The 143,778-nt window shown below is 45.3% G+C and overlaps 2 protein-coding genes across 2 annotated transcripts; one reads left to right on the forward strand and one right to left on the reverse strand.

The window, feature by feature from the left end:
* Positions 1 to 1,943: 1,943 nt before the first annotated feature.
* On the reverse strand, positions 1,944 to 27,526 carry Rrp1b (ribosomal RNA processing 1B). The gene is made up of 16 exons (XM_051187032.1): positions 27,338 to 27,526; positions 17,132 to 17,214; positions 15,629 to 15,686; positions 14,466 to 14,551; positions 13,653 to 13,714; positions 13,084 to 13,213; positions 11,773 to 11,837; positions 11,197 to 11,375; positions 10,109 to 10,197; positions 9,059 to 9,156; positions 7,771 to 7,790; positions 6,892 to 7,020; positions 5,466 to 6,130; positions 4,513 to 4,653; positions 3,253 to 3,316; positions 1,944 to 2,201 (listed from the first exon to the last, which is right to left on the reverse strand). The coding sequence occupies exons 1-16, from the start codon at positions 27,465 to 27,467 to the stop codon at positions 2,008 to 2,010; spliced, it is 2,193 nt and encodes a 730-aa protein (XP_051042989.1). The 5' UTR covers positions 27,468 to 27,526; the 3' UTR covers positions 1,944 to 2,007.
* A 60-nt stretch (positions 27,527 to 27,586) lies between these two features.
* Positions 27,587 to 101,389, forward strand: Hsf2bp (heat shock transcription factor 2 binding protein). The gene is made up of 9 exons (XM_051187033.1): positions 27,587 to 27,689; positions 29,789 to 30,056; positions 30,990 to 31,140; positions 42,822 to 42,925; positions 53,215 to 53,364; positions 55,211 to 55,343; positions 60,567 to 60,684; positions 71,760 to 71,863; positions 100,651 to 101,389. Exons 2-9 carry the CDS (start codon positions 29,991 to 29,993, stop codon positions 100,857 to 100,859), a joined length of 1,035 nt encoding a protein of 344 aa, XP_051042990.1. The 5' UTR covers positions 27,587 to 27,689; positions 29,789 to 29,990; the 3' UTR covers positions 100,860 to 101,389.
* The last annotated feature ends 42,389 nt before the right edge of the window (positions 101,390 to 143,778 follow it).

A 143,778-nucleotide genomic window follows, 5' to 3' on the forward strand; every position in this document is an offset into this window, starting at 1 on the left:
TTAATTGGTCTTGGCTTTGAGTTTTTGTACTGACAAGTCCCAGGGACACCAATCCAATTTGATTATAAACAAACACCACTTTGGGCAGTTCTGCAATCCAGAGAAAACACAGACCCACTTTTCAGGGAGTGGAAATTGCTTCCCGGCCCCCTCATGCTCCTTCTTGTGCCTCAGTTCAGAATGGATATTGTGTCCCAGCACTTAGGGAGGCTGAGGCAGGACGACCACCCATGTGGGGCCTTATGGGATACATAATGAGACTTTGGAGGGTGGGGGGGAGAGGAAAAAAAGTAAGCCTGAAACTAAACTGCAAGAATGAGCACATCTGCATTACGAAGACTAGCATCTTTCCAAGTGCTACGTGGGTCTGCAGCACTAAGACGGGCTTCTCTAGACTTTCAAGTCTACCAGCAATCTCACTTGAGAAAACAACATGCAACAAGGACAAAGATGCTTGCTAAATGTATTCCTTCACATAGTAGAACCTTCCTGTGTTGTGTACATTAAGAAATAAAACCAAAAACCAAATAGTGTGGTAGTGCTCACCTGTAAACTCAGCACTCAGAGGTTGTCCCCGCCCTGGGAGTAATTTTGGCAGGAGGTGTGCTTCTAGGATACTCACTGGTCTCTGAGGATGGGTTGCTAGCATGAAAATGCTGTGAGCAAGTTTCTATCACTGCTGCCGGTGTTTTGTTCCACACCATTGGACCAAATGACCCATTTGGCTGTATAACCTATCTTTAAAACAGAAAACTGTCAGACATGTTAACATTTTTAAGTGAAAAGCTAACAGCATTTGCTGTCTCAACATTTCCTACATAGGTTTTAGTTTTGAATATGACTGTCAAAACTCAGCACTGTAACCATGCAACCACAAGTTACACTGCACATGACCTAATGTGACAACAGCAAAATATCTCCGTTTTTTAAAATGGCCTAATGATGTTTCTGATCCAGGGTGCAGAGGAGGAGGTCCCTGGGGATACCCTGAGCACAGTAGGCAAACTGACAGTGCTTTCAGTGCCTGAGAGCCAGGGCCTAGGCCCTGCCAGTCAAGCCTGTGAAACCAGGAGGATCTGGGGCTCCCGCTGTGCTCCTCCCTGAGGTCACCACCCCTCAGACCCAAGGCAGTTTCCTTAAACAAGGCCAGTTGCTGAGCAGCAGGCTTTGCTCTGACAAAGAAGTCAGATTGGTTTCATTGAAGTCTGAGCGTCTCTCTGGGTTTTGCACTAAGCTCAGATAGCTCTAGAACACCTGTATGGACCCAGGTGCTTGTGTTCTAGGTAATAATAGCTGTCAGTACATGCACTCCTGGGAGGCCAACTTCCTGTTCTGCCAAGAGCCTAGGGTCCAGACAACGCTGGTGCAAGCTTCAATGGAAAAAAAGCAGGTGCAGTCAAGAGAGGCCCTGGGCTCACTCACTGAGCTTAAGATTCATGCCTAGGATACTGTGCTAATGTGGGCAGCAGCCTGGGGGGCGGGGGCACTGGCCCTCCTGAAAAGACACTTTGGGCTTGCTATAGAGGTAGGAAGACAGGGACAGGAACAGGCTAGGCAGAGGAGAAAAAGCCTCACGGACAGAGCAGCTTTCCTCCACCCCACACCTGTCCACCCCCCTGCTGGTCACACATAGAAAAGCTACACTATTGCTCATTCAGTTTCAAGAGTCATCACTAGGAGAAACAGCCATGTGCCCACAGAACGGGCCTGAGCTGACATGCTTTCACACGGAGACAGACCGAGACTACAAATAACCAGAAAGGCAACCCACTGTGGCAGGTGCAGCAACAGGCAGCGAGGAGAGGGGCTCCATACACCAACAGCACTTAGTCCTTCTGGTGAGCGTGTGAATGGACTCAGACAGGAACCATGGTCTGCACCCCCAGTGAGGAGGGACATTTGCCCCGCCCACGGGGATTTGTAAAATAATTAAAAAGCCCACATTTAAAAGTTATAATTTATAGAATATCCAGTATAAAAGCAGTCTTTAAAAAGGGACTCTGGCTCTCAGAAGAAGTCCGCAGCCCTTGGCCTTCTCTTTGGAGTGGTGGCTGGTAGCTTCATGGCTGATTGAGGAGTGCTGGCCGGGGAGCTGGTTGGGGTCTTCAGCACTCCATGGAGTGGCCTCTGTTCAGGGTTAAAGGCCACTCTGGAGAGGCCTGTGGGGCTGACCAGGATACTCTTGTCTGTCTTCTTAAATTCTGTCCCAAAGGAGAGAGTAAAGGCTATTAGTTAGATGTCACGCCTGTTCCTTCCAGGTGTGCAGGGGGCTCATGGCTCATATTTCCCATGTCCCAGAAATGCAGACAACACCTAGGTACAGCGAGGGGAGCAAGTTTGTCCTGGGGTTTGTTGTGGGATGAAGTGCACGTGGGGACAGGAGTGACAGCCAGCTGCCTGGGGTAGTGTCCCTCAGCAGGATCTGCCTTCACCTCCAGCTCTATGGATTAGGGTGTTTAGCTTGAGGTGTGTCCTTCTCATTCCTTCCTGCACCCCCGCTCTCCAAACACATGCCTGCTCACTCAGGTATGCACGTACACGTTCACTTACTGTCTACATGAATAAGGTCTTAAACTCATTAAACTTAAAACTGGTGGGGTGTAGTGGGACATGCTTTTAATCTCGGCACTCAAGGCAGAGGTGGTAGATTTCTGTGAGTTCCAGGCCAAATCAAGCCAGACCAAACCAGACCACCACCTCCTTACCAGAGTCCTTTTGGTTTCTCTGAAGTAAGAGTAAAAATGGCTGCATCACTTAGTGGGTAGCATCACTACCCCACCAGTAAGGAGGCTTCCTTCCTCTCCCTACTGGTTCACTGGTGGCCCTGAACTGTAGCCTAGGCAGTTAGCGCTAAGGAACCAGGGTTTCTTAAGCCCCTGGGACAGAACTAGACAGCACCTGGACAAACAACCTCTCACCTCACCCTTTTCCTGGAAACCTTCCGAGCCCCTAAGAAGTCTCTCTCTCTCCCTTTAATCCCAACACTCAAGAGGCAGAAGGATCTCTGTGAGTTGGAGGACAGCATAGTCTACATAATGAGTTCCACAATAGCTAAAACTACATAGAAACACCTCGTCTCAAAAACAACAAAATCTCTCCCTTGACAACCCATGTTAGATCTGTGAGGCTAGAGACATTGGCACCACCTAACTGGCTGACCCTGGAATAGGAGGATCTCTGGCGGCCAGAGAACCCTGAGCCAGCTCCGGCTAGTTGGTTCCAAGGAATTTTCCCAGAAGCCCACCCACTCACCTGCGGTCATGTTTCTGTTCAATCCAAAGGTGACTTTCTTGGAGCTGGAGGGTGTTTTATTCAGCTGCAGAACAAAAGAGTAACCATGGTAACACAGGTGCTCAGCCTCCTTATCTGGGATTTTTCTGAAGAACCTACCCAGGGAAGGCCCTTGCAGTCTATTTCCTGATCTGTATATACATATACAAAGGCTATTGGGACAGCATGCTGTGGCCTAAATAGATTCCACTACCATGACCTTCACAAACCACTTTTATACATGCATAGATTTCCCACACTGGGCACTACAGTCCCAGGTGGGGGTGGGGAGGGAACTCAAAGAAGGATAAAGAATAGCATGGTGGTGGGTGGTGCTGCACGCCTTTAATCCCAGCTCTTGGGTGGCAGAGGCAGGTGGATCTCTGTGAGTTCCAGACCAGCCTGGTCTACAAGAGCTAGTTCCAGGCCAGCTTCCAAAGCCACAGAGAAACTCTGTCTCGAAAACCAAACCAAACCAAACCAAACCAAACCAAACCAAACCAAAAAAACAAAAGGGTAAAGAATGTTTGGAATTTCAACGTTGTCACCCAAAATTATAAGGATGTTAATGACCACCATTCATTTTGTTGCCCCAGAATTTAAAAACAAGTTATTTTATTTGTGTGTGTATGTGTGTGTGTGTGTGTGTGTGTGTGGTGTGAGAGAGAGGACAACTTTTGGAGGTCAGTCATTCCCTTCCACCTTGGGTTCTGGGAATTAAACTCAGCTTGTGAGACTTGGGTGGCAATCCAGCCAAGCCATCCAGCAGACCCAGAATTTCTACGATGTAACTTATAGTTCACATACAATTGATTACATTAGGCTTAAAATGGGGTCTAATTTCAATGTGTAATGAATATGCATTTTAAAATCTTTGCTGGAGATACTACCCAAGGCTGTGACACGTGCTGAGCAAATGCTCTACCACTGGGACCCCACCACAGACCAAAATTCCCAATGTTTTATACTAAGAACTTCAAGTTATCTAGATAGCCCAACAATTCATCAGAATTAATGATGAGCCTTTCTACTTGACATGTTCCAAGAAGTCAACCCATTTTGCACTGTAAGAGCTCTGGGTGAGCCCTTTCTAGAACCCCGTGCCTCTTTCCCGAGTTTGCTCCTACTTTATTCCACCTGTACATCCACGTTCAGGTGGCCAGATAGCATCTTGCCAGGTAGAATTCATCACCTGCACCAGAACTTAGAACACCTGTGTGCATGTCCCTGTGGAAGGCTCACCTGGACAGCAGGACCTCGGGGACAGATGGTAGAGCTGCTCTTTGCTTTCCTGAAGAACAGGGGCTTTGGTAAGAAGTGGGTGTCAAACTTCACAAAGTCATCTTCTGTTGTCACTGGCTTTTTCAAAGTTCTGTTGCTTCCCTGTGAAGATGAGAAGCCAGCAGGATGGGCTGCGATGACGTCTGGAGGCCAGCCCAGTGCTCTGCTCTCCTTCAGTAACCCTTTCCTGTCCATCAACTCAGTGGTCAGCGATGGGCTTCAATGTCACAGGCACTGCAAAGCAGTGGTGCTGCACAAGGGTCACATGTCTCCCTGTAAAGCCAGGGACTCACTATTTTGGTGGCTTGGTGGCCACAGCAACAAGCACATGGTGTGGTGTGTTTGCCACAATGGCTGACCTGGGCACAGAGGTAGCGTGCTTCTCAGACATGGTAAAAATGAACAGCCTGAGTCCTCCTTTACAGCTCTAGAAGGAGAGAGAGAGACAGAGAGAGAGAGAGGGAGGGAGGTAGGGAGGGGGAGAGAGACAAAGAGCAAGAGAGAGAGAGAGAGAGAGCGAGCACCCTTTCATTAACCTGGAAGTGTAAGAGCTCCAGGCTTCTTTGCCACAGGGGATGGATGGGCAGTGGCAGTGGACAGAGAGAGAGCAGCTTTGAATAGAGGCCTGACTCTGACAGTTTCTTAGCAATGTGCTTACCCTTGCCTGACCCAATGAGACATCAGGCCTGTGAGGGAAGAGGTGGGGAGTACGGTGCTGAGTGGAGCACCCATACTTGGCCACCTAGACAGGAACCTGTCATTTTGCTTGGTGAGAGCTGTTATAAAGCAGTGTAGTCTAATTGTTCTTCCCTGAGGTCTGGTTGTCCCTGTGCCCTAGCCCTAGCAGACAGCTGAGTCCTCTGAGCATACCTCTTCAAGCCCAGCACCCACACCCCAGGCACTTCCCACCTTACCAGAGCTTGGATTTGCCTGGCGCTGGACTCCAACACTCCGTTGTGTTCTACTAAGTCTGACATCCGCTTCATTTTTTTCCTCTTTTTTAAGATTGCTGTTTTTTGACTAGACAGATCATAGAGGTTAAGACTGCAGGACACTGTCTTCTTTTGTGGCCTCTTGCCCTGGGGCAGGGTGGACTGGCCATCTTTCTCTTCCCCTGGGCTTGTTGGGGTGCCTGCCTTCTGCACAGTCAAGCCACCATTGTTGACAGGGAGAGCTCCAAGTTTCCGTTTCCTCTTCTGGGCTTGGACACCTTCTGAGGAAGACACTTGGGCAGCAGAGCTCTGAGGATGCCCAATGACAGGATGGTTCTCTGACACATTCTCCTGAGGTAAAGCGGTGGATTTCCAGATCTCTCTGTGGATCCTCAGGTTCTTTTTCCTCAGCCGTTTCCTTTTGTTGTGTGTGGGTAAGATGGGTGTTGGCTCAGAGCTGTTCTCCTTGATGGTAGACACGGCAGCCTCTACTTCAGGTTCACTGTCAGCACCCTGTGCCGGGGGCATGGCAACAGCATCCAGGCCCTGAGTCTCAGCCTGGAAGTGGTTCCTCTTCTTCTTTCTCCTTTTTCTCTTGTGAACGTTGCCTCCAATGTCCTCCTCACCATCAGGAGAGACTGTGTTTCCTACAAAGATGCAGACTAATGAGAGGGCTGCCTGGCCCTGCTGGTGGCTGTCAGCAGACCAGCAGCCAGTGGTTTTTTGTTGTTTTGTGAGATAGGGTCTCACGTAGCTCAGACTTGCCTCAAACTTGCTGTACAACCACAGCTGCTCTAGGAAAACCTGGTTGTCATGACTACCTCTCATGAGTGATAGGAATACAGGTGGTACTACATCATAGCAGACTCCTTTATAGGCAGGATTCTCACCACTGAGTCGTTAAGGTCTGGAAGTAAAATCCCATTGGTGGATTGGGAGGATGACTCAGTAGGTAAAGTACTTGCTGTCAAGGTAAGAGGACTTGAGTTTGGACCTAAGCACCCACATAAAGAGCTAAGTGTGGTGGCATGCATCTGTAGCCCAAGCGCATGTGTGTCTAGGGCAGGACAGATGGATCCATGAAGTTCAATGGCCAGTCAGCCTAGCCAAGTCATGCCAGGGCAGTAAGAGCTTGTCACAGTGGAGGAGGACACACATACTAGGCACATGTGTTTGGACACTTGGCCCCTATTAGAAGGGGCTGTAGAACCTTTGGGAGGTAGGTCTAGTTGGAGTAAGTTCTCGAGGTTTACAGCCTGATCCTGTAGTTTCCTGTGTCCCCTTTGCTTCCTGGCTTGCCAATGACTCAAGAGAGCACTGGCTCACCAGTCCCCAGACCTCAAGGGCACAGAACTACTTAGATGTGAGCCTTTCTTTCTGCCCTGAGACTCAAGGCTTCACTGCTTACCTTTTTCCCTGTCCAAGGCAGCTCTTTCTAAAAGCTTCTTTCTCTTTTTCTTGTGCCTTTTTTGAACGAGGGCTTGACCATTTTCATCAGCAGTAATGTCCTCACCAAAACTGGGCTGAATGCTATTGCCTGGTAGGTACCAAAGGGACACTGGTCAGCTTCCAATGCCTTTTTGCATCTGTTGCAGCAGCTCAGGTCTTGGGCTCCTTCCTAACCCTCCAGGTAAGGGTCCTGAGCCTGAGATTTGCTTCATCACCCACAGTACCAAGTGCTTTTCAGGCTCTGGGCCAGAATACACACTGATGGTGACTGTTGGCTTTCTATTCCATCTGGCTCTGTGAGCCCACCCAGTACACAAGGAATAGGACATCTGGCTCACTAGCCAAACAAACAAACAAACAAACAAACAAACTCAAAACCCTTGAGTGTTCTGCCTGCATGTATGTTTGTGTATCATGTGTATGCCTGGTGCCCACAGAAGCCAGAAGAGGGCACTGATGGGACCTCTCTATGGGTTCTGGATTGAACGTGGGTCCTCTAAAAAGGCAGCCAGTGCTCTTACCCACTGAATCACCTCTTTTGCCTTCCCTCTCCCATTAAAACTTAACTGTAGAAAGCACCAATAAAAATTCAAAAATCCACCACATTACCCACATATAGGAGGAATCAGATGGATGGAAAGTGGGAAAGGGTCTTGCACTGTGGCACATCCCAGGGCATTCCCTTAGGTATGCCAGGTGAACCCAGCCGAGGACGGCCACCCTATTTGTCACTTTCCCATGAAGGCCTGCTAACCCACTTCTCAGAATCTGAGAGGGATGCTGTTGGTGGGTGCGCATCGGATATGAACACCCTGACTCAAAACCCAACTCTTCTCACCTTCAGAGAGATCCTGGAACCTGAAAAGAAAGGAACACAGGGAGTTAGAAGCATTCAAGACACAAGTCTTGAACATAAGCAGGAATCTGTACGTGCATTCCTTGTTCTTTCCTGCACAGGGGAGGCCAGGGACAGCTCCACCTAGGGATGTGATGGGTCAGGAAGGAATCCAGGACAAAGGCACCCTCGATTCCACCAATACGCAAGGGCCACCATGGCTTCAGAGTCTCTCTTGGCACATGAAACACCAAGCACTCCAGCGTCTTCCTCACTTGTCTCTGAAGGCAGGCAGCTCAGCGCTGCTTATGTCTAAGGGAGACTGGTGGAGGGTTCTCTTTATGCAACTTTATGCACTAGGATATGAAGGATGTGCACAGGGTTGGGCTGGGTCACTGAGGCAGGCAAGTCAGCTCCAGCATTCACAGTGGAGACCTGGGCAAGCCTTTTAGTGACCCAGCTATAAATCATGGGAAGTTATGAATGGTATCTTCTAGAGTATTCTTTCCTTAGAAGCCATTGTGTGTGTGTCTGTGTGTGTGTGTGCGCGTGCGCGCGCACATGTTTGCATGTCAGCATATGTGCATGTAGAGGTCAGAGGTTGACACTGGTATCTTCCAGAGCCACTTCCACTGGGTCTCTTTCTTGAACCTAGAGCTTACCAACTTGGATAGTCTAGCCAGTTTACTCTTGAGAGTCCCATCTCTGCCCCTCAAGCAAATGGGCCACCTTACTGCCTGGAACTTCATGGGTGCTGAGGTTAGATATGGGCTTCCACAGCTGCCTAAAACTTCCATGGGTACCGAGGACCAAACTCTAGCCCATATGTTTCCTTACATGTAGCAAGTACATCACCCATTGGACTACGTGATATAACTCTGCTGGGAGGTAAGAATGAGGGTGGCTAACTGAACATTTTGGTATGGCAACAGGAGACACTGGAGGAGTACACTGGCATCACTACCCTACAGCTGTATGAGATGAGCAGGGTTGCCTCTTTCCCTGACTTTAGCTCACATGTTTGCTACGTTGCTGATGAATAAAATTAAAAAGGATAAAGAGTTTGGTTCCTGGTACCTCCACTGGATGCCTCACAACTGCCTGCAACTCCAGCTTCAAACTCCCTTGTGGCCTCTGCAGGCATCTGAGCAGGCACGCGGGCACACACACGCTCACACACACATGACCAAGTGTGTACACAAAATAAATCTTTAAAAGAAAAGGAAAAAAAGCAGCACAAGGAGAGTGCCGGTTCATGGTGCTATGGCCGTGGGCTTCACTCACTGCTTACTTTCTGATCAGCCTGCAGAGCCGCTTCCGGTTGAAAGGAGGAGTGCTCTTCGAGTTGACTATCTCCAAGAGTCGATCAGCAACAGCCTTATAGTCGAACTACCAAAAGAGACAAGAAACATGAGAGTTGCTTTCTAGGTGTTCTTGGGAGCAGTCCTCTCCAAACTGGAGAGCAAAATTTGCCAGATGAGCTGCTTATGTTCCTCCTGGGTTCTCAATCTTAGCACATGTTATACTGACTTTTTGAAAGCACAACTGGGAGCGGGTGTGGTGGCCCATGCCTTTAACCCTAGCACTTAGGAGGCACAGGTAGGTGGATCTCTGATTTGAGGCCAGCCTGGTCTACAGAGCAGTTCTGAGACAGTCAGAGCCACACAACAGAGGGACCCTGTAACAAACCACCAATATAGTAACCTAAAACCAAAACTAGAAGCCTGGTGTGGTGGTGCATAACTGTATTCCAGCATAAGATTGCTATGAACTTCAGCTTAGACTATATAGCAACATCCTGCTTCAAAAAACAAATCACCCCCCACCCCCCAACACCAAGAGTACCAGTAGGGCTGGTGCTGCCACACAAAGAAAACAGAGAGCCATGATTAGAAAGTGAGAATCAGTGCCTTTCAAAATCCCACCTCTATGTAGCCTGGGCTGGCCTGTAGTTTGCTTGCTATGTAGATCAGGCTAGCCTTGAACTCACAGAGATCTGTCTACCTCTGCTTCCTGAGTACTAGGATTAAAGGTGTATACCACCAGCTTGGCTCCTTTTTAGGTTTTTGAAACAGGAATTTTGTAGGTAGCCCAGGCTAGTCTTGAACTTGAGAGCCTATGTGCTGAGATTCCATGTGTGCAACACCATGTCAGCCTAAAGCCTCATTCTTTTAAATTTATTCCCAACAAGCTCATTCTAAGAATGGTGACGTTAATTACAGAAGGGATTATAAAGGACTTTACAATTCAGGCCCTATGGCTTAATGAGCTCTGACCCTAATTCTCCAGCCAAGCACCCCCAGTCAACCCATATTCTATAAAAAGCAAAAGCTGCCCCCACCTGGAGAGGTGACCCTGAATCCTTGAAGGCTGCACAGCTGTCTCTTTCTCTGCTGCCAAGAACTCCATCTCTGAGGCATCTGCCCAGTGCTGCCAACACACACACAAAGACAAAATCTTGACATTCAAGAATAGCTGTGGCTCAGTCCCTCCCGTCTCTGGGTTCAATCCCCATTACCTGGGAGAAAAATAAAAATAGAACACCAGCAACTACTGCCTAGGGAGATACATGGATTTACTGTCTTAAAAATGTCTTTTTTAATTTTTTTTTTTTTAAGTTTTTCGAGCCAGGGTTTCTCTGTGTATCTCTGGCTGTCCTGACACTCACTCTGTAGACCAGGCTGGTCTCAAACTCACAGAGCTCTGCCTGGCTCTGCCTCCTGAGTGCTGGGATTGAAGGCATGTGCCACCACTGCCCCAAAATGCCTGTCTTAATAGTCTAGTAAAGCTCCAGTTTTTATCCCCAGTACTAGCCCCATAACAAACAACCCCCCCCCACACACACACAAAACAACTAGACACTCCTGGAAGGAAGCCGTGTGCCAGAGGGGAGCCATAGAAGCAAGTGTGTGATCTCAATTGCAGGGCAGCTCTTACAGGCCTGCATGGGCCGAACACCTCAGGAAGAAGGTGAGTTCCTTGGAGGGACAGATCAGTTGGGCCTAGTGTGAGTGGTGTTGGGGTTCTCCGATGATACACACATGCCTCTCATGTACCCTGCTTCATTTTTTGGGTGGGCTATATTCAACGAGATGCCAATGAAGGCTTAGTCAGGCAAGTACACACCACACAAGCACAAGGGCCTGGGTTCAATCCTCAGAATCCACATAAAAAAATGCTGAGCATGGCAGCACAGGCTTGTAAGCTCAGCACAGGGAAGGCAGAAACAAGTGGATCCTTGGAATTCACTGGCCATCTCCAAGTAAGAGGTCACAAAACCAGAGGAATGACTTCCAGTGTTGACATCTGGCCTTCACATGAAAGTGTACACACCCACAGACAAAACTACTATCTACAAACAAGCAAAACCCAGCCAACCAACCAACCAAGCCCCCAGAAAGCAAAGAACATAAAAGGAAATGTTCTCACCAGCCTTCTTTCCACTGACTGCTTTTCTACAGGCCAGCTTGTTTGCAGGGATCTCTTGGGCAGAGCGACCACCTTCACCCACTTTGGTCTGCTCCTCCACAGTCTCTTCAGGTACAAAAGCAGACTGATCTACAATGGCTTCAAAAACACCCCTAGCTATAGTCTGTACCAGTGTGTGGCTGAGGGCAGAAGCACAGCAGAGAGAATATGATTAAAACACTCGGTCTGGAGCCTGTGCAGGAAGAGGTGGAGCGGAGAACAGTTCAGGGATGTGCTTGTGCCTGCCTGGGGCCCCCTGTGCCCACCACAGAGATTCAGGGACACCCCTGAAGCAGGCCCACTGCAGATTCAAGGAACCACCACGTGCCCCAGGACAGACAGGAATCCTTGAGTGGCCAGCCAAGTGCTGTAGCAGGGACCAGAACCTCTGCTAGCTTGCTCAATCCCTTCCTTCCGAGTAGGATCTTGTTGTGGGCTGGCCTGGCCTCAGGCGCTCCTTACTGTAGCACAACAGAACCCCACCCTCAGGCACCAACGGAACAGTGAAAAAGCGGTGAGAACATGGCAGCCACTTACTCCTTGGTCTTGGCAGCAATTCTGCAGAATGGATCAATTAACTTGAGGTTCTGATCCGCCAAAAGCTGTAATTTAGACATAACATTGAGGAAAAATAAGGGAAAGATAGCCTTTTCTCTTTTTGGACATGTTCTAGAAGAGCAAGTACCTGCCCCTCACAGGTCAGATCAGCTGCATCCATGCCCGTTGCAGGCAGTACCAGACATGCTACAGGGGCTGCCTAGCACCCAAGCCAGTCTCCCTCTGGTCTTCTGGGTGTGTCAGTGCAGTGATCCAAAGAATCATCAACTGGTCAGGGCTACACTGCAGCACTCACGTCTCCTGAGACAGCTGCAAGTGGCACCTGCCTAGCAATAGGCCCTGGCTATCTCCAGAACTGAAAGGAAAATATGAATTTGATGTGGATGCCATCTCAAAGCACGAGACAAAGGCATTCCTTAGTTTTAACCTTCATTCATTCATCGACTCAGTGTGTATGTACATGTGTTGCCCCTCTCCTGAAAATACATCATTTAAAGCCAGGTGGCAGTGGCACATGCCTTTAATCCCAGCACTCCACAGGCAGAGGCAGGGATCTCTGTGAGTTCAAGACCAGCTTGGTTTACAGAGAGAGTCCTGTAGGACAGGTTCCAAAACTACACAGAAAAACCCTGCCTGTCTCAAAAAACAAACAACCCTCCCAAAAGGTAAACAAAAAATATGTATTTTGATTTCTTTTAATTAATATACATATAAAAAAGGTTCACTATAGAACTTCAAAGAGAATAGAAGAAATTGTTTATATTCCCAAATTAAGATAACCATCTTTATCTAAAAGTATACCTTTTCTTACTAGCTTTTTGTCTATTTACATTGGGTATAATCTGTATATTGTTGTCTACTGCCTTTCCCCCACAGCTTCTGAAATAATCAATATTCCCTGATTTTTTTCATACCAGACCCTGTAATTATTTCTGACTCTTTCTGCAGGGGGAGGAGGCAGGGTCTCGCTATGTGGCACAGGCTGCTCTGGAACACGAGATGGACCTGCTTCAATGCTGAGGTTATAGATGTATACCGCTTCGCCTGACCATGGGGCCTTGTACTCCCGGCTCAAATGACTCTCCTGCCTTGGCTTCTCCAGCAGCTACGTGAGGCTCAATCCTATACTGTCACCTAAGACTGTCACACACGTATAGTACACAGGTCTCTACCCAAGTCAACGCCAGGAGGGGAGAAGTTACAGAGAGGTTGCTCCTTCTGACAGCATCCATGTCATCCCCTGAGCATGGTGGTCCCATCAACTGCTGGCTGGGCAGTGCTACTTCTCACCTCTTTCCCTCCCACAGTGGAAAGCTCATCCAAATAAACATCAATCAAGTGGGACCTCACTCCATTGGGAGACTGGCTCTCAGGACTCAGGATCTCCTTCATCAGGATGTCCAGAAAAAGCTTGACTTGGCTAAAGAACAACAAAATACAAACAGATGCTTTTCTAAAGACATTATCACCAATACCCTCCTCTTATCAAATAACAGACAAAAACAGTTACTGCTCATACTGCCTAACAATCACTATGAGGCCTAAAGGGAAGACAACAGTTACTCTGGTCATATCAGCTCACACTACTTCACTGGGCCTTAAACTCCCTTGGCTCAGATCTAATTTGCTTCTTATAGCACTACATAGTGGTAGACATAGACCAGCCAATTCATATTTTTTTTTTTTTTTTATTACCTGAAATCTTAAGAGGACCCTATTAGTCTATAAGGATATTTTGGAGTTACTAAGGATCAAAACCAGGGCCTCATACCCACTAAACAAGTGCTCTACCACGAGTCACATAGCAACTCTGACATGCTTTTAATATCACCACATATCAAAGTAAATAGTTTACCGACCTTTCTTCCCAGGCACTCTGCTTGAGAACTTCAAAGGACTGCCTCAGGACCAGGCGGATCAGCTAAAGGTTGACATTTTTATAATAAAAGTAAAAAGTAGTCATCATCTTGGCAGAATGAGGGGCCCAATGCTGGATCCCCAAAGTGAGACAACATCCTTAAGTCTATTTAACCCCTGGATCAAAATCATGAAGCCAGACAGGGGTGTATATCCCTGTACCCAAGAGCCAGAAACTGGCCCACACAGCATACAGAGGCTCTGCCACACAACCCCCAGAAAACAACAATCGGGGCACGACCATGACATCCTGCCACGCTAGGCCTGGCTTTCCATTGTTTTCTTGCTGAGGATGGAAGCTAGGCCTCAAGAATGCAGGCAAGGCAGCTCTTGCCTGAGAAGCCCACATCCTTGTCCTGGGGTGTCTTTTACTTTCTTCCCAATAGCCTTTCTTTCTCTTAACTCTAGTGATTACAATCATAAGTGGGCCAGGCGATGGTGGCGGTGCATGTCATTAATCCCAGCACTCAGGAGGCAGAGGCAGGCGGATCTCTGAGTTTGAGGCCAGCCTGTTTTATACATAGCGAGTTCACGACAGCCAGGGCTACACAGAGAAATCCTGTGAAAACCCCAAACTGACTAACCAACCAAAAGTACCCTCCAAAAGCCTCTTAGCAAACTCCAGCACAGCTTCCAAAAGAGAAAAGATAAATGCCATGTAAGTGCTCTACCACTGAGCTGCACACCCCCCACCCCCAGCTCCCTGCTGGTCTTCCAACAGAACCTTCTGTGTATAGAGGGAGGCACCCCCTTACCGTGCAGTACTTGTCCAGATGCAGCTTATCTATCCCTTGCCACTCTCGATTCATGGTTTGCCAGAAGGTCTGAATGAACAGGTGTTCTGCAGGAACAAGAGGTGCTCAGTTGCCACATGAAAACACAGCAAGAAGGAAGCGACCAAAAACACATTTAGTTCTCTTACTTATCTATCTCAAGAACTTTTGGATAGGATAGATTGGCCAATAACTAAATATGCTTCACAATTTCTTTTGTAGCTATATAAAGACATTATAACATGATACTATCAGCATCTGTTAATCAGAATGCTCCCTGAAGCACTGTTTTTTATCCCCCTCGAACCCACCTTTCTATTAGAGACCCCTGAAGGCACCTCCCTGGCCCTCTCTACCAATCTATTCGTCTCGATCAACATCCTTACAATTCATATAAAAATGCAGGCTTTTTCTTTTTCTGATGTTAGGTGTTGTCTGTATGAGACACAGCACAAGCTATTTAAACCATAGAACTACCTCCTTTAAAATTGGAAACCTTTTCTTATTTACTGACTTTTGAACATCTCTACCCCCTTCTACATAGGGCTTGGCTGTTACCCAGGTTGGCCTGGAGCTCACAAACCTCCTGAACGTACCACCATGCCCAGCACAATTTATTAACAGTTGAAATCTTTATTATACAACAAACTAGATTTTACATATTGCAAGTCAGCTAGAACTGAGAGAACCAACCAGGGTCACTCAGGGGGAAGCCAAACATTGTGGAAAACTCTTTTCTTTTAGACAGATAAGGGTTGCTTTATTACAATCATTTATTGCCATGATGGCACGAATCTTGGTCAGGATGCACCTGCCGGGTTACTGTATGTACTGGCATATGTGTCACTGCTTCTAAGTGTGAGAGTAAGTTGAATTTGGAGGCTTTGAATTTGGACTGAGTGTTGCTCAATCTTTGGATGCCAAATGATCTTGGTTTACTTAGCAGCTGACATTAAGCATAGCAGCCTTTAAAACAATAATAGCTCTTGACATCCATGCAATACTATCAGGAGGGTCCCACGTCACCGTCACCAACACCCAGAAAACAGGAACGTCGCAGGATGGAAGCATGGACTAGGTTCCCCAGGCAAGCACCAAACCTACTAACAAGGAAGTCTGAAAGCCAGGAAAATGGCAGGACTTACGAGCCTCTGAGCTGTTAACAACATGGATGAGTTGGGAAATAATGTTCGCTAGCTCCTCCTGCAAAGGTGGGTTGGGGAGAAACATCAGTTATTAGGTGGTTCACGCTTGTGGTGGCAGTGCTGTGGGTGGTACCTTCCTCCCTCTGTGGTGGGAAAGCCCATGCCTCTTGTCCTGGGTCTGTGGCTGACACCCTGGGTTTTATGTGAAACTCCAAACTTTAATGAACTACTACTGAGCTAATGTGATGTTTCTGTAAAAAATGCTAAAACTATGTGTTTAAGAAAACATCTCTGGTTAAGAGGTTGGCTGATTCCAGAATAAGTAGTCTCACTGCCAATTCCTGCCCCCCCCACCCCCAAGACAGGATTTCTACATAGCTCCAGCTGGCCTTGAACTCAGATTGTCTGCTTACGCCTGACCTGAGGACTGGCATAAAAGGTGAGCATTGCCACACCCCATCCCTGGCTTTAACATATAAAGTAAACAGAATCTTACGTAAATACCAAATTTTGCAAAGCCAGAAGGTATAGCAGCACCTTGCTGGTGCTTGTACAATGGGGTTTCCACTGCAGTCTTCTACTAGACCTGGTTAGTGTAGGCTAGAATGTCAACACACTCCTCTAGGTTGTGCTTTGGGCAAAACTGAAGAGCACATGAAGGCACAGCAGGAGTAAGGGGCTGGGTCTAGGAAGACGCCCTCCATCCTCCAGCGACCTGAAGACGAACGTCTTTAACAGCCCTGCTCATATCTCCTGTGCCCAGAGTTCCTTACTTGTCTTGAATGAACTCCAAGACTTGAAAACGATGTTCCTTTTGGTTGGTTCTCTTCCTCCACTAAAGCTGCTTGTTGCTACTTCTGAATATAATCTTACAATATTTTGCTCTGCTATCCCACTCAAAATATGTTCAGTGGATTCAACACATTGAACTCAGACAAGTCACTACATGTCCTGAGAAAAGAAGCAAGGCTTCATAAAAAAGGTAGGTGCCTCCCAGTTGGACTCTATACTGGGGCTTATGTGTTGTGAGCCATACTCCCCTGTTATTGAGGTGGGTCTAGCTTCTGACATTAGAACAAAATTCTTCCATGGTTGTATTGGTGGCAGGCTCAGTGGGCAGGGATAAAAGCTTGATTGTGTATTTTGGTCACCAGTGCAACCCATGGCACTTTAGCCACAGGGCCTGGCTGCAGGACCCCTGCTCTGCTTCTGACCATGCATCAACAGAAGAGAAAGCAAAAACATTAAAAACATTGTGTAAAATCTACCACGGAAGCTATGAAATGATGAGAGCAATAGGGAATCTATGACTTAGCATGTCCGATATGTCTGAAAGTACAGCCTAAGTGCCTGCTGCCCCTTCCTGAGGGGACAAGAGCTGAGACAATGGCTCCTTGAAGCGTTTACTTCCATCTGTTTGGGGATGGCAGCAGACTTGGCAGAGCGTCAAATCTCTTATCCACAGTGGCAAAGGTTCAGGAACTCGATGAGGGGCTGTGTTACCTGCAGAAGGGGTTCGTCCTGTACCCACATGCAGTAGAAGAGTCCTTTCCATATTTTTAGGAGTTCTTCTTGACTGAAACCTCCTGCGGGAGAAAATGGCACAACCACCTTAGAGTCTATATTCTTTCTTTAGTGTTTACAAATGCTACACCAGTGGTAAAACTACCATACATACCCCCTTCTTCTGCACACCCTTCCCTAAACCGGCAGCAAACATGCTAATGGCTAATGTTCCAAGCATACCATGCATACATGTAACCACTACTGCACATGTGTTGCTATCAGCCAAAGGTGGGTGGCAATGGGAGCAAGTCTTTTTCACCAAGGGTGACAATAAAACTAACCCATGTGCCTGGTAGACCAGTTGCCAAGCACATACAAAGCCTTGAACTCACCCCTTCCCAACAAGGGGAGAAGGGAAGTTTCACTGATCTTAATGACAGAAAACTACAAGTCCCATAAAAGATGTAAGGTTTTCCAGTCACTAAGAGCTCCTATCAGATGGCAGAACCACCTCCTGATTCACTCCCAAGAACAGAAGACAGGGCCAGTGAGGACAGTTCTGCCGAGCAAAGAGTACTTTTGAAAGGGTCTGCTATAGGCAAAAGTCAGCCACGGTCCAGCTTTTCATTGTGCCAGCCATCATTTCCTGGCAGTTCTTAAAACAGCATCGGTCTGTTTTAAGAGGCATGCCCTGGAGGAGTCATTACTTGTTGCCTAGTTGCCAGGCTCATGGCCACAGCTCTTGGGCCTAGTCCAGGTGTCAGGAAGCAAAGATAGCCATGAATGCTGAGGTCAGAGAAGCAGCACCATTCTCTAGCTGCGTGACCAGGAAGCAAGACGAAGTCTTTTCAGCAGTACGCTGAGACAAACAAGATGAATAAAAACAAGCTTTTCTTTTGAGACAGGGATTCTCTGTGTAACAGCTCTGGCTGTCCTGGAACTCGCTCTGTTAAACCAGGCTGGCCTTGAACTCACCTGCCTCTGCCTCCCAATGCTGGGCGTAAAGGTGTGCCGCTACCATGCCCGGCTGTTTGCTTAGCCTTTTGAGGTCTTGTTACTTAGTTCAGACTGGTCTTGACACTTGTGATCCTCCTGCCTCTGTGTTCCACCTTACACATGCTGTGGGATATCAATCTAAGATATTTTGCATTCATCATTTATGCTGTGGAATATTTGTTTAGTGATGCAAAGACATGCTGCAGTCTTTCACATTGCATATGTTTAACTCTGCAAAACTGTGTTATTCTGCTTGTCTAAAACACCTGATCAGTATAATAGCTGAATAGTCGATAGCTAGGCAGGAGAGGGAAACAGGTAGGGCTGGCAGGCAGAGAGAATAAACAGGAGGAGAAATCTAGGCTGGAGAGAAGAGGATGGATGAAAAGAAAAAGGAGAAGGAAAGGAGGATGCCAGGGGCCAGCCAACCAGCCACAAGCCAGTCACAGAGTAAAAAGGGATGAAAGAAATACGGAGTAAAGAAAGGTAAAAAGCTCAAAGGCAAAGGGTAAAGAGAATGGGTCAACTTCATTAATTTAGAAATGCTGGCTAAAAACAAGCCAAGCTAAGGCCAGGCATTCTCATAAGTAAGAATAAGTTTCTGTGTATTTATCTGGAAGCTGGTGGCAGGATCCCAAAGAGTAAGAAAAAACTAACTACGCACACAACACAATTCAAGTACATATTTGAATCTGGCTATTAACTAAGATGTTTTAAAAATGACAACGAACCCTTGTAATGGACTAGCGGTTCTGTAGTATACTCACCGAGTCTACTTATTCTTCAATTTACTGAAGAGCCACCTCTGGGCTGGGGAGATGGCGCAGCAGGTGAGACCCCAGTAGATGAGACTATCTGTGAGGCAGGCATGAGGATCCCAGTCTTTAACTCCACATAAAAACTATGTGCACCTGTGATTTCCAATGGTCAACCCAGCCTAGCACAAACACTGTTCCGGGTTCAGAGAGACCCTGTCTTAAGGGAATAGGGTACAGAGATGATGGCGGCCAACCAACATCCTCCCACGACCTTCATAAGAGCATGCATGTATGCATTCCCCCCAAAGTTTTTTTCCTTTAAAGGCCCGTCTCCTCTCAATGCCTTTATAATGTTGCATTTTGATTCTTTTGTGATAGTTTTCCACTTAAAACCAAGACAGTTAAGTGTGGTAGCACATACTTTTTAATCCCTGTACAGATGCAAGTGTAGTTGCAGCCAAGGCCACGTAGGTAAGATTGTCTCATACAAAGAAACAACCCACGAATCCCAAACACCAGGATAACAGAGACCATAGTAAAGTTAGCTGATCTAAGCACATCCCCTTAAGGAGCCACACAGGTGATGTGCCACTCTCTGCTAATGTAAACATGGCATACACCCCCAGCACCTGCCCAACTGGAGTTACAATGGCCCACTTTTTTTGTTGTGGTAACCTGCACCTTTGTCTGATTGTGCTCTAAGACTGCACATGTCCCTAGAGAATTGGTGGATCTGGCTAAGGACTGGTGGACCGCAGAAACTACTTTAGACCACTTGGGTTAGATCACACCCAAACCATCAGCTGGAACTGATCACAGGGAAGTCACAAACACAGATCTAAGTAATCTTATAAAATCTTGTACCTCTGATTACTGGTTTATAAAAACCTAGTGGCAGAGATACATGAGACGAAGGTATGGCATTATAGAAGACAAATGACCCACATTCCATAATAAATAAACAGTACAGAAAAAAAAAAAAAGGACTGGAAAATAAGTCTGTAGATATACCACTCTATTTGAATTGACATAAAAGACAGTGAGAAAAATTCAGCAGATTGAATATTTCATGATATCAAGGTTTTTATTTGTGTATGTGTTTTGAAGGGTCTTGCTATGTGGCCCAAGGCTGGACTCAAGTACTTCATCTTTCTGTCTCCAATTGTGATGATAGGTGCACACCACTGGGCCTGGCTAAGGTCTTTGTTATGGTATAAAGGTGGTGCTGTGATTGTTAAGAGAGGGACTACATGCTGAGGTGAATGGAAGTGGGCTAGGGGGCTAAGATCCAGAGCTGGTTAAGTGCTGGGAACTATCACAGCAGCAAAACAAGGATACTTTTCATATATTTGAGAGAGAATACAAGAGAGAGAAAAGGGGGGGGGGAGTTACATGAAATAGCCAAAGCTCCACACAGGCTGTGTGCTTTGATTGGACGCCTGAAGAACCCTCCATAAAATGAGTGCCAGTTGCCTGTGGGACCCTTCAGGACTAACTATCGGATTTCAGGGCAAGACTGTAGAAGGAGGAAGTGGTGAGGAGTGTAGCATCAACTACATTGACAGCAATGAGGGTGTAAGGCAAGCCAGAGAAAAGTCAATCTCACAGTTCCTCTGCCCAGGCACTAGGGATGTCTCTCTCCAGCTGTTCCTGTGCCTTCACAGGGGGGAGTGAAAGGAGGTCACCCAGCAGGGCAAAGCTTCTTCAGAGAAACGAGTTCTGGTGTCACTGGCTTCCTGCCACACAGGGACATCTCTCTGCCCTTAGAATGTGTGACATGGAAGCTGGACAGTCTTACCATCCAAGTGCGTAGCGAACACTCAACCCCACCTGAGGTCAAATACCCAAACAACAAAGATGCATTTTTGAAAAAAAAAAAAAAGAACAACCAAACAAACCACAAAATTCCCAGAATCACAGTCAAAAGCATGTCTAACTCCCCAGAGGCCCAGGACCCACCTGGTATGTTTGTCAGAACATCATGGCTACATGTGTTGGATGTGTGTTACCATAATCAGTACTGTGGTCATTTACACAACATCATAGTATGTACTATCTCCAGGGCCTCACACATGCCCCCAGTAAGTGCTCCACACCGAACTGCACCCACAAACCTCCAGATGGTTCTTTAAAGGGCATCAATATGGAAAACTAGTAGTTAGTGACACTTCAGCACATCCAGTATCTCTGGACAGCTCATGGCTATCACAGGCAAAGCTTCCACAGGATGTACTAGAGCTTCTAAAATGAAATACAGTCAGTTTCAACAGTCTTGAGAGTACGCCCGGGGCAGCAGGCAGAGCAGGGAGTTTGGGTACAGGACACCTTGTCTAATCTGTACCAAAGGGAAGTACACTATTGGCAAGGGCCCAGTCCCCTCATTATAAAATATGTATAGTACACACAAGCAGAACACTGTTAGAGCTAAATGCTTTCCCACTGATGAATGCCACTGTGATTCACTTTCTTTCTTAACCCACCCCAATTATTTTTGTAATGAATTACTTTTGTTTCATAGTCACTGATGTTTTGTCTACATGTATGTCTGTGTAAGGGTGTCAGATCCCCTAGAACTGGATTTATAGGCAGTTGTACGTGAGTTGTCATGTGGGTGCTGGGAATCAAACCTGGGTCCTTCGGAAGAGTAGCAAGAGTAGCCATCTCTCCAGCCCCCAGCCTACCCCCATTTAGCCTACTTCTTTTATATGTGTGTATGTGCCTGCGTGTGTACATACATGCTGGAGGCCAGAGGAATAGCACTGGGCATTCCTCAGGCACCACCCACTTTGTTTTTCTGAGACAGTCTCTAGATGGCTGGCAGAATTCATACAGTAGACTAGGCTGTCTGTCCAGTGAGCCCCAGGGACTTGTGTGTCTTTGTTGCCCCAGAGATGGGATTACAAATGTGTGCCACCATATCTAGCTTTTTCTTAATGTGAGTTGTGGAGATCAAACTCAGGTCTGTATGCTTGCAACTGAATTATGCCCCTAGCCCTCATCTTGCAGCTTTTAAGCCATGGGCACTGATCTTATACGTGCTCAAACCAGTGAATGTGGGGGCCCATGAAAAAAGCTGCCAACAGGAAAAACTTTCTGAACACACACAAAAATTAATTCAAATTAAACACACAATGAATCCAAGGTGCTACGTAGCCTTGTATGCATGAGGTCCCAGTTATGAACACACATGTTCATTTGCACTCTGCATGCCATCATGCCATATAATGCCAGTGAACACTGTCTGAAACACCTGAACACGGATTTTTGACTACTGTAGGTGACAAACTGCAGCTCTGTACTCTACACACAAGGCTTTCTGCTCTTAGACAAATGTATTGGTTTAATTACTGAAAACAAAGGTTTCACTATTTCTCCATTGTTACTCTGAAGCATGTGTCAAATTAGAGCAACATTGGATTGGAGTGTTGTTGGATTAGTTTACTTAAAAATTTAAATTTGTACAGGTGGTGATAGAACGTGCCTTTAGTCCTAGCACTTGGGAGGAAAAGGCAGGTGGATCTCTGTGAGTTTGAGGCCAATCTGGTCTACAGAGCGAGTTCCAGGACACAGGACAGCCAGGGCTGCAGAGAGAAATCCTGCCTTGGAAAAACTAAAATAAAAATCTGTTGCTGTGGTGTGTGTGTGTGTGTAGTCAGAGGGCAACTTTGTATAGTTGGTTCTCTGGAAATCCAACTTAGGTCTCCAAGTTTGTGTGTCAAGTACCTTTACCTGACGAGCCACCCTGCCAGCCAGACTACTTGATTTTCAAGACAGTTGCGTGTGGCAGTTCATGTTCACAATCTCAGCACTTGGGAGGATGAGGCAGAACTGCTATGAGGTTCAGGCTGGGCTACACAGTGAATTCAAGTTTCATTTGTATACCTAGTCTATATACACCTGGGGTCTGTGAAAGATTTCTTGGGTAAAAAGGGTTGTGAATAGAAAAAGCTTAAGAAGCTCAGTCTGTTCAAGTCCTCCACGCTAAATAAATATCTACTTTCAAAATATGCACAAAAATCCTATTTCTACCTATGAGTTTAGTTGGTTAAAAACAGGTACTTAAAGAGGTATGGAGAAACAGTATTTGATCCCTTTTAAAACCCAAAAGACGCAGTAAGTTTATCAGGGGACTGAAACCAAGGTCCTGCACGTGCCAGTCAAGCACTCTATCTATCACTAAAGTAACCAACCATCCTTGGGTCCCCTCTTCTCAGTCCCTTTATTTTTGAGACAGGGTCTTTCTATGAGCCCAGGCTGTCTGGAACTTAACAATCCTGCTTTAGTCTCCCTAATTCTGTAATCACAGGCATCAACAACCACACCTGGCCATGAAACACCTTTTCCTTTCTTTCTTTTCTTCTTCTTCTTCTTCTTTTTTTTTTTTTTTGTATCTCTGGTTGGCCTGAAACTCACTCTGTAGACCAGGCTGACTGAGAATCAGAGATCAGACTGCTCTGCTTCCTGAGTTTGGGGATTAAAGGTAGGTACCAACACTCTTGGCTGGAGACAAATTTTAGAACCTAGTTTCTGACACCAGTTTAGATTTAGCTATTTTAAAAAGAATGACATGAACATAAAAGATGTGAAGACACAGGAGTAGCTACCACTGTGTTCTGAAATGAGAATGTCCAACAGCAACTCGTTCCATGAAATGAACACAGTAGCCATTCTAGATGGGACAGTGTTATAATCCAGACCATCCCAGAGTCAAAACATGTACACCTCCCCACTTTTATAACTGTCCGGTGGAGAACCCTAACTCCACCAGTAGGAAAGGCACTTCCACAATACCTACAGTAATTCTAGCCACCATCAACCATAAATCCAGTCATTTTCTATGCCCTCAAAAAGGAAGCTGGGGCTGGGAAACAAATGGCTTGGCACACAAACCTCACACCTAGAGTTCCAGCTTTGGACCCACATAAAAATGGGAGAGAACTGACCCCGTAACATTGTTTTCTGACCTCCGATGCCAATAAAGAAGAGGAAGTAATGACACAAAACTGCCACAGGGATGATTTTAAGGTACACCATGGCTTTAGTAAATGTTACATGTTGAAGGCTGAGAACTCTTAAGACAGGCAGGGATTGCCTGCTTGGTTCACTGCTATATTCCCTATGCCAAGAAGAATGTACACAACAACACAAGGTTCTTCATAAATGTTTGCTGCATTTATGAATGACTACATGAGAACTCATGAGCCACCACGAACTGAAACACAGTGACTGTTTCGTGACAGTAAAGACCACAGAGTTATCTATTTATGCTGTTGACAGACAGCTCTCTGTTTCAGTAATACTAAAACATTAGATTTTTCAACAAGATGCAAGGCCGAAAAACAAATTGAGTTTGTCAACGAGATGCGAATGTGAGGTAACTCATGCTTCTATTATGATGGAGCATAGCAGTGCCAGATACTTTGGTTTTCTTGTCCCATAATTATTAAGACATTCATCCTGAAATTTTGATTTATTTGCATGTTCATATGTATAGATCAGAAGTCAATGTTATGAATTTTCCTCAACAGCTCTCCAGCTAATTTTCTGAGACAGGTTATCTCACTGAAATTTGAACTCACCAATTTGGCTAGACTCTCTAAGCCATCAAGGCTACACAAGGATGTCACCTGGCTTTTATATGGATGCTGAACACCTGAACTCAGGTGCTCCTGGGCATGTGGCAAGCACATTACTGACAGACCATGCTACTAGCCTGTGCAGTTATTTTTTTGTTTATTTTATAGATATGTATATTTTACATGTATCTATGATTATAGTGTGCACCAGTAGTGACTGCAGAGGTCAGAAGAGGGTGTCAGAAGCCCTGGAACTGGAGTTATGAGTCACCACATGGATGCTAGGAATAAAATCCTGGTTCTCTGCAAGCAGAACACAAACAAACAAACAAACAAGTGCTCTAACCTGCTGAGCCATCTTTCCAGCCCCCTTTTTTCTTGAAGATCTTCTATATTCCACAAACTGGACATGATGATGAATAGGGTAAAATGACAAGCAAACCTGGGAGGGGGGGTGTGCTAAGCAGGAAGGATCCTGAGGTACTGGTGTGAGCCAACTGGGTTCAGATCCTTGTGACACCTTAATATTGCCAAGTCTTGGGTCTGTCCCCAAAGGGGTCTGAGAAGCATGCTGTTTGGCTGTCTGAGGTCCAGATGTAGTGTACGTGTCTGCTTGTATCCTGAAGGTCCTCCTATCGCTCCATACCAAAGCTTACAGTGCTGGGGGAAAATGACAGAAGCCACTGAATTCAGAAACAAAGTATTCTATACACAGCTGAGGCAGGACCACGGAGAAGTTCAAGGTCATTCTCAGTTACATAGCTAATAGAAACCAATCCTGGCTACAGGAAATCCTGTCTCAAAACAGATAAACAGCAACCCCACCATGTATCTAAATTCTACAGAAGAGACACATATTTTATAACTCTAGAAGTAACCAGGAGGCCGAGGAGATACTAATGGGAATTTCTTAGACATGATACTGCTGGGGGGGGGGGGGCCGGGGAAGGGGTAGAATTCTTTGCAAAACAAGCAGGGAATGAATGTATAAGCATGGAGGTGAGAAAGTATGCTTGATCCTCAGCCTACAGGATTGTATTGACTACTAATGACTTAGAAAAGCAGGTGAGGACACCATGACTGACAGTGACCTTTAAGGAGATTCACTTTAGGAAAATGACCCGGGCTAGTCTGTGGAGGGCAGATTAAAGAGGCACAATGGAAGTCCCGCTTGGTATCACACTCCCTTAAACCCAGCACTCAAAGAGGTAGAGGCATGCAGATCTCTGGGAGTTCAAAGCCAGCCTGGTTTCCAGGACAGCCAGGGCTGATACACAGAGAAACCCTGTGTTGAAAAACAAAAACAAACAAAAGGCACAATGGAGCGAAGGAGACCAGTTAGGGAACAGACAGGACAGAAAATCTAGGTAAGGTAAAGAAACCTCTATTTAAGGCAGAGTAATTCAGGTTGCTGAGAAGGCAGGACAGTGTGTGTGGGTTGGTGTGAAGGATGAAGAAGAGAGTCCACTGCAATGTGGTGTGTCTATGTGAAGTATGCGTCGTAGGGGAGGAGAAGAAAAGAATAGTTATTTTTGGGGGAGCAGGAGTGCATCACATTTTTGACTCTGGGACTGCCAGGTGGTACCAGGCTAGGAACACTAATCTGAGGGGAGGGTAGCAAAAGTCCAACCGGGCTACCAAGTTAGGTTTAGAACAAGTTAGGTTAGAGCATGTATGTAGGAAACTTGTAAATATGAGAGTAAACTGATTTTTCAGGGGCAATCCTTAACAGAAACATTATGGCAGTGGGGATGGATTGCAGCTGACAAGTCGGCTCAGTGGATAATAGCATTTGGTGCATAAGCCTGTCTACCTCAATCTGACCTCTGGATTCTAGGGTGGAAACTTCAACTTCTACATGAGTGCCTGAACGTGAACACATGTAATAATTAAAATTTTAGTTTTTATTCCTCTATCAGACTTCCCACAAACGTTTCTCTCTTCCTTTTTTGGAGATAAGATCTTGTATGTCCTGTGGTCATGGCTACCTTCAGCCTCCCAATTGCAGAAATTAGTGGCGTGAGTTATCACATGGAACAGATTTCAAGTACAGAAAACCTTAGATTTGTTTTAAGCATATGAATGTTTCGCCTGCCTCTATGTATGTGCACTAAGTGCATGCCTGGTGTTAGCAAAGGTCAGAAGGGGGCGACTCCTCTCCACAGGTTGTGAGCTGCCATGTGGGTACTGGAACTCAAACCGCTGAGCCATTTTTCCAGTTCCCCATATTTCAATTTTAAGCAGATTTAGCAACACATAACTCAAACTTTAGCCAACTGGCTGCAACCTGAAACCTCCACAGCACGCTGCAGTCCAGACCTTATGTGTTCATTCAAGAGTTATAGAACCTATTCTGGATCACTTAAGTAAAATCTTGCAATGCACTCCACGGCAGTTAAAATCCAAACGAGAAAGACAGTGATCTGGTCACATTGCCTCCAGACTCAACTTCATCTCAACAAGCCCTGCGCGCCAACTTTCTGATTTCTCTGGCCTAGGGCACCCTTAGCTCTTTCCTGAGTCTGCCTGGCAGGCTTCCTCCTTTCAAAATCTCACAGTACACAAGAGGCTTCCTTTGGAGAGACTTTCTCCTGCACTTTTCCACACTACTGCTATAACACACATGCTCCAATGCCACAGGTCCTGCTACCACACTGCCAGAGTTCCTCCGGGGCTGGAATGCAGCCTCAACTCTTTCGCGCACACCAGCGCCTGCAGGCACTATCCAAGGGAAAGGAACACAAACGGGCCTCGGCGAGCTGGGCCAGTGCTGAGGTTGGACCTGGAGCTCTGCCGCACAGCCCGCAGCAGCCGCACCCGCACCCACAGACGCGACCCTCGCCGAGCGCAGAGACGCGGACCCCGGCCCGCACCTGAGTCGCTCTGCGTCCTCGCGCTGAGATACTGCCGTAGCTTCCTCACTGCGCGGTCTCGGACACCCTTCTCGCTGGAGGCCAGCCGCTGGGCGAACTGGAGCTCGGCAGATTGCATGGCGGGAGCCATCGCGCCCGCTCCAGCATCCCCGGGTTGCGCGCGTGCTGCTCGCCGCCGAGCAGTCTGTATTGCGCCTGCGCACGGGCAGCGGCGCGCGGGTGATGGCGTCACAGACGCGCTCGCTGTATCGCGCCCAGCAAGCCCGCGTGCCCGTGGCGCGAGTAGTCGCTGCAGCTGTGCTGGCGAAGTACATCCTGTGGGTGGTCCAAGTTCAGTGCGGTTGGCGTCGAGGTTAGTTGGGGGCAGATTTCCGCCAGGGAGACGCCTACGGCTGGTTTGATGCAGTCTAGAGTCTAAGCACCGCTAGCAAGGCTCGGTCGGGGAATAGGCGCTCCAGCGACCCCCACTCACTCAGTGTCTGCAGAACTCGGCGGGCTTTCCTGGGTAGAGTTGAGACCCAGAAGGAAAGGCGTCATCCAGGCAGCCCCGGCCTGATGATACACAGGGGCAATGCTCCCCGCCTCCATTTTCTCCATCGTAATGTAGAGTCCGGATGTAGGCGCAGTGTTATAGAGTGAATGACCCACCTCCCATCTATGTCCTGCGATAGGTGCAGAGGTAGCGAGGAGACCTTGCCGTGTTGTAGGACAGGTGCGGGGTTTGGAGAGGAGGGAGAACAACCCATCCCTGCATCAAGGGCACGTACTGGGGTTTGGTGTGGCGAGAGCAATCCATTTCTGGGACAGACTCAGGGATGTGTAGTGACAAGAGAGCAAGTCTTCCTGAAGCGTCTTGGACAGTTGCAGGCTTGTTGAATGGGGAGTTAGCAAAAACCCTAGCCACAGCGTCTGGGTCAGGTGCAAGGGTGTCCACCTGCAGTAAAGAGAAATGACCTGTCCTGGCAGCAAGCAGGGCGGGATTTGGAATCTAACGGGTAGGGAACTTGCCTCTGTCCTTAAGTCATGCAAAACACAGTTTTGAGCCATGGTGTCATAAGGTTTCTATGGCTACAATGAAATACCATGACTAAAATGCAAGTTGGAGAGCAAAGGGTTTACTTGGCTTACACTTCCATATTATTGTTCATCGAAGGAAATCAAGACAGGAACTCAAACAAGGCAGGGAACTGGAGGTAGGAGCTGATGCAGAGCACATGGAGGGTGCTGCTTACTGGCTTGCTTCCAATGGTTTGACTAGCCTGCTTTCTTATAGAACACTGGACCACCAGTCCAGGGATAAATAGTAATACCCACAATAGTTTGGGTCCTCCCCCATCAATCATTAATTAAGAAAATGCCTTATAGCCTGCTGTTTATGTCAGAGGCAGGCAGATCGCTTTGAGTCCAAGGCCAGCCTGGTCTACAGAGAGAGTTCCAGGATAGCCAGGGCTACACAGAGAAACCCTGTTTTGAAAACAACAACCACAAAATCCTTTACAGGTCTGCCTACAACCTGATTTTATGGAGTCATTTTCTTAATTTATTTTTTATTGTTATTATTTTTTAAAATTTGATTTTTCAAGACAGGGTTTCTCTGTGTAGCCCTTGATGTCCTGGAACTTCCTCTGCAGACAAAGCCAGCCTTGAACCTGGAAACCCACCTGCCTCTGTCTCCCAAGTGCTGGGAGTCATTTTCTTAATTGAGGCTCCCTCTTCTCAGATGACTTTAGCTTGTGTCAAGTTGACATAAAACCACTCAGCACAAATGGGAACATACTAATCCCACAAGAAAGAAGTCTTAACAATTGTGCTAACTTTAGGGATATCCAAAGCCCTAGATCATCAAACATATTCTGTGGATTCATTAGCACGTTGGGGGAATTATTAGATTAGGATATCCTTCCAAACTTTGGTTATTTAATTTTGGTCCTCCTACCCCCTTGTAGCCCATACTAGACTCTCCCTTGCTATGTAGCAAGGCTTGAACTCCTTCTACCACCCAAGTGTTGGGATTATAGTCGTGTATCACTACAGCCAGCTTCAGACTTTGGTTATTTCATACCTCATTTACCTGGCCAAATAACTCTTCTGTGAATAATAAACAAACAAACAAAAAAAAAGTATCCCTCAACACAGGAGTGCTTTGGGCCAAGGGATACTGTTCTGCGTGGTTTCTCATAAAGGGGGTGTGGATTTGGATTTGGCTGTAGCATCCTCTCCTTAAACAGGAGAGGACGGATTCGGCTTATTTTGACACCCAGCCCCCCCTTTTTTGTTTTTGTTTTTCAAGACAGGGTTTCTCTATATTGCTTTGGAAGCTGTCCTGGCACTCACGCTGTAGACCAGGCTGGTCTCGAACTCACTGAGATCCGCCTGCCTCTGCCTCCTGAGTGATGGGATTAAAGAAGGTGCGCACCTCCAACGCCCGGCTACCCAGGCCTCATTTTGCAGGTGACAAATTTGAAACACAACTGAAACAATAAAGCTGCAGCAGAGTCGGGTCAAAGTTATCCTTGGAACCAGAGGTCCAGAGAGCACAGTGCGAATTTGGCGAGATTTGAACCTCGTGGCTTCCCGTCTGGTCCCAGCATATTCCAGTTCCCGCGCTTTCTGTTCACTCTGAGATCCCGCACGGAGCAGACGGTGCGCGACCATGGCCACGACTGGGGACGAGGTAGCTGCCGTGGGCGAAGGGCCTGCTATTGAGGAGACCTTCCGGGTCAGTGAGATGGCCCAGTGTCTTGCTCGTGGGAGCTGCAGACTCTCGCTCCCCTCAGGGCGGGTCCAGATCCTGAGGAGATGTCCCCGTGGCTGCGAGGCTGCCCAGGGTGGGAGACTGGAGGCGCCGCGGTCCTGAGACCTCTGAAGGCCCTCAGTCAAGTTAAAAAGTGGTGGTCTAGGTCTCAAGCCGTGAGGCTTTTGGGGTAACCAGAGCTGGTGACTCGGTCAAGAGAGAACCTCGTTGATGCCTACTTCCGGGTGACGCCATTGGTTGCTGGCGGTGGATGGTAGGGGTTGCTGAGGCCTTGAGCAGCCCACAAAGGTCCCATTCTGTAGCCCCTCAGCCTTGGGCATATTAAATTGCAGGTGTTTTCTTTGGCTTTTATGCTCATGTGTACGTTTTATCCCCCTCTTCCGATATATTTGTTCTTACCAAGTCAGAGCCTTGATTTGCTGCTCACACTTCGAACTCCTGGGCAAGCTCATCTTTGGGCCCCAGTTTCTTGAAAAGCTATGAGTATAGGTGTCCAGCACCACTCGTCTCTATAAAACCCATGTGTACACACACACACACACACACACACACACACACACACACACACACACATCCATATACATGCAACAGAAGGTGTATCAGTTACCAGGGGTCATGGACTAGGCCTATAACCCCATTAGTAGGGAGGCAGAGGCACAAAATGCAGCATAGTATATGTCGTTCCATAACAGCCAGGGCTACATTGTGAGACTTTCCCTCTCAAAAAAACAAAACAAAATTGAACACACATGCATGCACATAAAGGTACATACGTAGACATGCTTGTGAGGTAATTTTGAATGTAAGAGTCTTGAAAGAAAGCAAGTTGATTTGGGGTGCTAGTTTTGGTCATCTGAAGAGAAATACTGTATTGTTAAGATCTACTTGCTCTTTTAGTACATAGAATCTAAAGAAGAATTTGTTAAAGTCAGAAAGAAGGACCTGGAACGACTGACAACTGAAGTGATGCAATTACGGGATTTCTTACCCAGACTACTAAATGCTGAATTAATGGAAAGTTTCCAGAAATTAAGGATTGTAGAAAAAAGTGAGTTTTACCTTGTGTATGTTGCTTGTCTTTATGTGGGCTGGGGAGTAAGTTTTCAGAGTTGAGCTGAGTCCAGGATTGCCAGGACTTATCTATTCAGTATTTTTACATTGAGCAGTATATCAACTACTAGTCCAGGACCCTTTTAAATTTCTTGGAGGTATCTGGATTGAGTCAGCACTTGCCCAACTGGGATTGAATTGCAATTAAATCTGTTTTTGGTGGTTAAAGCTAATTTGTCACATCACTGTCAGCCCTCATAGTGTGGCTTCACAGTGTATAGCCAAAAGGCCTTTGTAATATTTCTAGCAGTATGTCCAGATAAGGAACTTTTTTTTTTTTTTTTAATATTTTATATGTATGAGTGCTCTATCTGCATTATGACCCTATGCCAGAAGAGGGCATCAGATCCCACTACAGATGGTTGTGAGCAACCTTGTGGTTTCTGAACTCAGGACCTCTGGAAGAGCAGCCAGTGCTCTTAACCTCTGAGCCATCTCTCCAGCCCTGATAAGGAAGTATCTTGACTCAAGAATGCAGGTTTTTGAGCCAGACATGGCAGTGCATGCCTGTAATCCCAGTACTTGGGTGGTGGAGGCCTGATGATCAAGAGTTCAAAGTCATCTACATATTGAGTTCAAACCCTAGCTTGTAATACATGAAACCAGCAATGTGATGACCTCCTTGGAAGTGGGGGACCATCAGATTGCCTAAATTGAGGAGTAAGCCAGTAGGTTCCTAGTTTGTGCATATGTACCTAGCCTGTGAGCCAGCCCTATCCAGTTAGAAGGGCAGATGGTCACGTATACATGGTACCATGCACTATTCTCTCAGGAGTCTTTACCATCAATTAACTTTTCTGCCCCATGCTGTTTGGTGGCTGGTGGACTCTGCTGACTGGAATTGGCAGAGCTGGGCAAAGAAGGCTTCTCTGAGCAAAGAGGGGGAGTGGATGGGAGGGAGCACTAATCTGCCCTCCACCATGCTCCTTACTCAGGTGGTTATATTCCTCCACAGCAAGTGCTCCTTCCTGGTAGCCTTCTCCACAGTCTACCTCTTAGTGGCTACTAGTAACACCATTCTCCCTCAGAACTACAGGGCTGTTGCCTTTCCGTGGGTATGTCACCATTCTTCGTGAGGGCCTTCTCCTGTGCCGGGCTATTGACTTTTTTTAATTTTTTTAAAAAGATTTATTTATTTATTATGTACACAGTGTTCAGTCTGCATGTATGCCTGCAGGCCAGAAGGGGCCACCAGCTCTCATTATAGATGGTTGTGAGCCACCATGTGGTTGCTGGGAATTGAACTCAGGACCCCTGGAAGAACAGTCAGTGCTCCTAACCTCTGAGCCATCTCTCCAGGCCTGGCTATTGACTCTTAACTGCTTTGTTCTGATCTCATTCTTACCTGGCAAGTTTTGAGGGTAATTGGTCTTTTTATGCATTTATTTCCAAGAAAGAAAAATGCCGCCTGTTAGCACAGTGCGTTAGCCTTGTTGATTGTTACTCTGTAAAATATTCTGCAAAATTCACTAGGGTCTCATGAAGTAGTTTTGAGGTCGGTCTCCTTCCCAGGTCAGTCTAAGGACCACATGGAATCTTTGGTAACTTCATTAAGGTCAGACTACAGGGGATGTTTGCTTATGGTTCCTGACCTTCCTGGGCTGTTGTCACTTTTCTGTCTCTGATGATGTCCTCTTGGTCTCCTTTGCCCATTTACCTTTCTCAAGAGTCTTTAGACAGTGCAGGTGCTTGAGGCTCAGCTTAGTCTGCTTTCTCTGTAGCTTCCAAGGCAGTCTCATGCTCACACATCGCCTCAGTCACTATTGGATGCTGGTGGCTGCTGGATGCATCTGTGTCTTCAGTGTGTGCCTTACCCTTACTCTTACTTGTCATCTTTTCCCACTTGTCCTGTTCCCATTCAGACTCTAAATGTCTGTCCTGACCTAGTCAGCAACAGATCCGCATTTGACAAGGTCAGGTTTATGTCTCATTGAGGTATGCATGACCATATATGAGAAGAATTGGGAGGCACCTCATCAGGTCTTGAGGCATGGTTGGAATTTGGTGGTTTGGAAATGAAGCAGTGTTTATTGTTAGAGATGGCTTCACTACATATCCTGGGCTAACCTTGAATTCTCTGTGGAGCCCAGGCTGGCCTCAAACTGTAGCTATTCTTGCCTCTGCCTCCTAAGTGCTCAGGCAATGTTTTAACAGCTCCTGTCAAGGTGGAGCTGTGTATAAAGTGGCAAGTAGAGTACGAATTTGAAGTGGACCCAGGTCTTGTTTGCCTGTAAACAATGAAGTTCAAATAAATGTAGAACACTGTTTAGACATACCGTACCCACACCTCTGAGTCTAGTGGAGAGTCTGGCTTTTTCTCTGTGTCACTGTAAGTCTTCAGGACAGGTCTTAGTTTTTTTCCTTCTGAAGTGCGGGATTTTTCAACATAAATTTGATGAATAAGAAGTGAGCAGCCACTCCAAGAAGGGGGTGCTGTGACACTTTCCGGTTAATGAGAGAGACACAGTTTTCTGTTTCTTTGGCAGTTGGTGTTGTCTGTGCCCACTGTTCTAGCCTGACAAATGGTAGGGCATATATTCACTTAGCAAGATCACTTGTACTTTCTTCTGTCTTTCTTATGATTCCCTTGTGCTTTTTCTCTCTGGGCTGCCTTGGTCTCCTCAGAAAACAACCCCAGATCAGACACCTTGGGTTCTCCCTTTCTCTAATGAGTTCTGTAATTCTTCCTTGGAGATGTATTATGACTTCAGTAGCCTGTCTTTATCTCTGCTGTTTTGATGGAATCCTTGTGCTTGCCTCCCTAGGCAGTGTCTACCATTCCTAACCTGGGTCGTATTTGTCTGATTCTGTCATCCCACTCCTCAGGTTAAACTGTTAAAGTAGCTGTTCCTAGTCCTTAGGATAAAGACTAACTAACAGACTGCTGCTTTGCCAGGACCTAAACAGACCTTACTGTGGCTGTGAAGCCTTTGTATTGCTGGGTGAGCCTCATCCACAGTGGGTGACTGTTCTGACTGCCTAGACATGATGAGCTCTATATTAGGCATGGCCCCTGTGCTTTTCTTCCTGGGAAGTCACTGTCAAATTTCAACTTAGGCTTACCCTGACCACCTTTGCTTTTCTGACTGAGGTGTGTTGAAGAGATGGTCTTCTAGAGTACCCTTTACCTAGTTTTTGCTTTTGAATTTACTTACTTTCTTTTTTTCTTCCTTTCTCTCTCTTCCTTCCTTCCTTTCTTTTCTTTTTTTTTTTTTTTTGAGACAAGGTCTCACTTGGGGTAGCTGTGGCTGGCCTGGGATTCTCTGTGTAGATCAGGTTGGCCGTTCATGCACAGAGATCCACTTGGCTTCTGAGTGCCTGAGTTGATGAGATAGGTATCAGATAGCATGGGGAACCCAGTCCTGAGCTATTGGCAGTTCCTTTGAGAAGCTGTGTAGGTAAATAGTAGTTTGGAATAATACTGATCAGTGCCTGTCTAAGCATCTTTGAGAGTCAACACTGAGGAAAATGCAGTTTCTTTTTTTTTTTTTAAATTAAGATTTTATGTGTATGAGTGTTTTGCCTGCATGCATGTGTGTGTATCAGATGTGCCATGCCTGAGGAACTTGGAAGAGGGTTTTAGATCCTCTGTCACTAGAGTTACAGACAGTTGTGAATTTCCCTAAGGTTCTGGGAATTGAACCCAGATCCCCCAGGTCCTTTGAAAGAGCAGCCAGTGATCTTAACCACTGAACCAACTCTCTCCCCGCCCCAAAGCACAGTTTGGTTTGGTTTTTTGTTTTCTTTGTTTTTTGTTTGTTTGTTTGTTTTTAGAAGGAAAAGAAAAGATGTGTGAAAGTCATAAATGGGAGTAAGGATCAGTTTTTTTATTTATCAGCTGGTTTTCCTGCCTTTGAAGGACTTGGGTATAGCAGAAGCAAAGATGGTAAATGTAGGATGTTTATAGAGGATGGGAGGGGTTTTAGTGGAGGTGAGAGGCATTTGGAACTTTAAATGGAATGATAATAAGATACTGATGAAGTGATGTTTTCAGGAAAACAATTTGAATATCATGAGTTTGAAGGTCTGACTGGGTGGAGGAGTAACGAGAGTGTTCCTCAAGGCAAGTCCTAGGCTCCATTGGACTCTGACTGGGTGGATGGAACAGGAGGAACATGAGAAAACATGATGGGCTATGGTGATGAAGTGAGGGCACAGCCTACTAAGGTAGGATCAAGGCATGATGGAAATAAGGAGGGTGGGACATCTGTGTCCTGCATGCTGGCCAGCATTTTGTTCTGTCCCCTGGAGCTATAAAGTGTTCATCCAAGCAGAGTAGAGCACTTGCCGGTTACATACAGGGTTCAGAGTAAGATCCCTAGGACTATGCTACCTATCCTGAGAGTCTCCTAGGACAGGGGTTCTCAACCTTTCCAATGGATGACCCTTTAACACAGTTCCTCACTCTGTGCTGACCCCCAACCATAAAGTTATTTTTGTTGCTACATCATAACTGTAATTTCGCTACTGTTGTAAGTCATAATGTAAAAATCTGTGTTTTCTGATGGTCTTAGTACACCCCTCAAAGGGGTTGTGACCCACAGGTTGAAAACTGCTGTCCTAAGATGTGGCAAGTAGAGATGACTTAACCCCTCTAAAGGGTTCTTAGCCCAGTAGCTTCAGTTGTGACTCAGGTACAGTGAACTTGTAATAATCTTGACTTGAGGTTTACCCAGTAGAAAAGTTCATAAATACAAAATACACCCATGCAAACATTATTAGCACTCTTCAGTATTGAGCATTGGAGGAATGTTTTTGTAAAGAAAGAATCCTGCCAGCACTGTTGTTTATCATGTTCAGATCTCAACTGAGAGTGAGATGGGGGAATGAGAACACTGTGGGGCTTTCAGAAACCATGTAAGATCATCCAGTTAATAGGTCAGAGTCCATGACTGAGATATTCTGTAGTTTTCTGTCTCCTGTAGTGATTGGTGCCTTCAGTAGTACTGTAAAGGGTTGGCTGCTGGCACCTATTGCTGGGCAGAGCCAGGCTCAAGGAGCAGAGCCTTATGAGAATAGGGAGCTTGTTTGGCAGTTCTAGTGGGGGAGCACAGCTGCTTATATGTACTTGGCTGAAGAATGATCCTCCTTAATTAGGGAAGGTTATCCTCTTCAACTGGATATTCAGTTTAGTAGGGATGCCCATGCATGGCGAGGGAAGAGATTCCTGCCTAGCCAGCCAGATAACTCTTATGAGAAACAGGGTGAAAATGTCAAAACCACATTGCCCTGATATCCAAGAGTCTTGCGATTTGAAATGAGACAGATGATTGGGATTTTTAAATACTACTAGAACTGCTTGTGAGCTTGAGGATCTTGATTTGTGAGGGCCCTCTACTGGTTAGTTGAAGGAATCCACAAGAACACAAGTTGATTGTAATCCTAGGGAACAATAGGAAAAATTAAAAGAAACACAAACAATGACAGTGTAAAGGGAAATATGTCACAGGTGCCATATAACCAGCAAGGCCACCAGAGTCCCAAGGGCCTGGGGTGGGGGAAGCCAGAGGCAGCTTTATGAAGGAGTGGACTTAGAAGACAGTTAAAGGAATCCTAGAAGGAGTTTATTCAAGAGAGATTGGATAGCATTTGGCATGGTAGGCAAATGTGTTTCAGTTTAGCATGTTGGAAAATGCAGGTCATGCTTGTGTGGTCTGCCCACTCTAGCAATGGATTGGCTAGACTGAAGCAGTGTTCAGCAGTTCAGCTTATGTGGTGGACCTTCTGTGGGCTATTGTATTAGTCTGTGAACCTGAGATATTTAGCAGCTCCTTTTGAATAGGAATCTTTGGTTGGTAGTGGCCCAGATCTGGGTCTTTAGTTTAGGAACCCTTGAGCCACTGCAATCGCTTACTTCTGGGAACCTTCTAGGATGCAGAATCATACTGTTTACTTTGGAAAACCATGTGAGTAGGAATGCCTCGCAAAGGGCCGGCAGTCTAAGGAAACCCTGGCAAATTGCAGAAGTATCAATCAGATATTTCCCAGAAAAGAGACCTTCAAGTCTAGCCCTCAGACTGGGACTTTGGAAAAAAATTTTCACAGAGGTAAAATGAGACCTGTTGGGGCCTAGTCCGATATGACATTGTCTGGAGAATTTTGAACACGGCTTTGGAGTGAGGTCTGTGTGAAGTGTAGGGAGCCCAGAAGAGGAAGACAGGATGAAGAACAGGCCATGTGGGAGTAGAGGAAGGGAGGCAAGGGACAGTCAATCCTCCCTCTCAAGGGTTCACAGTGAGCTTTGCTCTGCCAACACCTAGACTTTGGTTTGGAAGTCTTCAAACTTGTGAGACATACATTTCGGCTGTTCTAAGCTACCCAACACATACTTTATTCCATATGCTGGGAAGCAAATGCACTACCCAAATCTCAGCTCAAAGTAAAGATGGAGCCTGTCAGTATTGCACCCACTTCTTCTCTGAACCTGCCAAAGTGAAGGAAGGAAAGAGTTAATGGTTATTTAAAAGTATTTTTGTTTTCAGACAGCTGTTTGGTAAAAAACATTTCACATGAGTGGAAAATGATTCATGAACTTGTTATAAACATGCCAGGTAACAGAGTAATAGAAACCAGACCCTAGTGTGATCTGTTTCAGAAACCCTGGTTTTCATTGGCAACTCTCTTCTGTCTGAATAGGCTGAATGCCGAGATAGTCATTCTTATGTTATCAAAGCTGTCAAAGCTAGGTCTGTAGCTGTAGCAGGAGGATGGTGATTTTGAGTCCTGTCAGGACTACAGAGTAAATTTAAGTTCAGTCTGGGCTATCTTGCCTCAAAAATGAGGGGAAAAAAAAAAAGAAAAGAAAGAAAAAGAACCTGGAGAGATGGCTCAGTGGTTAGGAGCACTGACTATTCTTCCAGAGGACCCAGGTTCAATTCCCAGCACCCACATGACAACTAACAACTGTCTGTAACTCCAAGATCAGACAAACATTCAGACAAAACACCAATGCACATGAAATAAAAATAAATTATTAAAAAAATAAAAAAAGATAATTGTTGAAAACCTAAAAAAAAAAAAAAAAATGAAAAAAGAGGGCTGGTGATATAGTGATAGAGGGTTTACCACACATTCACAAGACTTTAGGTTCAATCCATAGTGATACTGTTGTGATTTATTTAAAAACACTGAAGAAAAGTCATGCCACAAAACAAGGCTCACATAGGTTTATTTGAAGAGAGAGAAGGGGCAGAAAAGAAGACACACTCATCATTGGGGACAAAAGTAGTGGGGGGGGGAGAGAGGGAGAGGAGAGAGGAAGGAGGGAAGGAGAGGGAGAGTGGGAGAACTAGAGGGAGGGGGGAGGTTGTTTTAAAAAGGAACGTAGTGAATGTGCACAGGTGGTACTCTTAGTGGCCGCAGCTGAGGGTGTATCTTTTCAGGACCCCAAGGACAGGCCAGTACAGATACCTGAATACTAACAGATGCCAAGCAGCTAACTACCTCCATCACTAACAAAAAAATCACAAACTCAAACCTATCAGGCTAGGTGTGGTGGTCCATACCTATAATTCCAGCCCAGGGAGGCGGAGGCAGCTGGATTCTGGAAAATGCAGTGAGAGTGTCATTTAAATCAGTAAGCAAAGTCAGAAGAGCTATGGGAAAATAGTTGTTCTAAAAGATATGCTGCGGTTGAAACAGTATGTGGTGGGGCTGGAGAGATGGCTCAGGTTAAGAGCACTAGCTGCTCTTACAGAGGTCCTAAGTTCAATTCCCAGCAACTGCATGGTGGCTCATAGCCATCTGTAATGAGATCTGGCGCCCTCTTCTGGCTCTCAGGCATATATGCCGACAGAATACTGTATATGTAATAAATAAAATCTTAAAAAAAAGAAACAGTATGTGGCACAGATGGCTTTTGTGTATTACTAGTCTGTCTAGTGTGCTGCCCTCTATCCAGTTTATGTAGCTAAAGATTCTCCTCTGTTTTGAAAAACCAAAAGCAATGGAAATAGGTTGGGTGAGAGACTCTTCCCTGTTTTCATATAGAGTTTAGTTTGTGTAATATGTCTCTGTTCTGTGTATATTATTTCTGTTCCTAGGTTTAAAAAATTTGCAAAATTAATGTTATTTTTTGTGAATTATTTTTATGACTGTTTTAGAGATATTCTGTAGACTAGGCTGGCCTGGAATTCACAGAAGTCTGCCTGCTGCCTCCTGAGTGCTGGGATTAAATGTGTGTGCTACCACTCCTGACCAAGGGTAGTATTATCTCTCTCACCCCCAAAACACACACACACAAGGTTTCTCTGTAGCTCTGGCTGTCCTGGAACTCGCTGTGTATTGTAGGTCAGGCTGGCCTTGAACTAAGAGATCCACCTGCCTCTGCCTCCTTAGTGCTGTGATTAAAGTTGTGGGCCACCAACTACTCCTCTACTAAAAGTAGTAGTATTCTTCCTTTGTTTGCTTTTTTTTTTTTTCTGTGAAGCTTTGGTTGTCTTGGAACTTGCTGTGTGGATCAGTCTGGCCCTGAACTAATAGAAATCTTACTATTTCTCCCTCTGGGAGTGCTGGGATTAAAGACATGGGCCACCACTGTCCAGTTTAAAAACATTATATTCTTAAGGGAGAAGATCTGTCTTAACCAAAGCTATATTTTTCTACCCAAGGATAAAGGCAAAGAATATATAAAGAAATGATATTCATTTTGTGAAAAATATTTAGGTAGTACCTACAATGTTCTCTATGCTTTCCTAGGCACTTGGGGTAGTGCATAAAACAAAACATGACAGTCCCACGTCCTGGTGATGGTGGTCGGTTGCAAGCAATGCTCCCATCTGGCCACAAGGCGGCAATCTGACACAACTGATACACCTGTTGTATATGGTGGTTATAGTCTTGTGAGCAGTGGCTTGAAATTTTCTGGGGTTCCAATATTTAACAAGGGCCTTGTTAAGCCTGTCACTTTTGGTATGAAAGCCTGTAGAAAGTTCACATAAAACTATACAGAGATGACCTAACCATAACAAAAGCACTGAGTTATTAAAATTAATTCCTATATATTTTTTACATGACAAGATTTGTAGAGATTTAATTACCCCATTCCTTTTGGGTGTGTCCGAGTAGCGTAGTTCAATAATAGAAGCAGACTTGAGTTAGCTACAATGAGAAAAATTGAAGCTACTGATAATTTTATTATTTAGTTTGTCTGGTTATGTGGCATGTATTTTATAGTCATATATGATTATAATGTGCATATGTGTATGTATAAGTAACATTCAGCACTGTTACATATTCAGCAATATTTTTGTTTATTTGTGGTTTTTTGTTTTGTTTTGTTTTTTTCAGGACAGGGTTTCTCTGTGTAATAGCCCTGGATGTCCCGAAACTTGCTTTGTAGACCAGACTGGCCTCAAACTCAGAGATCTGACTGCTTCTGCCTTCTGAAAGCTGGGATTAAAGGTGTGTGCCACCACCTCACAGCTCAGCAATATTATTTTTAAGGCATAAAGTTCCACTGCTCATTGGTTTCTTGGGTGGTCATGATTATTAGGACAAAGTAGAGTTCATATAGCATGACATACCTGAAAGTCAGAGAAGAAAGAAAGCTCTGACGTAGGGGAGAATAAATAGCCCAGCATAGCTTGCATGCTTCTAGGAAATGTGAGTGGGAGCTTGCCAGCCAGTTTCACAATCTCCAGCTTGTCTGTTGACCTTTGGGTTCTAATCTTCCTTCTTGGACAGGGTCTCAAGGAAACGTAGACACTCTCCTTATTTCTTTCTGCAAAACACTCGGGATGCCAAGCAGCTCTAGGCAGCCCCCAGGGTTTTTTGTGTGAGTGTTCCCTTGCCTTCTCAGACCTCTGGAGCACAAAGCCCTGCCCCTTTCTTGGCCTGCACTTCATTGAGGGTGGAGAGTAGATGGTCTTCCATATGTTTTTAGACACGCTGGCTCTCTCCCTTACCTGGTCCCACTGCCCACCATTCATACTCTCACACTGCTGTAGCTTAGCTCTCTTGTTCACTGTGTTCCTTTTCTGTTACTGGTGATGAGAGCAGAGGCTGTTGATTTGAAGTACTTTTTTTTTTTTTAGGTTTATTTACCTTTTATGTGGATGTGTGATGTGTGACTACCTGCATGTATGTATGTGTACCACATTACATGCTTGGTGCTGAGGTCAGAAGTCAAAGTCAGAGTTACAGGCAGTTGTAAGCTGCCATGTGGGTGCTGGGAACAAAACTGCAAAAGCAGCCAGTGTTCTTAACCACTGAGCCATCTTTCCAATCCCCCTGTGTCTTTTTGTTTTTCTCTAAAGATTTATTTATTTATTATGTATCCAGTGTTCTGCCTGCACATATACCTGTGGGCCAGAAGAGGGCACCAGATCTCATAACAGATGGTTGTGAGCCACCGTGCGGTTGGCTGGGGGTTGAACTCAGGACCTCTGGAAGAGCAGCCAGCACTCTTAGCATCTGAGCCATTTCTCATATAAATCTTAAAAAAAAAAAAAAAAAAAAGAAAGAAAGAAAGAAAGAATGTAAATTCTCTTTACCCCTCTCTGAGGAGCTATTGGCAGTGACTGGGAAGGGGAGTAATTTTCTTCAGTGGTGTAGTCATTGCCCATGCTCTATGTCATGCAACATTAAACTCAGAAGGACACACACACACACACACACACCAAAAAAGCAGCAACAAAGAAGATTAGAGTTGGCAGAAACTTCTTGTTGATAAGGTGGTCATCAGGAGTTGGATGGGCATGAGGATAATGGGGGTGGAAATGAGCAAAATATATTACATATATTCATATACTCATTAATAGAGAAATTTACAGAAAAGAAATGCAAGTCCTAAGGCCCACCCATACCCACAGAACCACAAGCTCTATGCATTAGGTCCCAAATGTCCTGGGATCATGATGCACATTGGGCTTTAGTCAGCCATCTTGGTACATGTTGGCCAAGTTTAACTTCTTAGCCTTGAAACAAAACTCTTAAAAACTTGAATTAAGTGTTCAATTTTCTGGAACATCAGTATTTCTGCAGTCTGACTGTATTTAAAGTTGACAGCATTTTTCATTGAGTTATTGGTGTGGGTGTCTTGGTTTTTTTGTTGGCCATTTGACTCATAAGCTGAATGGTTATGGTAGAGAGGAAGTGTTACATAGTCACTACCCCCTCACTAGCATTTTCTTGCCTTGTTCTCTGTTGCTTCCCGCCTCCATGGACTACTACTGCAGTTGTTCCCATTGAGTCAGTCTGCCAGTTGGTGGGACGTGCTTTGTGAGTCAGCTCCTGCTGGCACCAGCCACTCATGAGATGCCTTCTGCTTTTTATGGCACAGATACAGGTTTGTGCCATGAGATAGTTGGGCTTCTCAGCTCTGCCTTCAGTCCTTTAAATAACTCATTTTCTTGAAGCCTTGAGTACTTGTCTGGCAGTAAATGAGGTCTTAAAATCACAAAGTAAGACAACAACAGAATCTCCTTCAGGACTGGAGGCAGTTTAGTATCATAGTGTGCATGGGCCCAGTGTTCATTCCCCAGCATCCATCCATCCTGTGCCCCTGAATTAAACAAGATTTCTGGTGTGACTTGAGAAATGGAAGAGGCCTCAGAAACAGTACCGTAAGAGTGTTAAGTATGACCTGACATGTCTTGAGTGTTTTTCTGTCTCTCCTAGACCTGGAAAGGAAGGAACAAGAATTAGAGCAGCTGAGATTGGACTGTGAACACTTCAAAGCGCGGCTAGGAACTGTCCAGGCAGACAGCGGGAGGGAGAAGAAGGTAGGCACCAGGCTCCTTTGCTCATAAGGAACAGCTAGTCTCACATTTTCTGTTACCCCTCAGGAGATTGTCGTTTCAAGTAAGTGTATTTTAAGTACATTTGGAAGGTAGGTGAACTAACTGTTAACAGAGTTTACAACCATTTAAAATGTAGATGATTTGCTTCCTTTTTTTGTACATTTAGAGTTTGTGTGTGTGTGTGTGTGTGTGCATGTGTGTGTGTGTGTGTGTGTGTGTGCTTATGTGTATGCATGCAGGCTTGTGTATGTTTCACTTTGGAGGTCAGAGGACAATTTGTGGGAGTTGGCTCTCTTCTTCCATGTAGGCTCTGGCGTTTACCCACTGAGCATCTCACTAGCTTTCTTTTAATTTTTGTATTTAAAAATCTCCTTCAGCTGGACATGATGGCACATGCCTTTAATCTCAGCACTCAGAAGGTAGAGGGAGGGCAGGTGGATCTCTGAGTTTGAGGTCAGTCTTGCCTACATATTGAGTTCCTTGGCTGCTAGGCCTACATAGGGAGACTGTCTCAAACAAAACAAAACAAAAAGGTGTACTTTAATGTACATGCTTATAACAGTAAGAATGTGGGAGAAAATATTGTATATATGATAACTTATAATTGGTGGTAGATATATTAAGTTAGAAGTATTTCTAATTAATTTATGTATGATTAATTGATATTTAGGAAAAACTAATTTTACTATTGGAGGAGACTATTTTTTAATAAATTATTTTATGTGCACAAGTATTTTTGCCTGCATATATGTCTCTGTAGCATGTGTGGGACTGGTTTCCCTGGGGACTAGAAGAGGGTGCTAGATCCTCTGGAAATGGAGTTATAGACCACTGTAAGCTGTGATGTGGGTGCTGAAACTGAACCCAGGTCCTCTGTGAAAGCAGCAAGTGCTTTTAACTGCCAAGTCACCTCTCTAACCCCTATAATATACTTTGAGATATTTTTACAATTGGATGGCATACATTATTTCATCTTTTATAAAACTAGTTCTGTGCTGCCACTTGTAAAATTTTGGGCTTGCATATCTTTGTATTATAAAATAATAAAGCAATAATAGTGTTGAACAATGATAGCTAGTATGTTTTGGATATTTGCTGTCTCCTAGTAGGCACAGAACTGTTGTGTTCCATGTGCTCCTCTCACCCTAGGCATATCAGCAGGTATTACTATTGTACAAGAGGTTAAATGGCTGGTCCCAGGTCATATTGCCTGTGTGCTAATGAGTGTTAAGGATGCTTGTGGTTGTAGTAGAGGTTTTTGAAAACCGGGAGAGTTGGCTTGTATTTTAAAATATTGCATAATTTCTCTTCCTTCTCCTCATTTTTACTCTTTTCATATCCCCCAACTCCTACTTCCTCTCAAATTCATGACCTGTTTTTTTAAAAAGTTATCCTTGTTATACACACATACACATACAAATTAATAAGTGTATAAATGCAATTTGCTTAGTCTATTGAGTGTTGCTTATATTATATGATTCTAGGGCTGACCTCTTGGTATTGGATAGTAATTAGGGGCTTCTTCCCTCTCTCAGCACTTGTGAATTGCTTGTAGTTCTTCATCTAGGGTTGGGCCCTGTGAGCTTTCCTCATTCACATTAGTATGTCAGCTGGTGTTGGAATTATTCAGGTCTTGTCCAGGCAGCCATATTGTAGACTGGTATGGCTTCCCTGTCATATTTAGAAGACATTTTCACAGTGGACCTTGTGGTCCCGTGGTTCTTACCATCTTTCCAATCCCCTGGAAAAAGGAAATTTAGGAAATTTTAAGGTAGTCCATAATTTGGGCTACCATAGGGCTTTTGCTGTGTAACAAACAAACAAACAAACAAAAAGCAAAACAAACAAACAAACAAAAAAAAAACCCAACCCTTTTAGCTAGACCTTACAGTGAACATTTAAAGGAGAGGGGAAAAAAAGAGTAGAAAGATTTAAAATTAAACTGGCTAAAAAAGGTCATATTTAAAGTTGGGACTAATAAATAAAATGGATAATCATTAGAGACTAGCACCATTGTTTGTACCAGGCCATTGGATAAGATGCCTTGAGGGCAGCTCAATGATCACAGAGAGCCTACTCATCCTATAATTAAGAGTATAACCTGGTGTTAATCCTAGCACTAGGGAGGCAGAGGCAGGTCATTCTCTCTGAATTTGGGGCCAGTTTGGTCTACATAGTGAGTTCCAGGACAGTTGGAGCTATATAGAGAGACCCTGTCTCAAAAAAGAAGAGTGTAAAAGTTCAAGTTCATTGAAAAGATGAATTAAAAAATCTACCTACAGAGGTACCCCTTTGCTAGAGGGCCTAGGGAATTGTCCCCCAAGTTTGTTTTGAGCTAGAGATTAGAGATCTTTGTGCATGTTAGGTAAGAACTGACCTACCAAGATGTAATATAGTCCTCCAATCTTGCTCAGTTACCCAGACACCCCTAGGCTAGCACAGTTTAACATACTGTAAACAGAACTATGGGTGATTCTGATGGAGTAGCGCAGAAGACCAGAATGGTTTATAGAGACACAAAAAGTAAAGCCTGTGCTCAGGAGTGTTGAAAACTGGATTAGAGAACATTAAGTGAATTTGTCTACACTGGGAACTGGCAGACCTTGCTGTCTTAAATCTGATGTTTTTGCAAGGCAAGTCATAGAAGCTTCTCTCAGATTTCACAGGAATGTTCAGGAGGCCAGATGATGTATGGCAGTGGTAAGAGTACTTGGATGTCATAGCCCTTGGGTATGAGAGCAGTAGACGAAGCTGTCATGGGATGGATACCTCAAGAAGCTGAAGATACTAGGAATGTTGACTGTTTGCCAAGGAGAGCTCTGGACAGTGAGCCCCAGCCTTTTGGCACCATGAACACACATGGCACTACATGCCTGAGATGCCAGCCACTGAGCTATGGGAGCTTACAGTTGCCAGGTTGGTTGATTTCCATCTTGCTTTGGTATACGCCCACCTTTCCCTGTTTTCCTTTTGGAATAGAAGTCTTTGCTCTGCCTTGTATTTGGGAAATGCAAAACTTTCCTTTTGGTCTTATGGGGCTTACTGGTGAGAGCTTGTCTCGAGTCTTAGGGAAGTTTGTACTTGTTGGTTGAGCAATGTTGGAGCTATTGAGACTTTGGGGAAATGAAATAAAATGTTTTGGGGTACACACAGTATGATTCTATCATTTTTTTAAAAAATGAATTACATGTGGCCTTGTTGCTACCTTTGGAAATTAGGTATGGTTTTAGGACATGTGGTAGAAGGAGGTGTGTTTGGGTGTCAGGCTGACAGAAGGTGGACTTGTGACAGTTAATCTTGGTTGTCAACTTGGACGGAGAAATATTGAGGACATTAGTAAGCAACATTTCTGTTGTGCTTGGGAAGGTATCTCTAGAGATGGTTAAGTGGGGAGCTGCTACTCTGAATGCTGCTTGTGTCATACAATAGTCTGAGAACCCAGAAGGAATAAAAAGGCAAGAAGGAGAAAGCATAGATCTGTTTTCTACTTCTGCTTACTGGTGTCCCTGAGGTGAACAACTTCGCTCTGCTCTGCTGTCCTGTCTGCAGGATTGAGTTGTGAATCAGATTGCCTATGGACTGAAACTCTGAAACCTTAATGGAAAGGAAACCTTTATCCTGTTACCTTGTCCTGTTAGTAGGCATTTGTCAGTGACGAAAGGCTAACAACATACCAGGTTGGTACTGAAAAGGGTCATGGAGCAGGCACATTATAAACAGGCATATCAAACTAAATAGGGCTGGCAACTATACCTTAATAGTAGAGTGCCTAGCATGAATGAGGCCTTGGGTTTGATCTGGTACTGCATAGACTGGGCATGGTGATATATGCCTCATACTTGGGAGTTGGAGGCAGAAACATCAGCAGTTCAAGATCATCCTCTGTTAAATAGTGAGTTTGAGATCCGTCTGGGTTACATAAGACCTGTTTTAAAAACAAACCTCCAAACAAATACAGCAGCTAGCTAAGTCCTTTTCAGATGTTCTATATTCCCAACAGCTGTGCCTGTACCAAAAGGCTGCGATTACCAAGACTCTTTCTCCTTGTCAGCCTCTACACCCCAAGATAGCCATCTAGTTTCAACTCTCCTTTTTCCATGATCCAACTAAGTTGCTGCATTGAAGAAGAGGAACCTGCTTCATTATAGCTTTAGCAAAGCTCCTATATAGGAACTCCCGAATTGCCGCTTACACAACACAGTCATGTTTTTGCTTCCATACTTTTTTTTTTTTGTTTTGTAGACCAGGCTGGCCTCAAACTCACAGAGATCCACCTGCCTCTGCTTCCTGAGTGCCGGGATTAAAGGCGTGTGCCACCACCGACCAGCGGATTCCATACTTTCTTACATGCTGGATTCAGTCAATTCTGTCTTTGTAATAATATCTACCCATACTGGCAGTAATATAATTCAGTCTTGTAGTTGCTGGATTCTTTCCTGGTTCCTTAGCTCTAAAATCAGCTTCCAGTCCTGCCTCATGATCTGGACAGGCCTGGGCATGGACCACAGACAGCGCTATGGAAAAGACAGCTGCCAAAGACAAGTGGCCTTGTTATAGCCAGCTTGCTTATCCCTGTTCAGCCAGTGGGCTGTTCAACGGGAGATTTGACTGGAAATAAAAAATAGTCAAAGCTAAAATATTCCCTCATTTCTATGAAGGTCAGAGTACTAGGACAATGTTTGAAATCCCGATCAGTCTATCATTCAAAACAGGCATTTACTGAAAGGCAGCTGCAGCTGCTCCTCCTCATTTTTTTTTTTTTTTTTTTTTTTTTTTTTTTTGATATGGGGTCTTGATATGGCAGCTTGAGCTGCCTTCAACTCTGTGTAGCTTAGGCTGGCTGGCATTGCTCTTCCTGTCTCAGCCTTCTGAGTGCTGGAATGAAAGGCATTCATCCACAAGTTTGGCTCCGTGCACTGTTGTCCAATAGCATGTGTTATAATTTAAGAAAAGTGGTGCCTAAGAGAAAGACACCATGTGACAGGGTTCCAGCAAAGGGTTTTTTTTAAATTAGGGAAAGGGATCAAAAAAAGGGGAAAGAGGTTTTTGGTTTTGGTTTTTTGAGACAGGGTTTCTCTCTATATTGCTTTGGAGCCTGTCCTGGAACTAGCTCTGTAGATTAAAGGATTAAAGGTGTGTGCCACTAATACTCAACTTTTTTTTTTTTTTAAATTAGGGAAAGGGATCATTTAAAGGGGAAAGGGAAGTGGGGAGACTGATTTCTGAAGACAGGAGCAGCAGAGAGGAAAGGGGAGGGGGAGGAGGGAGGGGAGGGGGCAGAGAGAGAGAGAGAGGAATGGAAAGAAAGAGGGATGGGAGGCCTTTTAAAAGGGAACATAGTGAATGTGCACAGGTGGTGCTCTTAGTGGCTGCAGCTGGGGCATATCCTGTCAGAACCCCAAGGACAGGCCAGTACAGATGCCTGACTACTGACAGCATATATCTTCCTCCATTAGCAAACCAGCCAGGATATAGAGACTGTCAGTTTTCTGTTAATATTTTATTTTTTTATATTTTTAATTTGTTAGGAAAGAGTTACTACTTTTAGTATGCTAAAAAGGAAGTTGTTACAAATATTAACACAGTTCTTCAAGAAACTTAAAAGTTTGTTTATTTTTAAATTTATGTGTATGTGTGCCATGTGTGCCCTTGGAGGCCAGAAGAGGCTGTCAGGTTTCCTGAAACTTGAGTTACAGGTGGTTATTAGCTACTTGATATGGAATGGAACCCGAGTCCTCTGTAACTGAGGAGCCACCTCTCAGCCCTCTAAGAAACCTCTTAAAGAAAAATTAGCTGGTAGTATAATCCAGATTAAATGTGAAATAACTATATAGAGATTTTAGAAGGGTTCTTTATTTGATAATTGTTTTAAAAATTTATATAATATTTTATGTAACATTCATCCATACAATGTATTTGGATCAAATTCCACCCCCTATCCTTTCCCTGCCAATTCTTCTATCGTGTCTGCATCACTTTCATTCCTAGCTCTATTTGCTCTCTTAAGTTTGCACATGCTCTTTTGCTCTCACACTGTTCCCCCCATTTCTTAATACCCATGGAGTCCATTTAGTGTTGTCTGTGTGTGCATGGTTATGAGACTGTCTACAGGAGCATGAGTAGTCTCTGAGAGGCCATATCCCTGGAGAAGAGTGATTCTCCTTTCTCCAGCAGCCATCAGCTGCTAAAAGCTCTTCAGATAGAGCTGGGATTTTTATGAGCCCCCCCCCCCACCCCATGCTGGGATCTTGGCTGATTTGACCTTGTGCAAGCCCCAGCTACCAAGAGTTCCTGTGTGTAGCTGCATTGTCATGTCCAGCCCAGCAGATACAGTTTTTCTATAAACTGTACTCCTTCAGGTTCTTGAAATCTTTCTGCTCCCTCTTCCAGAGTGGCCCCTCAGCTCTCTCTCTCTCTCTCTCTCTCTCTCTCTCTCTCTCTCTCTCTCTCTCTCTCTCTCTCTCTCTTGTCTGTGTAATATAGATGTTCTATTTAAAACTGAGACTGCAGCATTCTGCATGTTGACCATTTATAGGTCTCTGTATTAGTTGCCATCTTCTCTAAAAAGAAATTTGCCTGATGAGTGTTGAGACTGCACAGATGTTTAGGTATAAAGATAAGAACTTAGGGGCAGGTTATTACTGTGTCCATTTAACAGAATAGAAGTACTGTTCTTCCTTAGGGCTGAGGACTCAGCCAGATATGGATTTTGGGGGCCATTAAACAGTACCATGAAATAACTTTCATCTTGTGGAGTGAGATTTAAAACCAATCAGAAAGTGGTTGGTTACCTCCATAGTACTTTTGCTGCTATTGGACCAGTGGGTCTAGCTTGTAGGGTCACAGCTGAAGAAGACTAATAATACCCCTCCCTGTAGTGCACATATAACGTAAACTCTTCTCCCCTGTTTGAATGGATTATTTGTCTTCTTTCAGATACAGTTGTTTCTCAGTATCTGAGGGGAATTATTTCCAGGACTCCTTGTGGATATCTTAGGGTGTTCAGGACCTTACAAGAGCAAGTGAAGTATTTGCATATAGCCTATACTTACACGCTTTAATTTATCAGATTATTTATGCTTTCTAATTCAAAGTACAGGAGATTTAAATTATTACTATACTGGAGCTGGGGAGATGGTTTATTTGGTAAAGTGCTTGCTGTGCAAGCATGAGGTATTGAGTTTGATTGGTATTACTTACAAAAAATAGTCAGGTTTGGTAGCTTCAGGCCTCTATTGGTTGAATCAGTGGATCTAGAACCTGTAAGATATGTGTGGCAGGCCCTATATATGTTAGATTCAGTTTTTCTTAGCCTGTGGCTTCCCTCCCCTGAGTCCCCTTTACAGAATATTTCTGTGTAGCTCAGTCTGGCTTTGAACCCTTCAACTCCTGAGTGCTGGGATTACATGTGTTTACTAACATGTCTGGTTGAAGTTTGAAATTTACCTTCCTGCTTTTTAAAAAGTGGATCAGTGTTTTGTTGTGACATATTTTAGAAGTTCTATATTTGCAGTTTCAGATAAATGTATTTATTAAGTAAATAGCCAGGAAGAGTAAAAGAACAAACAGAAAATAACAGATAACACCATCAAATGTGACTGGTATAGCCTGATTGGGAGCAAACAAAGGTACTATCATCTAGTGGAGGCTTGCACCACCTAACAGAAATGGACTGGAGCTACTGGTTGGAAGGCTCTCCATTTAGTTCCTACTGCAGGCATGTTGTTCCACGGGTTCAACAATAATAACCTCTGTTGGAAAGGGTTCACCTTGTGTGTTCTCGGGGACGCAATGTTTTTAATCCCTGAGGTGCTTGCTGATTTTCCTTCTCCCTGTTACAGAGCTCAGGAGAGAGGGCTTACCCAGAGAGGACACTTGGCATAGACATGTTGGAGTCTGAGACAAGGGAGGGCCCCTTTCCCAGTATGCTTTTAGTATGTTTAAAAGCAGGGCAGATTACAATTATGCTGTGGTAATGTTGTGACACAACCTAGAGTCACCTGGGAAGAGGGTGGCAGTTGTCAAGATCAGTCCATGTCTAGAGAGTTGTTTTGGTGGGATGGACTACTTGCCCTTAATTTAGATGGTACCATTTCAGGGTCTGCACCCTGAACTGTGTATGAGCACAGAAAGCTAGCTGAAAAGAAGCAAGCATGGTCCTATCTGTTTTTCTCTGGTATTGATTGTGGATGTGATGGAGGGAAGAAATGAGAACAAAGTGTAGTGATGCATAAAACATGCCCATGACTTTGTCAGTTCAGTTACATATGTGTGAAGGGCAGTCTAGGAATCCAAACTGCAGTATCACAAAGTCAGACATGAAAAACACATAGTTCACATTTTGAATTTTAAACTTTTATATTTTTATTATATATGTGTGGATGTTTTGTCTATATGTATTTTTGTGTACCACATGTGAGCCTGGTATTCATGGAGGTCAGAAGAGGGTAGGTGTTGGGAACTGGAGTACAGGCATTGTTAGCCACAATATGGGTTCTGAGCATTAAACCTTCATCTTCTGCAAGAGGAGTCAGTGCTCTTAACCACTGAGCCATGTCTCTATCCTCCCTGACCCCCCATTCTCTTGAAACCTCAGGCAAAAAACCCTTCTCTTCATTACTGAATACTGACTTCTTTACAAAAAAAAAAAAAAAAAAAAAAAACTTAAGCCATCTAATATAATTTAAATTGTAGCTGAACTAATTGTGTTGGATAGAAATGAATTTACATAGGTTTTCATGTTTTTCAGTTTATTGCTCCCTTCTTGGTGGTGCTGGGGGTGGAATCCAGGGCCTTATGCATATAGGTAGGCACATGCTGTACAACTGAGGATACCTTCCACTCAGTTCCCCTCTCAGGAAATGCTGTCTCCTTAAAGGGGATTTTAGCATGGTCACTGGGGAGGCCGAGTGTAACAAAGTATGGGTTTTTCCGCCTGCCGCCGCTGCTCTTGACCCGCCGCTGCGCCAGCCCCAAATAATACACAGAGACTCTGTATTTGATACAATGCTGTTGGCCCGGTTACTTGTTTCTTATCGGCTAGCTCTGCCTTAATTATTAACCCATTTCTGTTGATCTATGTATTTTCACATGGCCTTCTCTTACCAGGGAGGTGGCTGGCGTCCAGCTCTCTCCAGACTCTCCATCTTGACTCCTCCTTCCTACTTCCTATTTCCTCCTTGTCTCCTAGTCCCTCCTATCTTCCTTTCCTATTGGCCAACAGTGCTTTATTACTAACCAGTATGAGAAACATATACAGAATGACATCTCCCATCAGCCGAGAAACTCTCGAATCGACCACCTGAAGAGAACTCCTCTGGATATACTGTTGTGAGAGTCATAGGGAGAATGGTTTTCTTCTTTCCTTAACAAACCTGTCAGAGGTGTTCTTAGAAGCTGCTGAAGGGAGGGCAGGAAACCGCCCCTGGCCTCCAAGGCCTTGGTATTCATGCACTGGGCCTGAGCATGTCTGGGGTATTCACCTTTGAAGCTTTCCTGTCTGGTGTTAGGTCTGCTGACTGATTCTGGTGTCATTTCATAACCGCACATGCTTTTCATGTTTTTCAGTACTTTTGATGATACTCTCGTGAGCACTTCTTCATAGTTTGCTTAGATCAGTGGTTCTCAACCATCCTAATGGTGCAGTTCATTAATAGTCAGTCCCTCACGTTGTGGTGACCCCCAACCATAAAATAATTTTCATTGCTGCTTCATAACTAATTTTTCTACTGTTATGAATCATAATGTGAATATATATTTTCTGATCATCCTGGGTGACCCCTGTGAAAGGGGCCATGACCTACAGGTTGAGAACCATTGGCCTAGAAGGAAACTTCTTACAGTTCTTTCCCTAAACTCAATGTAGAATCTGCTGGTGGAATGAATATTTGGTTGTTACAGGCTCCCTGATGAGAAGTGCTATGCTGTGTGGGCTGCATGTTAGGTTGCTACTTTGCTTCTTAGCCTGGTGGTGCTGCTCAGGGTTTGGTAACGTGGCACACAAGTCACCTCTAGTTTTCTCTTGAATGGAATAATATAGTTCTTTACAGTTATCCCTAAGTTATAAAGAAGTGTATTCCTCTCTAAGCTTGGAACTTTAGTGTTTACATGTGGATTGTGGCTCAGTAAGGGCTAGATCCTACTTGTAGCAGTTTTCTGGAATTCCAAATGTGTTCTCTCTAATAGGTATTGTGAAAGAGAACATATAATAGAGATTTTTGAGATTGGATGCTAGTTATCTGTTTTCTGTTTCTATTTTGTTGTGAATTTAGGAGAAGTTGGCTCTTCGACAACAGTTGAATGAGGCGAAACAGCAGCTCCTCCAGCAGGCAGAGTACTGTACACAAATGGGAGCAGTTACCTGTACCCTCCTCTGGGGAGTCTCCAGCAGTGAGGAAGTCGTCAAAACCATTCTGGGAGGAGTAAGTTGTGTGGCACTGTTGAATGTGCCTTGTGACCTGGAAGAGACAGCATGTGTGCCATGACATTGAGCCCTGCCATGATGTAAATTTGCTTTAGTTCATTCATCGGGATGGTTGCCAGGTGTCTCTGCTGTTCATTGTGTCACCTGGTGCTCTGGGGATGTGTAAAATGAAGTACCATCTTTCTGTCCTGGCACCCAAGGGGAATTTTTGATATATCAACCACTTTAATGTTTATATGTAAGAAATTTAACAGCAAAGTACTCATATGTGGTTTACCTCTTGGGTAATATATTACATTAAAATTTTGACATTATATATGTGTCTAATACACACACACACACACACACACACACACACACACACATCTAAGAAAACTTCCTATAAGGAGAGGAATTTAAAATGGCCCTTGATGAGTAGGTAGAAATGGCAGAAAATGTGTGTTAAGGACAGTTCCAGAAGATAGAATCAGTCAAATCAAAAGTATAGGGTGATAAGTCTGGCTTGTAGTAAGAGGGGAGGTCACTTGGTGGAGTGGAGGGCTCATGTACTGCAGCATGGGAGATAAGGCTTGTTGTTATTGGAATGTCATTTTGTGATTGGAGATAAACAGATGCTGGTCCCATTCCCCCCCTCCCCCCACTCTCCCACCCTGTGAGTAGAAGGCTGCAGAGTCTTCCAGTGTTTTTACATGAGGTGTGCAGCTCTCTGCAGGGCAGATGGAGAGGAAAGAGGCACATGAGAGCTGTGTAATTGAGTTAGATGTGGTGTCAGGGTACAGCTGACAGCCGAGGGAGGAAAGCACCAGCAGCAGGATGGGTTTGACTCCAGGAGAAGGAATACAACTGGAGAGGGGGATGCTTGGCAAGAAGCCAGAGCTACATTAGTAACTGTGTAGAGGATGCAGTGTTTGACTTGAGGGAGGACTTAGTGTCCTTAAAAGTTTGTTGAACTTTATTAAAGTGTAATTTCCTGGACTACATGAGATTTTGTCTTAAAGATGATTTCCGTGTTGTAATTTGCCCACTGGACTTACACAGTTCCCTGGCTTCTTAGAAAATTTCTAGAGTTGGGAAACCATCCCCACAGTCTAGTCTTAGAACATTTTATCACCCAGGAAGTTCCCTTCTGCCATTCTCTCAGATTTTGTTCTTTGTTTACACATTCTAAAATATACTTGGGTTTTTAATGGTTCTTGACAATTTTATACACAAATATACACACACATGCACAGTATATCTCAGACATAGATAACTCAAATCCCCCTCCTACTTCCTCCTTGCACTTCCTTTTTAAAATTTATACTTCACTAAGTCTACTTAGTGCTGCATGTATATGCATGGGTGTAGCCATCCACTAGAGCATGGACCTACCAGCGCCCACAGTCCAAAAGTGCAGTGACTCCCCCAGCTGCCATCAATCATTAGCAGCTCCTCAGTGAGACATAGTGAGGCATAGCACCTCATAAGCCCATCTCCCATCCTTGCTAGGGTGTTGACCGGCCTGATTGTACTGTGAATTGACCAGTGTCTGGAAGACAGCGTTTCACAGTGCTCCTTTTTACCCTCCACCTCTGACACTCTTTGCACCCAGTCTTCTGTGTTGTTTCCCAAGCCTTGGTGGTGGTGTTTCATAGATGTCCCACTTGGGGCTGGCCACTCAGAAGTCACTCACTCTTTCCAGTGCTTCCCTCCCTGGGAACTCTGAGTGGTGGCATAGGTTTTTAATGATCCATTCTGTTTTGTAGCCAGTTTTTCTTCTGTATGGTTTGCACATTTGTGATGTTGTTACCCTGGCTTCTGTGGAGAGATGTGATGCTTGTATTCTTTTATTTTTAAACTTTCAGGACAAAGCATTGAAGTTTTTCAACATCACTGGTCAGACGATGGAGAGTTATGTGAAGTCATTGGATGGGGATGTCAAGGAGGTTGATTCTGATGAAAACCAGTTTGTATTTGCACTAGCTGGAATTGTAACAAGTGGGTAACATTTCAGACATGGTGCTATGTATCAGGGTTGGTGATTACAGTTAGGGATTCATGTGTGTTCCAGTGTCTGGAGGACTATGTTCCCCTTGGAGTCTATTTCAGTAAGCTGGGATAGGGGTCAGATGTCTCCAGTATGGGAAAGAACCCCAAGGGCTTGTGGTCACCATCACTTTCTAGAAATAAGTAATCTAAAGGAAATACAGGTTCATTTGATTGCTATTTATCTTTATTTTTATTTACTTATTTTTGGTTTTTCAAGATAGGGATTCTCTGTGTAGCCCTAGCTGTCCTGGAACTCTCTATGTAGACCAGGTTGGCCTTGATCTCAGAGATCTGCCTGCCTCTGCTGGAATTTAAATGTTGCACCACAACACCTAGCTGCTATTTATTTTTGTACATAACAGAAGTAAAAGAAGAAAAGCTTTGGAGTGTACATTTACTACTTGTCATTTGGAATCATTGCTGTTTAACGCATATCTGGCTAAAGCAAAAGCTGTGAGCTAAGCTTAAACTAAACTCCACTTAACAGGTTCTAAAAACTTTGGTTTTTCAGTAATTTTTCCCTGGAAGCTAATACATAGAACCTATTACTGAAGAAATGTTACAAAAGAATTTCATAGCAAAACTATAAAGGAGTTGGTCATGGTGGCATAAGCCTGCCATTTCAGCATTTAGGTGGCCCTGAAGCAGGAGAATTAAGAGTTTGAGGCCAACTTGGGCTACATAGCAAGACCCTGTCTCAAAAATAAAACTAACACTGCAAACCTTTAAAATTTTTATGAGAGATGAACCAGAGACCAGTGATTCCTAGTATAGTAGGTGGGAGCCCCAGGAACAATGTGCTTAAATGGTGACCTTTTACCTCTGTGGTATCCTATGTACTCAGGATTATTTTCTGCTGTTTTTTTTTTTTTTTAAAGATTTATTTATTTATTATGCCATGTTATGCCTGCATATATCCCTGCAGGCCTAAAGAGGGCACCAGATCTCATTATAGATGGTTGTGAGCCACTATGTGGTTGCTGGGAATTGAACTCAGGACCTCTGGAAGAACAGGCAATGCTCTTGACCTCTGAGCCATCTCACCAGCCTATTTTCTGCTGTTAATATGAGAAAAAAAATTGTTATTTTTCCATTGCATTATTATTATTATTATTATTATTATTATTATTATTATTATGTATGCGTGTTCATGTGTGCACACGTGTGTAGAGGCCTCAGTTGATGGTGGGTGTTATCTTTGGTCATTCCCTACTTACTTATTGTGATAGGGTTTCTTGTTAAACCTGGAGTTTACTGATTCTGGCTAGCCTAGTAAGCCAGTTTGCAGCAGCGATCTCCTGTCTCTGCCTCCCAAGTGCTGAGATTACAGGAGGCTGCCATGTCTGCCTATAATTTACATTAGTGCTGAGGCCCTGAACTCCAGTCCTCATGTGTGAGTGGCAAGTGCAGCATCTACTGAGTCATTTCTCCAACCCTGTGTTACCTTTTTACTGAAATCAGTATGAGGCAAGTCCTATGTAGACGATGACTAGTACTACTTCTCCTTCTTTAAATTTGAGACAAACTAGGCTCAAACGAGGTAATCCTGCTTCTGCTGCTTCAGTTTTTTTTTTTCTTTTCTTTTCTTTTTTTTTTTATTTTTTTTTTTATTTTTTTGTCTTTTTGTTTTTCGAGACAGGGTTTCTCTGTATTGCTTTGGAGACTGTCCTGGAGTTAGCTCTATATACCAGGCTGGCCTCGAACTCACAGAGATCTGCCTGCCTCTGCCTCCCGAGTGCTGGAACTAAAGGTATGAGCCATCCACACCTGGCTCTGCTTCTTCTTGAGTGAAGGGATTATGGGTGTGCACTACCATATCTGGATGACATTAAAAAACAAAAACCCTTTGAAAGTTGGTGGTACTTAATTTATTTTCTAAGATTTATTCATTTATTTGTAAAGATTTATTTATTATGTTTACATTGTTCCTCCTGCATGGCTGGAAGAGGGCACCAGATCGTATTACAGAAGGTTGTGAGCTACCACGTGGGTGCTGGGAATTGAACTCAGGACCTCTGGAAGAGTAGCCAGAGTTCCTAAACTCTGAGACATCTCTCTAGCCCCCTAAGATTTATTTTTTTATTTTACCCTGCAACATAAGTGTTTTCCCTATGCGCCACTATGTGTGCCTGGTACCTGTGAAAACTAGAAGGGGCTGTGAGCCATCATGTGAGTGCTTGAAATTGAACCCAAGTTTTCAAGAAGAGCAGCAGTGCTCCTAATTTCTGTGCCATCTCTCCAGCTCTCAGTGGTATTTCTTGTTGGGTGGATGCTCAGAGTCCAGTACTCTGCCATGGCTGGCACTTTGTCTGAAGCAGGGCAGCTCTCTGTTCATTCATCATAGCAGCTGTCCTCTCCATCTTCTGAGTATCAGACATTAAATAAAGACTGTGTGTAAAAAGAAGGCATTGGATTAGTTCTCTTTAAGTGACCTTAAAGGTCTGTAATCCATGTGCTTTGTCATTTTGCTAGGTAGAGAATTTAAATTGCATGGATTTCTGGCTGGTGTGCCATGAGGCAGGCAGTCAGCCAGAGGGTGGGACAGCTGATGCCCAGCATTCAGATTTACTTGGTTAAAGTCACAGTAGTGCACACCTGAAAGGGGCCTTGTAGGTTTGCCTGAAAAAGGTTTCAAACTCTAGTGTACATCGCTGAAGTGGGTTTGTGCTTTTCAGTTACTGGATGTACGAAGAGTTTTCCTGTCCCTAGCGCCTGTTCCCAAATAACTGATACTGATGCTTAATATTACTTACAAATGCTAGACTGATAGCTCAGGCTTGTTCCTAGCTAGCTCTAATATTTTAAACTAACCTTTATTTATGCTTTGCCACACAGCTCATGGCTTGTTACATGATTTTCTACATGTCCTGTTTCCTCAATGGCTGGCTGGCATCTCTTCTGACTCCACCCTTCTTCATCCTAGCATTCTGCTTATCTCAGGATGTCTCACCCAATCTCTTTTTGCCCAGCTATTGGCCAATCAGCTTTTTATTAACAATGAGAGCAATGCATATTACATTGTACGAAAGGATTATTCTACAGCAACTGGAGCCATTCAGTAGGAATGGCAGCACTGTGGAGACTGTGGGCTAGCAGTCTGTCACTCCTCTTGCTTGTCAAGATGATCTTCTGGTCTCGCACACAGCAAGCATTCCCCTGGTTCCTTCTCATCTGTAAGAAGTTATGAGAATTTCAGTACACCCATGTGGCAGTGTGACACTGCAGCTAGTGAGTGGAGCCCCTGCCCCTCTTCCATAGTCAGCCTCTAGAAGCAGCTGTCTTGGTGATGTGTTAAACATTTGCTTTGGTTTGTTGTGGTTGGCTTACATGGCTTTGAGCGTCTGCCCCAGTTTGAGCATGTTTGTCCCCTTATCTCTGCCTAGAAGTCCCGATTTCTTAGGTGCTTCACAGCTAGCTGTAACTCTCTGATGTATTTAAGAGTAGTTGTAGCTGGTTAGTGGTGGCGCACACCTTTAATATCAGCACTCAGGTGGCAGAGTCAGGCAGATCTCTGTGAGTTCAAGGCCTGCCTGGTCTACAGAGCGAGTTCCAGGACAATCTCCAAAGCTACACAGAGAAATCTTGTCTCAACAAATAAATAAGTAAGTAAAACAAAAAGCTGTGATTTTATAGAATTTCCCTTGCCTTCTCCTTCCTGGGAAAGAATGGAGCACCACTTTCCAGTTTGCCATATTCTAAGCAAAATCCGATATTAAATTCCTTACTTGTCCAGTCATTGTTCCTGTCTTAGTGTTAGATTGCTGTGAAAAGACACCATGACCATGGCAACTCTTTTTTGTTTTTGTTATTGTTGTTTTGTTTTTGAGCATGGCAACATGTATGCCACTGGAGCAGTAGCTAGGAGCCACATCCTGATCCACAGGTGGTGAGAGAGAGAGAGAGAGAGAGAGAGAGAGAGAGAGAGAGAGAGAGAGAGAGAGAGAGAACACACAGTGTGTACTGAGATTACTGGTAAATACTTGTAGTTATGTGTGGATACTGGTAGGGCTAGTACTGGCTTTACCAGCCCTAGAGCCATTGTAATGACTTGATCTGGTCTCCATGCTCATTTGCAGAACTTGATGTATGAAAAAAAATGCATTTGCTGATCACAGTAGGGCAGAACATTTGGGAAAGATTCAGTTTTCATGCTCTACCTTTTACATCATATGATTCCCATTGCATGTCATAGTTAAAGTCATTAGTCGATTCTTGAAGGATTTCTCAGTGCTTGATCTCAGGTAACACTAGTCATCAGTTCCACTTTCTGCTTGATCAGTTATCTATTGGTCTGGTGTTCTGGGGCATATGCCGCAGTCATGCAGTTCCCAGCGTTTTGTTCCATGGCTTATGATATTACTTCCTGATTTGTAGTGGCTCTTACTGTTGCCAGCTCCACAAACAGCACTGTTTTTAAATGCTCATTGATCAGCTATTTTCCTTGGGTCTGTAAGGACAAAGGCAGGGAATATACTATCTGCTAAGCAGGATTTTTTAGATTGTGAAGTACCTGTGATCTTTTAGGGAAAAAAAAAACATTAATTATTATTGTTATTATTATTATTATTAATTATTGCACTGGCTGGTTTTGTTTGTCAACTTGACACAAACTAGAGTCATTAAAGGGGAAGGAGCCTCAGCTGGGGAAATACCTCTATGAGATCCAGCTGTAAGGCATTTTCTCAATTAGTGGTCAATTGGGAGGGCCTAGCCTGTGGTGGTTGGTGCCATCTCTGAGCTGGTGGTTCTGGGTTCTATAAGAAAGCAGGCTAAGCAAGCCAGGGGTAACAAGCCAGTAAGCATCACCGCTCTGCATCAGCTCCTGCCTGCAGGTTCCAGCCCTGCTAGAGTTTCTGTTTTGACTTTCTCCAGTGATCTGGAAAATTTAAGCCAAATAAACCTTTCCCTCCCCAACTTGCTTTTTGGTCATGGTGTTTTGCCTCAGTAATAGAAAACCTAAGATTATTATTATTATTAATTTTATTGTGTGTGTGTGTGTGTGTGTGTGTGTGTGTGTGATTGAGTCAGAGACAGAGTGAAAATGCATGTGTGTTAATGCCATGATGGGTGCATGACGGTTAAAGGAAAACTTTTGTGGAGTCACTTCTCTGTTCATCGATATGTGCTCTGTGGGAAACCTGTGGTCTTGATGCTTTGTTCTGTCTTTTGCAGATGTTGCTGCCATTGCATGTGGCCGTGAATTCTTGGTGAATTCCAGTCGGGTGCTCTTGGACACCATGTTGCAGCTGCTGGGGGACTTAAAGCCTGGCCAATGTACCAAACTCAAAGTGTATGTAGATAGTAGCTCACAGTCTCAACTTGTGTATTGCCTAGAATATACTGATGGAACCTTTCTTAAGTAAACACAGCTGATCCAGCAGTAGTGCTAAAAACAGGAAACAAATAGCTTGAGGATAAAGGGATGTGTTATTTCTCAAGTCATATTTTATGTGATTTTATTTGAGATAGTATTGATGTGTATGTAGCCCAGGCTATCCTTGAACTCATGTTCCTCCTGCTTTATCCTGCTGAGGGTTGGCTTAAGTAGTATTTTAGGAAAAAAATGAATCAAAAGGAACATTTACCCCTTAGAATGATCAGTGGACCCTAAATATTTTAGGGTTGTGTTTCTAGTGGCCTCAGAATGAGCTTCAGTAGGTATTTGCTATGCAGTTTCCTACACAGGTACTGATATTTGTAGGTATTTTTAAAATCATTGTAGTAAATCATGACAAACTGCCATTTAGTATCTCAAAGGCTTGAGCAGATCCTGTGCTGAGCATCTCATAAGGTCAACTGATATCAGTGTTGTACTCAGCTGGGCCTCTGGAGGAGACTCCGGAAAAATCTCAACACAGGGCTGATACTGAAACAACACTGCGACCTGTAACTCAAATTCAACTAGACTGTTGCATTTTCCAAAGGCTTTAAACATGAGGCTTCTGACATAATATTCCCAATGCCCAGGATGCAAACAAAGAGAAAAAGAAAACCTCAAATACATGGGAAAAGATAAGAGACACCAAGGCCAAGATGGCATGGGTGCTAGAACTATCTGCTATGTATATATGTATCATCACTTGATTGGCCAGCCAATCATCCACCCACTTCCCTTCCTTGATTTGGAATACCAGTGAGGTGGGCATTTTTTTTTTTTTTTTTTTTTTGCATGCTTGTGTCATCTCTGTGAATCTACCCATTATCCCTTTCCTGCTAAGCTGTTTCCACAGTGGTATGCTGATGTCTGTGTGGGTTCTGGATGCTGATCCTCTGCCTTCTTCCCTTCTGTGCCCTCTGTAAGGTCAGTGTTTATGGGCCAGCTAATCCCCCTCTCTGCTTCCCAGCAAGCTTTGTGTGAGGGCTGGTTCTCTGGCAGTCTCCCTGCCTCCCTTCCTTGGCATCTGTGCTTATGGATCTTGGTAAGCACACGTTGATGGCTGTAATGGTGACAGAGCTGTCCGCAGAGCCATCACATTGGCTTCCCTTCCCATCAGCCCTCTAGGTCTGTATACAGTCAACTTCTAATCTCATGTGGGATATTGGCAAGCTCCAGCCTCAGGCGCTCCCTCACATGGCTGGCTATCTTCCATGCAGGCTGCTTACTGCCTTCTCTCTAGTGGTTTTAGGTTCTTTTCTGCTGAAGTCCCTTTGCTTTGACAGTAGCCTAAGTCCTTTTGAATAGGCCAATAGGGCCTTTGCTGTGCTATGCTGAGCTGAGCTTATTTTTGTATGTCTGACTCACTTCTCCCCTGGGGCTTTTCCTCTTATCACTTTACCATCAAAAACTACTTACTTTCACAGTTGGTGCCTCAGGCCCAGAGATGGGTTCAGTTTTCTTCCAACTTCTGTTTTTACATGTAAAACCTTTTTAAAAAACAAACAAACAAACAAACAAACAAAACTTCTAAAAAAAATCTTGGGCTGGAGAGATAGCTCAGTGGTTGTGATTTTGAATGAAATTGGTCCCATATGGTTGAATATGTGACCCCAGTTAGTGGAACTGTTTGGCCTTATTGGTTGAGATGTGTCCCTAAGGATGGACTTTGAGCTTTCAAAAGCCCATAGCATTTCCAGGTAGTGTTCTCTTTGCCTCATGCTTGCAGAGATTACATTTTTTCTGTTTCACTTGCCACTCACTTTAACTGTAGACCTAAATAAGAGCAGGGTCAGAAATTATGACACAACCTAAATGCTGTTTTGCCTTGACATTCCCTCCACTAAACAATTCCATTGCTTTTGAATCCAGCCTCTCTCTCCAAGTTATCCTTGTAGGGGTAGAATGCAGCTAGATTCTTTGCCAAAATGTAGCATGGATAGCTTTCTTGTGTTACTTTGGTTTTTTTTTTTTTGGGGGGGGGGAGGTGGTTTAGAGGTGAACAAATGCCTACTTAACCCCAGATAGGGTACTTGACAACAGACCAAATTAACGATTGTATCTAATAATAGTGAACCAAAGTTTATTGGGATTACTCACTGAAACATGGATGACTCAAAGGCAGTTCCATCACTGAAATTCCAACTCCAGCATGAGTAATGAAGCTGTGTTTTTCAGTTCCTCTCACAACTTTCAGGCAGCTTGGCTCCTCCTCTAGCAGTTGTTATATAACTGGGGGGGGGGAGGCTTTCCTAAGTTTTAGGAACTTCCCAGGGAGTATAAGTTTGTTTACTTCCTGAATTTTTCTTCCCTGCCATCATGTGACACTGATATTTCCATTTGACTTTTGATGAAAGCAGGCAACTAAAACTGTTGCTTTATATGAAATATGTGAAATCCTTAAGCCTTTTAAAGGTGTTTATTCAGTTAACAAGCATGGGAGAGAAGCAACACAGTAAGATGTGGGCTTTGTCATTTCATCTTTATGCTTAGTTCTCAGATACTGCTATTTTCTTAAAATTACTTTGTGGAAATATTTCTAGAAGCATTTTAAAGTACATTTCTGAGGCTGAGGCTATGGCCTAGTTGTTAGAGGACCTGCCTTGTACACAGGAGGCCTACCCTATCACCATATAAATCGGGCACAGTGGTGCACACCTGTAGTTCACACTGTAGAAATAGAGGCGGGAGAATGAGAAGACAAGTTTAAGTTCACAACTACATAGAGTTCAAGGCCAGCATAGGCTACACAAGACCCTGTCTCAAAGTAAGCAGATAACAAAAATAGCAGTCTTCATTCTGTCCCAGAGTTATTGTCTTTGGCAGATAAGAGCTCCAGTGGGAAAGAGAAAGAGGTCTTATAGCAATCCACATGTAGCTGAGAGACTCCAGAAAGCAAGACAGATATGATCCAATGGGTTTGCTCACAAAGGTGGGCTGGCTTTCCTGCATGACACATAGCTGCCATGAAGTTGGCCGTGAAGGCACTGAGACTTCGCCAGGCCAGTACTTGCACTGATTTCCAACCAGGTGGTAACATGAGGACACTGTCAGGTGGGGGCAAAAGAAAATAGAAACTTTAAGGAGCAGGGACTAGGTGGAGTACAGTCCACCATCCTTGACTAGAAATGGCCTTGTAAAGCCCTGTTCTCCCTCCTGCCCTTACCTGACCTACATGCATGTATGTTCTGGAACCCCTCTCAGTCAAACATTCTATCTGTTATTTAGGCTCTATACAGGGCGAGGATAATCCCTTTACTGGGCTTGCAAACCAGCTGGTATCTGGGGTAGAGTCTTAAGCTGACAACCAAGTGGTCACTTAAGAACAGGTCCTTTCCTGGAACCCTATTCCATGTCACCTGTCAGGGATCTCTTCCCAACAGGTGAGGAGTGCTTTCAGCTCAGCTGTCAGCCACTCCTTTTCTTTAAGCAGGGCCATCTTCTTAGGAGTTCCACTACCTGCCAGTATGGCCATAGACTGGCACCCAGGCTTTCACCACATGGCCTTTGGGCAACTGAAGGTCCAGACCATAATAACTGCCTTTTGAAAGACCTGATACTCAAAGCACTATGTGTGGATTTGTAACCAGCAGGGCTGGTGTTGGTCTGCTCTCTTTGTGTTACACAATGGATAAGCCTTAGCATACAGACAGTATGTTAGGACCGACCCCATCAGTTGTAAATCATAGTTTTAGGTTCTTACTTGGCAGGGGTGGGACACCAAATCTAAATAAGTATGTTAAATAGTTAATTACTAGGGCTGAGGCTGGCTCAGTGGTAGAGCATCTGGCTGCTAAATATGTGCAAGGTCCTGGGACTGGGCCCCAGTGCAGCAGGGAAATGTACTTCATTGTTGTGCTCCTTTTAAAGAATGAGTAGATTTCTAAATGTAGGTTTCTGTCTCAAATCATCTGACCAGGGCTAGATGTGTAGGATACTGGTAGAGCATTGCCTATAGCATGTAAGTGCTGGGTCCTATCTCCAGCACCCATTCTCTCTCACAGCACATGCTCTCTTGGAGGAGAAACTTGTTTCTATGCCTTAGATTGTCTGTTGGGTTCAGCTGGCTGAGGGTGAGTCTGTCTGTATCCCAGTAGTCCCCTTTCTTGTCTCCATCTTTGGCTGGCCTGTTTTCTGGGGCCGGGTGGCTACTGTTGTCCTTGCTTATGGAGCAGGTCTTGCTGTAGGGTGAGAAAGGTGATTTTGTTGCATCACTTTCTCTTCAGGAGACTCACTTGCAGGTCAGGATGGAGAACGGCAAGGGAGTGCTTTCTGTCCTGTCCCAGGCCTCATTCCCTTCATTTCAGTAAACAAAATTGCTTGGGTGGCACTTTAAAAAGGCCTAGAGTTAACAATAGACAGGTCTTGCAACATGTTTGTTTTCTGTTTTGCCTTCATTTCTTTTGTTCTTAATGTCAGCTGTGTTTATAATAGGGTTAGGGGAGCAGATAGATACTGGGCCACTTGACAACTGGAAACTTGATACATCATTCATAAGTAGTTTTTGCTGGAAAGGACATGTCGTATGGAGAAAGCACTTGCACAAGAAACAAGAGTCTTCTAGGTTGGTGTGGTAACTCCTTCATGACTTAGAGGTCTCTGGCTTCTGAGACCTGTACCCTGTACACAGGGCTCAGATGACACCATGTCTGTCATAATTGCATTGGTTCTATTTTAGCTTCTTAAGAACAACTAATCTGAGAACAAGTGTGAAAATTCAAAGACATTTGCTGATACGAGTAATATTTGCCGTTTTCAAGCTATAGGACAGTCAGTGACAAATCAGTAGGACACATTTGCTCAGCTTTCCCTGAACCATAGTCAGGGAAACCAAGCATCACATGGTAGCTTTGCTTTTTGAGGTCAAGAGAAGATTGTCTGGTCTGTTTTCATGCTATAAAAAAGAAGTTGGCAACTTTCCGTAAAAGTGTTTTAGAGATGTTCTGAGCTTGGTGGGTCACAGTGTGGTTCTTGGTGTTTCTCAGTCCTGCTCTTATGACCTTTATAAAAGTAGCATTGGTAACATATCTTAAGGTGATTGTGTTTATGGTCTGAAGTAGAGGCTTTCCCCTTCTTGAGATACTGAGTAGAGACTGTAGGAAAGCTGGTCTCAGGGCTGACTTCTCCAGGAGCACTGCATTTGAGCAGCCCAAAGGCCTACCATGTAGTTTATTAGGGGACAACTTTGTAATCCTTTTGAGACTGCTAATGAAACTCAGATGGTCTGCAGCCTGTTGGGAGGTGGGAGGACTAAGAATCCCTGCTGTGCTGGTAGTTTTATGTCAGCTTGACACAAGCTAGAGTCATCTGGGGTCTGGGAAGATAGAGCCTCAATTGAAAAAATGTCCCCACCAGGTTGATTGTGGGCAAGCCTGTGGTGCATAATTGTGATCGACTGATTGATGTGGGAGAACCCATCTCTCTGTGGGCAGTGCTCCCCCACCTTCAGGCAGATGATCCTGGATACTATAAGAAGGCAAGCTGAACAAGCCAGGAGGAGAAAGCCAGTAAGCAGAACTCTCAGTGGTCTCTATGTCAGCTCTTGCCTGTGGTTCCTGCCTTGTTTGAGTTCCTGTCCTGACTTCCAACATAGTGTGACCTGAGAGTTGTAAGCAATTTCCTCTCCAAGTTACTTTTGGCTATGATGTTTTATGACAGTATTGGAAAAGCTAACTAAGACAGTGCTCTGGAAAGTGCTGGTGTCTTTTGTCTCTCTGACACCTGGTATTACTGTTGCTTTGAAAATTGTTTATGGAAATATGGGAAGAAGGGGACCTTGTCTGTGAGCATTGTGCCCTGTTGAAGTTCTCAATTACTGGTGTGACTCTTGTTATGTATTCATGTGCTAGTCTGTGCTATGGTAAAGACAAGCCAAAGAGCCTGCCTTTCTCAGAGAAGTGTAGTAGGTGTTCTCTTGTGGTTTGTATGCATGTGCCATTATTTTTTTAATTAGTCCCTTTAAACAGACTGCATCAGTGTTCCTGATTTCTTCTTGCTCCAGCCTGTAGTACATCCTGGCATGGTGCTATTGCCCATTCTACCTTAATTGATAAACTTGTAATCCTTATAGAACTTTTACATTAATTATTATATGAAAAAATAATGGCCATAGAACATTTAGGCAAGTCTAAATTTGTACCCAAAGGAAGAACTTAGCTTGCCACATATTCTCTGTCCCTCCTAGTTAAACATCTCATGGCCATTGCAGAGGATATGTTGCAGGGCCACTGGGCTCTGCTGGATTTTCCTCAAGAGAGCCTATGTTTGTCTTAGCGTCAGTGTCTGCCTCAAACTGACTTGTAATTCCGGCCAGCTGAGCCCTCAGGGCTTGTCGTGTGCACTAGGTGACTACGCCTTGGAGCCTCCCATGTTCCCTCTTCCTTTGCCTGCTGCACTTGGAGAAACTCTTTCCTTGGAAGAGGGTGTTGCTCACAGATCCTCTTAAGAGAGGGTTCTTTTATTGTGTCCAGAATTTATAATTACTACAAATGAGAGGGCTGTTGCCGTGCAGTCCAGACTACCATTACTGTACTCATAAACTTTCAACTTTCCACCCCTAAAACTCTATGTATGTTTCACTAGCTTTACTTTAAAATTTATACTCTATGTATTCATTATTGTTCAATTCTAACTATTGTCTGATTTTACTCCTAGTATTTAGCTTATTTTTATAGAGGCATTCTTTATAGCTGGGAGGGGAAATTATTTTTTAAACTATGTGTGTGGCTATGTATACTTGAGTGAGAGTGGTGTCAGAGCCCGTGGAGTTCCACACAGTTGTGACTGGCCCAGAGTGGTGCTGCGGACTGAACTCTTCCTCTGGAAGAGCAGCAAATGCTCTTAACTGCTGAGTGGTCTCTTTAGCCCAAAGATATTATTTTAATTTTCCAAGTATTGTCTGGAGTTTTAAAACTTTATAAAAATATTTTTTTAAGTCAGTCTCAAACAGGAGGTTGATAACTCTGGCTGTGTAGTCAGATTCTATCTCAAAGCAATTAAAATAGTTTTTAGACTTAGTTGCATGGTGAATCAGAGAATCAGTGTAATGGACCAGGTATAGTGAGATTCTGCTGCTGTGCACTGGCTGCTTTGTAGTTCTTTTGATGTGTTCTTTAATATGGTGTAGATTTAAAAACTGTAATCACATTTAATGTGGGTGTACACATACACATGTATGTGCCACAGCATGCACATGAAGATCAGAGGACAATTTGTGGGAGTCCATTCTCTGTTTCCACAGTATGGGTCCCTAGGATTAAACTCAGGTCATGAGATTTGACAGTGAGTGCCTTTACCTGTTGAGCCATTGCACTTTTTTGAGGAGCAAGTCTAGGTGCATCCAGGTTAGAATGATGATGGTTTCCTCAGGAACTGGGTGTTTGGCATTGCAGTCAACTTCCTTGTCTGGAGAGTGCTCTGTATTTAGATTAATTTTGCTCCCTCACTCTTTGCTTTCTCTTAGTGTTTGCTTGGGGTAACTTCTGCTATTCCTTTACTTTCACCCTTTGTGTGAACTATGTGGCTATGTGGTGATGTAATTCAGTCTAACAATCTGCCTTTTGGCAAATTTGCCTTTTGGCAAGCTAATCCTGCCTGCCAACATTTCCAGCTATCGCAATCTTTGGCTTTATCCTTCCATCTTGTTTTGTTTGAGTTTTTTTCCCCCTCAATATCCCCATTCTCTCCCTTTTTTCTTTTTCTTTTTTCTCTTTCGTCCTTTCTATTTTTTTGTTTTGTTTTGGTGTTTTTTTTTGTTTTTGTTTTTTTTTTTGTTTTTTGTTTTTGTTTTTGTTTTGTTTTGTTTTTTTGTTCCTTCACTCTGCTTCTCTGATATCTTCCTTTTCTGAGTTTATTTTTCTCCCCAGAGCATTAAAAGTTGACCTCTACTTGTCTACCTCAGTGATTAGCATCCCTCTAAAGCATGCTTGAATTTATTTGGTGTATCCTTAAAAGTAATGAACAGTAGAAGGATCTCAGAATGATTTAGTTCTTACATTCTGGGCCATGTGTGTTTATAGACTGTGTCCCTGCTTTGTTGGAAAAAGGTTAGTCACAGCATCAGACAGTTATCACTGCCTTCAATACCAGTGTTTCCTTCCCTGTCTGTGTCCCTGTACCATGGCGCCCTTTCCCATTTCTCTCTATAGCTTAGCACAGTTTTTTGAGGTTGTTTTCTTTTTTTCTGAAGTTCCTCCTTCAAAGTTTTGTAGTTCAGGTTTGTTTGGGGGGGAAATCTCTTGATATTTCTTTTATATTATTTGCTGAAAATATTTTTGGTGAGCTTTTAATTCTGAGGTTACAGTGATACCTCTGTTCCTTTGAAAAACACACATTGCCTGCCCTCTGACATTCTTTAAAAAAAACAAAAAAACAAAACAACTGTGTGTATGGTGTGTGTGTGTGTGTGTGTGTGTGTGTGTGTGTGTGTGTGTGTGTGCATGTGTATGAATGTTCATGGGCATGGATGTGGATAAGCATACTATAGTGCACATGTAGGGGCCCTAAGAGTCATTCTTGGTTTTCTAGATTGTTTGAGACAGGGTATCTTTTGTTTCTTTCTGATGTGTGTGAGGCTGGCCCACTGTTACAGAGATTCTCTTGTCCCTGCCTCCCATCCCTATAAAATTGCTGGGATTACAGATGTACTGTTGCATGACAGATCTTTCTTGGGAAATAGAATACCACATCTACTCACTCCAGATAGGGAGTCCACAGTGAACCAAAGTACAGATGCCATAGAAGAGCAATTTGATGAACCAGTGAGTTTTTTGAGTTCACTTACAGGAATATGGGTTACTTATAAAAGCAGAAATGACTCAAAGACATTTGCATCACCAAAGCCCTCTCCACTATGGATGGCAGCTCACCAAAGCTGGAAACCTGAAGCACACTGCAGTGTGCAGGAGATCAACAGGATGGAGTCATGTTCCAGGTTGTTCAGTTGGGCTGAGCCTCTTCCATGCAGTTCATCCAGTCTTTATGTCTTCTAGATAGTTCAGCTGGTTCTTGCTTCTCTCAGGTGGCTGGGCTGGTTTCAGAGTCATCTTTGTGGCTTGTCTTGTCTGAGAGTGACTCTAGCATTCTTAATGTTTATGGGGAAAAAGAGGACTAGAGAATCTGGTTAGTTTCAGGGACTTCCTGAATCATTTCCTGTCTTAGTAGGCTATCCCCCCCAAATCCTGTCTTTTCACTTCCTAGTAAATATCATATTCTAGAATGTCCTGTTGTCTCTCTTTCCCTTTACATCCTATGTTTTAAGAAGTTGCCAACCCTCCAAGCTGGAAGGCAAACTTGGAGGGAACTGCTGCACAGCACCCATGTCCCACTTTATGTGGGTTATGGAGAGTCAAACTGAGGTTTTTAGACTTGCACGGTAAGTGCTTTACCGATTGAGTTACCTCTGTCTTTGATGCTGAGAGTCCAGTTTTCCATGGGATGTCTTTTACTCTGACACTTTGAAACACTCTGTGTTTTGTATTCTGTGGTCAGATTATGATGTGTGTTTGTTCTTTTCTGGTTCTCAGCGGGTTTTGTGACTGCATCTATGTCTTCCTGGGGCTTTCCTTTCTGTCTCTCCACATGAAGGCACTCTAATGGGAGCTCTCACTTTCTGGAACCTGTCATGGTCTCACCTCTCACTTTGGACCTGATCAAAGAAACATTCCTTCCATTTCTTGCAAGCTTATTGGCAATTTTAAAATGAAGTCTTGTCATTAAAATTCTCAGGCAAAAGGAAATAGAAGAGGCACTGCAGCTTTGGGGTTCAAATGGATGCGTGTGGCTGTGTCAGAATTCTGTACATACAATTTGCCTGGCCTTTTGCCCCAGTGCTGAGATGAGACCTGAAGTCTTGGCATGCTAAGTAGTACTCTGCCACTGAATTACACCCCTAGCTGTTATCTAGCCTTTCTTCTTTGTTAATGTATATATAACGTATCTGTGTGAAATGCAGGCATGTGCATGTCACACATATATGTGAATGTGAGCATGTACGTGCCATGGCACACATATGGAGGTCATGGGATAATTTGAGTTGCTAATAGTGTTCTGCTATGAAACCTCTTGGGTTGGTCCTCCGTAGTCCTTGTTGCACTCAGCACTGTCTTCCAAGCTCCTATTAGGATGGTCAATTAAGCTCTGCTTTACACCATTTAATCATTTTTCTAGCCCAAAGTTTCCAAGCCTTCCCATTCTCCAAACCCAAATGGTCAAATCTGTCACTGCAAGTAGTCTACTTCCTGGTATCAACTCCTGTCTTAGTTACTTTTCTGTTGCTGTGATAAAACACCATGAACAAGGCAGCTTATAAAAAGAATTTGGGTCTTATGGTCCAGGAGGGATAAGAGTCCTTTACCATCAAGGTGGGGAGCATGGCAGCAGGCAGGCATGACAAAGGAGGCCCAACTGAGAGTTCATATCTTAGCCCACAAACGGGAAGTAGAGAGCACGCTGGCAATGGCAAAAGTCTTTTGAAACCTCAGGGTCTGTCCCCAGTGACACATTTCCTCCAATAAGGCCATCCCTCCTAATTCTTCCCAGATAGTTCTATCACCTGGGGAACATGTATTCAAACATATGAGCCTGTGAACTGTTCTTAGACCATGATACATTCTTTGGATAAAAGCTATGATTAGACTTTAGATGGCTTCATTGAACCTCAAGAACACAGAACAAATAAATTGAGAGTTGCCTGAATATAAATACAGGCTTGTTACTACAAGGGGTAAGACATTGGTAAATAGGATTATGAGGTTTCTCATGAGACACAACAAAGAAGGTTGTGTCACAGTATTATTGCTAAAGCTTCCCATTATGTTATGGCCTTCTGCAGCTGAAAACCATTAAACGTGTCTTCCACTTTGTAATTGTTCTACCCAGATGTTATAGTTGAACATCTGAGATGTAAATATGTTTAGAGTAGGGGTTGAATTCAAGGAGAAATACAATATGGATAGTCCAGCATATCAACACTGTATTCTTTTGCATTTCAGTCTAATGCTGATGTCCCTGTACAACGTGAGCATCAATTCAAAAGGCTTGAAATACATCAGTGAGAGTCCTGGATTTATCCCTTTGCTGTGGTGGCTTTTGAGTGGTAAGGAGTATTCTGTTATGTTCTTATGTAGTCATATGCTCTACCTCCACAGCTGGAGGAGGTTTTGGTGTATTAGAAACCAGGAGCCATTATCTTACACTGTTTCCTCTTTTAACAATGACTTTTCTCTTTTGTTGGAGTGGCTTCTTATGTGGTGGCAACTTTCAAATCTTGCTATCCTCAGACATTGGATTCTCAAAGCCTGTCCCTGCTCCTCCACCAAATGACTTTCTATTCTAGAAAGCCAACTGTGTGTTAATGGTTTCTATTTATGTTTCTCAGCTATTGCTTTTTGTTTTAGCTGTAACCTTTGACACAAAGATCATTTTATCAAACAGTACCAATGTGCCCCTTCTCTGAAAACAGAATAGTAGGTATGTGGTGGAATAGTAGGTATATGGAAGGAAAAATCTGGATGTCTGGACAAAGTGAGATAGGAGACACCTGAAGTTCCATATCTTGTTTACCTTTACCACTAATTTAGCCTAGTCTCGTCCTAATTTCATCATAATTGTAAAGTGACAAAAGATGGAATTTTCATTTCTTTCACAGTTCAAATTAATCTGTTTTTGAACTTTAGTTACTCTTGATATGAATACTTTTTCTAACATTTAATTAAGATCCAATAATTGCATATGCCTTAAATGAAAAATTGATCATTTGAGTATATATACATACATACATACATACATACATACATACATACATACATACCTACCTACCTACCTATAAAATCATTACTGTGGTCAAAGTAAGTAAAGCATCATCCCACAAGGCACTTCCCCCTCCCTCCCAACTGCCCCTCACTTTCCAGAGAGCCACTCATCTCTTTTTTGCATTTAGTTTCTATTTTCTGTAGTGATTCACTGCTTCCTGTCATACACTATTCAGTTATGCAGATGAACTTTTGGCTTATTTATACAGCTTTGACAGTTACAGAAACAAATTCTGGAGTTTTTCTTGTGCATGGAGATGGGCTAGCATTTCTCTTGGGTAGGCACAGAATGACTGGGTCACATGGAAGAGGCATGCTTATGTTTTTAAACTGCCAACTGCTCTGCCATTCACACCCCCACCAGAGGATACACTACCAGCTGCTTGTCCTCACAGTTCTTGGCCTGCTTGTACCATTAGGGTTAGATATCCCAATAGGGATGTCTTGGTACCACATTGCTTCATTATTACTAATAGTGTTTGAATGAATGAAAGAAATATAAAAGGAGTACATGGCTGCTCCTAGGTATGGTAGACGTGAAGGTTTATTGTAGATATGAGGGAGAGCATCACCAGAGGCAGAGACATCTTGGAGAGCCCAGAATGAACATCACCCTGAGCTGGGCCATGTGAGGAGAGACAGGAGGGGAGAGCCAGAAGACCAACAGGCCAAAGGGCAAAAGGGTGAAAAAAAGAAGGAGGAGAAGGAGGAGGAGAAGAAAGAAAGAGAAAAAAAGGAGACTGGCATAGTCAAAAGGACTGAATTATATAGGGAGGGGCAGCCCAACCCAGTCCTTGGACTGGAGAAGATTAGGGTAAGGTGCAGAGCATATTGGCCAGAACCCTGTAGCAGGTAGGGTCTGAGGGATGCAGAGGAAACCTGGTGGCCAGGACCCACTTTGATATGTTAAACAGACACCTCAGCCATTTGCCCTAGGTTTGAGACCTAACAGTGTTGAACATTTTTTTCATGTGTTTTGAATCAATCTTAATGGTGTTGTCATCTTAAGAAGCATAAATCCTTAGGGGCTAGAGAGATGGCTCACTGGTTAAGAGCACTGACTGCTCTTCCAGAGGAACCAGATTCAATTTCCAGCACCCACATGGCAGCTCAGTTCCTGGAGATTCAGTTCCTGGGGAATCTGACATCTTTACACAGACATGCAGGCAGGCAAAACACCAATATACATCAATGTCATTAAAAATTTTTAAAAATGAGTTAGGTGATGCATTCCTTTAATTCCAGCACTTGAGAGGCAGAGGCAGCTGGATCCCTTGAGTTTGAGGTCAGTCTGGTCTACAGAGTGAGTTCCAGGATTTCCAAGTTGTTTGGACTGTTTCAAAGGCCTTTGCCATGAATTTGAGAATAAATGTGTCACTTAATACATAAAAGAAATCCATTTAGAAATTTTATTGGGCATTTGTTGAATGGGTAGTTTATTTAGCGGAGAATCGACATATTAGCAATATTGAGTCTTCTAGGTCAGGAGTCCAGGTGTGTAGGGAATTCTCCTATGTGTGTATGACTTAGAGATAGGGTGAACTGACATGCTTGGCTTGAGGATGTGTGTAGAGTGACCATCTTTGCAGTAGTCTCTCCTTCCAGAGCAGAATGTGATTGGCACCTTTGTAATGAAGATGTTTAACTCCAGGGCACAGGTCAGGCACACTACTATCCATGTGAAGAGATGTGGCTTCTCTGAGCCTGAGGTTCCTGTGCTAAGACATAGTCTATGTCCTGTACAAACATGGATATATGCTGGTTGTAGCTATTACTAAGAAGTTTTGTCTCAGACAGCAGTGCATCTTCTGTTAGCATCCTTCAAAAATGTAGCATACAGCTTGTAAACCTATAAGTAGAGTGAAATGCTAGACTTCCACAGCTTAAGAGCTGGTTAAGTGAGCTTTAGATCCACACACCCCAGGCCTGGATACTCAACTAAACAGCTTTTTTTTCTCTTGAGAATGCATTATGGAATCAGGTGATTCCTTGACTTAGTGTCTGTGTGCAGGTCCATAGTACTAGCCTAAAGGACTAGGGGAGATGGTTAGGGAGAAGATAATTGAAGAGGAAGACCCAGCTGAGCTACAGCTGCTGCTGTTCTACATGGAACACATATGTACTATGATTTATCGTTGTTAGTCTCCTGTGAGGCAAGGCATTGCTGCCTGCTTCTCAAATGAGGAGGCCAAGTGGCTTGCTGAAGGTTAGCAGCTGTGTAGCAATGGAGCTGGGTTTGAACCCTGATTGCCCTCTGCATGGCCCTGTCCCTTACTCTAGCTAGGTTTGAACCCTGATTGTCCACTGAATGGCCCTTATTCCAGCTGCTCTGAGGGCACTGGTAGGGGCCATAAACCTCCATTCTGGAGATGTTTTACTTTAGCAGCCATTGGAACTGACTTTGCTTGATTTTGCAGAGACTTTTACTCAAACAGAATACCTGGTTCTGTTTAATCCAGCTTGTACCACTGACCCTCCAGCAGCCTTTGCGAGTTGTTTGCTTGCTTATGAAGGAAGAGCTGAGGCTAAGTTTTCTCTGATGCCCTAGCTGTGCTAGTCCAGAGGTGTTTGTTGGGTGAGTGAGACTCTTAGTACTTCAGCTGAGTTTACCCTTCTCTCTTGGGTGTTCTCTGATGTCCATAGATGTCCTGCCTTGACTTTGGGTCACAACACAATGGGGTGTTTCCTAAGATATCTTAATGTACTACTTTGCTTCTGGGGCTGTTTGACTTCTCAGCATTTCTTGTCCTTGGAGACAATTCCTGGTTCTTTGAACATACCAAGCACACCCAAACTGTGAGATCTATTAAAAGCCCATTCCTTGTAAAGTCAAACAAAACATGCTAGACTCAAATCCTAGATGCTTAACCACTGAGTTATGTATGCTTTATTTTATGTTGTTGTAATTTTAAATGTTTTAGAATTTAATGTGTGTTTTAAATTTGTTTTTGTTGCTGCCAGTACTGTAACTTGGGGCTGCGGGTGTGCTCAGCAAATCTGCTCCCGAGCTGCTTCCCCAGCCCTGCCCTGAAGTTTAAAAAGCTGAGAATGTGTTTTATCATGAAGTAGGGAAACAGGAGCACACTGGCTGCCTGGGAAACTGCTGCTTGTGCTTGGCAACTGTTTCTCTCAGAACCTGACCCTGTGACCCCAAGCCAGGGGAGAATTTTAAGGCTCTTTTGCCATCTTGTAGACCCAGTTTGTGAAAATGTACTCGACTTTGCTCACAATCTAAATAACTTTTGAAATCTGAAGTGAAGAGCTTGCTAATACAGAAATCAGTTTCTGCATTATCGTACAATTCCATTATGGAGCTTGATGTGTTTCAAGAGAACAGCTTTAGACTCACTACACAGAGATGTGAATTGAAGCTTCCATACTGGTAAACTGATCTAATCTGTTAGAACTTAACTTCTCTGATCTGGACAGTGGGAATCCACCTCAGGGTCTTACCACTAATACAGCAGGTGTCGGTCTCCCTTTTATTTCTGATCTAAGTATCCCATGGAAACTTGTTTCCTTTTGCTTTACTTGCCTGAAGCAAGTTACTTCTGAGTTTTCAGACCCTCTGCGTCAGAGAACAGGGCCAGTTGCTGCTGTTCTTATCTCTGAGAAGCTCATCTCATTCCCTCTAACCTTTGTTGGATTTCATTTTCTTTGATTTTGTTCAACTACATGGCTGCCTTTTTCCCAGGCTGAGTCCAAATTCTTCACATTCCTCTTAAACCACAGAACTGGCACAGAACTCTAGCAAATAGCTGATGAGGACAATGTGTATTTGGGTGGTGACCACATGTTATGTAACTGCTAATACAGACTAGTGTTAGAATCCCACTTGCAGCTGCAGTGCTGATTCCCTGACCAAGGATACAGTGCTGGGCACATGGCATTCATACCCCATCTCACATCTACTTCCTTCTCTGAGTGATCTGAAGCACAGTAAGCTTACAGACTGTGTCTTAGGCTCAGACCTTCCTCCAGAGCTCCAGTCTCAGAGCCAGCTTTGTTTGATGAATCCATAGGCACATCGAATGGACATTCACATCCAATGTTCACACAAACGCCTAGTCTTTCCCACAGCAGCTCTACCCACAATCTTCCTTGTCTCAGTGAATTGCAATGTCCCTTCCCAACTTTATCAGGCTATTTAAAACGTCCCAGCAACTCTTGATTTCTTTTTATCTGTCACACCAAGATCTAGTTTGTTTGGAGTCCTGATGACTGTGCTTGCAAATCATACTTGGGATTATAGTAGCAGCTGCTATTCCCTTCCTGTTCCAAGCCTTGTGGCCCATCTTCCAATGCATGAGTTGGGAGCCAGGAATAGGGGGGAACAGACCACTGACCAGATTTCTTCATTGAACCAAGGGCTAGCTGAGAGAGAAAAAAGTAGTTAAAAATGTTCCTTTGAATTAAAGCAGTGAACTCAAGCAGAACTGATATTAACTGAGAACTACTTGTTTTGTAGCATAGTTTAGCTTCCAACTTGCCTCAGCTCATATGTGCTGGGATTAGAGGCTTGACCTTCAGATTTTGTGGCTCAGGGCTTGGAGGATAGGAGATAAAGCCTAAGTTCAATTCTAGATAATAGTCAAATAGAGAACTTCCAAAGGCACTTAATAGAGATGCTCTCTCAACTCTGGTCTTCAGGAAAACACGTTTCTTTGTCCTTTGAGTGCAGTAGGTGGAAATCTCTTTCAAGAATGAATAGCCAGGCTGATTCTCATGCTGGGTTTGAAGGCTTGCTTCCAACCACCTGGCTGGATCCTCTGGTGGTTAATATGTCAACTTGACTAGACCACTGTATCCACACATTTATATATTCTCACATACTTGCCAAAATGTTTTGAGATGAAATTAACTTTGAGATCAGTAGACTTGAGTAAAGCAGAGGACCCTGACAGGTACAGTGAGCTTTGCCCAGTCAGATGGAGGTTTGAGTAGGACACAAAGGCTTGCTGTTTGAGCTGTAATATGGCCCTTTCCCGCCTCAGCAGAAATGCTAGTGCTAGACTGTTGAGTCTGATGGCTTCTGGACTGGAACTGTGTGTTGTTTCTCCCAGGTCTCCATTCCCTGCCTGTGCTTTTAGTACTTGCAGTCGTCTTACTGTGTGCCAATCTTAGAGTTATTGTGTTTCTCTCTGGCTGTCCATTCATCTACCCTCACATCTTTTTGGCTGCATTTCTCAGGAGAACCATTTAGAAAAAAGTTTCTGGAGGAACTTTTGACTTTAGCTAAGTCCTTGATGAATCCTTACAAATAGCATTCCAGGGTTAAACACATATTTCTTTCATTTTTTGAGAATATAATATAATTTTATCATTTCCCTTTCCCTTTCCTCCGTCTAACCCATCACATTTATCCCTCCTTGCTTTTTTTCAAATTCATAGCCTCTTTTTCATTAATTGTTGTAAACATGTATGCATATATGTGCATGTTCTGAAATACATAAGTGTAACCTCAGTCTGTAAAATGTTGGCTTGTTTTCTGGACTGAATATTTGGTGCTGGATAAGCAGTTGGTGTGCTCTTCCTGGGGAGACTATTTTCCCACTCTCAGCATTCCTTGGTTGCCTCTGGTTTTTTTTGTGTAGTGTTGAATCCTCTTTGGCTTTCCCCTATCCACTTTGGTATGTTGTCTATCATGTCTGCTGTTGTTCTTGGTTCAGCTCCGTTTTAGGTAGTCATATTGGTGAGACTTTATGGGTGTAGCTCCTGACATCCCTAAGAGAGACAATCTCACAACAAACTCCCAGGTTTTCTGACTCTTAGAATCTTCAACACACTCTTCTGATATCTGCAGGCACTGCACATGTGTGATGTACACACATGTATACAGACATGCATATTTAAAATAAAAATAATTCTTAAAAAAAGTAAACTACCACTAAATATATTAACCTTTGACACTGGTGGATAAAAGGTAAAAACCTTAAAAGAAATATCATGGACTCATAGTTGTCTGTTAAAGCAATAATGTGATCTCTTATTTGGAGAAAAAATAATTGCCAACCATGATCTGTATACTGTCTCTCTCTTGTGTTAATTACCCTTCTCATTGTCACAGAATGCCTGATGTAAACAACTCAAAGATTTATCTAGCTCATGGTTTCAGAGGTTTTAGTTCTTCTTGACAGAAAGGGGTGACAGAATAGCTCCTAGAGTGGCAGTGGTGAGAGGAAGGGACCAGAGTTCTGGCATGTCTATCAACAGCATGCCCACAGTGATCCATTTGCTCCAGCTAGGCCCTAACCCTTCAAATTCTTGCCACTCCCCTGTCCCCCCCCCAAAAAAAAATTACCAGCTGGGAACACATAAGTCTGTAGGAGATTCAGATCATAATATCCACCAAATATCTTTCAAGAACGTTCTAGACAAATAAAAAACAACCTCTAGCCTATTAGCAATAAGCCATTGGTAGCAATTGACAGTTCTAAGGGGTGTGCTTTGGGATGCTTGTGATTTTGGATGGGTGGTATGGTATGAGATACATAGGGCAGTGATCAGAGACAATGGCAAATGAGAAGCTTGAATGCTAGTACATAGTCTTAAGAAAAACTATAAAGTGTCAGAAATTACTCCAGTGTTGGAGAAGATTTTGGTACTCCATGGGCAGTGACTAACAGATCAGCATCACCAAAAACTCAATAGGAATGTGAAGAATTTGCATGCTGAAAACACAGAACACTATGTTCAGCTGGAGAATGTCTGTGTGTTTTCTGCACACATGGTCACTACCAGAATTGGCCAGTTTATTGGCTGCACATCCCCAGATGTGAGACAGCTAGAATCATATGGTGTGTCTTCTTAGGATAGGGCAGAATGAAGCTGGAAGTCAGTAAAATGCTGTAGCCAGATACAAAGTAAGAGAGGCAAATCATAATAGAAGCCAGATGGTTTGAAATTAAATAATAAAAATAATTACATCAAAATGGATGAATTGTATTTAAATTCTCTCTCTATATATATATGTATGCATATATACATACATACATCTGTGTATGTTTGTGGGGCAGAGTTCCACTCATTGTCATACATATGTGTATGTTTGTGGGACAGAGTTCACCAGAGGAAAATGAGGCTGCTGGACACATCGTCTCCAGAGTTAGGAGACTAGAGATGTGGATTTGGTGCTCTACTCCATTTCCCCCTTTTCAATCAGAGACCCAGCCCACATGAATGATGCTGCCCACCACATTCAAGGTGAATCTTAAGAATCTTAAGAAAAACTATAAAGTGTCAGAAATTACTCCAGTGTTGGAGGAGATTTTGGTACTCCATGGGCAGTGATTGTACATGTTGTGGCATGAGCCTTTCCAGTGAATAAATGAATGTAATAATTTTGAAAAAGAACTTAAAGCCAAAAAAAAAGCAGAGGAAAAAAGTAAAAGTAGAAAGGATAGGATATTTCCAAGTTGGCCCAACAGCAGATCTGAAAGGAGTTGAGAGAATTAGGTACATTTAAAGCTAGTCAGTGAGTATTCATTGTAGAGGACAGGGAATCGATCCAGACTGGGGGCCCATGAGACATCATCATACACACACACAAAGGAAAAGGCAAGAGAGTGGGTCAGAAAAAAGTACTCCCTGGGCTGGAGAGACGACTTGGTAGTAAGAGCACTGATTGCTCTTTCAGAGGACCCACCTTCAATCCCCAGCACCCATGTGGTGGCTCACAACTAGAGCTCCAGTTCCAGAGGATCTAACACATGGAATGATTAATATTATCAACTTGACAGGTTCTAGAATAATCTAGGAGACAAAACTCTGGGCATGTCTCTGAGGGAATTTTTAGACTGAGTTAATTGAGGTGTGAAAGATTCACCTTGAATGTGGTGGGCAGCATCATTCATGTGGGCTGGGTCTCTGATTGAAAAGGGGGAAATGGAGTAGAGCACCAAATCCACATCTCTAGTCTCCTAACTCTGGAGACGATGTGTCCAGAAGCCTCATTTTCCTCTGGTGAACTCTGTCCCACAAACTGTGAGCCAGAGGAGCCCCTCCTCCTCACACTGCTCATGTCAGATATTAGACTAAGTTAGAACTGGATAGCAGTCTCTTTTTTTCTTGTTAGAATTGTGTGTGTGTGTGTGTGTGTGTGTGTGTGTGTGTGGTGGTGGTGGTGGTGGTAGGGTGGGTAAGAAGAGTGTCCCAGCACATGTAGAGGTCAGAGGATAGCTGCAGGAATCCGTTCTCCCCTTCTACCTTTCTCTGGGTTACAAGGATCAAACTCAGGTCTCCAGCCTAGCCTGTTGAGCCATTGCATTGCCCCCTCCACTGTCTGTGTTAATGATCTCATTGATGAGAGCCTTCCTGGAGTCCTTTCATTGCCAGAAATGGTTTGTAGAGCCAGGAGCTGAACACCAGCTTGGCCTTTGAGATTATCAAGGCTGCTAGCTACTGGGCTGCCACCTCCCTCTGAAACATGTTATTCCTGAGGAAATCAGACCACCAATTGTTTTATGGTTGCTCTGAGAGGAGAACATGTGTACTTAGAGGCAGACCTGGCTCCCAATACCCTTCCTGCCATCTTCCCCTAACACAGTGCCTCCTTCCAATCTGTCTTTCTATATTCCCTGTTCCTTCACAGCTATGTCCCCATTATCAGGGTTCCATCATTGTTATCAAACAAATGAACTTCTCATTCTTTGGAGGTTATATCAAGGCCACTTTGATTAGAGGTTGGGGTAGCCCAGGCTCTCCTTTGCAAGGTCTCTTCTATGTATCTTGTCCAGGCTTCACACTGATAAGGCAGCATGCTCACAGATTCTTGGTGTGGGAGGGAGGCTTCTGCTTCTGTGGAGCACTCCAGTCCCCAGGAGCTATAGTTCTATGCACTCTACCTCATCATTAGCCATGAGGTAGAGTGTGGAAGAGAGGACTCAAAGCATGTTGAGAACAAGTGGCTTGTGGCCTGTGAGAATTTGTGGTCTTCTTAGGTCACCATTTGCATCTGTGCTGTCCCTGGAGTAGCTTGATCTGCAATGAGGCTGACACTGTGAATAATTTATTACACCTGACAAATTAGCATATATGAATTCATTTATCATAATGTGCTCTGTTAGCATACCACAGCAGATATTAGAAATATTTGTATTTCTTAACTGTAGCAGAATTAGGACACCATTTATTTGTCTTTGGCTTTATTTTTTTTGGGGGGGCATATATTCTTAATTTAAACTGTCATCTTTACTTTCCAAAATTTTGGAAGTTTTCCTGCTAGCTTTCTGTTACTGATTTCTGATACAAGGCTACTGTGCCAGAGAACATGATTCTAGTCCTTCTAAATCTGTCAAGACTTGTTTTATAGTTCAGAGTATGGTCCATTCTGCAATTGTCCTGAGTATACTTGATGGAGAAGGTTTGCTCTTTTGTTGTTGTTGTTGTTGTTTTAATAAATGTTAATGCTTGTTAGTTGATGATGCATATATATAGTATGACTTGGCTGGTTTTCTCTCCACTTGTTCTTCTGGTGATTGAGAAAGGAGTGTTGAAGTCATTTGACCATTATTTTGTCCTACTTTGCCCTGTTCCTCTGAAGTTTGGCTGCTAAAACCCCCTCCTCTCTATCATGTGCCTTCTTGATGAGCTGACCTGTTATCATTTCTGAATGCCCTTCCTTGTCATTGATGGTAAGTCTTTCTCTGAAGACTGCTTTGATATCATGCTTATTGATGGATGTCATACCTGCTTTCTGTCTTTGTACTTCTAGCATGTCATGTGTCTTACTTTTCTATTGCCATGGCAGAACCCCATGATTAAGGCATCTTATATAAGAAGCATTTACTTTGGGGGCTCACAATTCTGGAGGCTTAGAACTCATGATATCATGACATGGAACATGCAAGCAGGCAGGCATTAGAGCAGTGGCTAAGAGCTTATATTCTGATCTGCAATCCTTTGCAAGCAGTTCCACCAAATGATGACTCTTCAAATACCTGAGCATATGGGAACCACACAATGTCTGTTTGAAGTATCCCCAATTTTTGTAGTTGGGACTTGAATATTTTATTATTATTATTTTGGTTTTTGGGTTTTTATCAAGACAGGGTTTCTCTGTATTGTTTTAGAGCCTGTCCTGGAACTAGCTCTGTAGACCAGGCTGGCCTTGAACTCACAGAGGTCCATCTGCCTCTGCCTCCTGAGGGCTGAGATTAAAGGCAAGTGCCACCAACCTCCGGCTTGAATATTTATTTATATTTATTTATTTGGTACTGGGGGATTGGTACCAGAGCCTTATATGTATTAGACAAGCATTGTGCCACTCACTGTACATCCCCAAGTCTGTTTTTTGTTTTTTGGTTTTTTTTTTTTTTCCATGACAGGGTTCTTTGTGTAACCTTGGCTCACAGAGATCCACCTGCTTCTGCCTTCCAAGCTGTAGACCAACTTTTCAACTTTTCTACCTTCCAGTTTCCAAATAAGCTATATGGAAATGCAATATTAATTATAAATGCTTGGCAGATAGCTCAGGCTTATTACTAACTAGCTCTTACAACTTAAATTAACCCATTTATATTCTACATTCTGCCATGTTGTGTTACCTCTCTTTCGTCTTACATCTCTTGTTTGCTCTCCATGTCTCCATGGCAACTCCTCTGACAACACCCTTCTTCCCAGTGTCCTTAGTCTGTTTTCCTGCCTAACCTTATCCTGTCTAGCTATTGGCCAGTTTCTTTATTAAGCCAATCACAACATAATTTACACAATGTACAGAAGGATTATTCTACAGCACTTCCTCTTTTTGTCTAAATAAAAGGGAAGGTTTTAATTTTAGTATAGTAAATTTTAGTATAGTAAAATTATATACAACAAAACAGAATTGTAGTTAAAATATCTAGTCCATTTGTATTTGGCAAAATCATAGAAAATATCCTATAATCTATCTTTGTGAGTCTAAAGTTTCATATTTAGTTTACTTTTTTATCATAATTAAAGAAAACTTTAAGTCTAATTTAGTCTTTAACTCCATCAAAGACTCCAGAAGGGTAAAATGTTACCTAACTACAGGGACATCTGGCTGCCTGGACAGTCACCTTAGGTTCTTTTATAACATTGGGGCATCCAACTTTGGCCTACAGGCTTGGTATATCTCACAGATATTTCTGAGGAGAGAAACTTGAAGGACTGTCCTACCTTGTCTTGGTAAAGTTTGGCAGTTGCTTTCTTTTGCATCCTGCTGGTCCAGTTTGGACAGTATACTGTCAACAATAGAGACATGGGAAGTTTTTTTGCCCATGTGGCTAGCTTTTGCTACAAAGAAAGCAAACTCTATACAGAGGTTATTCAATGCCCATCATCTTCTTTTGAAGTAAATGGGTACTGTCAGGAGCAGACATGTCTCACTATCATTAAAAGCCTTAGGTTATTAAACATATTAAGTGCCATATTCTGTAGGTCTTTGAAGTGTTTGAAGACTATCTATCTTTCTAGCTATCTAAATATATCTGTGTATGGCATTGAAAACATACCTAACATGACTATGTTTGGCTATTATAGATGATTAATAATCTGTATTTTTAGTTATGCATTACATTTTAAAATCAGCTGGGAGTAAAACTCAGGACCACTGGAAGAGTAGCCAGTGCTCTTGGCCACTGAGCCATCTCTCCAGCCTTTGTTTAGCTTTTCTTTCTAGTACCAATAACAACTTATAACCAACCCCCCCCCATATGATAACAAACATCCAAAACCCATCTTTTGGGAATGTGGCAGTTGTTTTCTGTAGACTACTTCCTGTTGTCTGGGGGCACTGGCATCTTTGGGGGGAACCTTAAGAAAATTGAGGATAATGACTGAATCTTGGCTGTGAGGCTAATTCATTTCATCCAGCAGCCTTGAAGCTGTTCTGGATGTAGAACTCACATGTAACAGAGGCATTCTGAGATGTTGGATCACCTGAACAGTCCGTTTGTATTGGTGTCTGGTTCCCTTGTTCTAAAAGTACATAAACTTTTAAAGGTGACATGTATGTCTGTTGACTATATTGTATACAAATTAGCCAAAGATGGGTTTTTTGTTTTATGTTTGAGCAGGTAAAATATACCTTACCTGTTTTGTAGTTTTTCTAGGTTTATTTCTTTATGTTTGTAGACAGGATTTTCAGGGGGGTCTTCCCAATGCAACCTGATCCATAACAGCCTGGTATGAATCCACAGCCTCTCATTTCCTGTGGAAATAAAAGCATAACTCTTCCCCAGAGTAACATGTCTTTTGATTCTGTTTTGAAGTTAAGATATTTTTTATTTGGTTTAATCTAACAGCTTTCATAGTCAGTTGTCTCTTAGTAGGAAAAAAAAAATTAAAGGCAACACAGTGACATACAGGATCCATCTCATCTTTATGTGGTCTTTTTCTTTTATATTATTTTAGTCCCTTTTAAGGACTTTATTATTTTCAATAAGAGCAATACATATTTACAGTGTACAAAGATCGTTCCACAGCAGAGTGCTGAGATTTAAGGTGTGAGCCACCACTGCCCAGCTTCTCAAATCTTTAAAACATGTAATAATTCCAATCAGGATCTCACTAAGCTGTCTAGTTGACCTTGAACTTGTGATCTTCCTACCCCAACCTTCTAAATATCTGGGATATAGGCATATGTCAGTAGGCTTGGCTTATTTTCTGCTTGTCTTGTTTTTGTCCATTAAGTTCCTGTTCTCCTCAGGACTAATTTAGTAGTGGCTAGTGGTAGCAATTCTTTGTCTCTCCATTATTGGCTTATTAAGTCTATTTTTTTCCTTTGGGTGATTTAGGAAATAAAGTCTGCCTGTTTAATGCTTTGAAGCCACATTCTGATGCTGCTACAGCCACAGGAACAGCAAGTACCTTACAGACATGGACTTCTGTCTTGCTACTGCTGCCATCATCCTGTCTTAGTTCTTTTCCTTTTGCTGTGACAAAATACTCTGACTAAAGCAACTTAAGGGGAAGGGTTTACTTTGTCTACAGTTGAAGTAGTCCACGATGGCAGGAAGTCAAAGAAAGCTTCAGGGTCTTGAAGCAGCTACTCTCATTACATCCCTGTCAAGAAGCAAGGAAAGCTTGCCTGTTAGCGCTCAGATACCTCCTCCATTTCATAAGGTTCAGGGCCAGAAGGAGCACAGCAGCCAGGAAATGTGCCAGAGGTCTCCGCACAGAATCACATCCTTTCCCCAGCATGACCCACCAAACTTCTTCTTTGTCCTACTAGGAAGCCAACTCAGAGAACAGGAACACTGCTTTCCCTGCTCTGCCCAACCAGGAGGCAGCATTCTTGTCCTGGTCCCTCTGCTGGAGCTTGTGTATTTCTCTGTGCCAGGCTGAATTCATTAGTGAAACCTACATCTATTGTGAAATGTGAAAATTACATGCTGCTGCCACTTTCATAGATGGCACCCCATTCTGAGAGCTCTGTTCCCATGGCATTTCTGCCCACTTTAATGTGCCTTGCATGTATTGGAGTGGGACTCAGGCTCAGCACGCGTGTCAGAAAAGAGCCACCTGCCACCCAGTGTGTCTTGTCTTCCTGCCTAGTTGGCTAAGCAGCTCCTCTTCCACCTCCTTCCATGTGATCTTCTAACTGCAGTATCACTGAAAAGTAGGGGTTTGCAAGAGGGAAAAGAGGACTCTGTTGCCAGAGTGTGACTTAGAAGCAGATAGCACTGCTTGTAATCAAGTCAGGCGGGTACATTCCATCATAAGGTGATTTTAATTTACTCTATAGTGTGAAGAATAGTGTTGTTTTGGATTTGTGGAAGAAAACATTAAAAATATGAAGTAGCTGGTGGTGTGGTTTTACCAGCAGCACATCTCCTGAGTGTCTGAGTGATTTGCTTCAATATCTTCCCAAGCCTTTACAGTCCTTCTTGAAACCACTCACTAGGAAGTTTTTTCACATTCTCTTATTCTGTATGTCCTAGGGAATGGGCTCTGTTGTGTGACTGATCTGTCATTGTAGACACCTTGGAAGTTGCTGGCTTGGTGAGAGAGCTGGCATTCTGAGTCATGTTTCCTTGGACTCCCACGGAATACAGTGATAGAGAACCTCCATTGCTTTACCAGCACTGTGGTGAGTCTTCTGTGGGTAGCTCTTGGCAGGGTGGCACTCGGGGGCCAGCCCCACCTATTACTGCAGTATTCCATGTGAGCAAAACTAAGCTTTTCCCTCCAAAACTCATATCCAGGTGGGGAGATTTGACAATAGACAAAGGGAAAATGTTTATGATACAGTTACAAGTTGAATGGATGTGGGCTAGAGAATGACATGTGAGGCTGCTCCTCTTGCAGCAGAGAGCTGTGAGCCAAGAAATAGCATGAGGGGTGGACATTGGAGAGGGCCTCAGCAGTGGGCATTTTAGGAGTGGCTATAGGCCAGTGTAGCTACAGAAGGTAGTGTGAGGAGGGGTGCCCAGAGGGACTGATGGACCAACTTGCCTGTAAAGACTCAGGCAATACCCTGAACAGAGGAGGCCTTGGCCAGAGCTTGTTCTGATTCTTGTGGGAGAGCTAAGAGGAGTCACAGGGACCTTCTAAGGTGAGAGGCACAGGGTCGTGGTAGTAGTCCTGAAGAACAAAGGGAGTTCAGTTAGATGGTACCTAGGTTTTCAGTCTGCTGTGCTGCAGAAGATGTAACCTCGGGAATCACCATTACATAGAAAGGACTTATAGCTAGGCAGCAGATCACATAGCAGACAGGCTAGGAGAGGGCTGGAGACAGCCTGGGGCCTCCTAGCATCCTCAGTATGGTTTAATACTCTCATCAGCTAATGAGCTTTCTGAAAGTTTTGTTACGGCTTGAATACAAATTGTTTCCCACAATCACTTTCCTGCAAATTTCATTTTTTTATGGATATAATATTATTCTATCTTTATTTTTCTTTAAAAGTTGTTATTGCATATATTTATTAATGTACATGTTTGCATGTGTATATATGGACATGTGCATATGAGGAGGTCAGAGGACAATTTATATAAGTTGTTTCTCTCTTTTTATTAAATGTGTCCCAGGGATCAAACTCAGATTCTTCAGGCTTCAAGGGAAATGCCTTTACTTACTGAGCCATATTACTGCCCTCATATATACCATATTTTCATTATTTATTCATCAGTTGTTAGACATGTAGCTGATTCTATTTCTCTGTTATTATGAATAGAGCAGCAACAAGTAGATATGTAAGCATTCCTGTAAAGGATCTGTAAAGTCATCTGGATATGTGCTTGTATGTCTTCAGGAGGGAGTCAGATCCACTGGAACTAGAGTTACAGATGGTTGTGAGCTACAATGTGGGTGCTGGGAATTGAACCTGGGTCCTCTGAAAGACCAATCAGTGCTCTTAACCACTGAGCCATCTCCCCAGCCCCACCCCTTTTTAGGAACTTTCACATTGATTTCTAAAATGGCTATGTCAGTTTACACTCCTACCAATAATGAAAAAAGATTCTTGTTTTGCCACATCCTCCAGCATTTGCTGTAATTTGTTTTGTTAATGATCTCTCAGATGATTAGTTTTGGTTGGTTTGTGAACATGGGTTTTCTTTTAACAAATTGGCTCCTATTTCAGAGCTGAAGTTTCAGGCTGTTCTGAGCTGCCTGACATGGTGCTAGGAACTGAACTCAGGTCTTCTGCAAGAGCATCAAGAGCTCTTATCACTGAGCCATCTCTCTAGCCTGGGAATAGTACTTTGTGTTGCTTCTCTCTAGGGAGGCACATTTTTATTGGCATGTGAGGGCCATGGGAGAGGAGGGGAAGAAGATTTGTTCTCCACAGCTTCGTGCGCTTGGGCAGAGCAGCACAGAAGTGAGGACATAGCAGTTAAGCGTCTTCCCCACAGTGGGCAGGGAGGCAGAAAGAGGAATGTGGGAATGTGCCGAGACACAATAAAACCCTTTATCTTCTTTGTCTTCTACTGACTTGGCTTTTGCTGCTGTTAGTGACAGTAGTGACCAAGACAGCACCATCCTTATCAGAGGTATATGTCTTTGTTAGGCATCAGTGTCATTTCTGTGGGCACTTCTGTGTAAGATACTGCCTGGTAACCATGCCAAAACTGCACCACAGTTGTCAGTGCCCTCCTATCTATCATACATGCCCCAGATTCCTGGCTCATGTTCTCTGCTTCATACTCCACCCTCACACCCCCACGTGATTTAGACAGTGGAAATACCAACAGGGAGCCTGTCCCATGTTGGGTGACTCTTGAAAGGACTGTGTGGAGAAAATAGCCACTCAGATACAGGGGATGGGGTGGGAGGTGATACAGATTGAGGAACCAGAGGAGAAACACACATGTAGAACTTACTTCATACTTTTATTGTTTGAGCTTTTGTAATAAAGCAGCTTGTTTCGTTTTGTGTTCTTTGGGTGTTACCATAGGGACATAAAGTATTTCCCCCTAAGGCTCATGTATTAAAGGCTTGGTTCCCAGCTGGTCACACTATTTTGGGAGGTTCTGGAAACTTTAGGAGGTGGGGCATAAATGGAGGAAGTATCTTTAGGGCTGGGTTTCTAGGGACTATATCTTGTTCTGTATTACACAACCCCCCCCATCCGAAACCATATGCTCGCATTGCCTTACCACAGGCACAGACTCGACTGTGAGCTATGTACTGGAATTGTGAGCAAAAGTCTCTCCTTTAAGTTGTTCTTTCAAGCATTTTAATCATCGCTACAGAAAAGTGAAAGTTGGTGCCCTGATAAATCTTGCCTATGCTTCTTAGTCTTTGGAGCTGGTGTGCTGGAGGGGTGAGGGATTTTGGAGATGAGGCTAGAGAGATACTAGAATACTATAAGCAGATCTCAGAGGACCAGTGTGTCCACAGTAATGCTAGGCTGCAGAGCCTTGTGACCCAAGGCTTCCAACAGGAATGAAGACTGTTGGGGATTGGACCAGAAGCCATTCCTGTTCATTGTAGTATGGAACTTGTCTATGCTTTGTCCATGTGCTAAGACTTAGGGTAAGGTAATTTTACAGGTGATAGACTAATTAATTTGGTGGATGAAGTTTCAAGGCAGTCAGGTTGTAGCAAGAGCTTTGCTGTCTGCTCTTGGGCAGATTGATAGTGAGAATGAAGAGTTAAAAAGAACAGAAAGATCTGAAAAGCATTTGGCACAAATAAGGTTGGGGCCAGGGTGAGTAATGGTGTTAAAGAGATTATTGCCTTTAAAAAGTTCCTTTTTTACAGGGGCAATAGGAAAGACGACTTGATGTCTCTCATAAATTGGCTTGTCCTAGCTGTGGCAGGCTCAAGGGCATGAAAAAGTGAGTTCACTTGAGAGTTTCCCTCCAGAAGATAGTGCCTCTGAGACACCCTTCTGGAGAACCATCACTTAGAAGAGTGTTTCCCCTCAGCCCTCGGGGCTCTCAGAGGCGGCTGCAGCTGTGGTTCAAAGTGGGCATGGTTGCTGCTTGAACCAATGGCAGACTTTGTTGTTATCCTGATGCTGACTTTGCAGGTGTGCAGGATGCAAGAGTTATGGGCTAATGGAGGTATCCACCAGATTTCAAAGAAAAACAGTTGGAAGGAATCCTCATGAGAAACTTGTGAGAGGATGGAAGTGAAGCTGGACATGAAATGGAGACCTTTAGAAGTCAGAGATGTCAGGGAAAGAAAGCTTCGGGTAATGAAGGTGACCCAGCCCTCAGGAGAAGCTGTGGAGGCTGGGAATGGCAAGGCCATAGGGGTGTGGTTCCCCAAGATTTTGGGGGTCTGCATTCTATCATCGTGCTTTAGATGAGAGACATAGATTCTGTAGGACTTAACATTTGCCTTCCTGATTTCAGTCTTTGGTCAGTCCCTCCTTTCTATACACTCTTCCTCCTCATCTGGAGTAGGTGCTGTTGCCTCTTGGGAGGGTGCTGAGAGTTTTCTTGAGTCTCAGGAGACACCGAGTTTAGCCTTCTGAACAGTGTTAGAACTCTTAAGACCATCGTGGTATTTTGTGTTGTGATGGATGGACATTAACCTTTAGGGTGCCAAGGGCAGATTCATAACATGTGAAATGCCTTTATGAAGAGCTTAGATGTTAAAAGAACAGTCTCTAGTTGGCAGCACTGTTTGGGGGGCTTTTAGAAGCTTCAGGAGGTAGGGACTGGCTGGAGGGATTGGAACACTAAGAGTATGTCCTTGGGGTGGTATTTTTCATCACTTGCTTTCCGTTTGCTATGAAGTGAGTAACTGCTGCTACATGCTCCTAACACCATGATGCTCTGCCTCAATCAACAGAGCCAAGGATTATGGGCCTGAAACCTTTGAATCCATCAGCAAACTCAATGATTCTTATTGTTAAATTATTTTTCAGCAATTTTGTTCATGACTATAGAAACCAATTGACGTAGTATGGCTCCATTCACAGAATTTTGAAGAGCAGATGAAAACTCACCCAAAAAGCAGGTGAGAACTTCAGTTGCTTACAGGTTGACTGACTGAAGGAAAGAGGGTGAGAGAACTTGATGGTATAGGAAGTGAGTGTCAGAACTTGGTCATCAACTGTAAGTTCTAATTTTGCTCCAGTGAGACCACACACACACACACACACACCAAAAAAAAAAAAAAAAAAAAAAAAAAAAAACAAAAAAACAAAACTGTTCTTAGCTGCTAAAGTCCACACTGTACTCCCACTAATCCCGGTCCCTAGGCAGCAACTCTCACCAGCCCCAATAAAGCTTTGCTGGCCTTTCTCTCCTTATTACAGCACATCTTCTCTTTCTCTTGTCCCAGATTCCTTCTTCTACCCACTACTTCATTCCTGTTTCATTGCTTAGATTTATAGAAAACTTGCAAGACTAGTTTTTTATTAGTCGGCTTGCTAGAGGGGCAGAGCTGATAGAGTGAATGTGTGTGTGTGTGTGTGTGTATGTGTTAGAGAGAGGGAGGGAGGGGAGGGGAAGAAGGGAGGAGAGAGGTAGGAGAAACTAAAATGGTTTAGAAAGTGTGGTCTGGATAGTCAGTCCAACAGTGGCTGCCTTATGATGAAGAGAAAGGCCAAGAATCTGGAAGTTGTTCAGTCCAAGAGACTGGATGTCTCTGCGATCCCAATCTGGTGCTGGAGTCTGGGAGAATATTTAGACAGCTGCTCATTTTCAGTCTACAGTGGGTTCCCAAAGAAGTTGGAAGTTAGCTGTGGTGGAATTTACTGCCCACTTTGTTGACAACCCTCATCAGAGCATTTTACCTTTTCCCAGCTGGTCTTCCACTGGCACTTTCAAAGTTTATCCACATTATAATATGGGTCAGTGCTTTATTCCTTTTTATGGTGTCTAAGGTATGGATGTCCAGCATTTATCCATTCATTGTTTGATGGTCACTTAAATCATTTGCTGTGACTCATGCTGTTGGAGTGTGCCTATACAAGTTCTTGTGTTATCTAGTTATTCTTTTTTGAGTGGGCCTTTAGGCGATAAACCCAATTTTTCCCTTACCTGAGTATGACTAGAGCTCCCCTTCGTATTAAAAGACTGTTTATTCCCTGGAAACAGTTTTTTTTGTTTGTTTGTTTGTTTTGTTTTGTTTTTTTAGAACTGGCAGTTTTCTTTTGTTCAATGCATGGGAAGTGCAGCATCACTTCCTCTGAGAAGCCTAGTGTCACTACATAGGGGAGGGGTCATTTCCTTGTTATATTCAGCATAGACCCCCAAGGTTTGGATATGTTATGTATCATGCTGTATTTCATTAGGTTTTCTGGCAGCCTGTCTTTCACCTGATCAAGTTCCCATTCTGCCAGTGTTTGTTAGCTGTTTCAGCCCTCTTAGTTTTTCCTCTCCTAGACTACAGTGACATGGACATTTCGTCTCACCAGTTCCCTTCATGTTTTAATATCATATTTCTCTTGCTAACGCACATTGGCTCATTTCCACTTTCCTGTCACCATCTCCCCACTGATCTTTTTCATTTGTTTTTCTGTGTGTGAGTGTGCACCCATGTGTCACCTTAAAGATGTGAACTACCTGGAAACCAAACTTAGATTGTCAGGCCTGCCTGGCTGGCTCTTTTCCCACTGAGTCATCTCCCTGGCTCTCACTGATTTTTCTCTCCACTAACACCTTTGTTTCAGGAATTGTATTTTCAGTTCCAGCTTCTCCTTTTGTTATTCTGTATACCGTCTGGGTTTGTTTGTTTGTTTTTTGAGATTATTTTTAAAACTTTACACCTTTGTTCACTGAGGAACTTTTATGGTAGTGCTTTAGAACATTGTATTGATCTGTCACTATACTTAAATATCTGAGGCACACTAATTTGTAAAGAAAAAAATGCTTGTTTTGGTTCATTGGTTTGAGGTTCAATGTCTTAATAGTTCTGTACAGGTTCTTTTGGGGACCTGTGAGCTAAACCATGCTGTGGCAGAGACACTCAGGTCTCTGTGCATCCTTATCTCTTCTTAGGAGCTACCAGGGTTCAGTCACTGCACTCCATCCTAACAACTGAGTCACTTCCCAAACCTCACCTCTAAATGCCATCAATGGATGATCTTCACTTTAATGATGTAAACATCTGACTGGTGTTTAGACTCTCACATGAGTTCTGGGAGAGAGGGCAAGGCCTCTTTAAACCCTTGTGAAATTATCTTGTTTTCAGTATCCTCTCTGTGTAATGACAGGTGGTGATCCTTTATCATTCACTTGCTTCACCTGTCTCCAAGCTCCAGGTTTTCATGATTAGGACTGAGTTCTGTATTACTCCCCTATCTACATTGTTTATGATATTTTCCCTCCATGATCTGTCTCTCCTCTAATATTGTGACAGTAACTGAGCTCTTAGGTGCTATCATGAGTTTATTATTCCTGTTTGCTGCACCCTTGGCTGCATTTGTTGCATTACTTAAGTGGTCTGTTTTACCTTTTTCAGGGTCCACACACTGTCTCTTTAGTATGCCTAGTGTAAGTGAGGGTGCAGTAAAGCCAACAACTAGACCACACCATAGGTAGAAAGAAAGGCTTACTTGGGAACCCAGCTGTCAGGACTATCTCAGGGTCAGGGGAGAACAGTAAAAAAGTGGGAGACACCTTGACACTTTTAAGGCGACAGGTACGGGGAGGTGTGTGAACCAGAGCAGCCTAGGAGTTAGAGTAAAGGGAGGTGTGGTATGGGCCAGAACAGCCTGGGAACTAGTGTGGGGACTCTAATCTGTTGCAGGTTTGTTTGAGTTAATCAGGAACTAGATGCTCCTGCCAGAGGCAGTTGGCTGGAAGGGCAGATGAGGGAATTGATGGCTTTTCCTGACAAACAGAAACCCACTTTATAAGGTTACCGAGGAATGCTAAGTTAGGCTTCTGTTTACCTGATAAGAATCCCTCTGTTTACCTGGTCAGAGTCCAGCCTGAGCTGAGCCCAGACGTCATTGAGGACACTGTCAGCAGCACTGCCATTTGGGGACCTGCTTTGGACCCAACACCAAGTTATTTTTTTTCATCCTGTAATTTCTTTAATTTCTGTTACAGTAGCCTTATCCACATAAATGAGTCTCTCTAACTTACAGGGTAAATGAGCCATACTCTGACTATTGTACATGCTAAGTACTGGCAAGACTGCTGAAGTCCTGCTCCCATGAAGCTTCAGTCTGGTGGGAAAAGAGAGATGGTCCTTTGTGGAAGTGGTGTGTACTGAGTATGAATACCCCCATGGCCAGGTGTGCACTGAGTGTGAATGCTCCTATGGCTAGGTGTACACTGAGAATGAATGTCCCGGCCCCTGGCTGCTGGAGCTGTTTTAAAGAGGGTCTGGGGATTTTGGTGGATAGGCCTAGATGGCAGAAAGTAGGTCACAAAGAGTCCTTGAGAGTGTCTCCTCTCTGGCCTCTTCCCCTCCCTTTGCTCCCTATTCACCATGAGGTAAAAAGGCCCTTTCATCACATGCTCCCTTCAACATGATGCTCTGACCAAACACACAAAGACATGCAACCAGGGACTAGACTTTCCAAAGCCACAAGTCCAAAGGAGCCTTCCTTCAATTTGTTTCTGTTAGATCTCTTGTCACGGAGATGAGATAAGTCATATAAATTTTAGGGAATGAAGACTGATTGGTGAGCGAGTAAGGAGATGATGTGATAGTTGATCCATTCTTGGAGTTTCCATCTTTGTTTAAATCCATCTATTTTCAGCTTTTGTTTTGTTTCTCAAGACAGGGTTTCTTTGGCTGTTCTGGAACTCACTCCATAGACTGGACTGGCCTCAAAGTCACAAAAATTGGCCTGTCTCTGCTGCCCAAGTGCTGGTATTAAAGGTGTGCCACCACACCTGGCTCTCAAGTTTTTCTGTTTGAATCTACCACGGTCTGAATTGTGTCCTACAAAGTTTACAAGCTGAAGCCCTCTTTGGAAAGGTCACTATACTTGGAGACAGGGTCTTTCAGAGGTAATTAAGTTAATTAGTTCATTGTGTTAGTTCCCTGTCCATTGTGACTGCTGTCCTTATAAGAGAACAGACACAGACACACGGAGGGACAGCTATATGAGGACCCAGGGAAAAAATGCTGGCTGCACTCTAAAGAGAGGCGTAAGGAAGAACCAGCTGCTGGCACCCGACTCTCTGACTTCAGCCTCCAGGACTGTGATGAACAACTTTCTTTTGTTTACACTTTTCTCTGTGGTGTTGCTGTGGCAGCTGGAACTGCCCTGAGATTATTAGTGTGTAAATTCCCTGTGTTGTGTCTGCATCTGTAACTGATGCTCAGCTCCTCACACCTCCTCAGATTCTTTTTAAAGATTTACTTGTTATTACCTATTTTATTTTATGAGTTTTGCCTATATGTATGTCTTTGCACCTACTGCACACAGAAAAGGGCATCTGAGTCTCTGTAACTGCATGTGGTTGTGAACTGCCATGTGGTTGCTGGGACAGTGCCCAGGTCCTCTGCAAAAGCAATGAGTGCTTTTAATGGCTGAGCCCTATCTCCAGCCCCTCCTTTTTCTTCTTATTATGCCATGTAAAGTTCTAGTTAAAAACTGATTAATATGTAACAGAGAAGTGCTCCTGAATAATGACAGTTATTTGAGACTAGCAGAGGATTGCAATAGGAACAGGTGTGTCCTAGTAAACTATGGCATGTTAAAGAGCTGAGGCAAGGGGAAGTTTTCCAAAGTAAAGTGAAGGTTACATAAGATCTTGTGAAACAATACTCCTTGGCTACAAAGATCAATACAGTGACGACAATCCAAGGTTTGACATACTGCTGGTAGGCTGTCCTTGTAAAAATACTTTCTGGGCAAGGCTACTGTGACCTCAATGCAAAACTGGTCCCAGCAGTCTGTTGTGAATGGCTCTTGTCATTAGGCACACCATGGTGAGACACACCCCCCCCCCCATACCATCGAACTTTATTGACTAATTTAGTTAAAATTGATAGATTAACACGGTACTCTGTTTTGATTCTGATAGCTTTTATATGAGGCATGTTTTATTGGTTAACAGGAACTGAGGGAAATAGACCTTTACCACTTGAGGTTTTCTGTTAATCTAGCTGGGATTTGAATTGTGGGCTGTGCTGGGAGGAAGAGGAGGCAGGACTTCTGATGGGTGAGATTGTCAGTATCCACATCCCTGTCTGTGGGTGTCTGGGAAGGAGCCCAGAGAACGATGAGCTGGAATTTGATGTTGTGCAAGCAGATATGGTATCAGGCGCTAAAGGTGAGCTTTCTAGAAGGTTTGTCAGTAAGAAATCCAGAATTCAGAGAGAGGAGGATTAGAGAAACAAAGTTGAACATCACTGGTAAGCATGTGGGATTTGAAGACTTGCTATGGGTGAGGTCACCTAAGGAGAAAAGGGGAGAGAAGGACACCAGGACAGAGGTGAGTGCATGGAAGAGGACCAGTGAGGAAGACATGCTACAGAAGCCATGGCACAGATTTTCCCTATCATCTTCCAGGGATTTGGGGGCTGGGAGTTATCTGTGTCCAAGTACTAAATAAGAACTGAGCAGTAACAATGTGGAGATCAGTGGTGGTCTTGAGAGGTGCCACCTCAGGGAGTGAAGAGATGGCAGTGTGACTGGAAGGTAGAGGGCAGTGTGAGGCAGAGCAGGAATGTGACAGCAGCAGCCAGTCCCTAGAATCTTCTGGAAGGAAGCAAATGGCAGGTGGGATCTGGCCATGAAATGGGCCTCTGGAGGATGGCTCTTCACCTTTTCCCCTGTTCTCTGAAGTTTTGAAGCACAAGGCTCAGGCTGCTGCTGAACCTGACTATGTTCTTAGGTGTCCATGGTGTCTTGGAAGTGGCCAGTGACCCCAGAGGAGGATGACTGTACAGGTGTGCCCTGAAAACTTGGTCACTGTCTAGAAATCCTGGTGGGAACAAGTATGGTTTCAGTTGAAACACATGGCCTTGTCTCATGTCGAGGGGGATGGCCTGCTGGATTCCTTCAGGATAGTTTTAATCACTAAACACATTGGATGGTTGAAAAAGAATAGTAAACTATTACTAATATGTGTACAGAAATTATTTCTTTGGTATTTGAAGGTTTTTTTATTACACATTCATTGCATATTCTCAAGTCAATTTGCATGTGATTTGGAATATAAAATGTACAGAATATGTTCATATAAATAGGATTCTCATTAAATTAATTCATATTTTATGTAAAAGCTTTGTGCAAATTCATTTATTATTTCCATATTAGTGCCCTGCTGGTCCCTCTCATTGTGCCCTATGGACACTGCTACTTGCTTCTTACTGGGTACTAGGGCTAGACTTTTCAGGATTCCCCTATGACGGCCTTCTTGAGAAACTTCTTATTTCTCAACATTGCTTGTTGATTCCTGGTAACAAGGGAAGATAGTCTTCCAGTATTCCACCACCCTAGAGAAGTCACTGAGTGAAATCAATATTCATCTTTTTACATTGGTTGGCCACTCCCATGATTTCTGTCCCACCTAATTTACCCTAGCATATCTTGCAGGTAGGACAAATTATAGATCAAAGGTTATGTGGCTGGGTTGATGTCCCAATCTCCCCTCCCCCTCCAGAAACCTTGCCTGGTTATAGGAGATGGCCAGTTTAAGCTATGTGCCCTCTTGCTAGGAGTCTTAGCTGGGATTATCTTTGTAGATTCCTGGTAGTGTCCACTGCACTAGGTTTCTACCTCACTCCCAAATGGTCTCCTTTGCTAGTTGTCTCTTCCATTACTCTCTCCTTCCATGCCCCCCCCCCACCTAATTCTTCTTGCTCCTATCCCTACCTACCCCCAGTCTTCCTGCAAAATCTATTCTATTTACCCTTCAAAGAAGAGTTAATACCAGTACTCCTCAAATCATTCCATAAAATAGAAACAGAAGGAACATTACCAAATTCATTTTTTGAGGTCGCAGTCACCCTGATATCTAATACTCACCAAAGAAACTGAACTACAGATCAATATCCCTTATGAACATTGATACAAAAATACTCAATAGAATACTTGAAAACTGAATCCAAGAACACTATGATCAAGTAGGCTTCATTCCAGAGCTGCAGGGATGGTTTAGCATACGAAAATTTGTCAGTGTGATCTACCATATAAACAAACTGAAAGAAGAAAACCACATGATTATTTCATTAGATACTGAAAAGCCTTTGACAAAACCCAACACCCCTTCATGATCACCTATATACACAATTTAGAATAAGATCTTTAAAGATGTCGGAGCCATCATACCACACAGCAGGGTATGGAGTGGCCTTGGTTTTCGAGCCTGGGGACCCCCTCTGAAGGATCATGAGAGCAAGGTAGAGACCTGGCACTTACACCTGGGGATGCCATGCTTCCTGTTTCTCTGGGAGGCGGCAATCGGGGTGGGCCTTTGGACTTGTTGTCATGTTTGTTATCTAACTTGCTAGCTTGAGTCAAATTCCTCTAGTCCATTCTTCAGCTCTGACGGAGGGCTGAATTGCTAGTCTCCACCTTTAGCTGTTGACCCTCTCTGCCTTAGGAGTTCTCATTCTGTCGTTGGCCTAGGTGTAGTTACCAGGTTTGTGTAGCTCTGGGGAAGCATGATAGAGGAGTTCTCCATTGTTGCAGTTTGCTACTGTCTACTTGTGTGGGGATATGGGCCTTTCCCTGTAATATTGGCCTTTTCCTTGGCAGCCACCCCACCATGTATCTTCACAGCTCTTACCTCTCCTCTAGAAGACTCCAGTGGTCTGGGCTTAGGATGGTTCCCTGTCAGGTTTTATTTTAGACTTCCCTAACTACAGTAACCCCTTTGGTTCCACAAGAGAAGTCTGGTCCAGGTAGTAATATTCAGTCCCACTGACTTCTTGAAGGTTCTTTTGATAGTATGTACTGTTAAGAAAGAGGTGTTGGTTGTAAGCATGACTCCTGATACAGTTCTCAGCCCACAGGGTATCCACCAGAGAGAAACCATCTTAGCTGGAAGCTTTTCTGTGTCCTGCCCGGTCCCATAAATGCTTATGAAATAATCACTCAGAGATTTAATATTAATGATAATTGTTTGGTCAGTGGCTCAGGCTTACTACTAGCTAGCTCTTACATCTTAAATTAACCAATTTCTATTACTCTCAGCATCGCCACATGGCTGAGATGTCTCCTCTGACTCCACATTCTTTATCCTTATATCCCTGCTTGGATTTCCCACATGGCTAAATTCTGCCCTGTCATAGGCCCAAGCATCTTTATTCATCAACCAATAAAAGTAACACATATTTACAGCATACGGGAGGACATCCCACATCAATGGTCAGAGTTTATAATGGTCTAAGATTATAGCTTTTACTTAGGCTATTAATTTGGTTTATTTTTCAGTGGTTGTTATAAAATAAGAGGGGCTACCAGGTTCTCTAACTCCTGTGGGAATTCATTTGGAAAGTAATGGAATACATTGTGGATCTTGTAGCCTGAGTGTGGTGGTTTGAATGGGAATGTCCTCACAGGCTCATTTGATTCTTAGACGGTGGGCCGGGATGGCTTAGGAGGTGTGATGTTATTGGAAGAGGCCTGTCATTGTGGTTTTTTGAGGTTTAAAGCCCATGTCAGGCTCTGCTTCCATCTTGCAAATAAGATGTGAGCTCTCAACTATTGCTACAGCACCATGCCTGCCTGCCTGCCAAGATTCCTGCCTTGATGATTGGATCAACCCTCTGAAAATGCAAGCAAGTTCCCAATTAAATACTTTTTTATAAGTGGCCTTTGTCAGGGTGTCTCTTCACAGCAATAGAATAGTAACAAAGACACTGTGATATTGTCCATCTCAAAGGCTCTGAGTAGACTCTATATTGTTGTTGAGGGCTTTGCCACAGTTGGAGTGAAAATGAGAGGTAGTACCTCTGAAGACAGTTGTAGAAGTAGGCAATCTAGTAAATAACATAGGAAGCCCATGTTAGTCAGCGCTGTGTAATGTGAATAGTGTCTTAAAAGGAAGCAAGGTTTATTTTGGCTCCTAGTTTGAGATGCTCTATTCTTCGGTCAATTGGCCTTGTTGCTTTAGACTGTGACAGCAGGATATGTCTACCACATAGCAACTCAGAAGCAAAGTGACAAACAAAGGGAATAGGGTCCCAGTGTCCCCTTTGAAAGCATGTCCCTTGTGACCTAAATTCTTCCCATTAAGTGCTGCTCCCTAAAGTTGTCACAACTTCCCAAGATTACCCCAGGCTAACAACCAAATCTTTCACATGGGAACCTTAGAGGACACATCAAACCCCTTAGAAGCCCTGGGATTTCTAGTTTAGTGTGTTCTAAGACTTACTTTATGTGTATGAGTGTTTTGTCTGTATGTACGTGTTGTACCACATATGTGCCTGGTATGGAGGTCAGAGGAAGGTACTAGGTCTGTTGGAACTGGAGTTATGGATGGTTGTGAACCACTATGTAAGTTCTGGGAATTGAACCTGGATCCTCTGAAAAAGCAAGTGTTCTTCTTAACTGCTGAGCCATCTCTCTACACTTTAGCTTAGTGTTTTAAATTATATGATCGTGACGTTTGAGGATGGCTGTTTATTAAAGATGGTGATTGTATTCAGTCATGAACATAGCAAGCTAGGCTTTCTGTTTCTGGACTGGCTTACAGCTTTCTCATCTGTCAGACCTGTTATTGAGAAAGACCCCTTCAGGGGTGGCTTCCTGAAGAGGCTTTGATTTTAACCAGGAGCACGTCCTCTCCCCAGATCCAGATGCAGAAGTGTGCCTTCATGTCTTGCGGCTCATCCAGTCCGTGGTTCTAGAACCAGAGGTCTTCTCCAAGGCGGCCTTGGAGCTTCGGAGCTCCTTACCGCTGGAACGCATCCTGGCCATGTCCAAGAGCCGCAACTCTCACCTGCAGACTGCTGCTCAGGAGCTCCTGGAAGACCTCCGTGCCCTGGACTGCAATGTTTAAGTGTGCTTGACCACCAGGGGCATGGTGAAATGCCAGTGCCCCTTCCCCTCCCCAGGCCCTTTACCTTTGTGTTCACAACTAGATGTCACTGTATGTAGGCCTTGACAAACTAGAGGTGGACATGATGAATAAGCATCCTCCATTTCCATCCTGGGAGGCCACAATTGTTAGGTAGTTAGTTGGTTATGTTAATCCTGCCAGAGCAAAAGGTTGTATTCTTTAGGAAGATCCCTCTGAACATCTGGAAATTGTTCCAGAGTTTTCTCAGAGTAGCTTCTTGCTGTCCTAGAGGCTGCCCACACCAATAGGATCACTCTAAGGTTGGGAGTTTAGGTCACCATCTACCATGGATCAGTCTTTCCCAGAAGCATTTCTATGATAACCCAAACTCTTTCTCTAGAAACTATAACCCCCCACTATACAGGCTTACCTTTGTAACCTTTTGGTGAATTTATTATTTCCCATGATATTGGACATTTGATCTCTGTTTTGGTGCTTTTTATTTTCAAATAAAGTTGAGTCAATATTAATTATCACATTGTGAAATATAATCTCGGAGTTAGGAAGTTGGTATCCTTTGTACATTAACATTGTCATTTGTGTAGCAAGACACACTTTCCTTACTTTGTTCTTGCCCTTTGTGAACTTAAAGCAAATATGGGAAAATGGCCTCAAGATAAATACGAGAGTAAATTACACTGAGCCATCCATCTGCTTCTGCACTCCTGTGGAGTGTGTGTGTGTGTGTGTGTGTGTGTGTGTGTGTGTGTGTGTGTGTGTGTGTGGGGATATGGTGTCTCTGTGTTTATGCAACCATCACACTAGTTTATGTTCTGAGGACAAAAGAAAACATGGTACACCTGTCACAGAGAGGTGTGCGAGAGAATTCCATTTAAGGCAGCATACACCATTCTTTCTCTGAGTTGCTTTTCTCAAGGCAGGGCAAGTTACTGCAGAACATTGAGCTTGGCCGTCCTGTAAGAGAAGTAAACCTCAGTGTCCCCATGCAGTGGCAGCCTCAGCACACAGGCTGAACTGTTTCCCTGCATGTGGTGTTGTAGAATGACTTCACTGTCTTTTAAGAGGAGATGCACTTTGTGTTGAATGAAGAACTAAAAGGTAATGTGGCTTGCATCTCACAAGGCAGCCTGTTGTGGAATACTAACTCAGAGCCAGGGAGATGTAAAACAGCTTAAGATTCATGAGGCAGATGTACATCCATCTGTGCTTGGTGGCTGTGTAGGTCCTGTCCCGAATGAGTACACACTTCAGAATGGCATTCCCTTCTTTCTGCTTGCCACTCATTTAATATCCTAGCGGGGGGAAGCTGTTATGATTAACTTGTGCTTCTTTCAGGATTGCTGACATTTCTCTACCAAAAAGAGCCGAACTGTGTGTAGATAAGAAGAAACTGCCAGCCCTGTGAATACCATGTGGTTTGGCAGTTATTAGATGGTCATGAGGGTAAGGATTTGATCATTCCTTCTGTTCTGAGGTACGTTCTAGGCAGGTGTTCCCAGGCAGATTCTCCTAGATTTGCTATGCACAGGTTTCCTTTGTGAGTACCACAGGGAGTACCGAAGGGCTCAGACCAGTGTAAGAAAGCCTGGCTTCTTTAGTTTTTTTCCATATCTAGTAACTTGAAGAAAACCCACTCAACTAAAAAATAAAAATATACATTGAAGCATATACCTTGCAGGGACTGAACCCTTGTAAGTTTAAAAACCAGAGAATAATGAGTTTATATAACCCCTTTGTAAAAAGAGAGAAGAAGAAAAACATAAAAGCCAGAGATAGAGCTGTTAAGTACATGTACTTCTAATTTAACTGTTTTAAAGACGCTTCTTGTATTTGTAGAGTTAAGGAGCTCTTTTTCCTTGGCGCCATCAGCTTCTATGAGAAAGTGGGAAACCTGGCAGAATAATAGCCAGACTGTACCAGCTCCTCCCCCCTGAGCCTCTCTGACTGTTATTAGCATTAGCCTTGGAATCTGCTGTCAGGGTGAAAGCTGATCCTGGGTAATACACAGAGCCATGTGAAGTCTCTGGGGATGGCTTTGTAGACCTGTTTCTTTTCTTCATGGAATATGACTGGGATAGGTCTGGTGTGTAAGCGTTCTAGTGGTGGAGATGTGCAGCCCATGTACCAGAAGTTAAAAGATAAAATAGCAAGTCTGTGGCCAGAAGAAAATGATATCGAGGCTGCAAGTCAGTCCATGGCCAAGGAGCAATGTGAAAAGGGTTGTACAGTGCCTGCTACACCTGTTCTTCTAGAGCGGCTGTTGTATGCTGCTATGACATTACATTAAATGGAAAGGGCTGGCAAGTATCTCTGAAGACTTCCGATTTCCTAAGAAGCCATGGCGTTGGCATTTGCTTTATATCTTCCCATGGCATAGCTGCTTAGAGTGTCCCAAACTGACTCATTTGACCCATGGATGATCCTGAATAAGACCCTAGGGTAACATAGGATGATGCAGTGTCAGACTCAGCATCCTACCAGGACAGTGTGTTCTGAAGTGATGGGCATCCATTGAAAGGTCCTTGGATACTTTTCCAGTTCAAGCTTGGGGTGGCGGTGTTAGGGGGCAGAAAACAATTGGTATGGTCAGCCCTACCCCACAAATGTTGCAACTGCCCCATCTCTGAGACTTGGCTGTCTCTGCTCCAAACATAGATTTATGTGGGGATATAGGACAAGAAGTTAGAGTGTGCTATACAATAAAAACTGTCTTTGGAGTTTTTACAGAAAGTCTTTAAAGTCACAAAATAAATTTAACATAAAGTCTTATATATTAAGTGTAGAATTTAACAGTATATACATCACCACTCTCTGTTTCTGCGATTTTGTCCTCATCTAGGTAAAAAAAAAAAAAAAAAAAAAAGACCCAGTAAATGACTCCCTACAGGCCTCTCTCTCTCTCTCAGTCCTTGGTATTCCTGTTCTATTGTGTCTGTGGATTTAGCTGAAACATTTGTCCCACGTGTTCTGGCTTATTTCCTCTGTATAATGTCAGGGTTCTTGTGTGTTTAACATGTCAGTGTCTCACTGTTCTAATGGCTGTTCAGCCATGTTTATATGACCACAGTTTATTTCTCCATTTGCTGTTGAACACTTGGGTTCATTCCACCTTTTAGCTACTAGTGAATAAATCTTCCAAGAACATGTGTGTACAGTGCTTTGCTTGAGTCTCTGCTCTTGATTTTTTTGCATATATTAAATTTCTGGATCATGTGGTAACACTATGTTTAATGGTTTTTGCTTGTATATGTGTATGTGGTTGCACATGCATATGCACGTGTGTTCAGGTGCTTGTGTGAGTTTGGAGGCTTAAAGTTGATGTCATATGTTTCCCTTGGTCTCCACCATATATATTGAGGTGGAGATACACACACACACACACACACACACACACACACACACACACACACACACACACACACACACACACACACACCCCAAACCTGGAGTTTGATAATTTCAGCTAGTCTAGCTGGACAGCTTGCCCCAGAGATTCCCCCAAGTAATAAGGATTTCTTGCTGAGTAATAAGGATTACAGTTAGCTGCCATCCCCACCTGACTATTATATGTGTTCTAGGGATTCAGGTTCTGGTCCTCACATTTTCATGGCTAATTTTTAATCCCCTGAGCCATCTTCCCAGTCCCTATTTAACTTTTGGATGAATTGCCAAACTGTTGTCCACTGAGCAGCTACACACAATCTCTGTTCTCACCATCAGCAACACAGGGAGCCCTCATCTACCCCTTCCTTGTCCACACTTGCCCTTTTCTGTCTTACTGACCATTGATCATAGCAGCTCTAACGTGGTCTCCCTGTGGTGGTGGTTTTCATCCCCGATGGTGAGTGCTGCCTCTAGTGGCCATTGGTGTGGCTGCTGTAGAGGGGTGGTCTGTGGAGATGAGTTGAGATTTTTGAGTTGGGCTGTTGCTTTTTGTTGCAGGGCTGCAGAAGTTTTCATGAGTTCAGGGTTTCTTCCCAGAGTCAGGATTGCAAGTGCTCACTATCACTTCATGGGGTGTCTTCACTGTTTGTATTGTCTTCAGACGTAGAGGAGCCATTCATGTTCACCACTCCCAGCTTGTGTTTCTTTCTTTATTTTATTTTCAGTGTCATAACTAAGAAATCACCAAGTCTGCACTCATGAAGTCATGAAAGCAGCCTTCCTGTGCTTTCATTTGACTTTGATGGTTTTATCACTTTGGTTTAGAATCATTTCATCCACTTTGAATTTTTGTTGTTGTTAGTTTGCTATTGAGATGAGGTTCTCATTGTATTGCCCAGTGTTGCTTGGGGCTCCTGGATTTAAGCAATTCTCCTGTCTCAACCTCTTGAGGAGCTGAGGAATCTGCCACCACTTCAGCTCATGCATTTTTACACATAGTATAAGGCAAAGGTCTGGATATGTGGAGGATATCCAGTTTTCCCAATACCATTTGTTCAATTTTATGATTGTCATTTTAACATGGCATCACAAATGAACTTAGAAGTTGGTGTATATTTTGCTTTCTGTTTTTTAAGTTGGCTTCATGAGTAGCCTTGTTATAAGGGTTATACTCAGAGGGGGGTCCCTGACTTGCCTCTTGTTCTCCACAATGGTGAGTCTAAAGTTTCCTAGAACATGCCTGGCACAGTGACTGGCAGTTGGAAAAGTGATGCTCACTCACATAATCTAATGTGGTTTTAAATTGAAGGCATTTTTATAGCTTCATCTTTATATAGAATATTTCTGTGAGTGTCCATGAAGTACATTCCAGGCAGCAGGAAGAGGCAAAAGGCCAGAGAATATTCACCAGGGCCCACAGGTAGGGCGAGTTTGAGTGCTGCTTTGGGGGTCTTTGTGATGCCTGCTGTATGATAGCTGGGTGTTGGAAGGTGGGGGGGGCAGGGACAACCTTGGGTTTACACTTAAATATAAAAAGAGGATTGTGTTTTTGAGCATCAGATGGGTACAGTATCTGTCTTTGATCATGCTGCCCTTTCCTACCTTCACACATGATCAGAGACCATGATGTCCAGACCAGCAGAGAGCTGTGATGTCTGCAAACACCTTCCCAGGATAAAGGCCTATTCTTCCTTGATTTCCAGGGAGCCAGAGCCCTGATGAATGAAGCTGGACTAGGTAGTGGGAAGGCTTGACCCAGCCTGGGTATGGGTGACTCTTCTTTCCAAGGTGAGTCAGAGCCTCATGACAGGGTTTTCCAAGGAGTAGGAATCAACAAGCAAGGGCCAGGTGCTCCTATGCAGCCAAGTATATGGGTTCCTCTCATTACAATGTATTATGTCCTTGCTGCTTTATGCATTGTGTGCTCAGGACATTTCTCTTCCTGTCCTCCCTGCAGACACCCAAGGCCCACTCTGTGGGTTCCTATTGGGTACTGTTTTTGCCCAGCTACTATGCACACTGATGTACTGTGTAGCATGGGCCAACACAGAGGCATGTTCCTGCCCCTCTACCTGCTCACCCCTAAGGAAAACATCTCAGGCCTGCCCCTCTAGTCATACCAGCCACGCTATCTTCCTGGTGCACCTCATGACTGTCTGTTCTTTTTTGCATTATAGACTGTGCCCAGTTTCTGGGAGTGTATGGGATCCCAGGAACACTAGCCCTCTGGCCAGAGCCCTTTGCTCTGAACTTAGAAGCACATTGGTTGACTGTGGAGCACAGTGCAGTGTTAAGCACAATATGAGACATATTAATGGTGTCACCGTTTCGGTGAAATTGAAGCTTTGTCCAGAATGTTGGCTTTCTGTAAGTACAGAAAGCTTACTGCTCAGAGCCACATTCTACTCAAGGGGACAACAGAGCCCCAGGGGCAGCACTTCAGTGTATATATGCACTTGTCTGTGTTGGCTCTAGGTCATAACTGGTATCGTCTGCCCCTTCCTGGGCCAGTGTCCATATCTAGACCCCCATGAACTCCAGAACACTGTGTTTCTGGTGGTTAAGAGCTGAGACCCTCAGACAAGATCTCCAGCCTCTGGCCAGCATGCTTGCTTTGTTGCTCCCAGCAGGACATCAGTGTGAGAGAAGGGAAATAAGGACTAGACAGCAAGCTCCATAGCTTTAGCTTTCTGCTCTATGCTCAGGCTAGCATTTAGGCATGTGCTGACTTGTAAAAGGCTCCTGGGGCTGCCTGATGTGGTGCCAGTTTAGAAAGAGTAGAAAGGTCTCGACACAGATTTACTCATACTAAACCCAGATTGTTAGATCTACTCAGTACCTGCGGATCATCTTGTGAAGTTGATGTTTATTCCCACACACCTACTTGCTCACTGATGACTGCATCCTGTTTTACCCTTGGCTGGAATAGCTGAATATGCCTCTTTTTCAGTATTTATTTGTAATTCCATATTTTATTTTAAATCATGGCCTGAGTCAGGACAAATCCAGTCTTCTCTCCCCCAACACGCACACCCTGACCTAAGCCAGAAAGCCAGCAACAGGCTTGTTAGGTCTGGAGATAACAGCTTTTTTGCCCTTGGAGTTGTCCCTCTATCTGCATGGTAAACCCAGCCCAGGTGATAAGACCTCACCTGTGGAGCAGAGGGAAGGGAACTCATTTACTCTGCTTCTGAGGTTTCTTTTTTTGTTTTACAACCAAATGCTGCTGGATAAAGGGATGGCTCAGCCAGAAGAGATAACTAGGGCAGCTGGGGCGCACACACCCTGGAAGCAGCACAGCTGCTTTTGGGATAAGACCGTTTGTCAGGGCACAGAGAAACCTCTTCACACAATGCATTGTGCTCAGGACATTTCCTCTTTCCATGCATCAGCGTCCTGCCTTCTACTGCTTGAGAGAGAGAATGAGCGCCCTTGCGCATAGAGGAGACTCCCTACTCACAAAAGACTTTTCCTGGCTCTTCCAGAAGCCTTCAGGGTCTATAGAGGACACTTTTAAAGCTTCCTGGAAGCACATGGCCTTTACTTGTGATGCCTGCTCCTTAGAGAACTGTCATGTGTCTGTGACTCACCTTGGAAAGAAGAGCCACCCATGCCCAGGGAAGGTCAAGCCTTCCCACCCTCACTGCACCCTCTTGGGGGCTGCCCTTACTACATAGTCCATCTTCTTTCCTCAGGGTTCTGGCTCCCTGGGAACCAAGGAGAAAGGAAGGAAAGAGGTCTTTCTGGGGCCATGTCCTACCTTCGAGATCTGTGTGATTGCTAAGCTGCCCACCCCTCTTCTGACCCTACAGTCTCCAACCCTGAATGCAAACAAGTTGACTTTTTTCCTTTTTGTTTTTGCCTGAATCAAATGTGGACACCGTTCAGGACTCTGCTATCTTTGACAAATCAGCAAAGCCGGTCACAAATGTTACATGTGTCTCCATGCCTGTCTTTGTGTGTGTGTGTGTGTGTGTGTGTGTGTGTGTGTGTGTGTGTGTTTTTTAAGTATCTGTGTGTGATGTCACATACATTGAAGTTCTTTCTGTGTGTGTCTGTCTCTGTGTGAGCATGTAAATGTTTGTGTGTTATCTGGTTTTCCTCCAGGAATAGAAGAGAAACATATAGAAAGACCTTTTATAGCAGAAGGAGAGGCATCCCTTGGTGGGTGTGGTCACCAGTAGGATGCTCATACTCTTGTGATAGTTCCATAGCAATGCACATATGGGCAGCATTGATAAGGATTCAATGGGTCATTCAAAAAAGGGGACGGGATATGAATCTCTGAGTGTATGTGTTGAAGGAATCCAGGAGGAATTAGAGGGGAATGTAAGAGTAGGAATGATAATGATATGGATGCATTGTATAATGATATGGGTACATTGTATACATATATGAAACTCTCAAGGAATACATTTAAAAAAGAATAAAAGTTTAGAAGAATCAATATCCTCAGATCTTTTCCCTGAGAGATAAGCCCAGAGTTGAGAATATGGCATGATCTTGTGGTCTTGAATGAGAACTAGGCCCCTGAGCATTCATTTGGTGCATAAGGTCTGCCCTCCATATGGAGCTCTAAGGCACAGTCATGAAGGATCATTCTATAGTCCAACCAGCATTTACTGTGGCACTAGGGAACCCCAGGCTAAACTTTTGGGGGCATGGGGTGCTGCCTTGCCCAGAGGCTAGACAGGGTTCAGGAATAGTTTACATGTCTCATCTCCCTTCACATATGCCCCTGCATCTGGTGGGGCCATAGAGTATTGTGGACCCAGACAGGTTTTTTTTAATTATTTGTTTTTGTTTTGCATACATTGGTGTTTTGCTGCAAATCTGTCCTGTGTGAGACTGTTGGGTCCCCTGGAACTGGAGTTACAGTTGTGAGCTGCTATGTGGATGGTGGGAATTGAACCTGTGTTCTCTGGAAGAGAAACTATGGCTTTCTTCTTCTTCTTCTTCTTCTTCTTCTTCTTCTTCTTCTTCTTCTTCTTCTTCTTCTTCTCCTTCTTCCTTCTTCCTTCTTCCTTCTTCCTTCTTCCTTCTTCCTTCTTCCTTCTTCCTTCTTCTTCTTCTTCTTCTTCTTCTTCTTCTTCTTCTTCCTCCTCCTTCCTCCTCCTCCTTCCTCCTCCTCCTTCCTCCTTCCTCCTTCCTCCTCCTCCTTCCTCCTTCCTCCTTCCTCCTTCCTCCTTCCTCCTTCCTCCTTCCTCCTTCCTCCTTCCTCCTTCCTCCTTCCTCCTCCCTCCCTCCTCCCTCCTCCCTCCTCCCTCCTCCCTCCTCCCTCCTTCCTCCCTTCTTCTTCTTCTTCTTCTTCTTCTTCTTCTTCTTCTTCTTCTTCTTCTTCTTCTTCTTCTTCTTTTTCTGTATACCAAGTATACCTGCTCAGACACTAGGTCAGATATGCCAAGTTGGTGACAAGTTATCATTGTCCTGCAGGATCTACCTAAAATCCCTGACTCACAGGAATCTAGCCAAGTGCCAATCAGATTACCAGTGCTTCACTGACCAGGGCCCTGAGAAGAAGGCTGGGCTAAAGTAGAGCATCATGTCCTACTCCTTTCTCCATTTCTGGCTTTCTTGCCACCCAAAGCCTTCCTTTGTATCTTGTTTTCTCTGGTGTTCTAGAAAGAATCCCATTTCTGGGAATTGCCAGGAGAAAAGCTGTATTCAGGTTATATTAGAATCTCAAAGAAAACAAATAAACCTTGGGCTTTGGGGTAAGAGTAGTGTCTGAGGTCCATGCACCTGCCAACCAGCTAGCTCCAGGGGCCTTGTCTATCCTGTTGACGTCATTAGCACAGGAGACTCCCAGCAAGGAACAAAGCTGCCTGTACTCTTGTGCTCTTGATGCTATCATCTTGTCTCAGGAAACCCTGACAGAGGGCCAGGCAGGTGAAAAGCCTTCCTGTTTGTCACACTTGACCCTGGGCAAAGCAGTCCACTTTGGCATTAATCCCTGCCCTGTGAGACATTCTATAGCCACTATGGCTTGCATAACTCATGCTACAGATTGCAGTGTGGCTTCTCTTTCCTGTAATTTGTAACCCCTACCCTTACTTAGCACATAATCTCATTCTGATCTGGGCCATGCCTTCCTTGGACTATGGAGATGTAGCCTTCACTTCAGAAAAGACAGAGCTTTTGTATTGGGACAACTCAGTGTCCTTCCCAGGGACCCCATCTCCTTTCCAAGTATTTGAGACTGGGAATGAACTCTGGCCTTGTACGGAACTGGTAACACTGGGTCATATCATATGTGCACAGCACCTGCTACCTGAAGTGGCCACATCACCAATGGAAACAAGAAAGGTGGGGAACGTGTGCTTTGTGGTGTGCAGGGGCTAAGGAATGTGGGCACCAAGAAAAATAAACAGAAGTTGAAGTTACCTCCACTCCATACAAATCCACACGTGATTGCTTCAGGGCTTCAGTGAGCTACCCATCATACCAGCCAGAAAACAGTATGCTTTGCAGAAAAGCAGACCATTTCCTGAGGCTCCCAGACTTACCACTGGCCTCCTAACACTCCCAAGACTGCCTTTTGCTCACAGCCACTGGCTCCTATACAACAGCTGTCTGAATACCTGCCCCCTCCAAAAACAATTTAGAAGAATCAGTATCCTGAGAGTTCCTCCAGGAGGTACCTCTAGTGTTGAGAGTATGACATGCTCTCATATTTTCACTTGAGCATCCATCTGGTACATGTGGTCTGACTTTTATTACCTGAGTCAGGAGTGTCACATAGGAGGTGTGGCCTTCTTGGGGGCAGCACTCAACAACCTCATGTCATGCTGGTGATGCCTGGAAGCCTTATCTGGAGCAGACTATGAAAATGGGAGAGTAGGTGTATGCCCCTCATACAAGAGGGAACCTTGTCCCTGGCCAACCAGTGCCGTCAGTTGCCTCAGACCGCTCACTTTGCAAGTGGGAGAGTGTTTTGTACTGCTCTCAGAGCAGTAGAATTGAAAAGGCAGTGCAGTGTTCACATTGGCTTCCCCGTCACCTTGGAAAGTAATGTTTTGTCTATCCATTTTTTCCTAGTTGCACTGTTTGAGTGCCTGTTAAGATCTTTCTGCATGTCCTTGGCATCACAAGCACAAGAAAGATAGGAGTGGGATTCCAGCCAGGGCCAGCACAGTGAAGGAATGTGGTCCACCTCCCTGCCCAGCCATGGATCAGGGAACTGCCCTATGCCTGGCATGTGGACACACCTGAGAATTCACCTGGTTCCCATGGTTTTGCAGCATCTACTAGGCTGTGGTAGGGGTGGCTCTGTCATCCTATCCACAGTCCCCCAGAGAGTACAACCGGGAGAGTGTCTGGCAAAGTTCTGCAGGCTCTGCCTAAGCACTTCAAAGATTCTACTGCAGAGCTTTTCTCCACAGGACTGCAAACATCTGTCTCTTGTTCACAGCTCCAGCCCCTTCCGTGCCCACGTGCAGCTCTCTCAAGCCTCTTCCGGGTATCTGCAGTGAGGCAGGATAGGGGGAGACCCCTTCCCCAGCCCCAGACAGCAGCTTTGCAAACGAGGCCTATATTCAATGCAGGCACAGGAGATTCCCTGAAGACAGAGTCTCTGCTGTCCATGGCTATGACAGCTGAAGAACTGACCTTTGAGTCTGGCCTCCCCTTCTCTCTGGTTTCCTGGTCCACTCCTTCCTGGGATTTCCTAGGTGCAGCAGAGCTGCCTGTGTAGGACCTCTGCCTCTGGCCCTGCTCTGGGGGAAGGCAGGTCGCCTGAGAGAAAGTTCAATAACATTCCTGCCTGGTGCAGGTCAGGGTGTGTGTTCCTAGCCATGCAGCCCTTACTGCGTAATTTCTACCTGGGGCTGGATAAAGCACCAGTGAGTCAGGGAGTGAGAGTGAGGGAATGAACACAGTCCAGTGAGCAGGTGTGTCACTAACCCGGCACTCCACTAGGCTAGGCTGAAAACTGAGTGACTCAGAAACCCGAGGGTCAGAGTGTCTCCTAAGAGCCCAGCATGCGGGCTGGTCACGCTGCTGTAGCGCTGGGCTGTTCTCAGGCAAGTCTCCCCAAATCCCTGGCAAATACAATGATTAGTTGTAATTGGAGAGAAAGCTGAGGGTTCAAGATCAAGTTTGCAAAGAGTGGGCTGGGATTTGTACCATACCAATACAATGCTTGTCATCGGAGGATACTTTAGAGGTTTTCAAGGTACAGACATGGGGTCACAGGGAAAGGGTAAAAGCAAGGTCATGCTGTGTGGTGTAATTTGTATCCAGAGGGACATATAGTGCCCATCAGGAACTTAGAGAAAGGGGTTGGTGGGGAAGGGCATCCTAGGAAGTAATGGGATGTGTACCCTCTTGGTGTCATAGGGTAGGCCTAGCAGTTCCTGCCTCTTCTAACTATTGACTTTGCTGCCCAATGGGGTCTGGATGCACTAAGTACCATGCCTATCAGATGTTGCTGAAGTCCAGGGAAGGCATCTGGGTGGAGGTCAGAAGACAGCCTTGGGTATGGGCTGTCTCTTCCTACCTTGCTTGGGACTTGGGGCTACTGGATTTCTGCCACTGTGCTGTGCACACCAGACTCTCTAGGTGCAGGGTTCTGGGGACTCTCTTGTTCCCACTTCCCATCCCCCTGTTGGAGTCCTGAAATTGTTAGAGGTGAGCTACTATGACTGACTTATGTTGGTCTGGGGATCGAACTTAAGTTCTTACACTTGCATGGTAACCTCTTTACCTGCTGAGCCGTCTCCCCAGCCCATCCATAGTGTCGGATACATTTTGGAGCCAGTGGGAAGACAGAAGGTTCTGCTGAGGTTGCAGTTTTAAACTCCATCATACATGGAATCCATCCCTACACCCAATATAGAGGACTTACCCTGTGAAAGGGTTGTGGATTCTTGGGTCATCAAGTCAGAACAGGGAGAAGAGCAAGGTTACAGAACTCCATTACCACAAGTTCAAGTTTCCTGGACCCATTTTCCAGCTCCTTCCTCCAGGAAGCTGGGGCCACTACACTTTGACAGTGCTTGCATGATAGGAGGGTACATGTAAGCCACAGTTGCCTCCTGTCGTGGCAAAAATTGCTTTAGTGCACATACCTTTTCTATCAGCAAAGCTGAGTATAGTCGGGGGTGGGGGGGGTCTGACCCTGGCTCTGTGTGAGGAGGCAGCTGACTGGTGTGACCCTGGCTCCATGTGAGGGGGCAGTTCTGGTGGTTAGGGGTCTTTGTTTCAGGAAAAGTGGGCTGAGCTAGCTTAATGTTACCAGTTCTATCAGCAGCCCTGTAGTAAGGGCAGCATCTTGTCTCAGGGGACATGAAAATACTCTAACATTGCACCAGGAGTCTTTCTCAATGTCCTTGGACAGGGTCCTCCTCTGAGATTAGCCTTCCATTTCTAGTGTCCAATTTCCACTCTTCCTAGAAAACTTGTCATTGGAATTTTCTGTAAGTCTAGCTCTCTCCTTTGGAAGTGAGAGGGCTAAGTGCCTCTGTTGGGCTTAATGCATTTGTTCCCCAGCTGACCCAGGTTGGTAACACCTTAAGACATTTGTTTCTCATCCCCCTATATCCCAACCCCACCCCCTTTTTTTTTTTTCTCTCACCCACTAGTTCAGTGTGCCCTGAGTTGCTGGAAGCTGGGAGAGCCTGATTGAGAACTCCCTGAGGGGCTAGAGTCACACTCAGACATCCTGGAGAGAGGTTGGAGGGACATGGTGTAAAGCTGGAGCCACCTCCAGGAGCCTCTGAAATGTGTACATGTGTACGTTGTCACACACATATGCCCTTGTATATATAGAAAGGTGTGCATGTGTGCACATGCGAGTGTGTATGTGTAGATATGAATTCACCTGAAGGCAGTCTTTTGACTGGAAAGAGTTTCTTCCCCAGGAACCCCTCTTCACACACACTGAGGTGTGGCCTGAAGCAAGGGCTATGCAGGCACATAATTCAGGCGCAGTGATCCTATGTTACTCACCCTGTGGCCCTGTGCTGTCTTTTGAATGGAAGTGAATTGAAGAGGAAACGCCCTCTGCCGTTCCTGTGGCCTCTCTGTGGTTTCAGCTGTTGGGTGGCAGTGTCTGGGAGCCCCAGACTACTGGTAGCTGTCCCAGTTCAGCTAGCTCCTGGGCCTGTTGTCACTTTGGAAGTCCTCCTGGGGAGCACATTGCCTGCCATTTCCTGTGTTCTGCTCAGTGGCTTTAGAGCCCTCTGTAGCAAGCCAGATACCAGCTTTGTCTAGCAATGCCAGGTCCTGGTGTAACAGCCTGTGTCTCTGGTCTGCTCCAAGCAGGGGACTGCAGCTGGGAACTGCTGCTGGAATCTGGAAACCGGCCAGCCCCAGCACATTCACCCTGCCACTCCCACTCCTTTCCACAGAGCAGCATCTCTCCACCTCTCCTGAAACACTCCACCCTGCCCTGGCCCCAACATAGGCACAAAGTTGATGAAGGTCTCCCAGAGCCCTGGCTCCTGCTTCCTCCTCCTCTCACATGCTGTCTGTGCTCTTTCTACCACACTAACCTGCCACCTCTCCCTGTGCTCTGAGGACCCACTCCATCCCTGGTTGTCTCAGCATAGACATTGTTCCTGGGCTGGGTCTGTCCTCAGATTTTCCAAACCTATCTCTATGTAAAAACCCCCTCTAGCTGAAACTTTTTCCAGCATCCTAGAATACTGAGTAGAGCTGGTGTGAGGCTGGCTAGGGAAGGATTTCACCTGTAGTAGATAGGACAGCTGGGGGCTGGGGATCACGGCTGAGGCAGAAGCCTGGTGTGAGGGGCTGCATCCTTCCTCAGGAAATTCTGGGGGTGCTCAGGGCCACTGCTGATTTTTAAGGACCTTTTATTTGTAGCTGGGTGATTCACACATGAACCACTTGCCAGGTACCTTTGGAAGCGGAGACTGAGTAACCAGTTTCTCTAGCCACCATCATAACAGCCAGAGAGCCCTGTGACTTCCCCCTGTGGAGCCTCTCTTCCCACACTTGCCCCTCCACGACACCATTCTTGACTGTAAGGTCAGCTGGTTCTTTAGGATTGGAAATTAGATCACGTCACATTTCATTGCTTAAGATTCCCTGGGACCTTCCAATGGGCACAAGAGCACAGGGCCTGCTTCTCAAGTCCTAGATGCCTCCCTCTCCTAGGCCCTGACCAGCACTGCTAGCCAGTACAGTCCTTGCTGATTATCTGGGTTTGACTTTCCTTGCCTCTGTTGCAGCCCTTACAGTGGTGCTTGGCATAGGTCAATGGGCAGTGTTGCCAAACAGTTGAAGGTACGTGAATGCTGCACGCTTAACTATAGCTCCTTGATCATCAAAGACCCCTAACCCCAACCAACTCTTTCTAGATCCCCAGCCTGAACCCATCTGGGTCCTGGATGGGAATTGTGATTGCAGCTGAAGGAGACTTCTCAGTTCTGTTGACCCAGATGTGTGTTGCTGCCAGGCCACATCCCCTTGGATCTGCACCTCACTTTGATGCCATAAGGTTTTTGCACTTGGGTTTTTTTTTTTTTTTTTTTTTAACTTGCTCTGTGAACCTTTTAGAACCTTTTATACCTGGTAAGAGTGTTTCTCTGACTTTGGACAGCCCTGTCCCAGACTCCTCTTCTGAGCTGCCTTATTCATTGGAGACTTTCTGTGGTTGTGTCCCTTCCTGCCAGCGTGATCTCACTTTGTTGTCTGATTCTCATGTGGAGTCAGCTTCTGAGGCTGGCCTGTACTGGGAGAAAACCCTTTCCTGTTGCACTGCCCAGGCATTAGGAACTTAGGTGCTTCCCTCTTGTTTTGTGTCTGATAGCAAGGATGGAGCCTATGGCCTTATGAATGCTAGGCCCCTGCCCTGCCACTGCACCTTTCTTCAGCCCATTTTATATTTTGTATTAAGACAGTGACTTGCTATGTTTCCTAGACTGGCTTTGAACTGGCTCTGTGATCCTGCTTCAGCTTCCCCAAGTCGAGCTCGTTTTTCTTGTACACTGGGCAGAATGGGGTGGAGTAGATACCCTGAATTCAGGGCATTTTTTTTTTTTTCATGAGGTGAGAAGGAACAGAAGGGAGGCTGAGGAGAGACCTCCCTTCCTCCTCCTCCCCCTCCTCCTCCTTTACTTACATGCTATGTCTGGGCCTTGATGTTTTCCTAAGATGGGGAAGCCATTTGAACAATAAGTGCTTCAATGCTGCAGAGTGAGCCAGGGCATTGATCACTCAGCCTCTCAGGCTGTGAAGGAGGAAGTGAGTCAGTCAGAGCAGTTGCCACAGCAGTCACTCAGCAGAATGGAAAGGAACCATGTCCTCCTTCCTGCTCCCAGCCTGTATCATCTCCCTCCCCAGCAGTGGGATGCTGTTGGAGGCTCTGAGCTGCTGGCTGGATTCCAAATGTGGCTAGGAGCAGAAGGCAGTGCACAGGTGCAGGTATATCCTGGAAGTTCCTTCTGATTGTCAGGACCACCTGGACCAGGGCTGAGAATCCCGAGTGTGAGCAAGGTTTCCCCACCAGAGGTTCTGGGCACAACCCAAAGCCCTGCCCAGGAACTCTGCATTCAGAGAGTGACATTTACTCTTCATTAAGAAAACTGCATGGCTCAGCTAGAGGGCGGAGGTAGGACAGGCATCAAGCCCTTGTTCTTGGATGATGTAGGGATATAGAAGGACGATAGGGAGTACCCAACTTTGTAGTAGGGAAACTTGAGTCCCAGAGTCCCCAGAGATGTGGGGAGACCATGGAATGTCTATTAGGAGAGAGTGTGAGTTGTGAATGAACAGCACTCCCACAATGCCCTACTTCAGCATGCAGGATGCAGCTGATATGGGAGAGGCTACCAGAGGCGCTGGGACTGGGCCCTGGCCACACAAGCACACAGTTCACTGATCTTCCCCAGATGTGTGCTCTGTGAATTCAGGCCCCACTGTCCTTTACCCCAGCACAGAGTGATAAAGGGTCACAGCTGGATGAACACAGTCTTTTAGGCCACAGGTGAAGCAGGCCTGCCTTGAGTCATGCTGCAGCTCAGCTCAGGGTTGTCTCTGTGCCCATCAAAGTGGCTGGGCTTCAGTAGAAAGCAGCGGCCCCAGGGAGCCTAGACCCATGCTCTTGGCTGCTATTTTCTGGTGCCACCCTGTTGCTGACACATCTCTCTGCAGTGTTGCAGCATAAGTTGCTCTGAAGGGTAGGTGGGAGCCTGGCCAGGCCGCAGCTGCCACAGAGGCTATCAATTACCACAGGAGCTAATACAGCTGCTGCCTGGAGCTTCCATGGGAGCTGTTCTGGGTGTCTGGGCCTACTGGACACATGTCTGAGGATAGGCTGGATCTTCCTACCTTGAGGCAGCTCCAATCTCTCAGGGCCATCTCAGGCCTATGTCCTCAGGGCCATGCATCTTGCTGAGCCCGCCAGCCAGCCCTGTCCCAGCACTCCCTGTCCTTCCAACCATACAGTGGCCTCCTAGCCTAAGTATTCCTAGATAATGAGGCCCAGCTCACATGTTTCATTTGAAGGGAGTGTACCTTGAGACCTCTCTACCCTCCAAGAGGTCAGTGTCCATTTGGATTATAGATATTATGGGAGAAGAGGGGCCCTCGAAGTTTTACTTGAAGCCACTAGTAATATATTCTACAAGTACACTCTGCTAGTAAAGGGGGTGGGGTAGCCTTTGTGGTCAGTGAGGAGGGGGGCTTCTCACATACAGTGCATCAGAGTGCCTAGAAGAGCTGCAGGGGAAAGGATTACTGGAACGCAGGGTTTGTTGATGGAGACAGCAGGTTTATCAAAATCACTGCAAGGAGCTGGGCATCTCTGAGGTTGAAGTGGGAGGATCACTCTGAGACAGCCTGCCCTTCATAGTGATTCCCAGATCAGTCTAAGCTATAGAATGAGACCCTGTCTCAAAAAGATCCCACTCCCTTATCTAAGTTTCAGGGACTATTGTAGAACAGGGGGACAGAAAGATTATAAGAGCAAAAGGAATGGAGTTTGCTCCTTGGTGTGTCAGGAGCTGCACCCGCCAAGTCTCACCAATATGACTGCTTAAACATGACCCGAACAAGGACAGCAACAAGAAATGCTAATGTGCATGGGAGGAAGCCCATGAGACTTCAGCCCTAAACAGAGGGCTGCAGGCAACTAAGGAATGCTGAGGCTGGGAGAAATAGTCTTTCCCGAGGAACAGCACACCAACTGATTATTCAGTACCAAATGGTCAGCCCTGAAAACACACACAAGCGAGACATTATTGAAGCTGAGCAGTTTGTACCTATGTATTAGGAAAACACACACACACACACACACACACACACACACACGTATGTAATAATGTAAAAAAAGGCAATGAATTTGGAAGTGAGCAAGGAAAGGTAATTAGGACAGTTTGGAGGAAGAAAAGGGAAGTGGGAAATAATGTAACTATAATTTTAGAAAGTAAGCCGGGTGGTAGGCAGGCAGGTCTCTGAGTTCCAGGACAGCCTCCAAAACTACAGAAAAACCCTGTCTTGAAAAAGCAAAACCAAAGCAATAATAATAATAGTAGTTTCAAAAAGTAAATGAAATAATTCTTAAAAACCCACACAAAGGGATGGAGAGTTGGCTGAGTTCAGAGCTCATGATGTTCTTCTGGAGTTTGGTTTCCAGCACCCATGTGGGGCTGCTCATAACCAGGTGTCACTGTAGCTCCAGAGGATCCAACACCCTCTCCTGGCCTCCAGGAGCACCTCTACTCACATGTATACCTACTCTCCCACACACATATACATAATTTAAAAACTAATCAAAAAGGAAAAATAGCCATGCAATCAAACAAATCCTTACAGGGAAATTCGAAAAACAGAGCTATTAAATGAGGAGGTATATTTCTGACACTTAAAACTGACACTTAAAATGGGGTAATTCCGTGAAAAAGACCATTAGCCCGGCAGAGAAATGGGCACACATCACAAGTAGGTGTTGGGCAGTTTGTCTCCCAAATGTGAAAAGAGTCGGTTAGCCTCTGCTGATGAACCAGCATATGTGGGCCATGATGCCAAATCTGCAGGGACAAGTGCAGTGTTGGAGCGGAGGGAAGTGAGTCCCATCCCCCGATGCTGGGGAGCAGCAGATTACACATGAGAAAACAGTGTGCCTTCCTGGGACCAGCAAGCATGCAAATTCACATCATTGGGCAGCTGTCACCCATACGCCTCCAAATGCATTTTGCCGTATAAAATTGAAACTCTGTCCGGGTTGAGCAATATCATCCCCCTCAGGTTTGCTTAGAAAGCAGGTGGATTTTGGTTGAGGCACAGCTGTTAATTAGCAGGATTTCCAAGTCTTGATCTGGGGCAGCCTTTGTCTTCAGCTCCTGTCCCTGGTCTGCTAAACCACTATCAGCCTTCTGCTTCTGAGGCTGAAGCATCTTCTGCACCTGAGGGGCAGCCAGCATGACCCCTGGAGGCCAGATGACCTCCAGAAATGGGCAGCTCACAGGGCCAGAGCTGGGTGTTCAGCCCCACCCACTACTCAGTCAGTAGTGCTTGGGGGCGGGCAAGTGAGGGTCAGAGGGACTTCATGGGTCACCCATCTCACCCACCAGCACCTCCACACCTATATGGACTTGTAGCAGATGGATAGTTGAGAGTTGCTTGAGTCACAGCCCTATGAACTTGGCAAAGATGCATACTTTGGTACTGTTTCCATGCCTGGGGACTGGGCTGAGATGATCACGATCCTGGAGAGCTGGCTGCCCACACAGCACCAGGTGTGCTTGGTCCCTGGGAATGTACCCACCCAGACACAGTAATCTATAGCAAGGGAGGTACCCGTGCTTTTGGCTTGGTTCCTTTAGCTGGTGCTGTGGAACCTGGGAGCAGGAGAGTCTGCCTCTGGGGTGGGGTGGGACTCTGGAAAGAACTGCCAGTGCTCAGACATGGCTCACAAGGGCATAACCAGATAGTGGGGAGTCCCGGCTGACACGGTCCACAAGCTCTTGGCCTGCCTTTCTAGGCGTTTGGGTCTAAGGGAAGGATGCTGGGAACCTGGCTTTCCAGGCTGGCAGAGAGCAAGATCCAAGAAGGCCAGACTTGTCCCTGCCTGTGGTTGGGAAAACCAAAGTGTGTATAGCAGGGCAAGCTTTAGCTCTGCCCTGAGGCTGAGGCCACTTTCAAGGTCCTTTTTCTCATCTCCAATCTGTGTTCCTGTGGCTTGGGAACAATGACGGGAGGCCCTTAGTTCTCTAGGGAGGTTTTGCCAGGAATCCTGTGTTCAGGAAACACAGATCCATGCCAGAAGTAAGCCCAGAGCAGCTTGGACTACTCTCCTGGGCTTGTGTGACCTTGTGGAACAGGAGCAGAGTGGCCAGCTGAGTCCTGTGCCTCTCCCTCACCCCAGGGAGCCGCTGCCTGGAGCTGCTTCCCTCAGCACTCAGGACAGTGACTGGGCTTCCGGAACTAGCCCAGGGAGAGGCATCCATCCCGGGCCTGGGGCTAGGCAGAGGTTGCAGAGGGGAGATACTGAGCCTTCCAGAAAATCTCAGCCGCCAGGGTTTGCAGAAACCCTGACCTCAGAGGGAAAGATGGAATTCAGGCTCTGGCAGGACAGGATGAGTTATTCCCACGTGGGCTTTCCAGCCAGAATCAGCTACATAGCTCAATTGGCTCACAGGAAAAACGTGTGTAGTGGTGATGGGGGTTATTCAGATAGATAGGTAGATTCCTGCCTGTCTCTCTCTCTCTAGGCTTTGATCCCAGTCTGTGAGATGAGATCATCCCTGGGTCTTTCCCCATGAGGTCTTTGTATAGAGGGATGGGAAGCTGAGTCCCCGCCCAAGAGTATACCCCATCTGGGTTCTGGTGGCCACCTGGATGTCTGTGCCAGGCAGAGAGCCTCTACACGGATAACCTGGAGCTTTGTCCTCACAGTGCTGCTGGTTCCACTGTCCACTAGTGGATGCCACTGTGTGGTCAGTGTTGGAAAGGCTAGGCAGGCGAGGCCTGGCCAAGGGGCATCTGCCTGCTACAGGTTCTGAGAATGAAGCACAGAGAACCAAGAGAGAGAGCCAAGCAGACATCTCCATGCAAAGCATGGGTCACCTAGGAAGGAAAGGGGCTCCCAGAAACAAGCCCCTCCCAACCAGACCTGTGGGGACCAAAGTAGTTGGTCCCAGAGTGCCTGCATTTCAAGGGCAACTTATATATGGGCAACTGTGTCAGGTCTCTGCCTTCTATCCAACAGGCAGGATCTGCCTTCCCTAGTCGCCTCTCGTTCTTAATTGTGTCAGGCACCCATGTAGACTCAGGGGACAGAGGAAGATAGGCAGAGTCTAGCTGGGATAGACATGGCAAGTGAATCACTCAGTGATACACTACTGCCAGGTAAGAGCGATGACAGAAACAGGGACAGGCTAGGAATGGCACCTGCAAAGGCTCTGAGGCTCTGGAATACCAGGTGCCTTGGGAGGGTTTAGGCTGCCTTGTGGGGTTTGGAGCCCACTACTGTCCTCATCACTTAGTTGACAGGTGGTCAGCGGCAGACTGGGTCAATGTCCTCCCTCTCTAGCCTGGTGTGGACTAATCCAGTCCCTCAGCAAGGCATGTGATTGGTAGGTGACTGATGGCCCTACTCAGTGACCAATAGTAGGTATAGGTGGCCTCCAAGAAATTGTTCCAGGAACAGAGACACCGCCCCTCTGCAGTTCCAGGCATAGGAAGCGGTAGGGCAGGCTATCGGCTTGCTGTCCAGGGTCTCATGGGAAGGCATGGGGCAGGGCTATCGGCTTGCTGTCCAGGGTCTCAGAGAGTTATAAAAGGACCAGAGCAGCTGCTGCTACAGCATCCAGAGTGACAAAGCCAGAAGCCCCAATGGCCCCACCTGCCCTCCTGGGAGCTAGAGGCTGACTGGCCCTTGCCCTTTTAAGGACATCTCTGGCCAGCCCCTTCATTTCTATGGCTCCAGCTGCAACAAGATCCTGGCAGGAGCCAAGACTCCTATTCTGGAAGGAAGCTCTTCCTGGCTGAATTGCACTGCCTGCTACTTAGCATGAAACTCCAATTTGGGAGTAGGAGACAAACAGCTCAGAGGACACTGCCCCAGACCTGTTTCTCAAGCATTTGGAGAGGTGGCAGATGCTGTGTGGGCCACAGTGATACTGGTGTCAGAGGCACCAAGCTCTGAGCTCTGGTGTGGGTAGGCATCTGTTGGGGTCCAACACATGCCCCATGCTCCTGTGTATACTTCTTGCCCGATGACTGCTTGAGTGCTTACTTATGCTGCAGGAGGCTGAAGGAAGGTTTGGGAGGCCTGGTAGGAGGCTGTAGCAAAAGCTGCCATGCCAGAACACCAGTGTCTCATGGCACTATACCAGGTTACAGTAAGGAAGGAGTTGGTGAGGAAAGATAAGGCTTTAGGAGGCCCAGGAAGAGCCTGTCCACCCCACCCCCCACCCCAGCCAAACTCCACTGGAAGCCAGACCCTACCAGAGGTTGGGTAAGAGTGAGGGCTTATGGACATGGCTACTCCATGCAAGCATTGCCCACATCTCAGTTGTCTGCCTGACACACAGAGGAGCCACATTGTGTGTTTCTGGAAGGGATGACTGTGTATCACAGCCCATGACTGTCTTATTGTCTGCCCTAGCTTGGCTGGAGGTGGACCGAACTCTAGTCTAGGACACTCTCCTTGCATCCTTTGGCCAAGGAGACAATGGCAAAGTGAGCAAACTGCCCAAGACAAGGAGCTCACAGGGAAGGGCAGCCTCCTCTAGCATGCCTACCATAAAGCTAGGGTAGGGAAGAATGGTAGCCACAAGTGCAAGTGCAGTGGGCAAGCTCACCTGGCCAGTGTCTGGGGGACTAAGTGCTGTTCCTGTCATAGTGTTTGCAAGCGAAAGGATCAGCATGTTTAGAGTGACCAAGAGGCACCTACTGCTGACATCCCATGCAGTGTTGGCTAAACTTCCCAGTAAACTTGAACGGATTAACAAAGACCTAGGACGTCAGTGGGACACACATTGGGTGTGTCTGTGAGCACAGTTTCTGGACAGAATTAGCTGAAGGAAGACTTGTACCCTCCCACAGGCTGTGGAGTTAGAGAAGCAAAGGGAAAAAGAGAAAGTGAACCGAGCACCGGCATCCATCTCTGCGCTTCCTGATTGTGGCCTGAGCCCCCTGTCACCACGCCTTCCCCTCCACAGTGGACTGCACCTTCAAACCCTGAGCCAAAAGAACCCTTCCCTTCCTTGTTGCTTGTGAGATATTTGTGGCAGTGACAACTTAAAGAGTGGATTCTCGTCCCTCTCCACATTTGCCCAACAGTGATCAGACTGGGTGCATTCAACCACAGGGACTTCTCACAGCCTGGAGCTGTCTGAAATCCGGGCAGGCTGGGGTCTCTCAGTTTGAGGGAGACTGTTGCTGGCTGTCTTCAGCATTCTTTAGCTTGCAGAAGAAGCTCTGCACCGATGTCTGCCTCCATTTTTACATGATATCTATGTGTGTCTGAATCCAAACATCTTCCCATAAAGACACAATGTGTATCAGACTGGGGCCTGATTTGCTCAATATGGCTCCATCTGTGCTAATTACATCTGCAATGGCTTCGTCTCTCAATGTCCTGGGGGTAGATCTACAACAGAAAATTATAGGGGTCACAGGTCAACCCATAACTTCCGCTAGGAAAAGGAACAACACAAAGGTATCTGATCGTCCACTTTGACCTCCACTCTGGACCCTCACTCTGAGTCACGAGGCAGGAAAGTGGGAGAGGAGGCATTCAGCTGGAAGGGTGGCAGCCAGCTGCGATGCTCAGGTGACATCACCAGTTGCAGATGCACAAAGAAACCCTCCTTGGTTCAGTAAACTGTTTAGTTAAGCTAATACAAGATTAATGTGTAGAAATTTACCATGTTCTGTTCACTAGCAGCAAATACTTCAAAATGAAAGCAAAGCCACTCAGCAAATGTGAAATAGCTACGGATGAATCTTACAGAAATTGTGCAGATTGACTGAAAAGTATAAAACATCACGAGGGAAATAAAAGAATTAAGTGGAGATGTAGGCCAGTGAGATGGCTCCACATGGAAAGGCTCTAGCTGCCAAGTCTGGTGGCCTGAGCTCAATTCCCAAGACCCACAAGGTGCAAAGAGAGAACTGAGTCCTGCAGGTTGTCTTCTGACCTCCACACATGCACTGTGACACACTCAGTGACATACTCCATATAGACAGACAGATAGATAGACAGACAGACACACTCAGCCACTCCAGATAGATAGATCAATCGATAGATAGGTGGTAGATAGATAGATAGATGACAGACTCAGCCACTCCAGATAGATAAACAGACTCAGCCACTCCAGATAGGTAGATAGGTAGATGATAGAACAAATAGAGAGAGATGCTGAGTCTGTGGATTGGAATCAAGTGTCCATTTTCTGGGTTAATCTGCCCATCTGAAGCAGTCCAGCCAGGATCCTAAGAGTCTTTTGTGGATGAGTGCAATGGTTCTCAACTCCATAGGGAAATAGAAAGGGACTAGAATGACCAAATAAAATCTGGTAAATGCAAAGTAGCCAGGCCTGGTGATGTAGGCCTGTGACAATAGCTACTCTGAAGGCTGAAGTCAGAAGATTGGAAGTTCAGGGCCTGTGCAACTTAGTGAGAATATGTCTCAAAAAGTTAAAAAAAAAAAAAAAGGTGGGGGGATAAGAGGGGCCTGCCTAGATGCCTAGATGGTTCTAGGTTGTGGGTTCAATCCCCACTGCTGAAAGGGGAAAAAACAGATAAGATTCAATTTTGAGGACACATATGATCTGACTTTGAAACTTATTATATAAGTTACCACATGGTGAAGGCATGATATTGGCACAAGGGAAGGCAATCTACTAGTGCAGTAGAACAGACACACAAATATACGGGCAGTTTCTGACAAAAGTTCAAAGGCTATTCGGTGGAGAAAGGCTTTAAAATTGATGTTGGACCAGGTGTGGTGGTACACAATTTAATTCTAGCTCGGGCATATCTGTGAGTTTAAGGCCAGCCAAAGTTTCATAATGAGACCTTGTCTCAAAAAATAAAAACCAAAAGAAAAAGAAGAGGAAGAGGAACTGAAAAGACAACCCCAGATAGGGAAATTTTTGCAAAGGAAAAACTAATTCGACTTTCATCTAGATTTCTGAGTAAATTCCTCAATCCCACAACACCGTAACTGTCCAATGTCAGCATGGGCACTGTGAGTGACATTTACTCAGCTGTGGCTGTCTACTTTGTTTGAAAAGTAGGTAGGGGAGGATGTGATGGGCAAGCTCTCTTCTTGTTGCTGAGAGTTTCCCCGTAGGTTTATATCAGCGTACATTAACCAGTGTCGATCAACAGGAAGCTGTGGATGAGAGCCACGCCCAGAAGCACAGTTCACCGGAGTATTCAAAGCTCTGTGCCAGGTGTTGAGCTGTGGCGAAGCTGAGAGTCATACCGTGCCAGCACAGCTGAAACTTTGTAAAGCCACTCCAGAAAGCAGTCTCAGGATAAGGAGGGAGGGGCTGGGGGAAAAGGCCCTGTCAGCAAAGCACTTGCTGCATAAGCATAAGGCCCTGGCTTTTGGTCCCTAGCACCCGAATAAAAAGCCAGGTATAGTGACATGCACCTATAATCCAGCACCAAGGAAGTGGAGACGAGATGATCCCTGGGGCTTGCTGACTATCCAACACAGCTGAATCATGGAGCCCCAGGCTCGGTGAGAGACCTGCCTGGAAGTAGGGTAAGGAGTGGTGGAGGAGGACACCAGACACTGACTGGTCACATCAGTATGCACAGGTACACACACACACACACACACACACGGTCTAGAAGTTTCTTTGAAAGCTGAGTGTGCACTGTTAGAGTTTGGAGGAAGAGAGAGGATCCAGAGGGCTCTGACTTCTTCAGTAGGTTAATCCATCGGTGTGTTTGTGAAAACATTGCATTATAGGAAGGTGATGGCATCTCAGAAGTGGGACCTAATCGGAGAAAACCAGTCACTGGGACCATGCCCTAGAAAGATACACTGAGTCCCTAGCCCCTTCCTGTCCTAATGCTTTTTCACTGTAGTGAGGTAAACAGCTTTCTTCTACACTTCCGGCCATGATGCTTGCCTCATTGGTAGCCACATAAGAGCACAACCAGCCAGTCACAGATGGGAGCCTCTGAAACCTCCATACTGAGAGACAAAATAATTCTTCACTCATTTAACTTGTTTCTCTCAGGTATTTGTCACAGAAAGGGAAAAATACACATAGCCAGTCTAGTTCTAGAGAAATGAACATATCAGGCTATTTAAAGACTTGGCTGTGTGTGATCTCTGCAGCCTTGTTGAAAATAGCCAGAAGCTGGAAGCACACCCATGGGAAAGTGTGTGGATAAGATGCCATCCTGAGAAGATAACAGGCTCTGAGGTCAGCATCTAGCATAGCTGCTTGGACAGCTGCTAAGCGAGAGGAGCCAGCAAAGTGCCTAGGTGGGTCCCTGTGGACATTCTGAAATGTCCCAGCTAGGCTCTAGTGGTCAGAAGCTCAGCTGTGACCACCTGCTTTGCTTGGGAAGGAGAGTGGGACCAGTGGTGGGGTGGGACCTTTGGAGAAGGGGAAACTTCCCAGGATCCTTGGATGTGATGGGCAAGTTCACTTTCTTGTTGTTGCCAAGAGTTTCCCCATAGCTTTGTATTAAAATGCACCAAACTTCATTCTTTGGCTAGCTTCTTCATATATTTATGTCAGAATTACCAAACATCACCCTAAATATGGGCAAGTTGTTGAATGTCAAGTATGGCTCAGTAAGGTAACCTCACACAAACAAAACCTTCCTCTATCCAAGACCCCTCCCCTGTAAAAGCTGTGAGCGGAGGTGAGCTTCTTGGGCCATGACAGGCCACCTTCCCTTTCTGTAGAGCAAAGGAGGCAGGGTGTTTCCTTCCCTCGTGGTTAGTACTTGGGACTCCTTTCCCATGCCACGGTACACTGGTCTTTAAAAAAAAATGCAGCTGGGAATGTAGTTCAGTTTATAGAGTGCCAAGCTAGTGTGCATGAGGCCCTGGGTTCAATCCCCAGCATTACATGAACTGGGGGGGGGGTGCACATCTCTAAACCTAATATTTGAGAGGAGGCAAGAGTTCAAGATCGCCTTCAACTAACAAGTTTGACACCAGCCTAATCTGTAGGTAGAGTCTCTCTGTGTCTCTGCCTCCCTGTGTCTCTGCCTCTCTGTGTCTCCCTTTCTTCTCTTTCTCTCCTTCTCTTCTACTTCTTCCCCTCTCACCACATACAAAAGATGGCCATGTTCCCAAGAGAGGGTTCCATGCCAGCACTTACTAGATATGTGTCATAGAAAGAGTTGGGCACAGATGGGGTGACCAAAGCCCTAGCCCCTGAGAAGAGGGTCAGGGCTCCCAGCAGCAGTCCTCCCTCAGCCCAGAACCCTGTGGGCCAAGGGGCCAGACCTGTGATCAAGGGGCACTTAGGCAGAAGAGAAGTGGGCAGAGGTGCTCCTTTGTACCACAAACCTCGAACTTCTGAATACTTTGAGTGCAGACAAAATGAATTGGACTCTCCCAAGTAGCATGTGGCTAGGCTTGAAGTGACCAGGAAAAGGCAGCTTTTGTCATCTGTGCTGTTTTCTATGTCTGAATGACCCAGCCTGAATGCCAGGGTGAATAACAAGCCCCAGGTGCGCGCACTGAGTCACTCCGGGCAGGTGGAGGGAGGCAATGCATTGAGGACGATGGTTGCTGGGGAGGTGGGACTTCTGCCATCTGGCTGTGCTCCCTAGCAATCCATGCAAGACACAGAAGCAGGACAGATGGCCCCTGCAGCTATGCATAGGCCACAAGGAATGATATGTCATGTCCCAACAAGATATGCCAAGGGACAGAAGCTGGCCTGGGTGGGGCAGAAAGCAGTCTTCTGGAAATAGCACATTCCTAATATTTGCAGCCTGATTAGGTTGCTGTGGTGAACCTCCAGGCTTTCTCTAAAGCACCTGTTACAATATAAAGTTATATATTCACTCAGGAATTTGTCATGGGTTCAATATATCCCCTCCTCAGAGATGTTAAGTGTGAATCACTAGCACTTCGGAAGGATCTTATTCAGATGTGGTCAAGTCAAGATGAAGCTCATTACAGTGGGATGGGCCTGCATTCAACAGGACCAGTGTCCTTTTAAAGAGGAAAACTTAGGGGGGCTGAGGAGGTGTTTCAGTGGGTAAAGTACTTGTTGTCTGATTAGTGTGTATCCCCAGAACCCATGTAAACTGGGACACAGTGTAATAGCATCTATAATCCCAGTGTATCTGCCAGGAATGGGAGGTGGAGAGAGGAGGCTCCAGAAGCTTGGAGCCAGCTATCTTGGTCAACACAGCACAGAGACCCTGTGTCAAATAAGATGGGAAGGAACACCCAATACCTAAAGCCTCCTCTGGCTTCCATACATGCTGTGGTGTACACACACACACACACACACACACACACAGAGAGAGAGAGAGAGAGAGAGAGAGAGAGAGAGAGAGAGAGAGAGAGAGAGAGAGCAAGGGGTTGGAGATTTGGACACAGACTTATAACCATGGTCACATGAAGACAAAGGCAGAGAACTAAGAACTAAGAACATGAGGTCAATGGGAAGACTCCATGAGACTTAGGAGGTGCCAGCCAGCCAGCCTGCATTTGGCCCAGACTTTAGCCTCCAGCTCTGGAAGACAGTTTACCTGTACTTTATTATGCAGCTAGCTGTGCTTCCAGATGGAAGTTCCACTCAGGTCACAGCAGCATGTCACTTTGTCATCGGGACCCCCTCATCCCCTACCCAGATGGGCCTAGGAGGCTACAAGTGTGCAGACTGAGTGTGCCAAAGACCCTCTGCTTGGTCTCAGCGCCCTTCATCATTCATGGTCTTGGTGAGGTACATTCTGTCTTTGGAGCAGTTGGGAGCCAGCTGTGTCTGGAGTCTCCTGCATCTGCTGAGTTGGATCTGTTGCTAGTGTTGTTGAGCCAATGCAGGACCCCCCCCCAAAATCAGGCAGATGCCACCAGTCAAGAGTAGAGAACTCCCATCTACTCCTACCTTCAGGTCAGGGCCATGGGTCAGCTCAAGTGGCATCTCCAAGGCCTTATGTGTGCACACAAGTAGTTGAGTACTGGGGTGCAGGAGCGGTGATTCTTTTTGAGAAATGTGGTTCCCTTCTGGAATATCTGGTAGGTCTCAGGAAAGCATAGATACTTGACTCAATAGCCCACACTGGAGGATGTAGCAGCAAGGCCCCCTTAGCTAAGAATCTGGGGGGTGGGGTTTCTGCTCCTAAGGGGTTCACAGGGAAGAACAGAGGCTCCATCCTCCACCAGTGTGTAGAGGCCCTGGATCTCTGTGTCTAGAAATATTACACAGCCCAACATTTCATAAAGACATGTGGATAGTCACTCTCCACAGCTTTTCCTCCCTTCTCCCCTCTCCCCACCCCCTCCTCTCATCATTCCTTCATCCTCTGGACCAAGAAGCTTTAAAGGAGTGAGGCTAGCCCAGCCTGTTGTGAGAGTTACATGGCAGGGTGGAGGCATTATCATCTGTGCAGCCATGAGTGGGGACCAGGATTGACTGTCTCTCGGCTGTGGTATGTCCAAGGGTTTTCATCCTTTCTGAGGCTCTGCTCTTCAAAAAGAGGACATGCTGTGAGGTGACATAAGTTCAATTTTGTGGCAAGGGCATCTCTGAGGGCACCTTCTGTGTGGCACAGAAGTCTGGGGGCTTTGCCTTGTGGAAATGTCAGACAGACAGTCTGCCATCTGCTAAAGGCAGGTGTGAAGTCTCAGGGCTAGCATGGCAGACAGATCAGCTAGGTACACATCTTGGAGGCTACAGGCAGACAGTCCTGGGACCAGCTGCTACCTGAAGGCCTTTACATATCTGTGCCCAGCATCCTCTGAGTTGTCCTGTGTACCCACAATTACTTGACATCCACACAGGCTCCAGGTCAGGAGCAGCCATCTGGCTGCTTCCGCAGAATGTTCACTTCTGTCTGGCTGTGTGCAGGCCATAGGAGTGAACTGACCATGCATTCTTCAGTGATCCAAGTGTCAGGCTGGCCATCAGGCTTTGGAAACAGCAGGGAAGCCCCACCTTAGGCTAAGAATTTCCTGCCCTTTGAAACAATCTTGGTCCCAAGTTCCATGCCTGGAAGGTCTGGGACACCAAGGGAAGGGTGAAGAATGCAAGTTAATGAGCTGGGGTGGGTGATCCAGCTTGCCTTGGAGCCCTCTGATCCAGTGCCAGGGACAGCCGCACTGTTCCTCACTGAATAAAGAGGAAGCACAGGAGGCCTCCCCACTATGGGCAGCAGATAATAGAGCTAGCTGAGACGTTGGACTCCACCAGAACTGGGTTTGATTAGTGGAAAAATGGGCAACTGTATGTCAGAGAGCTTAGATTTGTTTACTCTGGATGTTCTGGCCCAGACAGAGCCTTCTACTTGCTGGGCATAGTATATATGTGCTCAGATAGCTATGTGTTTCCATTATGTCTTTGGAGAGCCTTGTGTATCTTACTTTCCTTGATAGCATATGGATATGCTTGTGTGCCCTTGCAGGTTCCTAGTAAGCTCATGCCCTCCTGAACTCTTCACAACAGCTCCACACCTTCAGAACACCCACCCCAGGTCACTCCAACACCATTGCCATCAGAACACCTACCCAGCTCCTCACTCCAACACCATCACCATCAGAACACCCACCCAGCTCAGTCCCAACACCCTCACCATCAGAACACCCACCCCAGGTCACCCCAACACCCTCACCATCAGAACACCCACTCCAGGTCACCCCAACACCCTCACCATCAGAACACCCACCCCAGTTTACTCCCACTATCTTCTAGGGTTCCAAGAAGCATTTCTTATTCCCAACTTGCCTTCCTCCTGTTTTTATTTTGTTTTGAGAAGTTTGGAAAGTTATTGTTGAGGATCTGTTGCATCAGACGCCTTTCTAGTCCCACTCAGCCTTCCATCTTGAGAGCGGCCCATTTGGGGAAAGAACTAATTTTGCTTCACAGACTCTAGGGTCCTTAGAAAGTGAGCAGGACAGAGTGGCAGTATGAGACATTCCCTCCTGCTTTTAGACTAGACCTGTAGCAGGCTGCTGAGAGTCAAGGGAGGGTGGTAATTCTGCCAGTGCCTTGGGTCACCAGAACATTCCTGTGGTTCGGTGGGTGGGAAGGAGGTACCTGCCCCACAGGCTGACCCTGTGTCAGCAGGTCTGTGACATTCTGTCACAGCTCTTGTGTACACAGCACAGCTCACCTCCTCTGCCCAACCTGGCCATGTCCAGTACTGTCCTCAAACTCTGAAATCATCAGGAGCAAGTGGCTGCCAAGAACAGACTTCTGAACTCAACACCACCCTTCCAGGTCCTCAATGGTGGTTTGGACACTTGTCCCAAGTATTTTTCTGGCTCTTGGGAAGGGCTTCAGTTCTTCTTGTCAGCTGCAGGTTTGAACATTAAGCTTGTTCCCTAACACCCACCCTGACCTAGAAGGCTTTATCTTATAGCCCAGAGGCCTTTTGTTCTGTCCCTCTTGGTAGAAAGTGTTTGCATTTGCAGAAGGCTATTCATATGTCAAATAAAGGTTTCAGGAAGGCAGGATTTGTTCTAGTCTCCTGAACAGGGCTTTAGAAAAACAGTCTAAAACTGCAAACTCGAGTTCTACCTCACCAAGCTAAAGCTAGGCTCCTGCCTTACCTGAGTAATCAGGAAAAGGAGATGACAACCCCATTTCCCCAGCAGGCCAGCGTCACTGGCTTGTCCGAGAAGTTTCCTCTGGCCAAATCCTAAGCAGAAAAAGCAATGTAAGGTACCCAGTACCTCAAATCCCACCTTTTCCCAGTTTCAGTCCCATAAAGTCTGTAGAGCACTCCTCTGTCACAGTCATTCGTGTCCTTAAACTGCATCAATTTTAAATCGCTGTCTTTGTATTTGTGGTAGTTTTGCCCTCTGGCATCCATATGCACCTGCCAGGATATCATTGGCTAATGCCTCAGTGCTCAGTGCACCTGAGAGCAGGGGGCCTGTGGTGACAACAGATGTTAACCCTGCACAGTGCTGAACTCACTAACTCCATGGTGACTCCCCAACAGTGGTCTCTCAGACTCCAGTGCTCTGATGGTGGGGATCCCAGCTGCTCCTGGGAGGGCTATAAAAGTCCTCACTCAGGAAGTTTTGAGCTGGGCTTCCACTGACTCCTGTCCCAGTGTCTGAAAAGCTAGTGGTGTGTAGAGGAGGGATGTTCCAGAAGGTTCCACCATTCCTGCCAGCCTCTGCCTGGATGACTTCACACTTCTTTGATGCCAGGGACTGAGTCCTCAGAGGTCCCAGAAGCACCTGTGAGTCAGGGCCTCAGGAAGTATCTCCACTGCTGGAGAAGCCCGACTGAGGTGCCATCTCCGAGGGTCTGTATCCCAGAGAGGTGGCTATCCCCTACTGCTCACTCTTCTCCACGGCATATACCGCATCTCTTCTCTGTACTCTAGGCTGAGCCCCACCTCTGCCAGCAACCAGACTTTTTTAGTTTGTACCTCTGTGTGATGCCCTTTTAAAATGGTGGCAAAATGGCACGACATAAAGCTCACCACCATCTTCATGAGTTTAACAGCTCAGTTACACTGTCTGAACTCTTCCATCTTCCCAGGCTGCCTCATCAACCTCTAACTCCCAGCTACTCCCAGCCCCCAAAGTTCCCCATCTCAATACCTTCCACCTCAATTCCACAGCTCTTCCCCACTCATGCAAGCAAGTAGGTCTATGTAGCCTTGGTAATTGGCTGTTTTCACTTAGCCCACTGTCTTCATTCCTTTTTAATACTGCATTCTATGGATCTTCCGGACCATGGCTTTTCATTCATGTGACAGTGGCCCCATGGGTTGGGTTGCCTCCACTTTTTGGCTGTTATGAACAATGCATGCTGAGCTTGGAAGTGTGGAAGTATTTAGGATACAGACCCAGAAGCAGAACTGCCAGCCCCATGTGGTCTGTGGTGTTTTCTCCATGGCCTTGCCGGTGCTTCTTGTCTTCTGTGTCTTTGAGAGTCGCCATCCTATCATGACCATGATTTTCAGTTCATTGGTGATCGATGCTGCTGAACATCTTTTCCTGTGCCTGTTGGTCAGTCATATGTCTTTTGTAGGTTTTTTTTTGGGGGGGTGGGGGTTATTCAAGTTGATAGCTCATTTCGTAAAATTCCATATGAATTTTAGGATGGGATTTTCCTTTCTTTCAACAGTGCTGTTGAACTTTTAATAAGTATGTCATTAAACCTGTATATTGCTTTTGGGTAGCATTAATGCCTAGGCAGTGTTAAGTCTTCTAATTAATGCCTATAATCCCATGTTTATATGTTTGGAGGCTGAGGTGGGGGATCACAGGTTTGAGGTCAGCCTGGGCTACATAGCAAGATGCTGTCTTGAAAACCTTCCAAGGCACGAATGTAGGGTGTCTTTCCACATCTTGAATTTCTTTAATCAACATTTTGTAGTTTTTGGTGTAAATCTTCCACCTCCTCTTGAATTCCTAAGTATTTTACTCATTTCAATACAATCACATATGTAATTATTTCTTAGCTTCCCTTTCAGCTTGCTTGATGTGGATGTATAGCAATGCAGCTGGTGTTTGTATGCTGTGTCCTGAAATGTCACTCCATTCATCTGCTGCTTCTAATCAGGTGTTTTGGGTCCTGCAGTTTCCTATATGCAACTGAGCTGCTTTGCTTTACAACTGATGTGTTTGTGTGGAGTGTATGTGGGTGATATGGTGTGTGATAAGGAACACGAATGCTGATGTGCCGGGTGCACATGCATGAATATGTATGACCTGTGACTACAGAGGATACATGTACATGTGTGACACATTTGTGCAGTGGGTATACATTCAGATGCACACATATGTCTGATGACTGATGACTACCTTAGGGCTTTCTGTGGGTTAAGGCAGGGTCCTGGCTGCCCACTGGGCGACATAGCCATTGAAAGTTCCTGCTATTACACAAGACAGGGGAATTAGTTGGACTTGGAGCTACTAGTCTCATGGCAAGGGTGTTTGTAGATGTGTTTCTTGTGTTCAGCAGCCAGCAAGACTGGGGACATATTTCAGCTGCTGGGTTCTCAGCATCTGATCTCCTTTACCCAGCAGAAACACCAGCCTCATCTGACCCTCCTCCCCAGGGTCGGGAGGGGGTGGCTATCTGGCTGGGCTCTAGCCCAGTTGGTGGTATGGGCACCATGCCACAGTATACCATGTCCTTTCCTATGCAGTGGGAACCTGAAGCCCATGGAGGGAAGATGGCCTGGAGAGCCAGAGGATGTGTCCTGATTCAGCCAAGAATTCAGGCTACCAACCTTGTTCTCTGCCTTCTCTGTCACCTTTGGGTGGGAGGAGTACACGGTACACCACAGAGGACTGTCTTGGGCATGCAAGTGATGGAGGCCCATAGGGACTTGTTGGTACATGGACCTGACTCCTGCCCTATGATGACCCTGTATACCCAGGGGGAAGGTTGTGGGTGGCAAGGGTAACTGCTCAAGCCTCTGGATACAAAGCATATCCACAATGCACTCCCTTTACAGAGCTGTTTGAAGAACGCCAATTATTTGATGCCTAAGGACTTGACCTGATGAAACCATGTATTGCCAGCACCACCCCCCCCCCCACCGCCGTGCTTTCTGGTTCTCATTTTTGAGTCTGGAGTGTGTTAAAGGATTCCAGAGTCAAGTCCCCTCCCAGAATTCACAGCATCCCTTGTCCTTTCTGCCCCTCCCCATGAACCCTAGTGGCCTGTGCCCTTCACCCCCTCCCCCCACTTTCTAAGAAGGCTGAGCTTTGAGAGCCCTCCACACCCACATGTTTCCACTACAGGCACCTGTCAGGGCAACTCAGGGCACAGTGTTGACATCTGGGCGGAGTCACCCACGCCGGACATCCCTCAAATAGCTGGGCAGTCATGCCTTTATCCTCTACACCAACCTTAGCAAACAGCTTAGCATTAACTTAACCAGCCTGCCAGTGGCCATGCCGGCTGAGTCACTGAGGTAAAACACGCACCTGCCCCATCCACATGCTCAGGCACTAGGGAACAAACCATTTTCTCACAATTCTTCAGAGAGAGCCCTGGCACAGCAGACCAGCCAGTGTCACCCATTGCTTGAGGGTTCAGTTTTGCTCATGGCTGCTCCTCACAGCCTGTTTTCAGAATCCTTCCCTATATGGGCCAATGCACCAGCCAGCCAGACCTCCACCTTCCAACCTCTGGCCTCAGTTGTTGTGAAATGAGTCGACCAGTGGACCAGGATCTCAGAGGATGGCAAAAGGCTCACGAAAATTGCCTCTGTTGGTTTCGGGATCAACTCAAGGATAGTTCGTTAAAATGCAAAAGTTGGTTTTGAGCTCTAGCTTACCAAAAGAGCTAGGGGGACCGCCATGGACCACCCTGGGGGACAGGCTGACAGCCTCAGCCTCAGGAAGCAGCTCTACTCTTTGGGATCATAAAACCGCACCCTGCTGCCACCATGCTTGACCCTGCCAGGGGCCCCCCTGTGTGGTCCTGCCCCTTCCCTCCCGGACACCCTCTCCCTTGAACCCTGTTCCTGGCTACTGCCGCTGCTACCTCTGAGTCTTCCCATCCCTGTCTGGCTTAGGGTGCTTGGGCCACTCCAGTTTCAGTTCCTCACACCCCCTCCTTTGTACCTGCCAAGGGATCCCAATGCCAGCCAGCCCCTTCAAGACTCCAGAAGAGACTCCGGGGCCCAGTACTTCCTTCCTCTCAGCTACCTTTACCTATCAGTGGTTGCGGGCCCCTCCTGATGTCCATTCTTAGGCCTTCCTCTTTACCCAGGGCCATCAGCCCCATGCCTCCCCACTTCCGACCTGCTCTCTGTTCTTGGCCAAGCAGTCTGCATTGCAGCCTCCTGTATTCATTCTCCACTCACTTTAACCCCTTCTGGTCCAGGGAGTCCAAGTCATGGCATGGGTCAGTCTGTAGGAGTGCTAGCTGCAGGGTTAGTCTCCTCCCAGGGCAGCCCCTTACTGACTGTCTCAGTACACCTTCCCAGCCAGCTCCATATATGAATGGACCCTGTCTACCCAGAACTGGCCTCTAACATCCATCCTTCTGCTTTTACCTCTGGGCATTGGCCTGCTGCAGTTTAAATGTAATTGGCCCCCATAAGCTCAGAGGGAATAGCACTATTAGGAGGTGTGGCTTTGTTGGAGTATGTATGGCCTTGTTGAAGGAAGTGTGTCATTGTGGGTGCAGGCTTTGAGGTTTCCTATGCTCAAGATACTGTTCAGTATCACGGTTCACTTCCTGTTACCTTCTGATCAAGATGTAGCGGGCACCATGTCTGCCTTCGTGCCACCATGTTCTCTGCCATGATGACAAAGGACTGAACCTCTGAAACTGTAAGCTCCCACCTCAGTTAAATGTTTTCCTTTATAAGAGTTGCTGTGGTCATGGTGTCTCTTCACAGCAATGGAAACCCTAACTAAGATAGCATCAGATACATGGCTTTCAAGTTCACAGTCTACCCACCAGACCTCCCACGTGTCTGGGGAGCCTGAGAGTTCTGTCCCTCACAGCCCAGTCTTTTTCCAGCTCTTTCCCCATCCCAAGCCAGGAGTCTCTTGAGTTCCTGCTGCCACCCTGTCTCTCACTTAGCTCTCCATAGCCTCCTCAACCTTGCTACCTATGCTGTGTTTTGTGTTGACATGTCAGTGCAGGAAAGCAAGCCAGGCCTCCTGTATCTAAGCAGGCTTTGCCTCGGAGCCACCTCGCCAGCTAAACTTTGCTTTAGATACGTTTTTGATGGGGGTGGGGGGTGGGAATGAGACAGGATTTCTCTGTATAGTCCTGGCTGTTCAGACTTACAAAATGACTGAGGACACTGAGGATTTCCTTAGATTCCCACCAGTGTCCCTGTTGTTATACCTGTGTCTGCATTGGTGAAAATCTCCTCAGGTGTTCTCCCAGGTCCTCTTCCCACCCAGGATCCCTTTCAGGAAGGAAACTGACATTTAGTTCTTTTGTCTCAGACTCAGTCAAACTTTTTTTCCATTTGTCTTATGTTTTCCCAGGGGTTCAGGGAGCCTAGGCTGCCAGGAAGAAGTTCACACAGGCCAGGAACCATCTTCATGGCATCATCGAATCACACACCACCTGTCCAACTCACCATGGTGATCCTGCCTTGGAACACCTGGTTGGTTCTTACATTGTGCAGGGCCTCCTCCGCTGTGCCCCTGTGGAGGAAGGGACCCTGCTGCACCACATCAAGGGTGGGGAGCTGTTTGCCTTCTTCAGGACATGGTCTCTGCAGAGTCTGTGGTTCTTTTGGAAAGGGAGCTTTCCCACATTTACCAATTACTGGTTTATGTTTGTATAACCTTGTGGGTGTCTGCTTTATGCTTTGGGCCATCACCCCATATTCCTGTATTTTATTGCTGAAATGGTAGCAGCAACTGCCAGCAGCAGCTCCTCCAGTTTCTCCTGAGCTCATGGCCTATCTACCTGCATGGCAGTGAACTTGGAATTACCTCTCACCCACAGAGGCTTTGTGGAGTCACTCTAATTTCAGCAGAAGCCACTTACTATAGCACATGTCACTCAACTTGTGTACTGGCTCCTCTCTCCACTGCAGCCAACCTCTCTCCTGCTAGTTTCCTCTCTCTCCCTTTCTAACCACAATTCTTCTGTCTCTTAGCATGGGCCATACCAGATTGCTCCTGACTCAGATCTTTTACTCAGGATATCTCCTGCTGTGAAGGCTTTCCCACTGGGTTTCTGCAGGTACCATTTCCATGCAGAAGGCTCCCATCCCAGCTCAGCCTGCGGATTCCCCTCACTTGGCCCATGCCTTCCTGCTTCACAGCTTGTTTCACTCCGAAATTCTCCACTTTTACCAAGTACCTGATAGGCATATTTTAAAGAGGGAGGTTTCTCTTGCCCATACTGCAAAGGAGTCAGTTCATCATGGCCAGAAAGTTATGGCAGATCAAGGAAGCTCAAATCATGAAGGCCAAGGAGGAAGATCGTTAGAAAGCAGGGCTGCAGAGATGGCCTAGTAGGTGAAGTATCTACTGTGTGAGCATAAGGGACCTGGTTTAGATACTCAGAACCCATGTAAAAAGCTGAGCATGGTGGCAGGAGCCTGTAACTCCAGTGCTGGGGGTGGAGGTAGAGACAGGCAGATCCCTGCAGTTCATTGGCCAGTCAGCCTAGCCAAATAGATGAGTTCCAGGTTCAATGAGAGCCTATCTCAAAAAATAAAGTGGGGAGCAATCAAGGAAAGACATCCAGTAGCTACCTGTGGCCTCCACACACATACACATGTGTATACACCTATACTAAGTACATCACACACACACACACACACACACACACACACACACACACACACACACACACCAATTTGGCACAAAGGGATCATGGACAAGAGACAGACCCCAAGGATGTGCTCAATCAGTTTCTTCCCCCAGCAAGGCCCTACTGAATCTTGTACCATCTACCAACTGGGCTCTAAGCATTCATCATGTAAGTGTCGGTGCATAGTCACTTAAGGGACAGACATAAATTAAGCTTTATAAGTTTAGTTAGTTAACTCTTTGTCTTTGGAGACAGCTAAGGAGCAAACCTTAATTGATGAAGGGGCAGATTCAAGATATAGCATTTGTGCTGGTGAGCAATCACGAAGATAACTTCTACATAGAAAGTCGGATTAGGGGCTGCACAGTGGTGGTGGTGCACACCTTTAATCCCAGCATTTCAGAGCAAAAGCAGGCAGATCTCTGAGAGTTCAAGGCCTGCGTGGTTGATATGACCCCCAAAGAGACATTGTACACTAGCCATTGGGATTCAGGGGATGGAGTACCATAAACATGGGCAGACTGGCAAATGAGGCTAGTACTCCAGCTTCCTCAACAGACAAACAAGCACGCGCACACACACACACACACACACACACACACACACACACACACACACACACACACGAGAAAAAAAAAAAAAAAGAAAAAGAAAAGAAAAACAAAACAAAAAAACCAGATGTAGGAGACCTGGTGGTCATGTGCAGCCCTGGTCACAGCCTGGACCCCAAGCTTGTAGTGAAGCCAGACTGCCAGTGGATAAAAACCATGGTGTCAGCCTGTGTGTGTATGGGTCAAGCTCTAGTGTGGCAGAGAATTACCAGCCCCTCTTCTGGAAGTGGTCATGGTATTGGGATTATTCTAGAAGGAATTTACATCAAGAGATGCTTCAGCCCAGTGATCACTGAAATGAAGGAACTGTGGGTGTAGAGGGGGCAGGGCTGCTGGTCCTTGACCAGTGTTGGAGGTTGCAGGGGAGGTGGGTACAGTGTTGCTGCTATATGCTTGTCTAAGATAGTGTAAGACAATTCCTAATAAAAAGTTAAAAATCAGGGCTGGAGAGATGGCTCAGCCAATAGAACACTTCATTGTGCAAGCATGAGGACTTAGACGCCAGCATCCATGTTAAAAGCCATGCACCCCTGTAGCCCCAGTGCTGGGGAGCAAGAGATGCAGATTACTCAGATGCTCCCTGGCCTAGTCACAGGTTTTGAGAGAGCCTGTCTCAAAGGAATAAGGCAGAGAATTACAGCACAGGATGCCCAAGGGCTTCCCTGGCCCTTTTGCACTTGAACACGTATGTGTGCGCACACACCACACACGTGTACGAAAAAGAAAGTTAAGAATCGGTTCCTAAAGACAAAATGAGAATGGGTGGGGTTGGCTCCTCTGATTCTAGACCCAGTAGCTCTCAGAATAGAAGGGTTCCCTACTCTGTTAGGCAACATGCCCTGGAAATACAGCAGGATGGGATGGAGGTGCAGGGATGGGGCCAGCACAGGGATGGGGCCAGCACAGGGCACACATGAGATCAAGGCTGGCTTCAGCCCAGCCTCTTCCTGTGGTTGATTGGCCAGCAGCCGCCAGGCCTGGGCTGGATGAGCTTTTGTTAGAGAGCCACCTGGCTTAGCTGGGCCCATTAGGCTACAAAACCTGACCAGGTGCCCCTATGGAGGCCTCCTTAGGTCAAATTTAATTTGAGCCAATCTAGTCCATAGTCAGATCACTCAAATTACAACAGTCTATCTGTCTGGGAAGGTATTTTAAATTTGAGGACGTCTGTAACTTCAAGAGAATGCCAGTGCACATCACTTGAGCCCCAGAGGTACCTCAAGATGGGCAGCCAAGCAGGAAGGCTTAAAAATAAGTGTGGGAATGAACAAGGTGCAGCAAACACTAGAGCTTCAGAACCCCTGTGAGGGTGACGCAGCATGGCAGCTTCCTGAGCTAATTACATTTGTGGGTGTTTCTGCCGGTCCAGGCTGTTCCAGACGCTGGAAAGGTTCAGAAGCACCGCTCACCTCGCAGTGATCACGGTTGAGAGGATTTAGTGATAATCAAGCCAATAGCCAGCCCAGGCAGCTGTGTGTCCACACCCTCTTTATTCCCACACAAAGCTCAGTAAACCAAGTACTGGAAAGACAAAGGAATGTGCCCGGCATCCCAACTCATATTTCTTCCTAACCTTTCCCAGTGTCGTCAATCCAGTAATCTTCCTGTTTAGGTCTCCACTGGGCATGAGGTAGGGTCTTCTCTCTCTACTGAAGGGAGAGCAGGCAGCAGTCAAGATGAGGAACCCTGAGCATTTGGGGGGTGGAGCGTCTCCCAGGTGCTTGCTACTCTGGGGTTGGGGGACAGTAGCATCTTTATGAGGGTGAAGGATGCAGCTTAACCTGGTACCTGAGGTCACAGTTCACGGAGGGAAGGTTGGGCTATAGTGCTGAGACTCCAGGTCAGAGATGCCAGCTGTGGGCAATGGCGTCAGACTTCTCCCTACACAAACAGAGACACACAGGGGCTCTGGAGACGGAATGTTCCCACCACAGCCAGGACACTGGGTGCGGCTGCCCTGCTTGGCTGCCTTTTTTGTTTGTTTATTTGTTTAAGTTTTTCTTCTTTGAGTACAGAAGTGACATTAAGGAAGGAGTGTTTTGTGGCTGCCAGCCACAGCCTAGGTAGATAGATGCTTTGGAGCCTGTTTGCCCTTCCATGTGAATTCTATTTGGAGTACCATTCGTGTGTGTGTGTGTGTGTGTGTGTGTGTGAGAGAGAGAGAGAGAGAGAGAGAGAGAGAGAGAGAGAGAGAGAGAGAGAGAGAGAGGGAGAGAGAGAGTGCCTGTGCAGGTGTGTGTGTGGATGGGTGGTTGTGGGGTGTTTAACCTGTGTGGAGGCAGAGGCTGATGCCAAAGGTGTCTTCCTTTATAGCATCTCCACACTGGTTTTTTCAGAGTCTGCACACAGGCCTGCAGCTTGTAGCTTTGGCTGCCACACCAGGCTTTTATGTTGGTGTTGGGGGTCTGAACTCAGATCCTCATGCAAGCATTTTACCCACCAAGCCATCTCCTCAGTCCTTGGTTTTCTTTTAAGTGACTTTACCGAGGTAGAATTTATATGCCATAAAAGTCACCTGTTTTCGGTGTATTGCTTGGTGAATTTTGTAAACAGACTGAGTCACGAAGCCCCACCTAACCTACTTTAGAACAGTCATCCTCCAGAGTGATCCTCTGTGCTGTCTGCAGTTAATCCCCATTCCTGCCCTGCCCCTGGCAACCATCAGTGCTGCTTCCTGCTCCTAAGACTTGTCTGCTCTGAATATTCATGGTCAGTGACCTCCATGCCTGGGTTCTTCCATGGAGTGGTACATCCTGGGGACTTGTCTACCCTATGCAGAGGTCACTGCTTCATTCCTGTGTGCCTAGCATCACCATTGTGGGGTGAGCCAATGGTGTTTCTCCATTCAGCAGTCAGTAAATGATCACTCAGGTACTCATGCTTTCTGGCCATTGTAAATGAGGCTACTGCACCTTTCTGGAACATTTTTGAGCTGATCTTTAAGTGGTATGCTTTCCTTTCTCTTAGGTAGATATTGGAACCTAATGACTTGAAAGTATATTTTGGCGGTAGATCATGATGTCCTTTGCAAGAATATGCTGTAGTTAATCCCCTGTTTCTCCTGTTAATGGGCATCATTGTTCCGTTTATCTCTTAGTAAGGCTACAGTCATTTACTTTGGAATGCATCAAGTTAGATGGTTGGATGAGTAGAGGGATGGATGGATGGATGGATGGATGGATGGATGGATGGATGGATGGATGGATGGGGGATGCATAGATGGATGGAGCTGCAGGTAGACATGTGATGAATTAACTGAGTGGTGTGCCGTAGGTGGGTATATATTGAGTAACTGTTAATTATTGCTCTACACATGAAGAATTTTGAAAGTAAAATGTGGGTACAATGATGCCCTGAATGACTGTGTGCCAGTGTTTCCTTCATAGAGGACACTCTGAGCTCATTCTGTGTGTCCTATGGAGGGAGTGCTGAGCCCAGTCACCTGCCACCAGCAGTAAGGAACACAAGGAAGGGGAAGTTATATGTAATGTGAAAGATGTAAGCCAGGACACAGTGAGGTGTGGTGTCCGTCAGCTCCACCCTGGACAGGTGTGGGTGGGGAGGCTCTAAGTCCCTTTTGGGAGTCCACCTGAGAGGAATCCAGTGGCAAAAGTCCTACAGAGATGTCCAGGGTTCAGGACTGGTTGTGCTAGAGAAGACTGGAGTGCATTTCCTGAAGGAGGAGAAGGAGGTGGAGGAGGAGGAAGAAGAAGAAGGGAAGAAGAAGAAAGAAGAAGAGGAAGAAGAAGAGGAGGAGGAAGAGGAACAGGAGGAGGGGGAGAAAGAAAAGAAGGATGGGCCAAAAGGAGAAGAAGGAAGAAAGAAAAAGAAGGATGGGCCAATGGGTGCCTCAGGGTCCCTGAAACCATTTGACATCTATTTCTGATGCCTGAGTCCTGGGTTCTTCCTATAAGTCATGCCTGCCCTCCCTGTCTGTGCTGCTGCTAGCTGTAAGCTCTGAATTTAGTGTATGTCAAGGTGCCCTCAGTGACGAAACTCATCAGCCCTCCTGACCATATGGGTTCCATGCACAGGAGCTGTGTGAGCATCCCTGTATCCAGGGAAGGGTCTGAAGGCCACGGAGGCTGGGAAGACAGGCAGAGAACAGTCCTTCCCTCAGGTCTGCTGTGTACCACACTTGAGTGTGTGGCCATCCTTGTGGCTTTTGTGTACAGCCCTGGTGACACTTTCCCAGGCTAGTGAGCCAGCTGGCTTGTCCAGGTGCACAGGGTCTTGACCAGTAGGTGAGGAGCAGATTAGAACAAGGATAGGAGAGAGAGGTGAAGGGATACACCTGGTGTGACATTGGTGTTGCCTGTGGAATGATGGCTCCAGTGGCCCAGGGGCAGAAGGGTCCATCTGGCAGAAGCTGAAGGAACCAGGGCCGGCCTGTCAGGGCCCAGCCTAGATAAGGGCAGGGCTCTTTGAAAAGCGTGTCAGTCTCCCAATTCCAAGTTCCATGACCAGGTCTGTGGGTGTGTCCAGGAAGAAGCTGCCTGGAGGCAAGTAGGACAGCCACCCCAGAGGATAGGACCAGGAGGGGTTCTGCATGTGCCA

Source organism: Phodopus roborovskii, unplaced genomic scaffold (genome assembly GCF_943737965.1).
Source record: "Phodopus roborovskii unplaced genomic scaffold, PHOROB, whole genome shotgun sequence".
In the NCBI taxonomy this organism is placed as follows: Eukaryota; Metazoa; Chordata; class Mammalia; order Rodentia; family Cricetidae; genus Phodopus; species Phodopus roborovskii.

Bases quoted from the DNA above. Each gene is read 5' to 3' on its own strand.
- Rrp1b (XM_051187032.1), bottom strand. From the start codon at position 27,467: ATGGCTCCCGCCATGCAATCTGCCGAGCTCCAGTTCGCCCAGCGGCTG. The intron at 13,715-14,465 runs GTAAGGGGGTGC...GTCAACCTTTAG, and splicing joins ATCTGGACAAGTACTGCACG to CTGATCCGCCTGGTCCTGAG. The intron at 11,838-13,083 runs GTGAGAAGTAGC...TCTAAATTACAG, and splicing joins CCACTGTGGGAGGGAAAGAG to CTTTTGGCGGATCAGAACCT.
- Hsf2bp (XM_051187033.1), top strand. From the start codon at position 29,991: ATGGCCACGACTGGGGACGAGGTAGCTGCCGTGGGCGAAGGGCCTGCT. The intron at 30,057-30,989 runs GTCAGTGAGATG...TTGCTCTTTTAG, and splicing joins CTATTGAGGAGACCTTCCGG to TACATAGAATCTAAAGAAGA. The intron at 53,365-55,210 runs GTAAGTTGTGTG...TTAAACTTTCAG, and splicing joins TCAAAACCATTCTGGGAGGA to GACAAAGCATTGAAGTTTTT.